At 37.9% G+C, this 140,025-nt stretch overlaps 4 protein-coding genes, 3 non-coding genes and 1 pseudogene across 8 annotated transcripts; all 8 read left to right on the top strand.

Annotated features, from left to right (window-relative positions):
- The first annotated feature begins 17,841 nt into the window (after nt 1-17,841).
- LOC130223483 (zinc finger BED domain-containing protein 4-like) lies at nt 17,842-18,780 on the top strand. Its single transcript, XM_056456329.1, has 2 exons — nt 17,842-18,144; nt 18,300-18,780. Exons 1-2 carry the CDS (start codon nt 17,981-17,983, stop codon nt 18,778-18,780), a joined length of 645 nt encoding a protein of 214 aa, XP_056312304.1. The 5' UTR covers nt 17,842-17,980.
- Nucleotides 18,781-20,323: 1,543 nt separating this feature from the next.
- Nucleotides 20,324-25,915, top strand: LOC130222358 (gastrula zinc finger protein XlCGF8.2DB-like). The gene is made up of 3 exons (XM_056454943.1): nt 20,324-20,370; nt 20,675-20,824; nt 23,775-25,915. The coding sequence occupies exons 2-3, from the start codon at nt 20,740-20,742 to the stop codon at nt 24,746-24,748; spliced, it is 1,059 nt and encodes a 352-aa protein (XP_056310918.1). The 5' UTR covers nt 20,324-20,370; nt 20,675-20,739; the 3' UTR covers nt 24,749-25,915.
- Nucleotides 25,916-34,364: 8,449 nt separating this feature from the next.
- On the top strand, nt 34,365-34,437 carry trnar-ccg (transfer RNA arginine (anticodon CCG)). The gene has a single exon. It is a non-coding gene; the product is annotated as a tRNA-Arg (tRNA).
- A 638-nt stretch (nt 34,438-35,075) lies between these two features.
- Nucleotides 35,076-35,148, top strand: trnar-ucg (transfer RNA arginine (anticodon UCG)). The gene has a single exon. It is a non-coding gene; the product is annotated as a tRNA-Arg (tRNA).
- Nucleotides 35,149-36,020: 872 nt separating this feature from the next.
- Nucleotides 36,021-36,093, top strand: trnar-ccg (transfer RNA arginine (anticodon CCG)). Its single transcript has one exon. It is a non-coding gene; the product is annotated as a tRNA-Arg (tRNA).
- Nucleotides 36,094-40,330: 4,237 nt separating this feature from the next.
- Nucleotides 40,331-81,106, top strand: LOC130222301 (NACHT, LRR and PYD domains-containing protein 12-like). Of its 2 annotated transcripts, XM_056454876.1 has the most exons (9): nt 40,331-40,503; nt 40,683-40,796; nt 43,469-45,403; nt 58,985-59,158; nt 59,284-59,457; nt 63,032-63,205; nt 73,253-73,426; nt 80,135-80,181; nt 80,298-81,106. In XM_056454876.1, the coding sequence occupies exons 1-9, from the start codon at nt 40,454-40,456 to the stop codon at nt 80,831-80,833; spliced, it is 3,378 nt and encodes a 1,125-aa protein (XP_056310851.1). In that variant the 5' UTR covers nt 40,331-40,453; the 3' UTR covers nt 80,834-81,106. The 2 variants fall into 2 exon arrangements, with proteins under 2 accessions (XP_056310851.1, XP_056310852.1); XM_056454877.1 differs by lacking the exons at nt 80,135-80,181; nt 80,298-81,106 and adding an exon at nt 79,880-80,128.
- A 6,980-nt stretch (nt 81,107-88,086) lies between these two features.
- Nucleotides 88,087-93,089, top strand: LOC130222321 (uncharacterized; annotated as a pseudogene).
- A 19,069-nt stretch (nt 93,090-112,158) lies between these two features.
- On the top strand, nt 112,159-135,562 carry LOC130222299 (NACHT, LRR and PYD domains-containing protein 3-like). The gene is made up of 10 exons (XM_056454872.1): nt 112,159-112,354; nt 113,592-115,377; nt 119,536-119,709; nt 119,834-120,007; nt 125,603-125,776; nt 125,895-126,068; nt 129,545-129,718; nt 133,530-133,703; nt 134,429-134,475; nt 134,602-135,562. The coding sequence occupies exons 1-10, from the start codon at nt 112,174-112,176 to the stop codon at nt 135,126-135,128; spliced, it is 3,585 nt and encodes a 1,194-aa protein (XP_056310847.1). The 5' UTR covers nt 112,159-112,173; the 3' UTR covers nt 135,129-135,562.
- Nucleotides 135,563-140,025: the final 4,463 nt, after the last annotated feature.

Genomic DNA, 140,025 nt, shown 5'->3' with positions numbered 1-140,025 from the left:
GAGTAGTTTTGTCTACTTTTGTCTAGTTTTGTTTAGTTTTGGCTAATTTCATTTTGTCTGATTTTGTGTACTTTTGTCTGATTTTGTTTACTTTTGTCTAGTTTTGTTTTGTCTAGTTTTGTTTGTCTGATTTTGTCTACTTTTGTTTAGTCTTATTTTGTCTACTTTTGTCTAGTTTTGTTTTGTCTGATTTTGTCTAGTTTTGTTTTGTCTGATTTTATCTAGATGTGTTTTGTCTGATTTTGTCTACTTTTGTTTTGTCTGATTTTATCTACCTTTGTCTAGTTTTGTTTAGTTTTGTTTTGTCTAGCTTTGTTTAGTTTTGTCTAGATTTGTTTAGTTTTGTCTGATTTTGTCTAGTTTTGTTTAGTTTTTGACTAGTTTTGTTTTGTCTAGGTTTGTCTAGTTTTGTCTAGATTTGTTTAATTTTGTCCAATTTTGTCTAGTTTTGTTTAGTTTTGTCTACTTTTGTCTAGTTTTGTCTGATTTTGTCTACTTTTGTCTAGTTTTGTTTGTCTGATTTTGTCTAGTTTTGATTTGTCAGATTTTGTCTATTTTTTGTCTAGTTATGTTTTGTCAGATTTTGTCTACTTTTGTTTTGTCTGATTTTGTCTAGTTTTGTTTATTTTTTTCTCGTTTTGTTTAGTTTTGTCTAGTTATGTTTTGTCTAGGTTTGTTTCGTTTTGTCTGATTTTATCTACCTTTGTCTAGTTTTGTTTAGTTTTGTCTCTTTTTTAGTTTTGTCTGATTTTGTCTAGTTTTGTTTAGTTTTGTCTAATTTTTTTGTCTGATTTTGTCTACTTTTGTCTAGTTTTGTCTGATTTTGTCTACTTTTGTCTAGTTTTGTTTTGCCTAGTTTTATTTGTCTGATTTTGTCTACTTTTGTCTAGTTTTGTTTTGTCAGATTTTGTCTTCTTTTTTTGTCTGATTTTGTCTACTTTTGTTTTGTCAGATTTTGTCTATTTTTGTCTAGTTTTGTTTTGTCTGATTTTGTCTATTTTTGTTAGGTTTTGTCTCATTTTGTTAAGTTTTGTCTCATTTTGTTTAGTTTTGTCTGATTTTGTCTATTTTTGTTAAGTTTTGTCTAGTTTTGTTTTGTCTAGGTTTGTTTAGTTTTGTCTAGATTTGTTTAGTTTTGTCTAGTTTTGTTTTGTCTAGTTTCGTTTGTCTGATTTTGTCTACTTTTGTCTAGTTTTGTTTTGTCAGATTTTGTCCACTTTTGTTTTGTCTGATTTTGTCTAGTTTTGAGTAGTTTTGTCTACTTTTGTCTAGTTTTGTTTAGTTTTGGCTAATTTCATTTTGTCTGATTTTGTGTACTTTTGTCTGATTTTGTTTACTTTTGTCTAGTTTTGTTTTGTCTAGTTTTGTTTGTCTGATTTTGTCTACTTTTGTTTAGTCTTATTTTGTCTACTTTTGTCTAGTTTTGTTTTGTCTGATTTTGTCTAGTTTTGTTTTGTCTGATTTTATCTACCTTTGTCTAGTTTTTTTTATTTTTTTCTGATTTTGTCAATTTTTGTTTAGTTTTGTTTATTTTTGTTTTGTCTAGGTTTGTTTAGTTTTGTCTAGATTTGTTTAGTTTTGTCCGATTTTGTCTAGTTTTGTCTAATTTCGTTTTGTCTGATTTTGTCTACTTTTGTCTAGTTTTGTCTGATTTTTTTCTACTTTTGTCTAGTTTTGTTTTGTCTGATTTTGTCTATTTTTGTCTAGTTTTGTTTAGTTTTGTCTGGTCTATTTTTGTTTAGTTTTGTCTAGTTTTGTTTTGTCTAGGTTTGTTTAGTTTTGTCTAGATTTGTTTAGTTTTGTTCAATTTTGTCTAGTTTTGTTTAGTTTTGTCTAATTTAGTTTTGTTTGATTTTGTCAACTTTTGTCTAGTTTTGTCTGATTTTGTCTACTTTTGATTTGTCTAGTTTTGTCTAGTTTTGTTTTGTCAGGTTTAGTCTATTTTTGTCTAGTTTTGTTTTGTCAGATTTTATCTTTTTTTGTCTAGTTTTGTTTTGTCAGATTTTGTCCACTTTTGTTTTTTCTGATTTTGTCTACTTTTGTCTAGTTTTGTTTAGTTTTTTCTCATTTTGTTTAGTTTTGTCTGATTTTGTCTGTTTTTGTTTAGTTTTGTCTGATTTTGTCTAGTTTTGTTTGTCTCATTTTGTCTACTTTTGTCTAGTTTTGTTTTGTCAGATTTTGTCTACTTTTGTTTTGTCTGATTTTGTCTAGATGTGTTTTGTATGATTTTGTCTACTTTTGTCTAGTTTTGTTTTGTCTGATTTTGTCTATTTTTGTTTAATTTTGTTTTGTCTGATTTTATCTACCTTTTCTAGTTTTGTCTGATTTTGTCTAGTTTTGTTGAGTTTTGTCTAGTTTTGTTTAGTCTAGGTTTGTTTAGTTATGTCTAGATTTGTTTAGTTTTGTCCGATTTTGTCTAGTTTTGTTTAGTTTCTTTTTGTCTGATTTTGTCTACTTTTGTTTAGTTTTGTCTGATTTTGTCTAGTTTTGTTTTGTCTAGTTTTGTTTGTCTGATTTTGTCTACTTTTGTCTACTTTTGTTTTGTCAGATTTTGTCTACTTTTGTTTTGTCTGATTTTGTCTACTTTTGTTTTGTCTGATTTTGTCTAGATGCGTTTTGTCTGATTTTGCCTACTTTAGTTTTGTCCGAATTTGTATATTTTTGTCTAGTTTTGTTTTGTCTGATTTTGTCTATTTTTGTTTAGTTTCGTCTCATTTTGTTTAGTTTTGTCTCGTTTTGTTTAGTTTTGTCTGATTTTATCTATTTTTGTTTAGTTTTGTCTAGATTTGTTTAGTTCTGTCTAGTTTTATCCGATTTTGTCTACGTTTGTCTAGTTTTGTTTAGTTTTGTCTAATTTCGTTTTGTCTGATTTTGTCTAGTTTTGTTTTGTCTGATTTTGTTTACTTTTGTCTAGTTTTGTTTTGTCTGATTTTGTCTACTTTTTTCTGACTTTTTCTACTTTTGTCAAATTTTGTTTTATCTGATTTTGCCTACTTTTGTCTAGTTTTGTTTAGTTTTGTCTCGTTTTGTCTACTTTTGTCCGATTTTGTCTACTTTTGTCTAATTTTGTCTACTTTTGTCTAGTTTTGTTTTGTCTAGTTTTGTTTGTCAGATTTTGTCTACTTTTGTTTAGTCTGATTTTGTCTACTTTTGTCTAGTTTTGTTTTGTCTGATTTTGTATATTTTGTCTAGTTTTGTTTAGTTTTGTCTGGTCTATTTTTGTTTAGTTTTGTCTAGTTTTGCTTTGTCTAGGTTTGTTTAGTTTTGCCTAGATTTGTTTAGTTTTGTCCATTTTTGTCTAGTTTTGTCTAATTTAGTTTTGTTTGATTTTGTCAACTTTTGATTTGTCTAGTTTTGTCTACTTTTGTCTAGTTTTGTTTTGTCAGGTTTAGTCTATTTTTGTCTTGTTTTGTTTTGTCAGATTTTATCTTTTTTTGTCTAGTTTTGTTTTGTCAGATTTTGTCCACTTTTGTTTTGTCTGATTTTGTCTAATTTTTTCTAGTTTTGTTTAGTTTTTTTTCTCATTTTGTTTAGTTTTGTCTGATTTTGTCTGTTTTTGTTTAGTTTTGTCTGATTTTGTCTACTTTTGTCTAGTTTTGTTTTGTCTGATTTTGTCTATTTTTGTTTAGTTTTGTTTTGTCTGATTTTATCTACCTTTTCTAGTTTTGTCTGATTTTGTTTAGTTTTGTTGAGTTTTTTCTAGTTTTGTTTAGTCTAGGTTTGTTTAGTTATGTCTAGATTTGTTTAGTTTGTGTCCGATTTTGTCTAGTTTTGTTTAGTTTTTGTTTCATTTCTTTTTGTCTTGATTTTGTCTACTTTTGTTTAGTTTTGTCTGATTTTGTCTAGTTTTGTTTTGTCTAGTTTTGTTGTCTGATTTTGTCTACTTTTGGTCTACTTTTGTTTTGTCAGATTTTGTCTACTTTTGTTTGTCTGATTTTGTCTACTTTGTTTTGTCTGATTTTGTCTAGATGCGTTCTGTCTGATTTTGTCTACTTTAGTTTTGTCCGAATTTGTATATTTTTGTCTAGTTTTGTTTTGTCTGATTTTGTCTATTTTTGTTTAGTTTTGTCTCATTTTGTTTAGTTTTGTCTGATTTTATCTATTTTTGTTTAGTTTTGTCTAGATTTGTTTAGTTTTGTCTAGTTTTATCAGATTTTGTCTACGTTTGTCTAGTTTTGTTTAGTTTTGTCTAATTTCGTTTTGTCTGATTTTGTCTATTTTTGTCTAGTTTTTTTTTGTCTGATTTTGTCTACTTTTGTCTAGTTTTGTTTTGTCTGTTTTTGTCTACTTTTTTCTGACTTTGCCTACTTTTGTCTAGTTTTGTTTAGTTTTGTCTCGTTTTGTCTACTTTTGTCTAGTTTTGTTTAGTTTTGTCTAATTTCATTTTGTCTGATTTTGTATACTTTTATCTACTTTTGTCTGATTTTGTCCACTTTTGTCTAGTTTAGTTTTGTCAGATTTTGTCTACTTTTGTCTAGTTTTGTTTTGTCTGATTTTGTCTAGTTTTGTTTTGTCTGATTTTATCTACCTTTGTCTAGTTTTGTTTAGTTTTGTCTGATTTTGTCTATTTTTGTTTAGTTTTCTCTACTTTTGTTTTGTCTAGGTTTGTTTAGTTTTGTCTAGATTTGTTAAGTTTTGTCTGATTTTGTCTACTTTTGTCTAATTTCGTTTGTCTGATTTTGTCTACTTTTGTCTAGTTTTGTCTGATTTTGTCTACTTTTGTCTAGTTTTGTTTTGTCTAGTTTGGTTTGTCTGATTTTGTCTACTTTTGTCTAGTTTTGTTTTGTCAGATTTTGTCTACTTTTTGTTTTGTCTGATTTTGTCTAGTTTTGTTTTATTTAAGTTTGTTTAGTTTTGTCTAGATTTGTTTAATTTTGTCTAGTTTTGTCCGATTTTGTCTACTTTTGTCTACTTTTGTTTAGTTTTGTCTAATTTCATTTTGTCTGATTTAGTCTACTTTTGTCTGATTTTGTCTACTTTTGTCTAGTTTTGTTTTGTCTAGTTTTGTTTGTCAGATTTTGTCTACATTAGTTTTGTCTGATTTTGTCTAGATGTGTTTTGTCTGATTTTGTCTACTTTTGTCTAGTTTTTTTGTCTGATTTTATCTACCTTTGTCTAGTTTTGTTTAGTTTTGTCTGATTTTGTCTGTTTTTGTTTAGTTTTGACTAGTTTTGTTTTGTCTAGGTTTGTTTAGTTTTGTCTAGATTTGTTTAGTTTTGTCTGATTTTGTCTAGTTTTGTTTAGTTTTGTCTACTTTTGTTTTGTCTGATTTTGTCTAGATGCGTTTTGTCTGATTTTGCCTACTTTAGTTTTGTCCGAATTTGTATATTTTTGTCTAGTTTTGTTTTGTCTGATTTTGTCTATTTTTGTTTAGTTTCGTCTCATTTTGTTTAGTTTTGTCTCGTTTTGTTTAGTTTTGTCTGATTTTATCTATTTTTGTTTAGTTTTGTCTAGATTTGTTTAGTTCTGTCTAGTTTTATCCGATTTTGTCTACGTTTGTCTAGTTTTGTTTAGTTTTGTCTAATTTCGTTTTGTCTGATTTTGTCTAGTTTTGTTTTGTCTGATTTTGTTTACTTTTGTCTAGTTTTGTTTTGTCTGATTTTGTCTACTTTTTTCTGACTTTTTCTACTTTTGTCAAATTTTGTTTTATCTGATTTTGCCTACTTTTGTCTAGTTTTGTTTAGTTTTGTCTCGTTTTGTCTACTTTTGTCCGATTTTGTCTACTTTTGTCTAATTTTGTCTACTTTTGTCTAGTTTTGTTTTGTCTAGTTTTGTTTGTCAGCTTTTGTCTACTTTTGTTTAGTCTGATTTTGTCTACTTTTGTCTAGTTTTGTTTTGTCTGATTTTGTATATTTTGTCTAGTTTTGTTTAGTTTTGTCTGGTCTATTTTTGTTTAGTTTTGTCTAGTTTTGCTTTGTCTAGGTTTGTTTAGTTTTGCCTAGATTTGTTTAGTTTTGTCCATTTTTGTCTAGTTTTGTCTAATTTAGTTTTGTTTGATTTTGTCAACTTTTGATTTGTCTAGTTTTGTCTACTTTTGTCTAGTTTTGTTTTGTCAGGTTTAGTCTATTTTTGTCTTGTTTTGTTTTGTCAGATTTTATCTTTTTTTGTCTAGTTTTGTTTTGTCAGATTTTGTCCACTTTTGTTTTGTCTGATTTTGTCTAATTTTTTCTAGTTTTGTTTAGTTTTTTTTCTCATTTTGTTTAGTTTTGTCTGATTTTGTCTGTTTTTGTTTAGTTTTGTCTGATTTTGTCTACTTTTGTCTAGTTTTGTTTTGTCTAGTTTTGTTTGTCTCATTTTGTCTACTTTTGTCTAGTTTTGTTTTGTCTGATTTTGTCTATTTTTGTTTAGTTTTGTTTTGTCTGATTTTATCTACCTTTTCTAGTTTTGTCTGATTTTGTTTAGTTTTGTTGAGTTTTGTCTAGTTTTGTTTAGTCTAGGTTTGTTTAGTTATGTCTAGATTTGTTTAGTTTTGTCCGATTTTGTCTAGTTTTGTTTAGTTTTGTTTCATTTCTTTTTGTCTGATTTTGTCTACTTTTGTTTAGTTTTGTCTGATTTTGTCTAGTTTTGTTTTGTCTAGTTTTGTTTGTCTGATTTTGTCTACTTTTGTCTACTTTTGTTTTGTCAGATTTTGTCTACTTTTGTTTTGTCTGATTTTGTCTACTTTTGTTTTGTCTGATTTTGTCTAGATGCGTTCTGTCTGATTTTGTCTACTTTAGTTTTGTCCGAATTTGTATATTTTTGTCTAGTTTTGTTTTGTCTGATTTTGTCTATTTTTGTTTAGTTTTGTCTCATTTTGTTTAGTTTTGTCTGATTTTATCTATTTTTGTTTAGTTTTGTCTAGATTTGTTTAGTTTTGTCTAGTTTTATCAGATTTTGTCTACGTTTGTCTAGTTTTGTTTAGTTTTGTCTAATTTAGTTTTGTCTGATTTTGTCTATTTTTGTCTAGTTTTTTTTTGTCTGATTTTGTCTACTTTTGTCTAGTTTTGTTTTGTCTGTTTTTGTCTACTTTTTTCTGACTTTGCCTACTTTTGTCTAGTTTTGTTTAGTTTTGTCTCGTTTTGTCTACTTTTGTCTAGTTTTGTTTAGTTTTGTCTAATTTCATTTTGTCTGATTTTGTATACTTTTATCTACTTTTGTCTGATTTTGTCCACTTTTGTCTAGTTTAGTTTTGTCAGATTTTGTCTACTTTTGTCTAGTTTTGTTTTGTCTGATTTTGTCTAGTTTTGTTTTGTCTGATTTTATCTACCTTTGTCTAGTTTTGTTTAGTTTTGTCTGATTTTGTCTATTTTTGTTTAGTTTTGTCTAGTTTTGTTTTGTCTAGGTTTGTTTAGTTTTGTCTAGATTTGTTAAGTTTTGTCTGATTTTGTCTACTTTTGTCTAATTTCGTTTGTCTGATTTTGTCTACTTTTGTCTAGTTTTGTCTGATTTTGTCTACTTTTGTCTAGTTTTGTTTTGTCTAGTTTTGTTTGTCTGATTTTGTCTACTTTTGTCTAGTTTTGTTTTGTCAGATTTTGTCTACTTTTTGTTTTGTCTGATTTTGTCTAGTTTTGTTTTGTTTAGGTTTGTTTAGTTTTGTCTAGATTTGTTTAATTTTGTCTAGTTTTGTCCGATTTTGTCTACTTTTTTCTAGTTTTGTTTAGTTTTGTCTAATTTCATTTTGTCTGATTTAGTCTACTTTTGTCTGATTTTGTCTACTTTTGTCTAGTTTTGTTTTGTCTAGTTTTGTTTGTCAGATTTTGTCTACTTTTGTTTTGTCTGATTTTGTCTAGATGTGTTTTGTCTGATTTTGTCTACTTTTGTCTAGTTTTTTTGTCTGATTTTATCTACCTTTGTCTAGTTTTGTTTAGTTTTGTCTGATTTTGTCTGTTTTTGTTTAGTTTTGACTAGTTTTGTTTTGTCTAGGTTTGTTTAGTTTTGTCTAGATTTGTTTAGTTTTGTCTGATTTTGTCTAGTTTTGTTTAGTTTTGTCTAATTTTGTCTACTTTTGTCTAGTTTTGTCTGATTTTGTCTACTTTTGTCTAGTTTTGTTTTGTCTAGTTTTGTTTTGTCTGATTTTGTCTAGTTTTGTTTTGTCTGATTTTATCTACCTTTCTCTAGTTTTGTTTATTTTTTTCTGATTTTGTCTAGTTTTGTTTAGTTTTGTCTAGTTTTGTTTTGTCTAGGTTTGTTTAGTTTTGTCTAGATTTGTTTAGTTTTGTCCGATTTCGTCTAGTTTTGTCTAATTTCGTTTTGTCTGATTTTGTCTAATTTTGTCTGATTTTGTCTACTTTTGTCTAGTTTTGTTTGTCTGATTTTGTCTACTTTTGTTTTATCAGATTTTGTCTACTTTTGTTTTGTCTGATTTTGACTACTTTTGTCTAGTTTTGTTTTTCGTTTTGTTTAGTTTTGTCTGATTTTGTATATTTTGTTTAGTTTTGACTAGGTTTTTCTGATTTTGTCTACTTTTGTCTAGTTTTGTCTAATTTCGTCTGTCTGATTTTGGCTAGTTTTGTCTGATTTTGTCTACTTTTGTCTAGTTTTGTTTTGTCAGATTTTGTCTTCTTTTTTGTCTGATTTTGTCTACTTTTGTTTAGTTTTGTCTCATTTCGTTTTGTCTGATTTTGTCTACTTTTGTCTATTTTTGTCTTATTTTGTCTAGTTTTGTTTTGTCTAGTTTTGTTTGTCTGATTTTGTCTACTTTTGTCTAGTTTTGTTTTGTTTAGTTTTGTCTCGTTTTGTTTAGTTTTGTCTAATTTTGTTTTGTCTACTTTTGTCTAGTTTTGTCTGATTTTGTCTACTTTTGTTTTGTCTAGTTTCGTTTGTCTGATTTTGTCTACTTTTGTCTAGTTTTGTTTTGACAGATTTTGTCCACTTTTGTTTTGTCTGATTTTGTCTAGTTTTGTATAGTTTTGTCTACTTTTGTCTAGTTTTGTTTAGTTTTGGCTAATTTCATTTTGTCTGATTTTGTGTACTTTTGTCTGATTGTGTCTACTTTTGTCTAGTTTTGTTTTGTCTAGTTTTGTTTGTCTGATTTTGTCTAGTTTTGTTTTGTCTGATTTTGTCTAGTTTTGTTTAGTCTGATTTTATCTACCTTTCTCTAGTTTTGTTTATTTTTTTCTGATTTTGTCTAGTTTTGTTTAGTTTTGTCTAGTTTTGTTTTGTCTAGGTTTGTTTTGTTTTGTCTAGATTTGTTTAGTTTTGTCCGATTTTGTCTAGTTTTGTCTAATTTCGTTTTGTCTGATTTTGTCTAATTTTGTCTGATTTTGTCTAATTTTGTCTAGTTTTGTTTGTCTGATTTTGTCTACTTTTGTTTTATCAGATTTTGTCTACTTTTGTTTTGTCTGATTTTGTCTACTTTTGTTTTTCGTTTTGTTTAGTTTTGTCTGATTTTGTATATTTTGTTTAGTTTTGACTAGGTTTGTTTAGTTTTGTCTGATTTTGTCTACTTTTGTCTAATTTCGTCTGTCTGATTTTGGCTACTTTTGTCTAGTTTTGTCTGATTTTGTCTACTTTTGTCTAGTTTTGTTTGTCAGATTTTGTCTACTTTTGTTTTGTCTGATTTTGTCTACTTTTGTCTAGTTTTTTTGTCTGATTTTGTCTAGTTTTGTTTAGTTTTGTCTGATTTTGTCTACTTTTGTTTAGTTTAGTCTAGTTTTGTTTTGTCTAGGTTTGTTTAGTTTTGTCTAGATTTGTTTAGTTTTGTCCAATTTTGTCTAGTTTTGTCTAATTTAGTTTTGTCTGATTTTGTCAACCTGTGTCTAGTTTTGTCTGATTTTGTCTAGTTTTGTTTTGTCAGGTTTAGTCTATTTTTGTCCACTTTTGTTTTGTCTGATTTTGTCTACTTTTGTCTAGTTTTGTCTGATTTTCTCTACTTTTGTCTAGTTTTGTTTTGTCTAGTTTTATTTGTCTGATTTTGTCTACTTTTGTCTAATTTTGTTTTATCAGATTTTGTCTTCTTTTTTGTCTGATTTTGTCTACTTTTGTTTTGTCAGATTTTGTCTATTTTTGTCTAGTTTTGTTTTGTCTGATTTTGTCTATTTTTGTTTAGTTTTGTCTCATTTTGTTTAGTTTTGTCTGATTTTGTCTATTTTTGTTTAGTTTTGTCTAGTTTTGTTTTGTCTAGGTTTGTTTAGTTTTGTCTAGATTTGTTTAGTTTTGTCTAGTTTCGTCCGATTTTGTCTACTTTTGTCTAGTTTTGTTTAGTTTTGTCTAGGTTTGTTTAGTTTTGTCTAGTTTTGTTTAGTTTTGTCCGATTTGGTCTACTTTTGTCTGATTTTGTCTACTTTTGTCTAGTTTTGTTTGTCAGATTTTGTCTACTTTTGTTTTGTCTGATTTTGTCTACTTTTGTCTAGTTTTTTTGTCTGATTTTGTCTAGTTTTGTCTAGTTTTGTTTAGTTTTGTCTGATTTTGTCTATTTTTGTTTAGTTTTGTCTAGTTTTGTTTTGTGTAGGTTTGTTTAGTTTTGTCTAGATTTGTTTAGTTTTGTCCAATTTTGTCTAGTTTTGTTTAGTTTTGTCTAATTTAGTTTTGTCTGATTTTGTCTAGTTTTGTTTTGTCAGGTTTAGTCTATTTTTGTCCACTTTTGTTTTGTCTGATTTTGTCTACTTTTGTTTAGTTTTTTTCTCGTTTTGTTTAGTTTTGTCTGATTTTGTCTGTTTTTGTTTAGTTTTGTCTAGTTTTGTTTTGTCTAGGTTTGTTCCGTTTTGTCTGATTTTGTCCACTTTTGTCTAATTTTGTCCGATTTTGTCTAGTTTTGTTTTGTCTAGATGTGTTTTGTATGATTTTGTTTACTTTTGTCTAGTTTTGTTTTATCTGATTTTGTCTACTTTTGTCTAGTTTTGTTTATTTTTTCTCATTTTGTTTAGTTTTGTCTCATATTGTTTAGTTTTGTCTGATTTTGTCTATTTTTGTTTAGTTTTGTCTAGTTTTGCTTTGTCTAGGTTTGTTTAGTTTTGTCTAGATTTGTTTAGTTTTGTGTAGTTTTTTCCGATTTTTGTCTAGTTTTGTTTAGTTTTGTCTAATTTAGTTTTTTCTGATTTTGTCTACTTTTGTCTAGTTTTGTCTGATTTTGTCTACTTTTGTCTAGTTTTGTTTTGTCTAGTTTTGTTTGTCTGATTTTGTTTACTTTTGTTTTGTCAGATATTGTCTACTTTTGTTTTGTCTGATTTTGTCTATTTTTTGTTTAGTTTTGTCTCATTTTGTTTAGTTTTGTCTGATTTTGTCTATTTTTGTTTAGTTTTGTCTAGTTTTGTTTTGTCTAGGTTTGTTTAGTTTTGTCTGGATTTGTTTAGTTTTGTGTCGTTTTTTCCGATTTTTGTCTAGTTTTGTTTAGTTTTGTCTAATTTAGTTTTTCTGATTTTGTCTACTTTTGTCTAGTTTTGTCTGTTTTTTCTACTTTTGTCTAGTTTTGTCTGGCTTTGTTTTGTCTTTTTTTGTCTACTTTTGTTTTGTCAGATTTTGTCTACTTTTGTCTAGCTTTTTTGTCTGATTTTGTCTAGTTTTGTTTAGTTTTGTCTAGTTTTGTGTAGTTTTATTTTGTCCAATTTTGTATAGTTTTGCCTAGTTAAGTTTTGTCTGATTTTGTCTACATCTGTTAGTTTTGTTAAGTTTTGTATAGTTAAGTTTTATCTGATTTTGTCTACTCTGTATAAAATTATATCCTTTATTTGTTATCACAACATATTTTTTTGTCAAGTCAACTACATTCACTAAAGTTGTTGAGAGAACAAAGGATTGTTAGTTTAGGTTGATTAAAATAATAGCATGGTGGTAACACACTGATTTAAAGGGCACCTATGGTGAAAAATCTACTTTTCAAGCTGTTTGCACAGATATGTGTGTAGATATAGTGTATAGACAGTCATATTGGGGTGAAATAAACACACCCAGTCCTTTTTTTTTCAAATTTAACATCATACAAATGGTACACCAATTGGAGCGGTTTTCAGATCGACCGCAACTTGACGTAGGAGTGTGGTCCCCCCGCCCACTGAATTGATTGACAGCTGTGCGTGTTAACATGTCCCGGTAGTCACGTGTATAATCATATCAACAAGACCAGACGTGCAATCAACCAGGAATAAAAGGTCTGTTCAGTTCGCTAGGATCATCAATCATCATCAAATGTGATCAAGAGTGAGTTTCACATGTTTAAAATGTTTTAAAACAGTGCATGTGTGTAATGAATTACAGCGATTCACTTCAGATTCACTAAATCAGCACAGCCGCGGGTCAAAACAATTCTAAAAGAAGACGGTTCAATCCCGTTTGTTTTGAGTATCTCCAGTATTTCCTTTTGGTTTCTTTAATGTTTCTCTTGGTTTTTGCCTGTGCTCTTTTATATTCCATTAAATTGTCAAAAGTATGATTTAACTTTACAACTTTGAAGATTTTGTTTCTATTTTTAACTGCACTTCTGCACTCATCTGTCCACCATGGTACCGTGTTCTTTCACCTAGCCCCTGATGTTTTACCTATTATTTCTGCTGACTCATGTATTATGCTTGTAATCATATTGTTTAATTCCTCAACATTGTTACTCATGTTCGGCATGGCCTCAGTTAGTTTACAGCTTGCTTTAAAACTGAACAGTTCCCAATTAGCTTTTCTCGTTTTCCATTTTATAGCCCAATTATCTTCTAAAATAACATTTTGATTTCTTAATTTTGTCCAAATTGGATAATGATCACTGTCCATTGTATTACTGCTTACTTCCCATACACATGTTCCTGCCAGTTGCTGTGTCACAAAAGTAAGAACAATTGCTGATTCCCTACCATGAGTAACATCATATCTTGTGGCTCTTCCATCATTTAAACACACTAATTGTTTATCATCCATTATCTCCTCTATGATACCCCCGTTGCTATCTGTTTTTGTACTTCCCCACAATGAGCTATGAGCATTGAAATCCCCTCATACTATTAGTTTAGCGTTTTCTACCTCACAAATTTCCTCCAGCACTTCACTGGCTCCTGAAAAAGTTATAAAGAGACAGGCAAACGCACTGAACATTCTTATATTAAGCAATGTGTTAACTTATTCATTAGTTAAAATCAATTCAAAGTTAAATACTTATTCAAATAATCAAATAATTATATAAAAATAATGAGAAACAATATGATGAGGAAAGGATAAACGTTGATTCATGCTGAGATGGATAGGAAGGTATAAATCAGAATCCTCTACGCTCTACAAAAGTTGGCTTACACGCCCAAACAGGGACTTGAACCCTGGATCGTCAGATGAAAAGTCTGACGCTCTACCGACTAAGTTATCTGGGGTCATTGGGGCATTAGCTTAGATTAGCTTGTGACCTGTCAAAGATGCATCGTGCACTAAAAAGTGGACTGTACAAAACAGGTGGCAAGAGGGGGGCGTGATGCCAATGTCACCGTAAGGAATCCTGCTGTGACCCGGATTCAATGCAGGATTGCTGCGGCCACAATGCAGAGTCCTTACCACAATACGATCACGGCGAGTTACCGGACAGCCGTTGTGGCCCCTGTGCGGTATGTTCCTCCCTGTGATATGCCCCTTTCTGTTCAGTGAGCACACGCTGTTGTTTTTCCGCCTCCTACCAGCACAAGGCTTTTTCCAAGTAACGCTGGAATTGCAAACATTTGATGACAGTTGCAAGTTTAAAAAGGAAGAGGACGAGCACGTGGTCAGCAGGACTCGAACCAGCACGAGAAGATCCCAGTGGATTTCTAATGCACCACCTTAACCATTCGGCCGCAACTATAAGACTGCCTGTGCTCTCTAGGTCCTCATGCCTAGTACACATGTTGTGCATCCAGATGAAACTTTTAGCAAGCAAAAGCTCACTGGCAAAAGCTGCGGCTCCACAAGAAGAGCCTTACACGCCTGAGCAGGGACTTGAACCCTGTACCCTCAGATTAAAAGTCTGATGCTCTACCGACTGAGCTATCCGGGCACCACTGCAGTGCCTTGCAAGTAGGCAAGGTTTAGGGTTGTGGTCGGCGCAGACCTTTACGGTACACAAAAGTTTACCGTGAGGTGGGGTTTAGATTTGTGGTTGGTGTAGATGTCGCTAAAACACAACAGGTTACTGTGAGGTTGGGTTTATGGTTGTTGTAGGTGTAGACATCAGTAAAACACAGTAGTTTGGACTCCTTGTCATGTGGGAGACATTAAAAAGATCAATTACAACTGCAGAAGGTCTTTCTGTTGTTGTGGCAATAAATGGAGACTTAACCATTGAAACGATTCCTTCCATGCCTTAGAAGCGGGACTCGATCAACGCTTACCTACACTGCATGCTGGCATCAAAGGTCCCGTTGCTCATATCGAATCCCTAGTCTTCCACACTTTAGGAAACGTAAACATTTAGGACGTGCCATTAGCACAACCTGCACTAAAAGGAGGCTGGAGATTACGGAGGGCATCACAGAGTGCAACGCCAATGCCACCTTGAAAAGCCTGCCGTAACCCGGATATGAACCGGGGTTGCTGCGGCCACAACGCAGAGTACTAACCACTATACAATTACGGCGAGCCACAGGACAGCCGCTGGAGCCTCACTCTCTGTCATACGTCTTTGAAAATGGAAGGCCCCCAGGGCAGTAAGCTGGCACGCGCTGTGGCTTTTATTTTTGTCACTTTTCCCTACCAGCACATCCCTTTTCCCAAGAAACACTGGAGTTGCAAAGCATCAAGGAAAGTCGCAAACTAAATCCTGCGCGCAGCCTGGACATAGTCAGCAGGATTCGAACCTGCGCGGAGAGACCCCAATGGATTTCTAGTCCATCGCCTTAACCACTCGGCCACGACTACGAAGCTTGATCTTTCCATTGCGCTCTTGCCTGGCGTATTGGTCGTGCTGCCCGATGACATGTAGAGCAAGCAAGAGATGTCGTTTGTAGGCATGGTATGCAGTTTAACCCAAAGAATGACCAGTCTGTCAGACGAAGAAGAGCCAGAGTCAGAGATTTAAATAAATAAATAAATAAAGTTTACTGAAGATAGTTTGCAGTTACATCAGCAGAAGCCAGCTTCAACACTCGCCATGAGTTCCTAGGGCGCTCTGCTTACCATCACAAATCAATAACAATTATACTCTCACATAAGGTCATTAACTGCGTCACGCATATAGGTGTTCTAACCTGATTGGATAAAACACAGATAGACTAGGAAAATTTCCACGTGGGGTGCATGCGTACAATTCTGAACAGTATCTCAAGCATAAACGTCAGACATCCTCTAGACTGTTTAGAGATGACTCCAGACCTGTGCAACGGATCCACAATCAAATAGAACACACACACTTAAAGTATAATCTGTTTCTTATCCGAGGCTGAGTGTAGTCTCAGCCGTCTTAATTAAAAATGGTTAAAAACCGGTATAATCTACATTCAGGCAGTTATATCCTTACTACACAAAGTCTATCTTGAATAAAAAGTGGAATCACCTTAAAAGAATTAACAGTAAAATCAGCAAAATCCCTTAAGACATTTTGGATAGTATTAACTCATAGAAATAACAATGAAGACAGTTGCTTCCGGTCCTCAGCTCCACTCAAGGCCTCCGTGACCTCTGACCTAGTTTGGTGGCTCCTGAAAAAGTTATAAAGAGACAGGCAAACGCACTGAACATTCTTATATTAAGCAATGTGTTAACTTACTCATTAGTTAAAATCAATTCAAAGTTAATTACTCATTCAAACAATCAAATAATTATATAAAAATAATGAGAAACAAGATGGTGAGGAAAGGATAAACGTTGATTCATGCTGAGATGGATAGGAAGGTATAAGTCAGAATCCTCCACGCTCTACAAAAGTTGGCTTACATGCCCAAACAGGGACTTGAACCCAGGAACGTCAGATGAAAAGTCTGACGCTCTACCGACTGAGTTATCCGGGATCATTGGGGCATTAGCTTAGACTTAAGCGCTTGTGACGTGTCAGAGTTGCAGCGTGCACTAAAAAGTGGGCTGTACAAAACAGGTGGCAATAGGGGGGCGTGATGCCAATGTCACATAATGAAGCCTGCCGTGACCCGGATTCGAAGCGGGGTTGCTGCGGCCAGAATGCAGAGTATTAACCACAATCCGATCACGGCAAGTTACCGGACAGCCGTTGTGGCCCCTCAACGCTTACCTACACAGCATGCTGGCATCAAAGGTCCCGTTGCTCATATCGAATCCCTAGTCTTCCACACTTTAGGAAACGTAAACATTCAGGACGTGCCATTAGCACAGCCTGCAGTAAAAGGAGGCTGGAGATTACGGATGGCATCACAGAGTGCAACGCCAATGCCACCTTGAAAAGCCTGCCGTGACCCGGATTCGAACCGGGGTTGCTGCGGCCACAACGCAGAGTACTAAGCACTATACGATCACGGCAAGCCACGGGACAGCCGCTGGAGCCTTGCTCTCTGTCATATTTCTTTGAAAATGGAAGGCCCCCAGGGCAGTCGGCTGGCACACGCTGCGGTTTTATTTTTGTCGCTTTTCCCTACCAGCACATCCCTTTTGCCAAGGAACACTGGAGCTGCAAACAATCAAGGAAAGTCGCAAACTAAATCCTGCGCGCAGCTTGGACGTAGTCAGCAGGATTCGAACCTGCGCGGGGAGCAGTGTTAATTTCGTTGACGAAGACTATGACGAAAAATATTCGCCAACGAACATTTTTTACAGACGAAAACTAAATAAAAACTAAATAAAAAGTCAGATACGAAGACGATGACGAAATTTAACTGACACTTTAGTCAACGAATAAAAACAGGAGGAAAATGTTGGGGCGGGACGAATGGAGAAGAGATCCAATAAGAACTACCGTTTTGTGGGGAAATCCAATCAGAGCGAATCTTTTGAGGGCAGTTTGATCTTGGCAAAGCCATTTTCAAAACAAAAGCCGCGGTTTTCAAGTTATGAGGACGTTTGTTATACATTATATTTAGTTACACATTATACTTGGTTACAAAGCTTTGGTTAATTTAAGTTTACTTTTTTCGTTAGCAACATGCTAAAGTTTTGTTCACTCGGTCCGAGGGCAGCGTCTCATGAACAGACAGACAGAAATGTCAGAGCTTGGTCTAGGACGAAAACGAAGAATTGACATCTGGTTAAACTTCACATATGACAACAAGGACAACAAGAGCGTCTGTAAACCATGTGGAGTAAAAATCGCTGGGAAAAACACCACCAACTTGAAGCGACATTTACAGACGACTCATCCAGAAATACACACCAAGGTAAGCATAAACGCTAACGTTAAGGTTATTCTATAAGATAAACCACCGTGATTCTGCTAAACTTGGAATAAAATTGAAGCCAAAGGAAATTAACTTTGAATAGTATTGATTAAACCAATTGTCTCGCTGAATTAATTAATATAAATATGTGTACTATTATAATAGATGTTGTGGTGTTATATATGACTCGACAAAACGTGTGTGTGTGTGTGTGTGTTATATGGCAAGAAAGAAGAAAATATCACAACTTTGTATATCATTTATATATCCTCATAGATACAGAAGATGTCTGATGACCATGGGCCAGGTGGAAATAAAGCTAGTGATGCTACTAGTCCAACACAGCAGCAGGCCATCTCAGATTTCCTAAGGTCTTCAAAGTACAAGACTGAATCAAAGGAACAACAGACCAAGGAGCAGGCCATAGCAAGATGGATTGGACGGACAGGTTTACCACTCACAACAATTGAGGATGAGGACTTTGTGCTAATGATGGGGATGGTAGATGGGAGACTAACAGTTCCAAAGAAAACTAAAATTAGCAATTTAATTGAAACACAGTATGAACATGAAGACAGAAGTTCAGAGAGAGTCTGGCTACTGCCCGGAAAGTATCCATTGGCCTTGACTTGTGGACAAAAAAAGGATTGACAGCCTCATTCCTTGCTATAAGTGCATGCTACTTTTGTGTTGAAAAAAGTAAGCCTGAACACATATTGTTGGCCCTTCAACAAGTAGGTCACCCACACACTGCACAGGCTATTAAGGCATGTGTGGACAAATGCATGCAAGAGTGGACCATACCAAAGGAGAAGATCCTGACGGTAATAACGGACAATGGGAGTAACATGGTGGCAGCCTTTAAAAACACCACAGCAGAAGAAACCAGCTCTGAGGACGACTCCCCTGGGTCCACGATCGAAAGTGACTCTGAAATCGATGACCAGCGGTAAGCCATATTTACTTTATTCTTTTTCCTGAGAGTCAATCATCACATAAATTATTACTCCCTGCCACACACTATATATATACAGTATACACATATGCACACCAGCCACTTTATTAGGTTTAGACTTATTTGATTCTCTTTTTTTTTATTGTTAGGTATCGTCATGTCGACATGGAATTGGACCGGACACCATGTGTTGTGCATACCATACAACTGGTGGTCCACATGTTGCAGAAAGAAACAACTGTCAAAAGAGTTCTCGATAAAGCTAGGTCTGTGGTGAAGCTCTTTCGCAAGTCCTCAGTTGCAACACAGAAGTTATTGGACCAATGTGGTGTTATTGTTGTAAATGACTGCCCCACACGCTGGTCAAGCACATTTAACATGATCACACGACTCCTTAAAGTCAAAGATGCAGTCTGTCAAATCTCAAATGACATGGGATGGAACAGTTTGCTTACTAGTGAGTGGCAAAAGCTTTCCTCATTGCATGACCTATTGCTGCCTTTTGCAGAACACACTAAAACTCTTCAGAGTGACACCACATCTATGTCTCTAGTGGTTCCTGCCCTCTTTGATCTGCTGACCCACCTAACTGACTTTGCAGTGAACACTCGGTACAGAGACCTATATTGAATTACACTTACAATTACGTGAATTATAGAGAAAAATCTGCTAATATTTGGTCTACTAAAACTAGACTAAGACTTAAGACTAAACTAAGACTAAAACTCTTATGATATTTAGTTAAACTAGACTAAGACTAAAAGATTTCAGATGACTAAGATAGGACTAAAACTAAATGGTGTATTATTCCAAAGACTGAGACTAAATCAGAATTTGCTCTCAAAATTAACACTGGGTTGCAGCTGGAAGGGCATCTGCTGCATAAAGCATGCGCTGGATAAGTTGGCGGTTCATTCCACTATGGCGACCCCTGATTAATAAAGGCACTAAGCTGTAAGGAAAATTAATGAATATATGAGTAATATCACACGAGTAGCAGTGTGATGTGGCCTTCTATCAGTTTTTGTATTTCTATTTGTTGTAATGGCCTGTTGTTATTGCAATAAAAAATACATTTTAAAAAGCTGTGCGATGTGGCTGTATATCAGCAGTGGTGGGATTTGCTCATCTTCAGAACTCAAATGAAGACACTTTAGATGAAATCAGAGAGCTCCCTCGACTGTCATAGACAGCAAGAGTCCCGAGATGCTCAAAGTCCAGAAAAGGAACCAAAAACATTGTCAAAACAGTCCATGTGACTTTAGTGGTTCAATTGTAATCGACTTCCAAGAACATTTTGTGTGCAAGAAAATGTTGAAAAAAGCAGCCAAATTAGGAACTGTTGAACCATATAGTGGCTGTTTTTGCTCCTGTATTCTCTTCATTTGCATTCAGCAAGAAGAAACTCTAACCGGTTTGGAACAAGTCGAGGATGAGTAAATGACAGAATTGTAATTTTTTATGTGAACTACCCCTTTAATGCTTCTGTAAGTAAAGGTAAATTAGATATTATTACTGAAGATATTGCTATAGAATGGCAGGAAACTTGGAGCACAGATAATAAGAGACGACAATTCATGTGAAAAAAAGGAACCCTGTATAGACCTATAGTTGTAGAAATAGACAAGAAGAGGTCATAATTATGATAATGAGATTTGGACTCACATATTAATAGGAAGTAATGTGTCGCAGACATGCAAGTCATCATGAACTGGATTAAAAAAGTTTCTCAAAATTATCTTAAAATGTTTAGATTAAAGGTTTTGATCAACTTTAAATACTGACGTGTGTGTTTGTGTGTGAGAGAGAAAGAGAGATCTAATCTTTTTTTTATTATTCTATTTTTATTTATATATTTTTTAATTAATCTTTTTATTTTTATTAACCTATTTTTATTTGTATTCATCTTTTTATTTTTATTAATCTACTTTCATTTTTATTAATCTATTTTAAATTTTATATATATATTTTTTTATTTTATTTATTTCTGTGTTTTCTCTGTATTATATGAGAGAGAGAGAGAGAGAGAGAGAGAGAGAGAGAGAGAGAGAGAGAGAGAGCAGATATAGTATAAAGTTAAAAACATGGGGGAAATGTATCAATAAGTCATGACTGCAACAGTAAGTGGCAAAAAAGCTAAACAAAAAGACTTTTATTTTGGCGTGGTGTGTGACGTCATCATGCGGCGCCGCTTCAGCGCTGGGATTCAAGTGGAGAAAGGTTTGTTTTAAAGCGTTTACAGATATAACTCGATTTAATTAAAGTTTCAGGTTTTTCATCCGATGTTAAATTGTGTTCCTGCTGTTGGAAATATTATTTTAACACTTTATACAACGTAGTACTATTTTATTCTCAGTAACCGAGGGCTATTGTTTGAATAAAGTAACAGAAAAGTGTGTAATACGTGTTTTAAAAAACGTTTTACCAGATTTCTTTTTGTTACTCTCATATAAAGAAACTGTTGAAGCAAGTGTTGAAGAGAAGTTATTTTGTTTCTGTTCATTGTTTTATTTATTTTAAACAGGATAAAGTGTCCAAACGCAGAGAAAAACTCCTGCTGAAGCGACTAATCTCCACACTGTTATAGAGATGGCGTTTATTAAAGAGGAGAGTGAAAATGTGAAGATTGAAGAAACATTCACAGTCAAACAGGAAGATCTGCAAGAACAAACAGGTTAGTTTTCATTCTCAAAGACCAACTCAGTCATTTGATCCTCATTCAGATATATTTTAATAATAAGAATACTAAATTAAATCCATCTTGCAGCCCTGAGTGTGCTGCCTAGTTCTCCTAAATGCACATAAGCACTCACTGAAAGAGGAATGAGTTTCTTTCGTCACTTGTTCTCATGTCTTTTGTTGTTATTTTTTATGTATTATTAGTCTCCCATTTTCTCTACCTCCTTAAGGTTATTGCTTTTCTTATTCTCCTACTGTTTGTAAAGCGTCCTTGAGCACTGGGACTATATAAAATAAATAAAAACAAAAAATTAAAAAAGTTTAACTGCGCTGACGATATTTGACCTACAGTATTCTCATAGAAGATATCTGCTATTACAGTGATAGTGTTGGCTTAGTACTTTCCATTTGCATATATCACGTTGATCATAATTTCCATTTTTTATTAACTTCTTTATGGGTTTAAATTTGTTTCTAGTAGTTTTTACTAGTTCTCACAGATAGTATGTGAGTTAGAATTACTTCATCATAATAACTAATTACCAGAGCTATTGTGTTTAAACAGGGTTTCCGCAGGCTCCTAAAATGTCTTAAATTCCAAAATCAAAATTTTAGGCCATAATAAGTCTAAAGTTTACTGAAATATTGTGTTGTAGGTCTTAAATCTTTTTAAACAAGTCTTCATTTTCCTTTGTTCATGTTTTGTTACCCAATCTGGTCAAAACCCATACAATCACCAACAATTCATCTTAATAAAACTTTCAACTTTTCATTCAAAAAGGTCATTTTAACTCTATTTATCATAATGGTTTAATTATTTTCCTTACAATAACATTTGGTTAAACGTGCTCCATGTATTTACTGTTGAGGACATTGACCTGGACAGATTGTTGTGCATAGATTTAGTTTATTATTGTTTTTAAAACTTTTAAAACATTTGTTCATTTGTTTTTTTTATTTTAAAGAAAGTTTATTTTCGAAAAAAGTGTGTGGATACAAGTAGAGCTGTCTAGTTTTAACACATTATTTAAGATCTTTAGCTAAGAAATATCTAAAATATTTTTTTGATCGGACAAATAAAAATCTTTTTTCATCTGGGCCTAAAATCTAAATCTAAAATTTCAGTCATAATGGTCTTAAAAAGTCTTACATTTAACTTGGTGAAACCTGCAGAAACCCTGGTTTAAAGTATGTAAAATAATGTGGATGCCCCCAGTTTTAAATATGCTGAATGAAATGGACACTAAAATAATTAATTGTTATAAAACATTGTACAGTATTCTAAACTATATGGTGTTGCTGTGGGACAACGTGAGACAAAACTAACAAATTATAGTGGAACAATAACGTTTAGCATTGCACTGACTACAACTGGCCAACAAACTAGTCTAAAAATGACTTTTGCTGCTTAAGAAATGGATTACAGCATGCTGATGACATGCAAACATTTGAGTGTAAAGTTTGTTAGAATATTGACCATATTCTGCACGTACCAGCAGGAGCCGCCATTGGAATCTTTTAAGGCTTTTTTTAAAGAATGAATTTTTGGATCCTAAAAGCATTGTTATGCTGCTTAGGCATGGGACGATAACCGTTTTCAAGGTATACCGCGGTTTGGAAAAGTCACGGTTTTAAAACCACCAAAATGTTCTGCTACACCGTTCCAACGGTATATGTAAGGTTTTTTTTTTTACGTTTTGTTTGAAATTTTTCAGGACAACAGTTTCTCCAGCAGAAAAGATATTCAAAGATGCCGTTATAAATTGTAAAGAAATCTGTGTTCATGAAACAAATGAAGACAGCAGAAGTCAATGATTCATTTGATTGATTTAAATTACTTTAAAAGTTTCTCAAAAGCAAATATTTTGTGTTTAAATTTTTTGTGTGGGAAAAAGGTTTTGTTTTTACCCAGACATTTAAAAAGAATATATTTTAGAGCCGTAATCACAATACAGTAAAACCGTAATATTTTTATTCAAAGTTATCATACCATCAGAATCTTATACTGGCCCATGCTTAATGCTGCTTGATGTTTCAAAGCCATATTTTCTAATTTTATTATTTTTCTTTGTATGTATAGGCATGAACACACTTGTTTGTAGAGCAAGTAGTGTGACCGTTTTCTGCTTTTTATAACTTTATAATGAGATCAGGTCACTATGACATGATTGACAATTGTCGCTGTTTGTCATTGTGTTTTGTTTAACCTGTGAGCTGATGCTAAGTATTCCTAGGGCTGTTTACACTTTAAATTTTAAACCCTGGGTCATTCTAACCCTGGATAAACAGAATCATGGGTTATCTGTAATCACGTTCCAACCTGTTCATGCTATACCTGGGGTTAACAAATAATCCTGGGTGTTCATTAACAGACAGTTCACATTGGTAAACCCCAGCTTAACATTATTATTTGTATATTTCCGTTTTCATTGTCCCTGATTGGACAAACAGCAGGTCACCTTTTTAGATGACATTTCTGCATCTTGTCAGGTTTATAAAATGTCACCACGTAGGTCTTCAGCTAAGCCTCAGGACATGCACAAAGGCAAAAAAACAAAGACAAACGTACAAATGAATGAAAACAAGAAGCAAAGTATGTCATCTCGCCATCTCCTCATCACTCCAGTTTACAGCAAATGTGGCATTAAGCATTTGCACAAATTCATTCATCTTCCTTCAGCTTAGTCCCTTTATTCGTTAGGGGTCGCCACAGAAGAATGAACCACCAACTTATCCAGCATATGTTTTAAACAGCGGATGTCCTTCCAGCTGCAACCCAGTACTGGGAAACATTTGCACAAGTTATATACAATAATGCAAACTCACAAATATAAGTGTGAATTATGCGTACTTGCTATGAACATGCAGGATTTGTCAAACATCCATGTCATGCTTGTCACTTTGTGCCTTCATATTAAAGCTAACTTTTTTGTGGTTTTTTTAAGACCTGATGGTGCTGAAAGAAGAGACTCACCAACGGAATGAAATGGAAGAGAAACACCAAGACATAACGACTGATGAAAAACCCACACTGACTAAAAAGACTTCATCAACGGGAAGACCACGGAAATCCAAATCTAGGTGCAATTTCACTTGTCATCAATGTGGAAACCGTTTCAGCCGAAAACAAAGCCTTCAAATCCACATGATAACTCACACTGGAGAGAAGCCTTTCAGCTGTAAACAGTGTGGGAAGAGTTTCAGTCAAAAGCCAAACCTTTATGTTCACATGAGAATTCACACAGGGGAGAAACCTTACACCTGTGAACAGTGTGGAAAGAGTTTTGCTAAAATCTATGACTTTAAAGTCCACATGAGAATTCACACTGGAGATGGGTCATATACATGCCAACAGTGTGGAAAAGGCTTCTATAATGCAGGAAACCTTGCAGTCCACATGAGAATTCACACTGGAGAGAGGCCGTACACATGCCAACAGTGTGGGAAAAGATTCTATCATGCAGGAAACTTGGCAGTGCACATGAGAATTCACACTGGGGAGAAGCCTTACTTTTGCCCTCAGTGTGGAAAGAGTTTTAAGTTAAATGGCACCCTTGAAGTCCACATGAGGATTCACACTGGAGAGAAACCTTACACATGCACAGAGTGTGGTAAAAGTTTCACATATAAAAACACACTCAAACACCACATGATAACTCACACCGGAGAGAAGCCGTTTGTATGTTTTCAGTGTGGAAAGAGCTTCACAACCAAAGCTAGCCTCATGAACCACATGAATAATCACACTGGAACCATAGTGTTTACATGTGATCAGTGTGGAATAGGACTCACACGCAAAGACTCCATTAAGCAACACATGAAGATTCACTCAGGAGAGGATCGTTTTAGATGCAGTGAGTGTGGAAAGGACTTTAAACATAAAAGAAGCCTCAGCACTCACATGAAGCTTCACAACTGAGAGCAGAGTCCTCAAAATTGAGTCCTTGTCCACACATAATCACGGGTATATTCAAAACAGCAGCTTTTTCATGTAGTTTAGCTGTTTATTGACGTGAGGTATATTTATAAACTACTTTTGAGAGGATCACATGCTTATGATTGTCCACGGCTGGTCCCGCATTAGCTAACACATGATTCACCAATCAGGCGATTCGTGACTCACTATGAATAATCAGAGTTTCTTATCCAAGTTGTCTTGACCTTGAGGAATCCCCCCCCCCCCCCCTACTTTCTAGATTGGGCGAAACGGTGGCCCAGTCGTTAGCACTGAAGCTGCGAACGTGCACTGATTAGATAACAATAGATCATGTCTTTCACCAGTTAGAAAACTCTATGGAGACACAAACTTTATCAAGCGTAGTTGTTGACAGTCCAGCGGGTGTCACTGTTCAAAAATGAACAAATGTGTGTAGTCTTCTATAGCCACTTGTGGGTTTGATCCGACATTAAAGGTACTGCACTATATCTACAGTTTGGGTTCACTTTCGTTTTCCTTCAGTGCATACAGTCAAGGACAACACGCACACGGTTCTTTCGGTGGGTGATTAAAACATGGAAACCTTGGAAAATAAGTCCGTAAGTCCACAATTTTAATTTGAACAACAATTGTATGTTTAAAGGTTGTATGTTAAAGAGTCATTATTGGGTTATTAGATTTATTATTCCTGTATTTGTTGTCCAAACACGTGTTCATAATTACTGAGACGTGTTCATATTGCTGAGTGGCGTGACACATATGTTAATTTGCTGACATTTGATACAAAATGGGCTTGATTTAATAGATTTTCTTTATGTGTGTATAAGATTTGTGTAAAAAGGAACTATGTACATTAGTAGTAGGATAATGTTGAGCTGATTGAACTGAACATGTTGGAAATATCATTGTCATGTGAATAAGATTGAATCCTTATTTTTCCCTTTCCCTTTGTTGTAGTTTTACAAACAGAATAGAAGATATTATGAGGAAAAATACCCAGTAAAGTCACTCAAGTTATCAAACTGCTTTCTGGTCTTCTTTTTCTGGAGTACGCTATCTGTTAAACCCTTTGCTCAGGAAAACACCATTGGTTGGGACAGAATCAAATGTGTGAATATAAATCAAACTTCACCTCAGTAAAGCTGGTTAGGCGGAAGAGCACCGATGTTTTGTTATTAAACTAAATAAAAATTAGACCAGAAAAAAAGCTAAAAACAGAAATATCCTGTCATCTTTTTACATTACACTTATGTTTACGTTACCAAGACAATGAGTGACTTTTCAGCAACTAAACGAATGCTCAGGTCTATTTACCCGACTATATTATAGATGCTGTAAAAGTACTCCATGAACTTGAAAATAGCCTACCTTTCCATATCGTTCGCTGGACGTTTTCAGTGGCTGAACAACACTTCTCTGCATATAAACCCATTCATAAATAAGAACACAGTCTATTTCTGCGTGGCTGAAATAGTTTTAAAACATACCTGTGTAAAAGAAATACTTCAGCCGTGGTGTCATCCTTCAGGTCGTTGTTTTGAACTGCATAACATCATTTCCCTCCAGCGTACAAAAGTAACTCCAATATTGATTCAGGGTTTAGAAAAGTTTTGATTCTGCATTTTTGGCAGAAGCCCTTTCAAAAACAATCTTTTTTTTCATGGATACAAAGCCACGTTGGTCTTTCAGAAAGAAGTTCAGGTTGATGCAGAGCTTGCCTGATGACGTCTCTCTGTCAGGGGTAGATCCGTGCTTCACGTGTGTGCGCGAGTGAGGTATCTGCTTAAAGAGGCTGCACAGAAATTTACATTTAAAGTTGATGAGTTTGAGATGCCTGTTGTAATTGAGCTGCTTGTCGGTCCGACAATATTTAATTGGATGAACATTTGTTTAGTTTTATGCCTTATCCAGAACATAAAAACACATATAAATACATTTAGATCATTTACTTTAATCATTACTATTGAAGAGACTTTCAGCCAGCACAACTAAACATGTTTCTGAAGACAATCACCTACTGCACCTTTAATCAAACATTAATAACATTATTCCAACCTTTATTAGGATGTAATCAAACTAATTAAAGAGTACCAACCATTATTAAATCCATAAATATATTTGAATCAATCCATTAAAATGATTATGTTTGCATTATTTTGGTATAAACTATTAATTTAAATGCAATTATATCATATTGTGTGATATTATATTGTTTTTTATTTTTGTATTATGTTACATTATATTATATTAAATTGTATAGCATTGTTATATCATATTATTAGGTATTATATTATATTGCATTATATTATAATATAATTAATAAACTATCGCTATAAACATTTATAGTTCTGTTTATCCTATTAAGATATAGTTTATTATTTACACTTCACAGAAATAAACTTGAATCTCACTTAAATTTACTTAGACTTATACAAACAGAAATGTTTAGTTATTTGTCCTATGCTTGTTTATTGTCACATGCTTACAATGTAATTACGTATTTTAAGTACATTTGGTTTGTAGTTATTTTTACTCCTTTTAATTGATTGGACAATTTAACATATGCCCATATTATTTTTTCACAATGTTACAGACACAAGTTTTGAGACAAAATTTGTTTGAGTTGACTTAACTGAAAATAAATAGCAGTGACAGATCCTAAATTGCCAACGACCATGTCCAATGTCAAATCTTTACAAAAGGGGGTATTCTTATAATGACACTAATTTAACTGCTTACTGCACACTGTAAAAAATTATTTGTTGTTTTGACTTAAAGTAAGTTACCCAGTCGCCTTAACATTTTGAGTTTATTGTAATTATAAATGTGAGTTATATTAACTTGAAGGGTTTTTTTGTTTCAACTAATTGTTCTAATATTTTGTGTTGTATCAACTTCTTCAAGCAGTTCAAGTTGACTTACAAATGTAAGTACACTCAACTAAATAGTGTAAAATTGTTGAGTGAACAAATTTTTTAAAGTCAACCTAATCCATTTGATTGCTTAAAGAAGTTGATACAACATAATGCGAAGTTATATGAACAAAAGATTTGTCAACTCAAAAAATAAAAAATATTGTTTGTTGAAACAAAAACCTGAAAAGGTTACCTAATTGTGAGTTAAATCAACTAAATATAGTTTTTTTGTAACAACTAAGAAGTTTACACAGTCGACTTAAAATTATGAGTTAAATGAACCTAATGAAGTGTGTTGTAACAATTCACAGTTTACACATTTAACTTACAATTAAGAGTTAATAACATTTATAAAATCATGTTTATATCAATTTATAAAAATATTTATCAGAATCAGTTTTATTGCCAAGTGTGCTTCACACACACAAGGAATTTGTTTTGGCTACAGAAGCTTCCAGTGTACATAAAGTGACAAGTGACAACACAAAATAAATCTGAAAAAATAAACTAATAATAATAAAAGAAGATAAACATTAAACAGATGCGGTTAGTGAAGAAACCTGGATGTTGAGTTGTATGTACAGATTTGTTATAAATATACAGGTTATAAGGTGCTGTGTACAAGTGCGAATGTAGAGAGTATTGCATTGTATATTGATATAAGGTGCTGTGTACAAGTGCGTATGAGAAAGTATTGCACATATTTATTGCACAGTAGGGGAATATTTAACTGTTCATAAGGTAGACAGCCTGAGGAAAGAAACTTTTCCTGTGTCTGGCTGTTTTTGTGCTTGGTGCTCTGAAGCGCCGACCAGACGGTAACAGTTCGAACAGGTAGTGTGCTGGGTGTGAGGCGTCCAGAGTGATTTTGCGAGCCCTTTTACTCACTCTGGAAGAGTACAGTTCTTGAAGTGTAGGAAGGGTTGTGCCAGTGATTCGTTCAGCAGTCCGGACTATTCGCTGTAGTCTACGGAGGTCGGTTTTGGCAGCTGAGCCGAACCAGATGGTGATTGAAGTGCAGAGGATGGATTGGATGACAGCTGAGTAGAACTGTACGAGTAGCTCCTGTGGCAGGTTGAACTTCCTCAGCTGACGAAGGAAGTACAGTCTTTGCTGGGCTTTCTTCACAATAGAGTCTATATGAATGTCCCACTTCAGATCCTGAGAGATGGTGGTGCCCAGGAACCTGAATGACTCTACTGCAGCCACAGTGCTGTTCATGATGGTGAGTGGGGGGAGTGCAGGGGGGTTTCTCCTGAAGTCCACTATCATCTCCACTGTTTTGAACGTGTTCAGCTCCAAGTTGTTGTATCTGCACCATAACGCCAGCCGCTCCACCTCCTGTCTGTATGCAGACTCGTCACCGTTCTGGATGAGGCCGATAACAGTAGTGTCATCTGCAAACTTAATGAGTTTGATGGAGGGGTCTTTTGCAGTGCAGTCGTTGGTGTACAGGGAGAAGAGCAGTGGAAAAAGAACACATCCCTGGGGGGCACCAGTGCTGATGGTGCGGATGTCGGATGTGATTTTGCCCATTCTGACTAGCTGTTGTCTATCTGTCAGAAAGCTAGTGATCCATTGACAGACAGAGCTCGGAACAGAGAGCTGGGCCAGTTTGTACTCAAGCAGTGATGGGACGATGGTGTTAAAGGCAGAACTGAAGTCCACAAACAGAATCCTTGCGTAGTTCCCTGGTTTGTCCAGATGTTGTAGGGTATAATGCAGTCCCATGTTGACTGCATCATCCACAGACCGGTTTGCTTTATAGGCGAACTGCAGGGGGTCCAGCAGGGGTCCAGTGATGTCCTTCAGATATGCTAGCACCAGTCTTTTAAATGACTTCATGGCCACAGATGTTAAGGCCACAGGTTTGTAGTCATTGAGTCCTGTGATCTTTGGCTTCTTCGGGATTGGGATGATGGTGGAGCGCTTAAAGCAGGATGGAACTTTGCGCTGTTCCAGTGATCTATTGAAGATATGTGAGAAAATGGGAGCCAGCTGGTCAGCGCAGGTTCTCAGACAGGCTGGTGAGACACCATCTGGCCCTGGTGCTTTCCTTCTCTTCTGTTTACTGAAGATCTGACGCACATGATCCTCATGGATCTGAAGAGCAAGGGGGAGAGGAAGATGGCTGGAGGTGTTGATGGCTGTGTAGGGCGATGGTCCGGGCTGTGTTGATGTGGTATTGATGGCCGTGTAGGGAGACGGTCCGGGTTGTGTTGATGTGGTGTTGATGGCTGTGTAGGGAGATGATCCGGGCGGGTGTGAGGTGTCTGGTCATAGGTGTCAAACCTACAGTAGAACATATTCAGCTCGTTTGCAATATGTTTATTGCTGTCGATACTGGGGGACGGTGTCTTGTAATTAGTGAAATCTTTTAAGCCATTCCACACTGATGCAGGGTCGTTAGCTGAAAACTGGTTTTGCAGCTTTTTGGCATAGCTTTTCTTAGCCACACCAATCTCCTTTGTCAATGTGTTCCTGGCCTGATTGTACAGGATCCTGTCACCACTCCTGTAAGCATCCTCTTTGGCCTGACGAAGCTGTCTGAGTTTTGGTGTGAACCATGGTTTATCATTGTTAAATGACAAGTAGGTCCTGGTAGGGATGCATAACTCCTCACAGAAACTGATGTATGATGTTACAGTCTCTGTGAGCTCGTCCAGATCTGTGGCTGCAGCTCCAAAAACATTCCAGTCAGTGCATTCAAAACAGGCTTGTAAGACCTGCTCTGTGTCGTTGGTCCATCTCTTGACAGTCCTTAATACTGGCTTAGTAGTTTTAAGCTTTTGCCTGTAAGTTGGTATAAGATGAACCAGGCAGTGATCGGAGAGTCCTAGAGCTGCTCTGGCGACGGAGCGATATGCATCCTTTATTGTGGTGTAGCAATGGTCCAAAATGTTATTGGCTCTGGTGGGGCATGTAATGTGCTGTTTGAATTTAGGCAGCTCATGTGTGAGTTTTGCCTGATTAAAGTCCCCAAGTATGATAAAAACAGAGTCCGGGTGTTGTTGTTCTGTCTCTGTGATCAGATCAGCCAGCTGTTGCAGCGCAGTACTCACGTGTGCTTGTGGTGGAATGTAAACACAGACGAGAATGATCGAGGAAAACTCTCTTGGTGAATAAAACGGCTTACAGTTAATGAAAAGCACTTCCACATCAGGACAGCACATCTTCTTTAACACTGTTACATCCGTACACCACCTTCTGTTGATGTAAAAGCATGTCCCACCACCGCGCGTTTTGCCCGTTGACTCCGTATCGCGATCTGCTCTGTACAGCTGAAAGTCCGGTAGGTTTAATGCGCTGTCCGGAATGGCTTCGTTTAGCCAGGTTTCCGTGAAACACAGGACAGCAGAGTTGTTAAAGTTCTTGTTTTTGTATGTGAGCAGAAGTAGTTCGTCCATTTTGTTAGGAAGAGAGCGGAGATTCGCCAGGTGAATGCTGGGCAGCACCGTTCTGAAGCCGCGCCGTCTTAGCCTGACGAGCGCGCCGGCTCGCTTCCCACGCTTGCGCGTCTTGTAGCGTTTCCACAATGCGGCTGCTCCGCCGACCACAATGTTCCGCAAAACGCCACAAAAATCAAAATCCAGTTCTTGATTAGTTGGTGTGCACTGCCGAATGTTCAGCAGCTCGTCCCTGGTGTAACTGATCGTATTTGATAAACATAAAACAGGACAGACTAACAAAAACAGTGCAAACACTGGAGAGCCCCACACCGAAGCGGCCATCCGCGGCGCCATCTTGATGAGGTTATAAAATCATGCCAAAAGTTAGAAATCAATCTTTATAAATAATTTCTCAAACAGCATTAAAATTAAGCCTTTGAAATGTTTCTTTATCTATTCAACATTCAACATTTTAAAGGCTTACACCAATTCATACCATTTTAAAATGAAAAGTGTGTTTACATCTGATTTTGTTCTCCCATACTGAAACTGATATTCTATGCTCTGCATAAGTTCACAGAGTAAGAAACAAACTCTTAAGTGTTTAGTAGATTTTGCTCACCCATGCTCTAACTTACTGATATTCATGTTGTTTATTCAACTTTAAGGACTAAATCTCACTCTAGTGTAATGAGTTGCTTACTCTTAATGAAAAGGAGAAAATGTGTTCGATGATAAGCAACTTTAATGTAAGTGGTGATTTTTCTTGTTCTGGCATTACACTTTATATTACACAATTCATAACACTCTCATTGAGTTAGATATAAAACAGTCAGCTAGAACTGCAGTTTAACACAACCTGGGTTTGTTTAGAATGTCTGTAACAGAAAGTCTATTTGAATATGTTGCAGAACAGTTGTAAACACACTTTTCATTACTAAATGTTCTGAATTGTTGTAAGCCTTTAAAATGTTGACTAGACTAAGAAACATTTCAAAGGGTTCATTTTAATGCTGTTTGAGAAATGCATTTTACTGTTTCTTGAGATTTCTGACTTGTTGAATTTTTGTTAAACCGCAATTGTAGCAGACAGAGTTGATATAGAATGTCTGTAACAATGTCTTCTGTAATATAAAGTGTAATGCAAGAAAAAAAAATCACAATCAAGTTGCTTACCCAACAAATGTTTCCCTTTTCATTAAGAGTAAGCAACTTGTTGCATTTGATTGAGATTTAGTCCTTAAAGTTGAATGAACAACATGAATATCTGTAAGTTTGAGCGTAGGTGAGCAAAATCCACTAAACACTTAGGAGTTTGATTCTTACTCTGTGAACTTTTGCAGAGCATGCTTCACCACCAATTTTCAGGATCTTTTTGGAGGATGTCAAATCCATATTTGATTTCCTTGAGATAAGTGCTTTCAGGGAAAGAAGAATCCCTATTAGCACAGCAAAGACATCTGACATCCCTCAGACCATCGTACAACCTCTTCCTCTCACACCACAGCCGCATTCATTATTTCTTTTGGCAGAAGAATCGAGGTGTTCTTTTCTATGACTATCAATAGTCCAACATTTATTCCTTTCACTGCCTCTTCTGCCTTATTCAGAATAGCAGCGACTTTGTTGCTGCCTGCCGCTTTAGGTCTATATAGCATGAATACAACCAGCCTCTGAATGAGCTGAGAGAGGATCAGGTGAGCTCTACTGGTGCTTCTATTGGCTGTTACTTAAGAAAGTTGCTCTTCATTTGAATAAAGTTGAGGCATTCTCAACGTTGTCATGTTGCTCGACATGCCCACCTTATTAAAACAAAACTAGACAAATGTAGACAAAATCAGACAAAACAAAAGTAGACTAAATCCGACAAAACAAAACTAGACAAAATCAGACAAAACAACACTAAACAAACGAAGACAAAGTCAGACAAAACAAAACTAAACAAAACTAGACAAAATCAAACAAAACAAAAGTAGACAAAATCAGACAAAACTAAACTAGACAAAACTAAGCAAAAGTAGTAAAAAGTAGACAAGATCAAACAAAACAAAACTAGACAAAAGTAGACAAAATCAGACAAAACAAAAGTAGACTAAATCCGACAAAACAAAACTAGACAAAATCAGACAAAACAACACTAAACAAACGAAGACAAAATCAGACAAAACAAAACTAGACAAAAGTAGACAAAATCAGACAAAACAAAACTAGACAAAATTAGACAAAACAAAACTGGACAAAATGAGACAGAACAAAACTAGACAAAAGAAGACAAAATCAGAAAAAACTAATTAGACAAAACTAAACAAAAGTACACTAAATCAAACGAAACAAAACTAGACAAAATCAGACAAAACCTGACAAAACAAAAGTAGACAAAGTCAGACAAAACAAAACTAAGGTAGACAAAATCAGACAAAACAAAAGTACACTAAATCCGACAAAACAAAAGTAGACAAAGTCAGACAAAACAAAACTAGATGAAAATACACAAAATCAGACAAAACCTGACAAAACAAAGTAGACAAAGTCAGACAAAACAAAACTAAGGTAGACAAAATCAGACAAAACAAAAGTACACTAAATCCGACAAAACAAAAGTAGACAAACTCAGATAAAACAAAACTAGACGAAATCACACAAAATGAAACTAGACAAAATCAGACAAAACAAAAGTAGACAAACTCAGACAAAACTAAACTACACAAAACTAAACAAAAGTAGTCAAAAGTAGACAAAATCTAACAAAACAAAACTAGACAAAATCAGACAAAACAAAACTAGACATAAGTAGACAAAATCAGAAAAAACTATATAGACAAAACTAAACAAAAGTACACAAAATCACAGACTGTAAACTACAGACAGTGGCCTAAAGGATAAGGCATTAGCCTTCGAAGCTGGGGATTGTGGGTTCAAGTTCCACCTGGGTTCTCCTTGATGGAGTTCATTTTAAGTTGGCTGTGCAAGACAATCCAGTGTGACCTTCAAAAAGCTAGGTTCATACCCTTAGGTCAAAAAGACATGACAATGGAAAACTTCTCAGAGAAGTTTGAAAATAGCCTTGTCTGGAATTTGAAACTCAAGACCAGTCACAATATACGCGAGAACCATACCCCAGGAGCAATGAGACACGAATGTGGATGATTGCACAAAGAACATGTTTGTCCATTAGTTGCACACATCTTATTTGACGGAATGCAAACTGGCGTCGAGATCCTAAAGTGCAGTTTTCCATGCGTTGGCATCTTGTTGAATACATACAAGAGATCCATGACAAAAGTTTGGCGAAGCGGCCCAGTGGCCTAATGGATAAGGCATCAGCCTCCGGAGCTGGGAATTGTGGGTTCAAGTCCCACCTGGGTCGTCTTTGAAATCTTACTTCAGGTCGGGAGTAATGTTTGGTAGATGAAACACAGTAGCTGTGAAATCCTTCTTGAGATGTGTTTGCATGTTGTTAACTTCCTGCATGCTCATGCATTTTACCTGTTATGACTAAAAGGATAACAAGATACCTAACGCGAAAGGTCATTTTGATTCCTGCATGGTGCCTACAGAGAAGAGACTGTGTAGAAACACAAAAATGGTGTTTACATCTAAAGCTGGTGGGTTGTTCAGAATCCAAAAGCAAATCAACAACCGAATCATTGCCGCTCCTTTTTTTGTCTGTGTAATTGTACATGTTAGACTGATTTAGATCAGAAGTCCACTAAATGTTCATTCACTAAAGTCACTGCAAATGTTGCTACAACTAACACCATAGAGAGCACAGCATCACCGCTTTTTCTGCAATAGGTGTAGGGCTCGTCCAGGATTTGAACAAAGGACTTCTCACACCCTAAGCCAGAATCCTACCCCTAGACCAACAAGCACCTGTAGAAGCACTCTGCAGTGCCACAAAAAATTCAGTGAAACTGATCCAATCTACTATTTGTTCATGTTGTTCTTGTCACGTGTGTCAGCAACTCTCTGGAGGCATATTACAGTTCACTGGTTATAAACAACAGCCCAGTGGCCTAATGGATAAAGCACCAGCCTTCGAAGCTGGGGATTGTGGGTTCAAGTCCCACCTGGGTTGTGGTTGATGCAGTTACTTTTAAGTTGACTGTGCAAGACAATCCAATGTGACCTTTAAAAAGCTAGGTTCATACCCTTAGGTCAAAAAGACATGACAATGGAAAACTCCTCAGAGAAGCTGTTTTGTCATTAGGTGTACACACCAGATCGTCTAAATGCAATATGGCATAGGGATCCTAAAGTGCTGTTTTCTGAGTTACAAGAACTTCCTGAGCCATACAAAAAACAAGGAGAATGCTAGTATTGGTCCAGTGGACGAATAGATAAGGCATCAGCCTTCGAAGTTGGGGATTGTGGGTTCAAGTCCCATCTGGATTGTGTTTGTTAGGTTACATTTAAATTGTGTGAAAAAATCCTGACTGCTCTCAGTTTATGAAAGCTTATGTGTGATGATCTGAGGACAATAGTTAGCTTCAAATTCTCAGACTTGCTGCACACATCAATTAAGATTCATCCAATCTTGCTTGCATCTCACTGTCACGTTACAAACCTAAAAGGTTCCACTAAGCTCTAGTAATGGAGATCTTGACTTCAAGTACCCCGTGGCTTTCAACTAATGGTCTCATGTTAGGTGGATGATGATGAAATGCAAACAAGGAAATAGCTGCAGAAAGGTTGTGATTTCAAGTTAATGAGAGTGGCCTTGTCTGGAATTTAAAACTCAAGACCAGTCACACCATACGCGAGAACCATACCCCAGGACCAATGAGACATGAATGTGGATGATTGCACAAAGAAAATGTTTGTCCATTAGTTGCACACATCTTATTTGACGGAATGCAAAGTGGCATCGAGATCCTAAAGTGCAGTTTTCCATGCGTTGGCATCTTGTTGAAGGCATACAATAGATCCATGACAAAAGACCAGCGACGTGGTCCAGTGGCCTAAGGGATAAGGCATCAGCCTCCGGAGCTGGGGATTGTGGGTTCAAGTCCCGCCTGGGTCGTCTTTGAAGGTCTCACTTCAAGTTGGGAGCAATGTTTGGTGGATGAAACAATATGTTGAAGTTGAATATGACAAAATGTGATGTGTTTGCATGTCAATAGGCTCGTTTGAGGTGTGCCCCGCATTGGCAGCAGTAAGAGGAGGGCTCAAATAATACACCAGAAATTGGGCACGTCTCAAATCTCACTGTTTTGCCACCTGGAAACGTCACCAGTGGCGGAGATCGCGTTCGCGTTTTTATTGCGGAAGACCTCATGAAAAAATACTATTGTGATTTATAGTAAATATTATAGTGTTTTTGAACATGTTTTTTCAGTATTGGGTTATGTTTATAGTTGTTGTGATACCAGAGCAACTTTAGAATTTAAACAGGCTATTTTTATAATATGGTTCAAAAACACTATAGTATTCCTATAACTCATTATAGTATTTTTTTATTGTGGGAGTGGATGCAATTGAAATATCACTGTTTTTACAAAAAAAAGAGGGTCACAATCACAGAAGATGAACAATTCATTACTTAAAAGGGTGTATTTAAATTATAAATCTGTATATTCAACAAATGTTAAAAGAATGACAAAATAAACAGCTTATACAGCAAGAAAGCTTTCAAGAAATCTCATTTGGCTACATTATAAATTAAGTAGCTATAGCAAGATGCTTTTGAGTGACAAGTCATGACAAATGTTTGACATCAAGAACTTCTTAAGGGGTTTATTATATCGACATGCTTATTAGGCCTATCTGCTTTTACTGCAGCCAGACTCAAATAAACAGCCCAAGACCTTCTTCAGAATAAAAACTATTAGACTGTAGGAAATACTGTTCTTGGTCTAGTAAACATGACTTTTGACTTCACATACATGTGTGTATGTGTGTTTTGTTTACACCTCTTTCACTTCTCATATGAAACCATACAAAGATGAGGCATAATGACAAAACTGATTACCTTTGTATGCATGTATGCATATATGTCTGTATTGGATTGACTTTTGTGGAATAACGTTGCATAAAAATGACAAAACAAAATTCACACAAACATACAAAAAAGTGAAAATGACAACAAACAGGACTTTAAACTAAGAGAGAAATAAAATACAGCACAAGCACATCCTAATGATTTATTAGTAACATTAGTTATATTAGGTCACGTTATGTTTTTACAAAGATGTGTTTTTTTTGTTTATGTGTAAATCTAAATAAATAACCATATGTAATGCTCTTTATGACTTTTTAAAATTATCAATGAAAATACAAAAAAGGTATTTAACAAAGCCAGGTATCAACATTAATAAAAACAAGATAGAGAATAAAGTGTAGTTTGTCAGTCCCATCCAATACGCATTCAGCTGTGTCGTCAGCCAGTCGTTTCCCATCATGCTTTTGATGAGAGAGAGCAACTGCTGCCGACTGCTCAATCCGAGGTACTCGCCTAGCCCTCACAAGACTTTTTTTTGGCGCACGTCAGCGTGACATCAGAGCGAGGCGAAGGCAACTCGGACACATTTCTAACCGGCATGCATCTTGCGCTGATCACCGGTGATCGATTGTGCGCAGATTTTGGCTATCTCAAACGAGCCTAAACCTTTCTCCAGTCAAATCACAGTGCAGAAGCGGCGCAGCCTTATGACGTCACGCGTCAAGCCAAAATAAAAGTCTTTTTTGCTTAGCTTTTTTGCCACTTACTGTTGCAGTCATGACTTATTGATACATTTCTCCCTCGTTTTCCACCTTCTCACAGACACAGACACACATATGTTCAGCATTTAGAGTTGATCAAAACCTTTACTCTAAACATTTTAAAGACAATTAAAAAAACTTTTTAATCCACTAAGACTCAGTGTTTAAAGCAGATAATCCCAAAATTCTAAAAGGTATAACAAATAATCAGATGGGTGTTTTGAGCTGAAACTTTACAGACACATTCTGCAGACACAAAAATTAAATAGGTGCACTTTAAGTAAAAAGTACCCATTACTGCTACATGTTTTAGTTTCACTAGCTGTGTCATTATCGCTATAAATTGCCTTTGATGTCTCACAAGATTGAATCAGTCCTATATGAACATATTGCACAATAATAAAACTTTGATGTTTTAATATAATTGGTTAAACCTTTACACACATGCAGGTAGAATTATAAGTGTTTTGAAATATGTTTTTGTCTGTTTTTGCCAAATTCTTTCATTGAATAGATGTGATTTTGCCATGTCCCACACACTGCTCAGACAACTTCAGTGAGTCTAAAAAGTAGGTAAATTAGATCAAAGAAAAAAAAAAAGATTTTTAAATTTTCTTATTGTCTTTAACAAGTTATTTGACAAAAAAGGCATTTTAATAACTTTTATTCTGTTTAAATAATATCATTATTCATTTTGCACGTGTCCTTAAAATTGTTGTCCACCCTGTCATAATTTTGTAAATGCCCCTTTAAGATGTACTCTGATGTATTCATTGGCATCCCCCTGCCCATTTTGCTTTTCTTCAGAGGAGGTTAAAACATCTGATGTGCACACAGTAAATATCTACACTAATGTTTCCTATTTTTCCTCATGTTGTGTTTGAAAATGAATGTTGTCAAGCTTAACATGTCCACCCTGTCAGAGTGAAATATTAATTAATATAAACTTAAAACTAAAAATAAAGCTTTTAAACTGAGTACAAATAGCTTAAATAGGGAAACACTTTACCAGCTGCAGGTGCTACATGTGTTGAATAAATGCTGTCTTTAGCCAAAAATGTCCTCCTTGTCATTGTCCACTCTGTCACAAATCCTTCATAGACAGGGTGGACATATGCAGTGTTATTGACACTTTACTTTCTTTAATATTTTATTGTTAATTAGTTCATGTTTTTTATGTCACAACACTTATACACACTCATACACTGCAGGAGTAGATGCAATATGAGTCGTGGATAATACAAACCTTTTGGCAATATCTGTCTCAGTCTATATTTAGGATATCATTTAAAAGTCCATATAATGGAGCTCATTGACTGTCTGAAATAAAACTGCAGCCCTAAGTAGAAGAGGCGGCATGGTGGCTCAGTGATTCACTGTAGTTAGTGAAAACAGAAGTTGAATTCTTGAAAACTTTTACAACCTTTTATATGAACCCTTTAATATTTCTTGTTGTACCTGTTGTTTTTCAAATGTTCCTCCATATTTAGTTCACTGAATAAAGCCTTTGTCCACACTGTCATGCTAATGTCCACCCTGTCATCTTGTTTTCCTCCGTCATGTTTAACTTTTATGAAAATAAACAAATTATTTATAACCTCAGCAAAACATCTTTTGTGATTTCTTAATTAACCAATAAGGGCCAGTTAATATTGATTAAAACTTTGACAAAATATTTAGATCTTGGGTTTTATTTTGAAAAGAACATTCAACGATTGCATATTTTATTGGGAAATCAATGTTTTGTCCTTTTTTTCATCATTATAAATAGACTTTTCCCATAATCTATAAAGTTGGGTTTGTAAGGTACACATGACTGTTCTGAAAATATACATTTTATAATTACACTGCAATGAAAATATACTAATACTACTTTGAATTTGTCCATGACAGGGTTGATACAATTTGAGGTTTGTTTCCTGATTTTTTCTGCTTGTAGATTATTTGTAAAAAAAAAAAGTGCAGGAGCTTGACCAACAATAATTTCTTACAGCCTAAGGTCTAATTAATACAACTATGTGGCTTTTTTATTTTTGATGTCTCAAAAGCACTTTATAAAATATATAAAATATTATTTTACACACTACAGTACAGCAGGTGGCGGTATATATCTTTTACTCTGCTCTGTAATTCATCACACAACCAACAGAAGAAGTTATTCAGGTACGTCTTGTTCTGTCTTGTCTGTGTCCAGTGTTTATACTGCTCCAGGTAAAATTACCCAAATAAAATGATAATCCTGCAGGTGTTTTGACTGCTCTGTTTAGAGTGTTTGTGCTGGATGTCTTTCACTGAACTCATGATGTGCTGCTCCTTCATAAACGAAAGTGAAAGTGTTTCGTTTTTGTGTCGCCATTTTAAACAGACAGAATCCATTATTTACATTGCAGAATAACTTCAAATCTTTGACTGAGTAAATTCAAGACGCTAAAGAAGGACTTGACAAAACATGTATTATGTGAATATGTATGTATGATATATTTGTTCACAGTAAAACAAACACATTTAATCATATATGGATGATGGCTGTGATTCTTTATTTGTTTATAAACTTCAGGAGTGTCGCAGCTGCTGATCTATTTCTGCATTCATCTGAATTATGAAGGCTGCTGAATGAGATCAAAGTTTCTGCTGGAGATCAAACTCAGAATCCAAACAGGATCTCAAACCTAAAATCTATCATGGGCGACAAACACACTTCTGGAGATGAGGATTTGATTGCAGCATGCAGGTATTAAGCATACACATTACATTTCATATTATTTTTATTTTTTTTTACAAAAAACATAATTTGTTCTGTTTTAATCTCTGTCATATAATTTAACACACATCCAGATAGTTTTTGTACAAAAAACAGTTTTTGTTTTGTTAAATGCAATAAGTGCAGAACTTTAATCTTCTCTGTTTTAGTTCCGTTCATCAGAAGAGAGAAGAGGCAGAGCCCAACTGTGTGTCTCTGAAGTGTTATGAATCTATGGGTCACTCAATAAATTTTAAGAGTGAAAACGCACAACCTGCTGACAGGTAGATCATCTCTACACACACATGATTATACTGCAGCATTTATATGATCATGTGTCTTCTAGAACAGCGGTTTTCAAACTGGGGGCCGCCAAATGGCGCAAGGAGGCCGCAAAGACATTCTAAACGAGAGGTAATCAATAGGCCCACCTAAATTAATGTTTTGTCCCGCGTCATTCTGAAGGTTAATGTATTTCTTTATTATAATTTGAGCTCAAAAATACTGCAAATATTAACCTTTATGCTTGTGTCAGTTAAATGCAGTTGACACTTTCGCACGCAGGAAAAGAAGCGCAGCGCCGCTATGCACAGGGACTTTTATTGAATAAGCGCTTCCGGCCGGGCACTTCCGGTGTTTTTTGCCGCTCGTCTGCTGCATCTGATGGCGTTTACACTTAAACAACTAAATGAATGCTCAGGTCTATTTAACGGACTTTATTTCAGTTAAAATACATGACCAATAAGAACATTATCTGTGGCTATAAGCACTTCCCTGTATATGGCTTGCGCTGCTAAGTAACCAATCAGCTGGGCTCTGCGGAGTGTGCGCCACTCTGCGCAGGATTCACTCATAGGAAACGAATAGCATTTTAAAGACATGGCACAACATTGCACCTCGTCCACAGTGTGGCAGGCTTTACACTTTGCATTGTACAAATATCAGACGGTCCTCTTTGCAGCATGGCTAACAAACATATTAAAATTGTAAAGCAAAAAGTGCTGCAATAACAATGAATGGAGCAGTCAGTCACATTAGCGAGTTCATGGAGTTTCACTCCTATTACAATAATGACAGCTGGATGAGCTCTAAAAAAAAACTAAATTGTATACACCCTGAGTAAATCCACTATAGCCTATAAAAATATAAATGTATCTGTTTGTGTTATATTATAGGGCTAATGAATTGTTAAATATTAAAATTTATTAGTGCTCTATATTTAATGGAGCTCACCATATCTGCTCAAACTTTAATACTCTGAATATAAAGACATTTTTTTTTCAAGATATTAATCCACTTTTCCCCCTCATTTTTTTAGTGTAACTAATTTAAATGCAGCGTTCAGTATTATTATTAATAGAAAAAATTGTTAATTAACATTCTAGAGTCAGCAAAGGTGCTAAAATTATGCAAAGTAAAACTTGTGGCTCTTTGAAATTGAATACCCCATTCTAGAATGCATTTAAGAAATAATTTTTTATCAGTGTAAGTCAGGATTGTCGACCTGAGTAAATTATGATGTGCACAAATAAAAAGGAATAAAATAAACAAAACTTCAGCACACTGAACCACTACAGCCTCCATTGTAGTATTGCTAGTTACAACAGTACAGTTAACTGTTAACCATTAACAGGCTGATGAATGACAAAACTCTTTAAAACTTTAAATCTTTAGATAAATTTAGACTCTGAGCTGTATGGCTTGATGGAAACCGTCAACTCAACTGACATTTTGCAAAAATTAATCGAGAACATTGATAATACAATTTAAAATGTTTTAAGTAGTTAAGTTGTTAATTTGGGGGGGGCTGGGTTGGGTTGCGTCGTTTTTATTTTTGGGGGGTTCCCAAAAGAATTCGCTCCTCACAAGCCCTCGGCTGAAAAAGTTTGCAAAAACCCCTGTTCTAGAAGATCAAAAAATATTGAACTTAAATCTCACAGTTCAGTCAAGGCATTTTATTACAGGGAACAAAATACAAGTAACTCTAAAACTCAAAATGTCCACACACTCACATTTGATCATTAGTGAAGTACTGATAAAGTATTGATATTGAAACTGTTAGAGTTAGTAGAATGAGTTTAAATGCTTTTACAATAGTCAGCAAAACATCTAAATTGGGGAAAAAGATGTTAGACAAAGTGAATGAATTTTGGCAATAAATAATTATGGGCAAATTTAATACTAATTTAAGATGAAACTATTAAAATCATCTCAGTTTGTTATCTTAATAAAGTACAAAAAAGACCCTGAACCCTGAAAGCAAACACTTGATGATTAGATTATCATGTGAACTAAAAAACTCTATTCTGTCAGGAAGTGAGCTGACAGAACACAGAAGCAGAACAAACACAGTCATGGTGAAGCACTAAACGATATAAACAAAAGGGAATAGTTTTTTTTTCTTATTGATGGAAAAACATTCGACATATATATATGCTCACCACAACTGTTGATAGCAAAATACAACATTTAGAGAAACATGAAAACATAAAATTATACAACAAAAGGAAATTGTATCAAAGGTATCAATATTACTACATTACACACTATAGCAGCTTAACAGTTAAATCTAGGATCTTTTGTCCTTATTTTTGTGGTGCCTCACATTTTTATCTTAAAAGATTATAAATGTCTTTTTGTGTGCATCTAGCATAATTGTAAATAAATATACCTATTCTGTCTCTTGGTATCAAACGATTTATGGGTTACATTTAATAAATGATAAATACTGTTATACCATTTTGATAGTCAGAAGATGTCCTCAGTGTGTGGTGTTTACAGTGCTTCACAATAGCGCTATGAGAGCAATAGAGCTATATGTTTCTACATTACTATAGTTTGGTTCTGTATTTAATCAGTTTATTTTGTCTCAGTTGCCTCTGATAAAAACACGTCTTTATTAGAGGATCTTTACACTCATACTCATTAATCCTTTGTTCTGTTATTGTTTCTGCAGCGTGAATAGAGATGATCAGATAGGAGATTTGCAGCAGAATTCACTCCTACCAGACAATGATCAACTTCAGAGAGTTAAAGAGCAGCATAAAACCAGCATGAAGAACAAGTATGAGAGATTATTTGAGGGAATCAACCATCAAGAGACTCAAACCCTCCTAAACAGGATCTACACACAGCTCTACATCATAGAAGGAGAGAGTGAAGGAGTGAATGAAGAACATGAGATTTTACAGATGGAGAAAACAGCTAGAACAAAACCCTCACAACACACTCCAGTCTACTGCAATGACATCTTTGAAGCCTCCGCTGGACCAGGACATGAGGAGAAGATTAAGAAGGGGAAAGCCCAGATGAAGACTGTTCTCACTAAAGGCATAGCTGGAATCGGAAAAACCGTCTCTGTGCAGAAGTTCATTCTGGACTGGGCCGAGGGAAAAGCCAATCAGGATGTAGATTTCATGTTTGTGCTTCCATTTCGAGAGCTGAACTTGATCCGAGATCATCAGTACAGTCTTCAGAGACTTCTGCTGGACTTTCATCCTGAACTTAAAGATCTGGAGCCCGAGATTTATGAGCAGTGTAGAGTTGTGTTCATCTTTGATGGTCTGGATGAAAGCAGAATCCCACTGAACTTTTCAGATGAGGAGAAAGTTTGTGCTGTGACTGAATCCTCATCGGTGGCTGTGTTAATGTTGAGCCTCATGAAAGGAGATCTGCTTCCCTCTGCTCTCATCTGGATCACCTCCAGACCAGCAGCAGCCCATCAGATCCCCTCCAGATACATCAACCGTCTGACAGAAATTCAGGGATTCACTGAGCCTCAGAAGGAGGAATATTTCAGGAAGAGAATCAGTGACGAGCATCAAGCCAGCAGAATCATCTCCCACATCAGAAGAGCAAGAAGCCTCCAGATCATGTGCCACATACCAGTCTTTTGCTGGATCTCCTCCACTGTGCTTCAGAAGCTCCTGGAAGAAGATCTAAGTTTAGAAATCCCTCAAACTCTGACTGAGATGTACATCCACTTCCTGCTGATTCAGATCAACATGAGGAAGCAGAAGTATGAAGAGAGAGATTCAGAGAAACTTCTGCAGTCCAGCAGAGGAGTGATCCTCAAACTTGCTGAAGTGGCTTTCAGACAGCTGATGAAGGGCAATGTGATGTTCTATGAGGAGGACCTGATTGAGAGCGGCATAGACGTCACTGACGCCTCAGTGTATTCTGGGATCTGCACTGAGATCTTCAAAGAGGAATCTGTGATTCATCAGAGCAAAGTCTACAGCTTCATCCATCTCAGCTTTCAGGAGTTTCTGGCTGCTTTCTATGAGTTTTACTGCCATTTAAAAAAGCAGATAAAACCGTTGGGTTTGATGTATGAGAGAAAACATTTACATGATGAAGATGAATGGATGCATGTTAATGAACATACATATTATAAATATTTTCAGGCCTGGTCTGAGGAGTCTTTGGATGAACTGTTCAGATCAGCAGTAGATCAAGCAGTCAAGAGCAGTAATGGTCATCTGGATTTGTTCCTGCGGTTCCTGCTGGGCATCACACTGGAGTCCAATCAGATACTTCTCCAGGATCTACTGACAAATTCAGAAAAGAGCTCAGCGAGCATCCGGAGAAGCACACAGTACATTAAAGACAAGATTAGAGATGGACATGGACTTTCTTCTGAAAGATCCATCAATCTGTTCCTCTGTCTGCTGGAAGTGAAAGACCAGACTCTGTCCAGAGAGATTCAGGAGTTTGTGAAATCAGGCAAAGACTCAGAGAAGGAACTCTCTCCTGCTCACTGCTCAACAATCTCCTACATGATTGAGATGTCAGAGGAGCCGCTGGATGAGTTTGAGCTGCAGAAATTCAACACATCAGATGAGGGAAGACTGAGACTGATACCAGCTGTGAGAAACTGCAGAAGAGCTCTGTGAGTATTCATTCATTCATCACAGAAGACACACATTAGTCTGCACTGAAGACACAGATCAGTTTAGTGAATCAATGCCCTGCTTTAACATATTCATAGAAACACTTTTTACTTCTCATGTAAATATGAGAAAAGCAGAAAGATTAAACATAGAAGCACTCTAGACAACAGACAGTAGAAGCACAGCTGTGTTGGAAAACATGTTTACATGAGAGAGAGAGAGAGAGAGAGAGAGAGAGTAGCAATGAACTGAAGTCTGCTGGGAATGGCAGCTGTCTTTAACTGCAAACGTTTTATGTATATATTAGTGCTGTCAATTGATAAAAAAAATTAATTAAATCTCACTTAAAAAAAATTTTTTAATCGCGATTAATCACATTTAAAAGACTGAAGCTTGTAATTTTGGCTATTCAAATGTAAAATTAATGTAAACGCAAAACAAAAACTATTTAAGTTCAAAATATAATTGTTTATTAGAAATTGTTTAACTTGTAACACAGATTTCTTCATGTAAACAATATACCCACAATAAACCATCAAGATCCTGGCTTGACAGCCATATTTATTACAGAAATTAAAAACAGAAGCCATTTGAATTTTAAAACAATCAATGCCAATTGTTACGAATTCTTGAACCTTGCTTGGCTCCACACAGCAAGCCAGACCCGTAACAATAAATAACATTAAATTACCCTCCTCAGCACACGTGTCTCCGTATAGATCACAAAGTCAACACTCAGCGTTCAACTTGCAACAATTTAGCCGAGTAAATGCAACACCGTTTCTACTTCACAACACAAGGCGGGAGAGAGGAGACTCTCCGAACGAAGTTCCAGTCCGGTTTAAATGGTCTTCACAAACAAGCCGGCGTCCACGTGCTGGCACCTGATTCACCGCACCTGTGCGGTATGATGAAACCTATTTGGAGACAGGGGCGGAGAGAAAAGACATTTACATTTACATTTAGTCATTTAGCAGACGCTTTTATCCAAAGCGACTTACAAATGAGGACAAGGAAGCAATTTACACAACTATAAGAGCAGCAGTGAACAAGCGCTATAGACAAGTTTCAGGTGTGTAATAGTCTAAGAAGCAAAACATTAGTAGAAATTTTTTTTTATTTTTTATTTTTTATTTTTTTGAGAGAGAGAGAGAAAGAAAGAAAGAGGGCACAGTTAGTGGTATAGCCAGAGAGGCAATTGCAGATTAGGAGGGAAAGTGGAGAAAGTGGAGAAAGAACCACAAGCAATGCGCGCACACACAACAACAAACAAAAACTCACTACTTAGGTATAAAACTCACTATAATATTTATATTATTATTTTTATATCATTATTTAATTATTTAAAGAAAATACGTAACACCAATAAAGAAACAATTGATTTCCAAGTTGGATTCTAAGTGGACTGCAAAAAAAAAAAAAATGCCCAAATACAGGCATTGCAAATATGCAAAATAGAAAATTATAATAACAATGAAGAATTTAATTCAAACAATTGTACTCAATGTACAGTTGTATTGCTGTGAGTTGAGAACATTAATTATAAAGTATAAACAATTTTGCTTAGTCCTCCTTTACATTCAGCCAGTTATATATCCTTACTTATTATATCCTATATATCCTATATATATATCCTTACTTGAGTTATAATGGTAGTGAAATTATTAAATCTCAAACTGATTTTATTTGTAATATTAAAAATTGATGCTGTGCTGGAAATCACATACTTGTTTCCCCTTATGGGAACTCTGACGTTTGTCTGGATAACACTATGGGAGCTCGCTAGATGACAAATCACTCTAATAAGTAAGAAATTGTGACAATGAATGCCAAATGAATAGGCAAAGATTGGCTCCTCAGGTACCAGCGATTAATCAACAACAGAGCATATCAGTGGGCGCGTGTGAAGTGTTTGAACTCACTGGTATATTGCAGAGCACAAAACCAGTCTGAATCTGAAGTTTTGGTGCCACATTTTCTCAGTCATTTAGAACTGGCTCGAGGGCTTATACCATTATGATAACAGAGAGCCAATTGATTTGACTACTTTGACCAATACTTTGGCTGCAGATGTTTGGGGGACCCTGTACCAAGTTTGGTAAATAATTTAATCACCTAACAATGGTGCTTTACAGGATTTTCAACAGGAAACCTAACTAACTGCTTCACGAGACTTAACTTCCTTAATGCATATGAATTAAACTTCACTTGAAGTGTTACAACTAAGGCAGATGCCTCTTTGATTAATATGCCATAGTTTTCCTCATACACTATTGCAACCATTGTAACCAACCAAGATAATCAATGTGTTGTCAAACCCTTATAGCAGATGAAACCTTCTGTCTGAAATGTATGATCTCTGGTACTAAACGAAAGCTAGTGACATTTGCAATTCATTTGGTGTAAATGAAAAACTAGAAGTACAAACAGTATTCTTCTTGTAACATTTGATGTAAGATACTTACAAGCTTACAAGATTTTTTACCACGTGAAATTAACAAGCAGTCTGTTAATGATAGATACTTAGTACGATGGCAACCGCTCATTGGAAGACAGTGCCATGGGGATGGACCAAACCAGGCCACTTAAAACGCACTGCAGCAGTAAAACCTTGGTTTTTGCATTAGCTTGCTCGTGCCAGCTGTGCTCTGTGCCCCCTTTCGCCCTGCCCGGACAACGCGCCGCCACACGATTGGGTCACCACAAACTTTCCACACAACCTCTTAAAGTTTCGGGACAGCCTAAACCGCGAGAACTTCCGTCACCGTAAACCGAGGACAACCTCCACTCAGAAGCGAGTAAATCCCAATGACGTTACGAAGTCACTGACCAATCAGTAGGAAAACTCAAGACTTCAGCAAAAGTGCAAGTAACACAAACAAATGTTGGCTGGTGCAGTTTGACCTTAAGCAGTAAAAGATACGCCAAATGCTTTCGTGGTTTCTCAGGTGTGAGTCTATGATCTAGTAATAAGTACTAGAATAAATTTAGGACGGTTGTCAACTCATTTTAAATCCTCTGAACTGCCTCTGTGTGTGTGTGTGTGTATGTATGAATGTGTGTGTGCGTTGGATTGTTGTTTGCTTATTATACAGTTGTTTTTTATGTCTTTCGGATGAGATGTAAAACTGAGGTCCTGACTCTCTGTGGTCACTAAAAATGCCATGGCACTTCTTGTAAAGAGTAGGGGTGTAACCCAAGTGTCCTGGCCAAATTCCCTCCATCGGCCCTTACCGGCCTTCCAGTCATCCCCATCTACTGAATTGGCTCTATCACTGTCTCTCCACTCCCCCTATAGCATGTGTGAGGTGAGCGCACTGGCGCCATTGTCCTGTGACTGCAGTTGCATCATCCAAGTGGATGCTGCACAATGGTGGTGGTGTGGAGAGACCCCCCCCCCCCCCCCCCCCCCCCCCTCATGATTATGAAGTTCTATGGGTGTATGGACATACACAATAAATGCACTATAAAAAATATACATTACATTACTTACTTATTGGGCTGGGCGATATGGGCAAAAAAAATTATATCTTGGTATTTTTAAGAGGAATGACGGTATACAACATATATCCGGTATTTTCCCATAAATGGTTACTTAAGAGTTAAAGCCTTTATTAAAACTTTATTAAACAGTTTTTGAGCAAAATATAATTCAAACACAGGGGTTTCCCTCCCTGTTTACAAATAAACAGCTGCACAAAATCTTTGATAAATAAAATACAGTACAGGGTTTTCTCCTGCTTAAAACTGTTGCACATTTCAAACTATAAAAAAAAATACTTTGATAAATAAATTAAAGTTTTTTTGTGTGATTTATAAACAACAATTAAATCAGCTGTATGAGTTCTTTTAGTTACACATTTAGATGCATGTATTGTGCACAATTATTAAACAGTGCACATATCGAAGATTTCTAAAGATAAGTCTTCCACTCCACGTAAAAATCATGCACTTTTTCTTTTGTTTTGACTAAACTTGTTTTAATAAATAATAAATAAGGAGATGAAAACGAATAGACTATAGATATGAGAAGTAACAAAATTGTTTCAGGGTACTGTGATGAAATGCTGGTTAAGCATATAAATGTAAACAGTCATTATAACAGCAGAACGCAGAGCTAAATGTGTTATAACATAAATGTAAAGAAGAGACCGTCGTGTAATAAATACTGAACTTATAATCAGTGAAAATGAGGTGGTTTTACTTTCGAAATGCGGTATAAATTCCTTCTACTTTTGTTTTTGCTGTCAATTGTGGAAGAAATGATCACTAAAAGGTTTCTGATAAACCGCTGTGACAGCTGCAGGCACTGTGTGAGGTGCATGCATGTGAGGGGGAGTCAGATCTGTCCAGGGAGTAAGATTTCGATACAACACCGGCACTGCATGTTCCCCCATGTCGCATCAGTGATGGGTGGTTCTTGGACGATTCGTTCATTTTGAACAAATCTATTGTATGACTTATTGAGTGAATCATTCATTTCGTCACCTTAGAATTATAAGGTTCTATCTGACATTTTTGTCAAAATTGAGTTATTCACATATTCTCATTAAATGACATCTTATTTACATTATGTAGTGTTTTTGTATAAGTTGTTTACATTTTAAGACTTTTTTTTTTCAAAAACAAAACAGTTTATCTACAAATTCGAACTCTAGCTTGGGTCTATAACTTCTTTCTGTGTGCCAATCTGTATTTTGAATGCATGCACAAGGACCAATCAGGATCAGCTTCCTTACCATTTCACCAGACTGCTCCATTGACAGTGGGAAAGACCAGAAAGACACAATCGCACAAAATCTCGAAACGTGAGCCGACTAAATAATGTCACACCACACAAAATTGAGAAGTGTGTAAATGTGATGATTTAGAGGCTTTTTTTGACATTGAAATGAAATGTTAAATTTGACATTGTTAAAAAAGAAACCAATATTTTAAAAAATTCTATGTTAAATGTGAAATATTTTTATTTGTGTATATATGGTAAGTGAAAAATGTTCAGTGTTCATTATACTCATTTGCTTATTGTCTGTTTTATTTTAAAGTCTTTAAATTTAATATTAGGCCTTGAGGGTTAATACTTTAATTAAATTCATGGGGCATATAATTCAATCAATATAATTCAATAATTCATATAAAGCATAAAATGTTATACATAATAACATATTAATTAGATAAAATTGACATCTGCACTGGACAAAATATCTAGCACAGCCTTGTACGCTTAATTTGAACAAGAACAAATATTCATCCTAAAACACAAATTAAATGTTATAGAAAGCAAAAATTTTACTTTCTCAAGCTTCAACATATTGTTACAACACCAACTTAAATACGTATATTATTTGATTGTAATTCTTGAAAAGTGATGCTTCAATGAATGATCTGTCAGATAGAACCTTCTAATTCCAAGTGGAAAATGACTTTTCAGAATTAGAAGGTTCTATCTGCATTTACCGTGGTTATTTTACTCCAATTTGCAAATGGAAGAAAACTTTGATCATTTACATTTAGAGAACATCTAGAGTCTCTGCCATGTTAATGTATGAAAGAGAACTGTGACACACATATTGTTTGCTATATGGAATGCAAAAACTTTGAAGCTCAATATCTCAAAATCATGAAGAATGCAGATAGAACCTTATAATTCCAAGGTGATGATTTGCACATGCGCACATTTGTGCAAGTGGAGCTCGCGTGATGCCTTGGAGTGGTCTGTATCGCGCAGAATGCACACATGTGGCCTTAAACCATATCGATATAAAAGATATTGGATAATACAGCATCGCGTTGGGGAATTATATCGATATATCCCCAGAACTTGATATACCGCCCAGCCCTACTTACTTGCATGTATCATAGTGTAGCTCAACAAATCTTTGTTCTCAGTTTGTCAGAACTGTGTTCGTGTTTATGTGATTCTAAGTCATTGGCTTGAACTGTAGATTTTGTTACAGTTCTTGCCCTCACTGCAAGGGCTTGACTGTTGTACAACTAAGGTCGCTGTGCGCTCCAGCATTAGGGTGCATCACCCCTGCTGCTTCCCGCCATTCGGTTAGCATACAGGCAGGTCTGAGGACCACAGTGGGGGCTAATTTGTTTGGACCCCTCACTTCTCATCAGTGTGCTCTGTCCATCCTCCGGGATGGCTGCGCTCTCATTAGATGACACCATGGACATGATGTCCATCGCTGCATCGGAGGGCGGGCTAATGTGCTCTGATGAAGATCCGGACCTACTGCCTCCCTCCGGGGTTGTCAGTGAGGTTTTGGATTTAGAATCGGACATGTTAGTCGTGTTATACCGGGCTGCTTCGGCCGTAGGACTGAAGATGGCTTGTCCCCCAGCACCGCGGCCAGACCGTTGAGATGGGTATTATGTGGGGGCTAAGAAGATGGCAAGACCTTCCAAGCCTCCCATCCCCTTCTTCCTGGAGGTACGTGGTGAGCTCATGCAGGCATGGAAGGAACCTTTTTCTGCACCGTCCTCATGTGCTCCCGCTCTTACCACCCTTGATGGCGGAGCATCCAGGGGGTATGAGGCAATTCCTCAGGTGGAGCATGCTATTATGGTGAATCTTTGCCCAGAGAGCGTCTCCATCAGGCAATCAGGTTATCTGAGTCTCTCATGGCCAGAGCCTATACTGCTGCGGGCCAGGCTGCTTCAGCTCTGCATGCATTTGGCCACCTATAAACGCTAGAAGATGGCTGAGCAGCAGGAGGGGGGTTCTTTCCCCGGCTTGATGCCCCAATGGGCTCCACATGGTGACAGATTATGCTCTCATTATCACCAAAACAGCCACTCATGCCCTGGCGAAGATGATGGCAGCACTAGTCGCCCAGGATCGCCAACTTTGGCTGAACCTGGCAGATATGAGGGAGGCTCGCTCTCTCAGTGGACCCATGTTCCAGGCTGGCCTGTTCTGTGACACAGTCTGGGACTTTACCCAGGAGTTCTCAGCGGTGAAATAACTTTCGAAGGCGATGGGTTAGATTAGATTAGATTAGATTCAATTTATTGTCATCACACAAGTACAAGTACAAGGCAATGAAATGCGGGTGAAGTCATCTATCAGCGGGCTCGGAAAACTGCTCTCCCCAGGGTGCCGTTAAGTCCGGTAAAAGAACTTAGAAGGGTCCCTGAGATGGGCCACCCAAAAAAGAGGAGACCTGCTCTTTCCTCAGTGGAGGGCAGAGGACTTATTCCAACTTCAGCATAATAGACACTAACACTTCCGGGCCGGCGGTACCCAATTATTCAAAAAACAGTTTCCTCTCTCTTCAGGTCTGCAAACCCGAGCCTTGTCAGTCTGGGATGCTCCACCTTCCAGCTTGCAGCGCGGGGCCATATCACCACAGGCTCTCAGTGCGCAAGATAACAGGCTCTTTTCTCTCACTCTAGCCTCACCGCGGAATCCAGGGTGAAAGGTAAGAGACAATCTTTTATTTTCAGCTCTTCCTTGAACCGCTCTGCTTTCCCAGGGTGAGCACTCCCCTCCCGATAGTGCCATTAATGTAGGTCTGCCAGTCTGGTAAGCACTGCTCGGCCCCACACGGTGGCTCATACGGATGGTCAGACTCAGTTATGCATTTCAATACTCTATTCACCATCCCAAGTTCACGGGTATTAATTTCACGATGGTCAGTCCCGTGTCCGCCCCTGTCTTGCAAGAGAAGATTGCTGTCCTCCTGGTAAAGTATGCAATCGTCCCTCCAACTGAGATGAAGTGCAGGTTTTACAGCCTGTACTTCATTGTGCCCAAAAAGAGAAGTGGGTTAAGACTAATCCTAGATCTGCACAGACTAAACCATCATTTACACAAAATGCCGTTCAAGATGCTCACACAGAAACGCATACACAATGTGTCTGTCCTCAGGATTGGTTTGCAGCAATAGACCTGAAGGATGCATACTTTTATATCTCCATTCTCCCACGCCTCCATCCCTTTCTCTGCTTTGCGTTAGATGGTCAAGTATGGCAGTACAAAGTCCTCCCCATTGGTGTCCGTTGGTTTTCACTAAACTCATGGAGGGTGCCCTAGCGCCTCTTTGGCTCACAGGCATTCACATACTCAATTATCTCGACGGCTCATATTTGCTTCATCCCGGGATCAATTGATTATGCACAGGGACATGGTGCTTCAGAACCTCAACCAGTTGGTGGCTTCGGGTCAACCAAGAGTAGAACAAACTCTGTCCCATGCAGAGAATCTCCTATCTCAGGATGGAACTGGACTCTATCTGCATGGTCGCACACCAGGCTGGTGCTGTCCTGTCTGAGCACGCTCGACAGGAAGACAGTGGTCCCACTGAAATAATTTCAGAGGCTCCTGGGGCATATGACATCCACAGCCGCTGTCATGCTGCTCAGCTTGCTTCATATGAGACCACTTCAGTGATGGCTTCATGATGGGGTCTCCAGATGGGCCATCACTGTCCATCACTCCAATGTGTCGCTGGAACCTCAGTCCTTAGATGGATCTTGCTTTTCTATGGGCTGTTGTGTCCCTAGAACCAGTATTCAGGAATGTTGTCATATCTATGGATGCTTCCAGCATGGGCTGGGAGGCTGTGTGCAATGAGCATGCAGCTGCAGGTTCGTGGACAGGACCCCGGCTGCATTGGCATATCAAATGCCTAGAGCTGTTGGCAGTGCTTCTCGCTCTCTGCCGCTTTTTACTGACAAGAGAAATAGCATGGCAATAGTGGCTTATATCAATCGTATGGGGGTGTACATTGGTGTAAGCCTAATCGCATAGACACTGTGCAAAGTCAGGGAGGACAAGGAGCAGGTCTTACCGTGCATTCACACAGGGCTTCAACATCAACGATTGACCCGAGGGCGTGTCTGAAGTTAAAGCTGACGCGATGGTCATAGCAGCATCAGCCAAGGAAGTAAGTCTACAAATGGCTACTGTCTGAGCTGGGGTATTTGCATAAAGCGATCTGATTGGCTGACGCTTCTGTTGGCGTTTGAAAATTTCCCAACTTCTGCAGCAAGCAATGCCACTGAAGCGGTGCAGACGGATCCATAATGCAATTCGGCAATGCCTGACGTCCTCCATTCAAAGTGAATGGTAAGCGTTGATGCTGACGCCCCGTGTGAATGGAGCGTTATTAGTTGCACCTCTCTGGCCCAACTGGACCTGGGTTTCTGAACTCACACTCCTTGCGACGGCCCCTCCCTGGTGCATTCCCCTGAGAGAGGACCTCCTCTCCCAGGGACAGGGCACCCTCTGACACCTGCACTCAAATCTCTGGCACCTCCACATGTGGTTCATAGACGAAGCATGGAACACTTAGGTGATTTACCGGCATCGGGGGTTAACACCATCACTCAGGCTAAAGCAGTCTCTACGAGGCATGCCTATGCCCTGAAATGGAGTCTATTCACTGAGTGGTGCACTTCTTGCCGAGAAGACCCCCAAACTTGTTAGATTAGCAGTGTGTTATCCTTCCTTCAGGATAAGCTGGAGCGTAGGTTGTCATCCTCCACACCATAGGTTTACGTGGTTGCCATCTTCACTCATCATGACACGGTGGATGGCAACACGCTCAGGAAGCATAATTTAATCATCCAATTCCTCAGAGCCATGCGGCGGTTAAATCCATCTCACTCCACTCTCATGCCCTCAAGTTCTGGCAGGGCTGCAGAGAGGTCCATTCAAGCCATTTGATTTGGTATGTTTAAAATTTCTGTCCATGAATATAGCTCTACTGATCTCATTGCCATCAATCTAAAAAGTCTGGGATTGGAGGCATTTTCGATCAGCAAATTGTGCCTGGAATTCAGGCCGGCATAATCTCACTTTATCCTGAGACTCCAGCCCAGCTATGTGCCCACAGATCCTACCACCCCATTTAGAGACCAGGTGGTGAACCTGCATGGGTGAACATGCTGCCCATGGAGGAGGCAGACCCAGCCCTTTCACTGCTTTGTCCTTTTGTGCTTTATGCAAAATTTGAGATCTTGTGAACAGCTCTTTGTTTGTTACGGTGTTTGGCAGAAGGGAAGTGCCATATCAAAAACAGAGGTTGGCCAGCTGGATAGTTGATGCCATCGCCCTCGGAAAGCTGTGTCCCCCGGGGCTGAGAGCACACTTAACCAGAAGTGTCACCTTCTCTTGGCACCTTCTCCGTTAGCAGGTGGCACCTCTCTCACGTATCGCTGTGTAGACTTGCGGGCTGGATGACACCTAATACATTCGCAAGATTTTATAATCTTTGAGTGGAGCCGGTTTCCTCGTGATTACTGGGTAACCCTGGTCAATTCAGAGGAAACTAAGCTTTGTGTCAAAACGCTTGCTGCGCCATGCTCCCTAACCCAGAGACACGTGCGCTTTTTCTGCTCTGCTAATAAGTTCCCCCCTTGGCGAACCCTAGAGAATTCTTCAGAGGCCCCCAGCACCCGACTCAGCAGGGGAGCCCGGTGCCTGACCCAGTATGATGTCTGGTATGCCCAATTGATCTACCCACATGCTGGGGTCCGGTGCCAACTATGTGCAGTCCCTGATGGCAATCCCATATGCTTATTTTAGCCACGGAGTATTCCGCCTATTCAGGTGGATCCGTGTCTTACCTATCCAGTTTATGCCAGCTTTACCAGCTTATGATATGTAGCACTCCACCCAGACTCCCCCCAGCAGGTGGCCTCCACATCATTCTCCCCCTTTAGGGACTGGCACGCTTTTCCAACGTACTGTTGTAACTAAAATTTTAAATTCACATTTACAACCCCTGATCTAAATTGTTATCATGTAATGGCAATTAAAGGGCCTATGCGACGTTGGAAGGTTGCACCCTTGGTGATGCTTGTCCGCTCACGCTATGCTTGGCAAACTTTACATCAGGGGTTTGATGGGCTTAGCTACTGTGGCGTTTTCCATACACACTTTTATAGCGTCTTCCAGACATAAGTCAGACATTTTTAGACTTTAAAGACATTTTTGGATGAATAACATACTTTTTTTAACAAATATATTAGGTGCAATCAACTTGTACATTAAAAATACTGTTTAATAAAAATATATACAGTAATAAACATGTAAACACTGCAAATGATTTTTATTTCAAACATCAAGCAATTGCAATTATAAATAGCAAAAAATATATTTTAAAAATATGGGTAGATATGCATATGGCAGTATGTAGAGAGAAAGCAAAGTTTGAGAGGGAAGAGGGATGGGATCATGCCAGAAGCGGAATTACCTTTTACCTTATTTTACATTATAAAATTGCAGTACTTTTCATGCATAGGGTCTTTCTGTGACTAAACAAAGGCAAAGGCAGAAGAGTAGAAAACAAAGGGGGTTGGTGTGTGGTGGATATATACACCACACACATACACAGGTCAACCACTGTCAGTGACACAGAAGACTGCCACAAGAAAAACAGCAAGCCCCTCTAGAAAAGTAGGAGGTAATGTTTAGGTAGCTAGCTTGAAGCCAGTGGTGCTGTCGGTTGGAAAATAGGTGTGTGTGTGTGTGTGTGTGTGTGTGCGTGTGCGTGCGTGCGTGTGTGTGTGTCTTTTCTTTTTATGTGTGTGTTTCTTTGTGTGTGGTTTCTGCAGAAAAATATCAGAAATACAATGTTTCAGTAATCAGCAGGGAAATAACAGAAATACAATTATTCAGTCCACTAACAAAGTACATATCTAAACAGAAAATGGCAAACATGAAACATATGAGTACTTAAGTCAACTTAAATCATACAAAAGCCGCTTACATGGTCAGATAAGCACAGAAAAACAACAAAAGAATTCAGATTCAGTCCTCTGCACAGTTCAGCCATGTGCAGCCAGAAAGAGCAAACTGTGGACACAGGTGCCATTAATAAAACCTTTGAGGCAGTCCTGATTGGCCAGAGATTGAATGGGTGGAGATAAGAGTGAACTATGAACTGAACAGGGGTGTGACACTACTTTGAGTTTACAGTTTAGGAACACAAAACCTCTTAACACCTCTGACGATGGGGCTTGCTGCTCAGTCCACCACCATATTTATGCTGGCATCATCACTACTCCTGTGTCCTGCACATCAGCTCAGACTGCAGCCAGTCCACCCAAGTGCAAGTTGGCCGCCACGAGTTCTTTAGTCACAAGATGCCCACCTCTAGTCTATTTGCTCATAAAGTGGCAAAGGCCCAGGTACCAGCTCACATAATGGTCACCAACAATATTCTGCTAGCTCACAAGTTGGCTTCCTGATTTAAGACTTTTCCTGCCATGGTTCCAGTCAAGGTTTCTGTTCCTGAATTGCCATCACAACCTGAGTTGCCTGAGCTGCTGCTACCACCAGAGCTATTACTGCCAGAGCTACCACTGCCACTGTCACTGACAGAGCTGCCAGAGCCTTTGACACTGCCAAACCTGCCAAATCCCTTTCCTCAATGCCCTGACGGGCAGGTGCCAGATCCTCCTGAATCCCTCGAATGGAAGGCATCAGATCCTCCTGAATTCCCAGCAGACAACAGTTCCACAATGGCCAGACCCACCACCCAAATCTGTTTTGATCACCAGCAATGTAGTTCTTGCGGATCAATGGAGAACACTCCCTGCCATTCTAACAAACTACATATCCCATCATGCACTGCTCTTACACACCAGTTCCAGGTCACCTGAAGCTTGTGAACAGTGATTACTTGGACTGCATGTGCCAGGGTTGTGAACCTACACTGGTCTAACAGTTTGATTCGGTTACAATTATTATGTCATTGATTGGATTCAATTCAATATCTCAGTGCATTACGATGCATTTATGATACTTTCTATCCACTATTATATGTTTCCTCACAACAGAGGAATTCTTGTTGTAAAATGTATATATATATATATATATATATATATATATATATATATATATATATATATATGTGTATGTGTATATATATGTGTATATATATGTATGTGTATATGTATGTATATATATATATATATATATATATATATATATATATATATATATATATATATATATATATATATATATATATGTATGTGTATATATATATATATGTATGTGTATATATATATATATATGTATGTGTATATATATATATATATATATATATGTATGTGTATATATATGTGTATATATATATATGTGTATATGTATGTGTGTATATATATATATATATATATATATATATATATATATATATATATATATGTATGTATGTGTGTATATGTATGTGTGTATATATATATATATATATATATATATATATATATATATATATATATATATATATATATATATATATATATATATATATATATGTATGTGTATATATATATATTTATTTATTTTGAAAACACAATTTTGTCCTTTAATACAAGCAATATTCAAACAAAATTCAAGTACATGCACAACACCAGCATTTATAGCTAATAGTCTAATGTAAATATTATCCCACTTGCTTTTTGAGTGCTGTCAAGCATGGTTGGTAAACTTAAGAGAAAGAGCTGATTAAGTGTTACTTTATACACTGGAGGCTGGATTCAGAAACAATCAAAAATGTTTAATTCATACTGCTGATTTTGATGTATGAGTACAAACTCTGCTTGTTTTGTCCCCTACACAGGCTACAGTGCTGTAATCTCACTGCTAAGTCTAGTGGGAATTTGTCTTTGGCTTTACAATGCTCAAAATGTGTCCTGATAGAGCTGGACCTAAGTAACAATGACCTGCAGGATTCAGGAGTGAAGCTTCTCTCTGATGCACTGAAGATGCCAAAATGCCCAATGGAGATACTGAAGTCTGATTTCAAACACCTGATTGATTTTTTTATTATTACTATTATTATTATTATTTTATTAATTTTAGTCCAGACGAATTTCTGAAAATCACACTGTTAATGTATTTTGTGTTTTTCTTTTGCAGACTGTGCATGTGTAATCTCACAGCTCAGTGTTGTGAGAGTTTGTCTTTGGCTCTACAATCCTTAAACTGTGTTCTGAGAGAGCTGGACCTGAGTAACAATGACCTGCAGGATTCAGGAGTGAAGCTTCTCTCTGATGGACTAAAGAGTTCAAGTTGTCAGATTGAGATACTGAGGTATTATACTCCAGATTATATATGGTTGTGTAGGATCTGTATTTATTAAACAAACCTTTTTTTTATGAAAGAACATTGCTCAGATACATAAAAATACAAATGTAATTTTCTGAAGTGCTAAACAGTGCTGCGTCTCGTCTGCACAGCATATTGCACAAGAACGAGTTGACCTTGTATTGCAAAATAGGTCTGAAAAACTAAAGCAACTTAATGAAATTGTCTACACCTGAAATGATTGTTTCAAAACTAAAATTTATCCTTAAACTAAAACTATGCCTTCACCCTCAAAACTTGTACTTGGATGAAGAAAAGATCAAAAATATAGTCCTCCAAACAGTTTTACTTTACTTAAATGAATCACCACAAAAAGTATTCTTTTCAGTATGTTTAACTACTTTCCAAAGTGTAACCAGTACCTTTTCATGTCTCCACTTTATAAAAGAAAATCACACCCCAAAAATCAGTGTCCTGACTTTCCAAAACTCTTTGTCACAAAATATCTACAGTTTTTTAAAGTTTTTTAACAATGTTTTCATGTGGCTGCACTTGGCGCAGTGGGTAACATGTTCACTTCACAGCAAGAAGGTCAATGGTTCGAGCCTCGGCTGGGTCAATTGGCGTTTCTGTGTGGAGTTTGCATGTTCTCCCCGTGTTGGCGTAGGTTTCCTCATGGTTCTCCGGTTTACCCCACAGTTCAAACACATGCGCAATAGGGGAATTGATTAACTAAATTTGTCGTAGTGTATAAGTGTGTGTGTGTGAGAGAATGTGTGTATGCGTGTTTCCCAGTACTGGGTTGCAGCTGGAAGGACGTCCACTGCATAAAACATATGTCGGAACAGTTGGCAGTTTATTCTGCTGTGACGACCTCTGAAATAGAGGCTAAGCTGAAGGAAAATGAATGAATGAATATTATTTCATTAGAATGAAATTATCCAGATTGTATAGAACACAAAAAATATGTTTTAAAGAATTATCTGTTGTGTATTGTCTTAGACCTGACTTATGGCCAAGAATTAGGTTTGTTAAGTCTAAACTCTTTGACTTCATTCCTCCAATCTGTTTCAGACAAAAAAATCTATCAGGAGATATTCTAGTCAAAATAAGATCATTATCATATTAGTTAAACTTTAGTTTTGTCGACTTCTAAGGTTTTGCTGACACCTGTACATTAAAGGCTGTCGCCCCTGCCATAAAACCCAGCCCCTCTGAAATGTGCATCTATTAACTTAAATTGATAATTTTTAATAAGATCATGACACTAATAACAGTGAACCCTTCCCTTACAGAAGATTACAGATTTTCTTTTACATTTATCTGTAAACCTAGTGCATTTTAAAATGCGTTTTATTTATTGTTTTTGCTTTATCTATTAAGATAAAAATCATATATAATCAATTGTGGCCTTTGGTTTTTAAGTAGACTGAGAATACCAATAAAAGCCTATGAAAGGGGTGAATTTTACTGCAGGGGTGTGTTTCTTGGCACAACACCTGTTGCAAGTTGACAAGGAACTACAGTCGCAAAAATGTAAAGGTCTGGATATGAGAGAATATTAACAACAATGACAGATTTAGTTTTAGAAACATCTAAAGTTACTATTAATGGCACATCTAATCAGTGATCATGTAATGAATGTCAGTTCAGCATTTGCACTTTCGGATTAGTGGATAAAAGACTTCCAGTGTTTAAAGTCTGCTGTGAAAATGACTAAAGCATTCATTGTAAAGCGGGTAAGACAGAGTTTGCAGGATTCAGTGTTTGTCACTGAATCTACAAATTTTTAGCACAAAATGTTTTAACGTTATTTAATCCTTCATTTAATCATCACAATGCTGTCAATCATGGGACTGATACCGCCTTCACCATCACTAAAGAGCATGCATTCACTGAAATCAAACTAATATTTCAGCTCATGAAAAGACTGTTATTGCTATTAAGATGACGCATGAAAATAATAAGTTATATGTCAATATCATCTGTGCAATATCAGACACCACCCGTGAGACCAGCATAGTTATTATTGTTAATTCAGTTAATCTCATTTACGTCAAGCTGTGTGTGCAGGGCCAGTGCGCGCACGCAGATTTTTGATTATTTGTTAGTTGTGATTAGAGTGTTAATATGTTAACAGTTCGAACAGGTAGTCACTCTGGACGCCTCACACCCAGCACACTACCTGTTCGAACTGTTACCGTCTGGTCGGCGCTTCAGAGCACCAAGCACAAAAACAGCCAGACACAGGAAAAGTTTCTTTCCTCAGGCTGTCTACCTTATGAACAGTTAAATATTCCCCTACTGTGCAATAAATATGTGCAATACTTTCTCATACGCACTTGTACACAGCACCTTATATCAATATACAATGCAATACTCTCTACATTCGCACTTGTACACAGCATCTTATAACCTGTATATTTATAACAATCTGTACATACAACTCAACATCCAGGTTTCTTCACTAACCGCATCTGTTTAATGTTTATCATTTTTTTTCTTTTTTTTTCCATATGTATTTTGTGTTGTCACTTGTCACTTTATGTACACTGTAAGCTTCTGTAGCCAAAACAAATTCCTTGTGTGTGTGAAGCACACTTGGCAATAAAACTGATTTTGATATATAATAGAATATGTTAATAGAAAACGTGTAGTAATGGTGCTCATAATTTTTGGTGGGTGCGAATAAATTTTGTCTGCTGCGCCAACATTTTTAAAGTTAGGAGCACCAATGCTACCAAGAAAAAAGGTTAATTTTGAGCCCTGTAAGACCTTAATCGGTAGTGGAAATTAGATTAGATTAGATTCAACTTTATTGTCATTACACATGTACAAGTACAAGGCAACGAAATGCCGTTTCGGTCTAACCAGCAGTGCAATAGCAGCAAGTGCAGGATACAAGTTTTAAGTGCAGTTATAGAAAAACTATGATGATATTTACAGATGGAATGTTGGGTTTTAAGAAAATGTTAAATGTAATAGAGCCCTGTAACATTATTCCTTCATAAGCCCATTTTAGTCAGACAATTCCTGCTTTCAGATCCACTAAAATGGCAGGTGACATTTAAATCAAGCAGATCTGTGCTGTCTGAAGAAAAGGTGGACACTCATCTTTCTGAAAATAAAAAAAAATACTTCCATATAAAACTAAATTCTTATTTTTTATTATTTGTTTAACTACTACAATATTACATAGTTTTTTTTTTCTTTGTGGTTGTGAGTATAAAGAAGGATTTGTTTTATTTGCTGCTAAGCAGGAACCCCAGAAGTATAGCTCTATCATTGTTTAAAGTAAAAGAAAAAAAAAATAAACAAGATCATACTTTTATGATGTTAGTTTTAATGCATAAAAAAAATAAAATCAGAGAAATCCTCTGGCTTTTTTCTTTTTTTGCTGTATGGACAACACACCGAACCGTGACACCACTGTGAATTGTGATTTTTGTGAACCGTTACACCCCTGATATATATATATATATATGTTTTATTAATTTATTTTATTTTTTTGCTCCAGATGCATTAAAAAAAAAAAAACAAAAAAAAACATGCTGTTAATGTAATGTTATTTTTTTCTCAGACTGGTCACGTGTAAACTCACTGGTCAGTGCTGTGAGAGTTTGTCTTTGGCTCTACAATCCTCAAACTGTGTCCTGAGAGAGCTGGACCTGAGTAACAATGACCTGCAGGATTCAGGAGTGAAGCTTCTCTCTGATGGACTGAAGAGTCCAAACTGTCCACTAGAGATATTGAGGTAAGTAAAATTAATGCTGCCGCAATTTACTTTTAGATTTTGTGGAATGCCACAAAGTACTATGAGATGAGACAGAGAAAAACATTTGCAGAGATGATTTTTATTTTTATGTTTATTCTTTTTTCACTCAGAAACGTCGAAAAGAAAACCTTTGTTTAAAGAGCACCTGTTTTAATCAAGAAATAATATTGGTCTTGTGTGTCATGGAAATCTGCTAAAACGACGTCAGTCAGACAAAGGTTAGAGCAAAGCAAAAAAGTAGTTTATTAAAATAATCCTGCAGGATGACACCTGTTACACACACAGACTCTGGGCGTACTCACACTATGTAGAGTTGCCTTGAACCGGGCCAAAGCATGGTTGTCCCCCCTCCCGTCTCCCCCGACGGCCTGCACTCACATTACATTTGGGCCTGGGCACGCTTACGTCATCGATGATGCACTGCCCAGTAAGCGCTTTCGCTCAGCACTGTGGAGATTTCTTTAGTTATATCGTTTAAGTCGTTAATCTATTTTCAAAGTTGGGTTGGGAGCTGAGTCTATTCTACGCAAGCTATGATGACTTTCATCTTGATACTTTAGCGCGGATGTATACCTGACCGGTGAGCCGTCTGACAAAAAAAGTGCCCTTCTGAATCAAATCAGCAGGATGCCCTTCTGGGTCTTTCACTTAGTTCAGACTGCATGATTTTACCCCTGATTTTGACTCACCAACAGGTTTTGAGAAATCCCCAACTAATGCCTGAAATCACAGGCAAATCGGTGTTCGTTTTTGTGAGTGAACAACACACAGTATGAACTATCAAGGACACGATATGAGAGAATCGAAGATGAGTCGCCGACACCCGTGAGATATTTGGCATGCTAAATATCTGGAGATGTCAGGGATTCAAATCATGCCGTGTGAAATGTGTTCTGACTGAAAATAACATTGGTGATCACCTACAGCCAACGAGAAGGCAGCATTTACTAGTACGGGTACCTGCAGGCCAGCGGGAAGCTTTCTTTTTCCAATATGTACTTAATAACGAAAGATATTACGTGACCTCACGTTGTTTCCATGTCACTTCTCGCGTTTGTTTAGTTGTGAGATGTAGTTTGGGCAAAGTTGTCTGTGATTTTTCCTATTTTAAAGTCATGCAGTGTGAACTCTCCTGCCGCCGATCCATCCACAGTGTAAACACTGCACCGACAGAACGCTAACCCAGATAGTCATGCAGTGTGAAAACAACTGTGACAGGACTACTTTGAAAAGCATGCAGTTTGAACTCGGCATTACTTCGAAGACATACTGACTACGTTTACATGGACATCTGTAATCTAGTTATCTGCCTTTAATAGACAATGATATAATTAAGATGTTTATGTGAAGTGCTTTCATGTAAGAGTTTCCTGTAATTTTGGGTGACTTTAACTGCAGTTCGGCAGTTTCACTTTAACTCATGAACATTTCATTCATGCCCCCATTATAAACTGGGGTATTAAACTCAAAAATAAGGAGTAAGGACTGGTGAGAGTGTTATGGAATTTAATAACGCTCGCCAAATGGAAAGAAAAAAACTTCTGCATTTCCTTCCTTTTCAGTGCCACCGCTGCGCTTTTTATTATCTGCCTTTCATCTCTTGTCGATTGTGTATCTCTTAACAACGCTGTCTGGGCAGTCGAAGGATAATTACGTCATCATTAATCTGCAGGCTGTTCATGGGGCTGCGAAAAAATAAATAAAAGTGTAGCTGCAGTAAAATAATGAATAAAGAGTGAGGCTATAGTAAAAATAATAATAATAATAATAATTAATTAAATGAATAAAAAAAAGTGTGAGTGCAGGCAGTTAGGGACACTGGCCCTTGTGGCCAAAAAACTGACCGGCCCACTGGGTATTCTCCTGGTTGTCCTGATTTGCCAATCCGGGCCTACTCCCTGTCATTCATGGTTTTTTGAAGTGCTGCTCTGGAACAGGATAGTTCTTGAGAAGATGTTCTGGCATGTGTATACCTGCACACAAGAAAATAAAAGAAACAAAAGTTCAACAGTGTTCATGCATAGACTTGTATGATAGCACAGTTCATGTGTCCAGTTATTCAGGTGTTCATATAGTGGATGTATGTATTATGTTGGTAATTGTATAGTGTTGTTTATTTTCTGTTATAACACCTATAAAGCAGTGAAGTGATGATGGACTAATAGATGGGGAAAATATTGGGAATATGTTCACAGTAGATTTGACCCCCAGTGTTAATTTTGCACTAGTCATGTTTTGTCAGTTTTTGTCTCTTGTCATTGTTCTGAACGTGCAGCCCCACGTTCTTGTCTTTGTAGCAAGCACACGTACGTTCCCAAGAAGGATTGGTTTAGTTGTGTGGGACACACTTATCATTCAATAAATATCAGTCCTATCAGACACCATAACATTGCAGTGTTAATTTTGACAGCCAATTTTGATTTAGTTTTAGTCTTAGTCTTTTGACTAAAATTCCATTTTAGTTTTAGTCAAATTTTAGTCTTCCGAATCATTTTAGTTTTAGTCTAGATTTAGTTGACTAAATTTCATCAGATTTTAGTTGATTAAATCTACTCTAGATTTAGTTAACTAAAATATACTAAAATATATTTGGTTTAATTTGTGTAATTGAATTAAAATAATGTATACATATATTTATATAAAATATTCCAACTTAAATAAAACAGTCTAATTAAAATATGGAATATAGCTTTTCTATCAAAGACAAAAATTTGATATACATTGTTTATTTATATCGTAAGTGATAAGTTAAATTATGTGTCAGGAACAGTAGACTACTGAAAATGCAGAATTGTGCAATTATTTAGCAAACCCTTTATTTTAACGTGGTAAACTACTGGTCATTTTAACCAGTCTGTTGAACAGTTTCATGCAATTAAAGTCTTGCAATGGCTTAAAATAGTTAAAACAGTAAAATGTATGTAAAAAATAAAAGTGCACTTAACATGCGACTCCGTGATAAGCGGAGATTACAACACTACATTATCATAACATCCTTACAGTAAGAAATAATCACATCAAAGAATGACATTCTGAATTAAGCAGTTTTTGTTTTGTGGTACAGACGCACTGTTAATGGCTGTTGTCATGACGATAATGGCAGACGATGACAACGCATGTGAACCTTGTGCGAGTTAGATCAGGGTTAGCTAAAATGTAGCCGCAACTGACGTGAAACACATGAGGAAACAACTCTTCACGAAAATGAATGCCATGATCATGTTACCGGTGTATTATTTTTTAATGTACAATCTATTGGAGTCAATTCTCTAAAAGTCAGAGAGAGGCTACACCGTTTTAGTTAAGCAAAAGCACACACTTGGGTAAATAAAAAAGAGAACATTGTAGAGCCAAGCTAAAGTTCGACTTTGTAGATAAAACCTTTTGTTATTTAAATAAAAAGTTTTAAAATGTAAACAACGTATAAAAAAATTACATATTGTAAATAAGTTGTCATTTAATAAGAATATATATGTATATATATATATATATATATATATATATATATATATATATATATATATATATATATATATATATATATATATATATATATATGAATAACGCAATTTTGACAAAAATGTCAGATGGAACCTTATAATTCTAAGGTGACAAATTGTTATCAGGCTGACTAAGGCTGACTGACTTCCACATCAGTTTTTATTTATGCGGTTGAACTTTTTTGTCAAAGAGGTTATTTTAGCACAGAGCTCTTGGCTCTCAAATTCTGATTTCTTGTTTTGTAGTTACATTTAAACCAAATTCTCTGTGGCAGCAGACAATGCCTTTTCACATTATTCTCATATTATTATCTGTGTGAATGCCAAATTTCTTTGTCAAATTTCGTCTGACTGACTCTGTTATTATTGAGTCCATGTGCTGTTTGGCAGTGATTTGAATTCCTCCTTGTCTTACCATAAAGGAGTCACAAGACCACCTTTTTCAGTTGTGGGAATCAGTCTAGTATTCTTCCTAAACATTTTAACAACAAAACAAAATAAAAATCACTGGTCTCTCAGATCATAATTTAACATTAATTGTAAGAAAGTTAACTCGAAAACGGTTACTGCATCATAATAAGATGGGAAACCAGATGTTAATAACAGGAATACCGAAATCGAAAATAGCTAATTTTGAATATCATTTAAAGGAAGGTAATTGGGGAAAGGTGTTTAAAGAATTAGATATAAATCAGAGTGCTGGTCATTTTGCAACTATTTTAAGTAATTTAACGAGTAAATATACAAAAACCTGGAAGAGTAGGTACAAGAAATTTTCATTTCCTTGGTTTAATAGTGATATTCTTCAGTTAATTAAAAGGCAAGATCTTGCTCTCAAAAAATCTTTACTATCGAAAACTAATACTGACCATCTTGTTTACACTGGGTTGAGGAACAAAGTGGTATATGAATTGCGAAAGGCTAAGATGAAATATTTTTCTAAACTAATTGAGGAGGCCCATGGCAGCAGTTCTAAATTGTGGCAACATATCAGTAGACTATCTAATTCTAACAGGCAAAAACATTTTAAAATAAAGCATCGTAAAGTTACTAATAATATGATTTGCAGTGATGAGGCTATAGCAAATGCTTTTAATAGTTATTTTATTGAGTCTGTACAAGAACTGTCAAGTAATTTTAACTGCACTAAATCATACCCCAAGGAACCAGATTATGTTTATCCAGACTCCTTTTATATTAAAGAAGTATCTTGTGAAAAAGTCCAAAAAGTAATAGAAAATATAAGTAATTCTACGGCTAAAGATATTTTTAATTTTCACTCTGAATTAATTAAGAGATATAAACATTTTCTGCTGGAGCCAGTTACATATTTAGTAAATTTATCGATACAAACAAAAACTTTCCCAGATAGTTGGAAGACAGCAATAGTTTTACCGATTTATAAATCTGGCGATAAGGATGTTGCTTGTAACTATAGGCATATTGCCATTCGACCTGTAGTGTCAAAAGTGCTGGAGAAAATTGTTGCGGAACAATTAATGGAGCATTTACACTCTAAACAGTTGCTTTATCCACAGCAGTTTGGTTTTAGAGAGAAATATTCTACAGAAACAGCAAGTTATCTGCTTGAAAAAATAAAAGGGTCACTGGATAAAGATAGTGTGGTTGGGGCAGTGTTCTTGGACCTAAAGAAAGCCTTTGACACGGTTAATTACAGTATCTTACTAAATAAATTAAGAGAGTTTAAAATGTCAGCAAAAGCCTTACAGTGGTTTGGGTCTTATTTGGGTGGGAGACAGCAATGTGTGAGGATCAATGGGGTGAAGTCATCTGTGCGTTCTAACAATATTGGAGTAACTCAAGGGTCTGTTTTTGGCCCGTTGTTGTTTACAATGTACATAAATGATCTTCCAGATTGCTGCCCAGGAGTTAACTGCCAGTTATATGCAGATGACACAGTCATCTATGTGTCAGCTAAAACACCGTGCCGGGCAGGTAAGCAACTGACCCAGGCTTTACAACACATTTCAAGATGGCTTGAGCTGTCTCATTTAACATTGAATGTCAAGAAAACAGTTTCTATGTGCTTTTCTATAAGAAATAGGCCTGTACGGGATGCATTTGAGGTGCTGATTAAAAATAAAGTTATTAAAGAAGTGAATGAATTTAAGTATATTGGCATAACTCTAGACATTAATTTAAAATTTGATAGTCATGTTAAAATATGAGTAAAAATGTTAAGCCAAGTCTAATCTCTTTTCGTTTTATTAGAGGGTTTTTAACATATCATACTGCAAAATTATACATACACACAATGATATTCTCTCACTTGACGTATTGCATTACATCATGGTCACAAGCATCTTTAACTACATTGAAGCCTATTGACTCAATATATAAACAAGCAGTTAAAATTATGGACCTAAAGCCTATGCGATGGCATCATTGTGATGTTTTATGTAAACATAACCTTTTTAGTTTTGATAGTTTTACTAAATTTAATGATCTTAAATTGGTTTTTAAATGTTTAAATAATCATGTTCCAATCCTGTTTTCTGATCTAATCAGTAGGCATCAAACCTCTCACAGAGTCACACAGGCAACTGCTAATGGTGACTGTCTAGTGCCAAAATCTAAGACCTCATTTGGTCAATCTGTCTTCTCTGTAAAGGGAGACAAACTGTGGAATGAATTACCTGTTAGCTTAAAATTAGAAAGTAACCTAAATAATTTTAGTAGTGTTCTTAAAAAGTGGTAAAAAGCAAAACAGCAGTGTTTGCACAAATAGTTTACTGTTAGTTTGTTGGATCATGTTGCCTTTGCTTTTGCTCCAGTAATTTTATGCAAAGAATTATAATGCTGTGTATATGTTTTTTATTATAGTTCCATTTTGTCAATTTGGTCAAGCCACTGTGGACAAATAAACAATAAATAAATAAAAAAGTAATATCTTTAGCACATAATGCTAAAACCTCACCACTGTAACATTGGAAAAAAAATAGTTTTTTTATAGAACAGAGGATGAACAGAGAACAGAACAGAACAAAGAACAAAGAGAACAAAGAACAGAAATAGAACAGAGGATGAACAAAAATAGCACATAATGATTTAACTTTCCTGCCTGAACAAGGGATAAAATTGTCTCATCTAATGAATAGAGGATAATTTTTTTCCTGTTAAACAAACCCTGAAGCTATTTCGTCACCTTAGAATTATAAGGTTCTATCTGCGTTCTAAATGATTTTGAGATATTGAGCTTCAAAGTTTTTGCATTCCATATAATAAAACGTGTGTAACAGTTCTCTTTCATACATTAACATGACAGGGACCCTAAGGGTTCTCTAAATGTAAATTATCAAAATTCTCTTACATTTGCAAATTGGAGTAAAAAAACACAGTAAATGCAGATAGAACCTTCTCATTCTGAAAAGTAATTTTCCACTTGGAATTATAAGGTTCTATCTGGCAGATCATTCATTGAAGCAATACTTTTCAAGAAATACAATCAAAAAATATATAAGTTGGTGTTGTAACAATATGTTGAAGCTTGAGAAAGTAAAATTTTTGCTTTCTATAACATTTAATTTGTGTTTTAGGATGAATTTGTTCTTGTTCAAATTAAGCGTACAAGGCTGTGCTAAATATATATATATGTTTCCAGTGCAGCTGTTAATTTTATCTAATTAATATGTTAATATTTATACAATTTTATGCTTAATATGAATTATTGAATTACATCTATTGAATTATAGGCCCCATGATATAAATTAAGTATTTGCCCCACAAGGCTTAATATTAAATTTAAAGACTTTAAAAGAAATAGACAATGACCAAATGAGTTTAATAAACACGGAAAAATGTTTCACTGAATATATGTAAACAAATACATATATTTCACATTTAATAAATACAGTTTTAATATTCGTTTCTTTTTCAACAATGTAAAATGTAACATTTCATCTCAATGTCAGCGACACGGTGGCGCAGTGGGTAGCACGATCACCTCACAGCAAGAAGGTCGCTGGTTCGAGCTTCGGCTTGGTCAGTTGGTATTTCTGGGTGGAGTTTGCATGTTCTCCCCGTGTTGGCGTGGGTTTCCTTCGGGTGCTCCGGTTTTCCCCACAAGTCCAAAGACATATGGTACAGGTGAATTAGAAAAGCTAAAATTGGCCATAGTGTATGTGTGTAATTGATTGTGTATGGGTGTATCCCAGTGACGGGTTGCAGCTGGAAGGGCACCCGCTGCATAAAACATATGCTGGATAAGTTGGTGGTTCATTCCGCTGTGGCAACTCCAGATTAATAAAGGTACTAAGTGGAGAAAAAAATGAATGAATGGATCTCAATGTCAAGAAATGCTTCTAAATCATCACATTTACACACTTCTCAATTTTGTGTGGTGTGGCATTATTTAGCTGAATCTGATTTTGTGAGATTTTGTCTTTCTGGTGTTTCCCACAGTGAAGCAGTCCGGCGAAATGACAAAGAAAGCTGATCCTGATTGGTCCACGTGTGTGCGTTAAAAATGCTGATTGCCTCACAGAAAGAGCCTTATAGAGCCAAGCTAGAGTTCGACTTTGTAGATAAACCATTTTTTGTTTTTTAAATAAAAAGTCTTAAAATGTAAACAACTTATAAAAAAACATCATATCATGTAAATAAGATGTCATGACTCCTGTAAATAGATCAGGATCTCGAGAACTCGTAGTATCATAGTAGCTAATGTGTAGATAGTGATTGCTCTTAAGAGATAACTACTTACTAGGAGCATGTCTATGGTGCCGATTTGGATTAGTCAATTGACTTAAGTTTTTGGGCGGTGGGAGGAACCAGGGGGAAACCTACGTGGAGAACACGTAAACCTCACACAGACAGGTTGACTGGCTTGGTAAGGACTAGAACCAGTGACGTTCTTGCTGTGAGGCAACAATGCTAACCACTGGGCCACCGTGTCACCCATCTAGGAATAGAGGAGGAGTAGGGGTGGAAGAGGGGATTCTTCAAAACGAAGATGGCTGTTGGAATATGGAACTTAGGGTATTTATTGTGGTTTACGAATTGTCTGATTGGTGAATCATAAATTGGATAATGCGAGACCGGCCGCAAGCAATTATATACAGATGATCCTCTCGAAATTAAATTATATATAAACTTCACTTCAAGAGTTTACACTTAGCTGATGATTGATTATATAGCTTATTTGGCATGCTGTCCCAGGAGAGACCCCTGAGCTCATAAGATCCTCGAGCCCGGGGCTCCCTCCCGTTTGCAAGGTGAGAGGGGAGTTTTAGCTCAGGTAGATCTCGAGAACTCCCTAAGATGCCTTAATTAGCTCGGGACAGCAGCCGCATATTGAAGAACCCCCAAAAAGGCAATAAAGATCAAAGGAATAACTGGCTGCTGAATTGAAAGTGTAATAAAGATGGTACCAAGGGAGGGTTTGCAGGAGCAAAGATGGAACCAGTGCAGACTGAATGGTTTAGTTTACAGTGATCGCTGCTACTGAAATGGTGTACTGGCAGCCGATGTTGCAAATACTATGTGTGCTCCCCTAGCAGTTTTTAACTGTCGTGACTGGGCGGGAGAGTAAGACAGATGTACTAATTTGAATGCAGGATGTATGAGTTCTGCTAGAGAAACTCTATAACGGCAGTGATGAAATCTCAGGATAAGCTCAGCGGAATGTGCAATGGGTGAGTGTAGCTCAGCGGATTGGCCCTGCTGTTGCAGAGGTGCGATGGTGGTCAGTATTGGAGATTTATGAGTTCTCCCGCAGGAATGTTAAATACTGTCAGTAGTGATATGTGGAGATGAAAGTGAATATGGGCTTAGCAAGAGTAGGGCCAGACAGAATCTGTGAATGTTTTTTGCTATTTCTGCAGAAAATTTTGGTAAAAATCTGGGGATTTCTATTTTGGGAGTATCATAACTAAAACCTTAATATATTAAATAAAACGTAATATCTTTTTAACTTTTATTTAATGTTTAAAATGCAAATCCAATTAGATTAATTTTATTTGGTAAACAAAGAAAGTCTCACATAAAATATATCTACTAAAAGACAGAAAATATTACTGTACAAACTGTATTGTACATAAATCAGATGAACATTTTCACATTAGTCAATAATGTTACTGTAATTATTTAAAAACTGAATAAATTTAGATTTACAAACATTAACTCAAGTAAATAAACAGAATTAATGATGGGCTAAAAATCTGCAGAATTCTGCGGAATTCTGTGCGTGCAGATTCCGTGTGGGCCTAGTTATGAGTCTTCCCCCAGGAATGATAAATACTGTCAGTAGTGATATGTAGAGATGACAGTGAATAAGGGCTACACTATCTGTTTCTTTAAAAGAAAGCCATTCACAAAATAACCTGTTAAAAACACAGTGATATATCTAGGAGCAATGTAGAAATACTTTTTAGTACACTTCTACTTTTCACAGTTTACTTTTGTGGCTGAAACTAGAGAAAATAACAGCTACTGCACAAGTAAAAGTGTGTTAGTGACATCTATCTGTCAATTTAATGTGATGTGGACTGTTTGTGTGTGTTTGCAGATTGTCTGGCTGTATGGTGACAGAGGAAGGCTGTGGTTTTCTGTCTTCAGCTCTGACTTCAAACCCCTCACACCTGAGAGAGCTGGATCTGAGCTACAATCATCCAGGAGATTCAGGAGTCAAGCTGCTCTCTGAACAACTGGAGGATCCAAACTACACACTGGACAAACTCAAGTAGGTCAAGCATATATATATATATATATATATATATATATATATATATATATATATATATATATATATATATATATATATTGTGTGTGTGTGTGTGTGTGTATGTATATATATATATATATATATATATATATATATATATATATATATATATATATATATATGTATATATATATATATGTATATATATATATATGTATATATATATATATATATATATATATATATATATATATATACACACAAAACAGTTCTGTCTGGTTCTTGAATCTGATTGGCTGATAGCCGTGCAATATTTGCCAGTAACATCATACAAAGGCCTCTTCACCCTTCACCCTTGTGTATTACTCCGCCCACATACAGCCAGCAACAAGCAGACACTACAGTTTGACAAATATTACTGCTGTTAGACAACAAAATGTACGTTTGAGGCTTTTTTAGTCGAGAATGTAGTTGTTTAGATTGCAACTATGCCGTTTATTTGTAAGAATTGTGCCTATTTTAAATATTTACAATTTCTGAGAGTGCTCGTCGGTGGCCAAAGACAGTTAACATTGTCTATCCACAAGATGGCACCAGGGCCGCATAATAAGCCCTTGCTTAGTGTGTTTTCTTGAGCATGAATAAGAAGCTGAAAAACGGAAGCGTCACAGTTTTTAAGGTGGACCGGTTAGTCAATAAGAAGCTGTGAATAAGAAGCTGGATTCAGCCTCATTCCTCCTTATCGCAAACACAACAGCAGTCTGGTAGTGATTGCTCTGTTTTTTTCAAGGTTAATTATTGTGATATTGTAACGGTCGCTTAATGTTTGATATGCATTGTGTATAAATGTCTCCTTTAAGAGGACTATTCCTGTGGTTGTTTTACCTTTTAGATGTAAGCACGCATGTATGGGAGCTCAGTTCAGTTCTGGCGAGCTCTGGAAGTGTGTGATGGTCGCTCTACCACTGTATAATTCTTTTATTTCAATAATGTAACATTTTATTTTGCGATGTTTGAGTGTATTTTTCTTTTCCTTTTGCCTACTCATTGTCGTTGACTGGCATGTACGTAGTCGACAGCACTTGGGTGAAACGCATAAAGGCCAATAGGAAGAGCAAAATAGTTTCTGTCTCCTTTTTATTCCTTAAAGTCTTCGGGTAAACGCTGGGACACCTGGCACCCGTCACAATACCGACGGCAACAGAGAAATACTGTAGACTGTAATAGACTGTAGGGAGATATCACTGTAGACGGATGGCATTTCATGTCACGTTCAGCCTTATAATCTTAAAATGTGAGCAAAATCAACCATTTTGTCATCACCTTAAGGGGGTCACACACCAGAAGCACCGCTACACATTACGCTATAGAGAATCATTCAAATACTAGCTCTAAAGTGACGTTGGTGAATTAGTAACGACTTCTGCTGTTCTGACGTCAGCTACAGATGTGAATGAATGGCGGAAGAAAGTAGTTCCTAATACAAAAGGGTTTTAGACTCTCTGTGTTTGATTTTTATTGTTTTATACAAGATTGTGCCGTCGAACTGTTGTATAAATACAATATCACACGAGCAGCAGTGTGAAATGGCTGTATATCAGCACTGGTGGGGCGCTAAGGCACTCGGCCTGCGGCCTCGCACCAGTGCTGATATACAGCCAAATCGCACTGCTACTCGTGTGATATTGCTCATATATATATATATATATATATATATATATATATATATATATATATATATATATATATATATATATATATATATATATATTTGAAGCTGCTGCAAACGATCTGGATGAGCTCACAGAGACTGTAACATCTTATATCAGTTTCTGTGAAGACGTGTGCATTCCTACCAGGACTCAACTCACATACAACAATGACAAACCATGGTTCACTGTAAAACTCAGACAGCTACGTCAGGCCAAGGAGGTTGCTTACAGGAATGGGGATAGGGCCTTGTATAAGCAGGCCAAATACACACTGGAAAAGGAGATCAGAGTCGCAAAAAGGAACTATTCTGAGAAACTAAGGAGTCAGTTCTCTTCCAGCAACTCAGCATCCGTGTGGAAAAGTCTGAAAAACATCACAAACTACAAGACACCATCCCCCAGCACTGTAGACAATGAACGACTTGCAAACGACCTGAATGAGTTTTACTGCCGGTTTGAGAAAACCCCCCACACCCACTCTGAACTGCTCTTCACGCCACCATTAACACCTCCACCACCCCCCACCTCCCTTATACCTGCCCTACAGTTTAACGAAGATGAGGTGCGCCAGGTCTTCTGGAAACAGAAGAGGTAAAAAGCACCAGGCCCAGATTTTATAACACCAGCCTGTTTAAAATCCTGTGCTGACCAACTGGCCCCCATCTTCACCCTGATCTTCAACAGATCACTGGAGCTGTGTGAAGTGCCCTCCTGCCTTAAACGCTCCACCATCATCCCCATCCCAAAGAAACCCAAACTTACAGGACTAAATGACTACAGACCGGTGGCACTAACATCTGTGGTCATGAAGTCCTTTGAAAAACTGATGCTGGCCCACCTGAAGGACATCACTGAACCCTCATTGGACTCTCTTCAGTTTGCCTACAGAGCAAACAGGTCTGTGGATGATGCAGTAAATATGGGACTGCATTATGCTATGCAACACCTAGACAGACCAGGGACCTATGTGAGGATCTTGTTTGTTGACTTCAGCTCGGCGTTTAACACTATCATCCCAAAACTTCTCCTGCCCAAAATTAACTCAGCTCTCTGTGCCCACCTCTGTCTGTCAGTGGATCAACAGCTTCCTAACGAACAGGCAGCAGCTGGTGAAGCTGGGAAAATTCTCATCTAGCATCCGCACAATCAGCACTGGCGCCCCCCAGGGGTGTGTCCTCTCCCCACTGCTCTTCTCCCTGTACACGAATGACTGCACATCAAAAGACTCCTCTGTGAAGCTCTTGAAGTTTGCAGACGACACCACACTTATCGGCCTCATTCAGGACAGTGACGAGTCTGCTTACAGACAGGAGGTTAAGGAGTTGGCTGTCTGGTGTAGCCACAACAACCTGGAGCTCAACACGCTCAAAACAGAGGAGATGATAGTGGACCAGAACAGCCCGACACAGAAACAGTTTCTTCCCTCAGGCAATCCATCTCATGAACACTTGATGATAATAATTGCGAAACCAACATCACTACTTGCTATACACTTTTATACACATATACACTTATTTAACAACACACTTTACATGCCAATTTGCACATAACAGCTGCATATAACGTTGTATATAGTAATAAACATGTACAAACACTTGTCAATCTGTATATTTGCACTCACTACTTACTTCTATTTTTTAAAATATATTTATTATCTGTTTTTTGTCTCTGTCATCCTGTTGCACTGTAGAAGCTCAGTCACGAAAAACAAATTCCTAGTATGTGTGAATATACCTGGCAATAAAGCTCTTTCTGATTCTGATATATATATATATATATATATATATATATATATATATATATATATATATATATATATATATATATATATATATAATACTCAATATAGCAACTCACTGAGATCCAGAGCATATCTTGGACTTCTGTAAAAATAAACAGAGAAATGGACCACAGTCAATGTGTTGGAACCATGAAATAAATTCAAACAAAAATAATAATAATAATAATAACAGCACCACATGAAAAAGTAAATTTGCTAAAAAATGCTAAATTTCAATCCAATTAAATTAGGTCTTTGGTCAAGGGCTGGAATTACAGGATCAGGAGAGAAGAAAAATGAAGCAGAGGGTACATTTTACAGCAGGGCAGGCCAAGTACAGGATGTCTCCAAAGAACTGGACAGAGAACACAGAAGTAAAACAAGCATACCACAACAGACTGACAAGAAAGTAGCAGTTAGTGTAAGAAACCTAACACTCTAGCAACAAGAGAAGCAAAGCACCATCAGATATAGGACCAGCAATCAGCAGGAATGAAAGGCAGGTGGCAGTAAACGGGTGAAGCTGCGGTCACACTGCACTTTTCTCCCCATAGACTTCCATTTATACGCACGCAAATGCATCAGACCAGAAACGCAAGCTCTTGCGACAAGTTTCGCAGTTCGCTGTGCTGGAAAGTTCAAGCTTGGTGAACTCTAACCTGTGAAATCACATTGTATGATTGTGCGAGACCAATCGAAGATCAAAACGTGACCTCTCTGGACAGAAATTTACAACATGGACTAATCGCTCCCATTTTTTAATGTCTAATTATCTTGTTTAATCCTGCCTCTTTTCGCCACGCCGTATGACAGAATATTGCAAGCTCAAACTCTAGAGTGACTGTGGCATGATACTACTGATTGGCAAAGACACACAGCAAATTGGAGAGAGCAGACTGAAAAACTATTAGAAAGAAAAGATAAAAACACTGTCAGAAAAGAGGGAGAGAAAGCGAAGTTCAAACCCAGGTTCTGACAGTCTTATTGTTGTTTACGAGTTTCCCTTTTTCTCTCTAATCTGTATATACTCTGCCTGATGAAGGTGACCCATACCATACTGAACTGAACCACATCACTCAGTGGAAACAAGGCACAAGAGACCTGGAAAGTGCATGCCAATCATCAAATCAATCATTCTCTAAAACTAGAATCTTACAAAAGAGAACTCATATAGATGTCCATATACGAACCCAATAGAACTCGCACAATAGTTTGAGTGGCTTTTTAAACTGAACGCAGATTGGTGGGGCAATGCCCAATATCGGTATCCAACGTCAGAGAGTATACAAGAATAGCGAGAAAAGGGTCTGGTTTAACCTTCTTTTGAAAAATCTTTGAAAAAAAAATCTGTCCAGAAATTAAAGTTTAAGACAAAACCAAAACAGGTAGAATAAATAACTCTTTTGCATCTGTCACAAACATGCCTCCCTTGCAAGTATTGAAAAAAAGCCAGAGCCATGGAGTTTAAAGGCAGTTTGGAACTGACTAAAATGAGCCAATGTACCATCTAGGTGCAGATCTTCCATAGATTTTAAACCTATGGCTTTCTGTAATTTTAAGTCATTAATAATTATCAGAAAATAAAGGGCTAGTTTTATAGAAAATTTCTTATAAAATTCGCACTGAATTAGTCAAATATAAATATAATAATAATCATAGTCTTAGTGAGTATATTTGCATTAAGATGAATAAAGGTCCAAATAAAAATTTAATAAAAGATTTATTTTTTTGGAGTTGGTCACAATTTCACCTGTTTTTATTTGATGAATGGTTTGCTTTACTTGTTTACCCCTACGCTGTCTTGTTAATATAGTGTCTGGTTTGTCACCCAATTCAAAATATTTTTGTTCCAAATTGAGAAAGAGATTTTCAGCTATTTTACCAAAATGTTATAATATTAAGTAATAATATTAAGTATCTTATTATTGTAGTGGCATCACGGTGGCGCAGTGGGTAGCACCTCACAGCAAGAGGGTCGCTGGTTCGAGCCCCAACTATGTCAGTTGGCATTTTTGTGTGGAGTTTGCATGTTCTCCCCGTGTTGGGTTTCCTCTGAGTGCTCTGGTTTTCCCCACCGTCCAAAGACATGCGGTACAGGTGAATTGAATGAACTAAATTGTCCGTAGTGTATGTGTGAGTAAAAGAGTGTATGGATGTTTCCCAGTTTTGGGTTGTGGCTGGAAGGGCATCCGCTGCATAAAACATATGCTGGATAAGTTGGCAGTTTATTCTGCTGTGGCGATCCCTGGTGAATAAAGAGACTAAACCGAAAAGAAAATGAATGAATATTGTAGTCCTATTGCAAACCAAATGTTCTATATTAAGTTTTTAGTATTATAATACATTTTCATTTGTCACAAACCTGTTACTAAAGTTTTTCTTAATGGCCTGGGGTCTGAGAGTGTTTTGTTGCACTGGAGAATTTCTGACATGCCCTGACATTTGTGGGGGATTTTCAGTTGCTTATAAACATATAAGTTTGTAAGTAAATTCTAATAACACCGTAACTTCACAAAATAAGTTTTAATAATGTATTAGCAACATTTATGTGACTACGTGATTGTGTTTTTGAGAAAAAAAAACATTTAAGCATGGGTAATGAAAAACTAAAATTTTGAAGTTACTAAAATAACTACGAAACACAATCAGAATATTTGTTCACAAGACTTTTGAGAACTGGTCCTTATAACTCGGACTCCTGAAGCTCTAGCTTGTGGACCCATCTCATCAGAGAACAGTACCAGGAACAGTTTCACATTTTCGCCCCTGGCACCATTGAATGCAATGTTTGGCATTGGCACAAGTGACAACAGTTTGGCTATAGCAACCCGCCCATGTATATCGACACTGTGGTGCTCCTGACAGACAGTTTTGGTGGAAAGTAGTGGTGGAGTGGTGGAGAGTAGGTGTGCACATTTAATTCTGCAGTGATTTGGATAGCTGTTTTTTTTTTTCTTTTTTTTTTTTGATACAATCCAGGTTAGCACTTTGGACATCCATTTCAGACAGCCTCCTCTTTGTATGTGCAGTTACTCCTGTTGGATGTGTTTCTTCTTGGTATTATGCTGACACTCCAAAATTCATATATTCATCGGATGGGTATTTTGAGCTGAAACTTTACAGACACATTCTGGAGACACCAAAACCTTATTTTACATCTTGTAAAAGGGGTATAATAGGAGCCTGTTTTTTGTTGTTTATTGACTGAATGTGAATATATATATATGTTTACAGTGTGGATTATGGAGGAGCAAAGAGGATTACAACAGGACCTTGCAAATGTAGGTCTACACTAGACACACAGAGTCACATACTTACACACTAACACATGTATACACATGCACACACATTTTAATGAGTGTTGTTGTGTTCTAAATGTGTCTTTTCTTGTGTTCAGGGGCCTGTTTTTTCACACTGGATCCAAACACAGCACACACTGAACTCATTCTGTCTGAGGAGAACAGAGAGGTGACTGTTGGGATAAAGAAACAGTCGTATCCTGATCATCCAGACAGATTTGATTATTATGCTCAGGTGTTGTGCAGAGAAAGTGTGTGTGGACGCTGTTACTGGGAGATTGACTGGAGTGGAGATTATGGTGTGTATATAGCCGTGTCATATAAGAGCATCAAGAGAAGGGGAGCAGGAAAAGAGTGTTGGTTTGGTTATAATGATCAGTCCTGGAGTTTGAGCTGCTCTCCCTCCAATTTCTCATTTAGACACAATAGCAGAGACAAATGGACTCGCCTCCCAGTGAAGCCACTCAGCAGTAGAATAGGAGTGTTTGTGGACCACAATGCAGGAACTCTGAACTTTTACAACATCATCTATAGAGACACAATGAGCCTCATCCACTCAGTCCAGACCACATTCACTCAGACTCTCTATCCTGGGTTTTGGGTTAATTGTGGATCATCATTAAAACTCTGCTGAGTCTGCTCTGCAGGATACGTCAGTAGCAGTGAGCTGTTCTGGAGTATTTTCTCCTCATCACATGTCCTAATCCTTCAGCTAAACTTCTGTCTCTGAGAGAATAAATGTGTGTCTAGTCTAGTCTAGTCTGTGTGTGTGTTTCCAGAGGAAGAAAAACATTGCTCGGCAGTTGCTCTTCCTAATCTCAGGAGTTGTGTTTTTTAATTTTCTTTCATTTTAGAATGACAGTATCAGTATGACAACAGTATCTCAGATGTTTCTCCTAAAATTTCTTGGAAGAAATAAAAGTAGAGTCTGAAGAAGTTCTGACATGCCATAACGTCATTTTAAAATTCTAGTAACACAGTAAATAAAAACATTAAATTAATACAAATATTTCTAAGACACTTTTTGAGTGGAAAGAGTCTATGCAAGGAGGCGTGAACTATCGTTTATTGTTGAAAATGTTGAACTAAGCTCCTGAATTCAACTTAACTCATCTTTATTTCTATAGCATTTTTTACAATGTAGATTGCGTGAAAGCAGTTTAACATAAATTAAGTTCCAGTAAATTGAAACTGTTCAGTTTAGGTCAGTTCATTCATTCATTCCTTCATTTTACTTTTCGGCTTAGTCCCTTTATTCATCTGGGGTCACCACAGCGGAATGAACCAAAAACTTATCCATCATTTGATGTACGCAGCTCATGCCCTTCCAGCTGCAACCCATTACTGGGAAACACCCATACACACTTATTCACACACATATAATACGGACAGTTTAGCTTACACAATTCATGTATACCACGTCTTTGGACTTGTGGGGGAAACCGAAGCACCCGGAGGAAACCCACGCAAACACGAGGAGAACATGCAAACTCTACACAGAAACGCTAACTGACCTAGGTCAGTTCATTGTAATGTAAATGTCACCTCTGAAAGCCAAAACACAGAAGAGCATGAATCTTGAGTTAAGCTTTTTAAAAGCCACTGAAAAAAGCACAACTGGATGATCAGGAAAGAATTGACCGACTAAAAGTTAGAACAATCACACACAATTGGTGCCCCCAGCTTTGAGAGGTGCACCTGTATTGTGATTGTCCAACTTCACAGATCGGCAATGAGTGATGGCTGCAACAGTGCTACTAAAAGAAATGCGTTTTTAGGGGAAGAAAAAAAATGTGGATTCAACAAGGCAAGGTGTGTTTTTATACATGCTTTTGTTCAAAAGCTTACAGCTTGGTATATAGTTGTTGTTGTTTTTTTTTTTTTTTTGGATGAAGACTACAATTACATTAAGGTTTCTAAGTACAACACCAAATCAGAAAAAGTTGGCAAAGTATGTAAAACACACATAAAAAAGTCGCAATTTGCTAATTTACTTTGACTTGTATTTTATTACAGACAATATGAACACAAAATATTTCATGTTTTGTCTTGGGGTATTCGAGAAAGCTGGGATAACTTACCATTTTTGGTTGCTAAACCCTGAACTCTCATCTGATTAACCCAAAGCCTGCTTACTGTATGTCGATTGGTTGTTATAAAAAGCAATACAGCTGCATCAACAAAAGAAAGAAATGTAACAAGATAAGAAAAAAATAATGAGAGAAAATATGTTACTTATTAATTTACACATGCCACCCTCCCTTTTATTGTAATGAAAAATTAAACTCGTCTTTAATACCATTTTTAGTATGTTGTATAACTATTTATGGATTTACTTTTCCTGCCATGAATTTCTTAAGGCCACAAAAATAATGTGTATTGCCACATAGCCTACATATGGCTTAATAAATTGTAATCCTTCTGGAGCTATAAAAACTTTGTCCAAAGTCAAAATTAAACACAGAAACATTCTCTTAAAAGGTAATATTTGACTACTGGAGCTGTATTAAACACTCTAGAATATTCTTTCTGTCATGCAGCTAATAGAAAGGAGGCTGAGGCCTGTCTAACTGCTGTGGGCCACCAAATAACTCTGAGGAGCTACTCTGTCCCTTAATAAAGGCTAACCAGTGGTTGAATTATTGGACTTAAACCACACAATCTGTCACAGTTGTAAGTAATTGTTGTCAGGTACCTTCAGTTGCTTTTTATGCTGTAGGGATTATTTACAGTTTTAACACAAAGAATGACCAGTTTGTCAGATGAAGAGAGCCAGAGTCAGAGATTCAAATAAATAAAGTTTTCTGAAGATAGTTTGCAGTTTCATCAGCAGAAGCCAGCTTCAACACTCACAATGAGTTCCTAGGCTGCTGTGCTTGCAATAACAAATCAATAACAATTATACTCTCACATAAGGTCATTAACTGCATCATACATATAGATGTTCTAACCTGATTACAATTGCGTACTGTTTAGAGCTGACCCCAGACCCGTGAAAAGGATCCACAATCAAATAGAACACACACACACACACACTTAAAGTACAATCTTTTGTACTTTAAAAAGATTTCTTACCCAAAGCCGAGTGTACTCTCAGCCGTCTTTATCAAAACTGAATAAAAGTTGGTATAATCTACATTCAGGCAGTTATATCCTTACTACACAAAGTCTATCTTGAATATAAAGTAGACTCACTTTAAACAGAATTAACACATAATAATAATATCAAATTCATTTTAGACATTATTAACACATAGCAATACAAATAGGAAAACAGTTGTACAGTTGTTTTCAATGATCCAGCCCTTCAGTTCCACTCGAGGTCTCTGTGACCTCTGACCTAGTTTCTTGGCTCTTGAAAATAGATTTACAAAAAGACAGGGAAACGCACTGAATATTCTTATATTAAGCAATTTGTTAACTTTATTTATTATTCAAATAATCACATTAATAAAGTAATGAGAAGAAGGATAAATGTTAATCCATGCTGTGATGGATTGGAAGGCAGAAATCTGAATCTATTTATTCATGTCTGACATACCAGAGGTATAGCTCAAGTAAAACTTCTCTGCAAAAATATTTTCAAATGATGCCTTTGGAAATGCCATTATAACAAACAGCTTTCACAACAACAACAGCAAGTCAAGTTCATGACAAATGCAAAAGATGTTGATAATGACAACTTTCTGAACTTAAACAGCAAAAGTATCTAAAAGCTATGACACTATTCAAAACATATTCAAGTACTTGAAAAATAGCAAAAACTATTTTTACAAACACTGAGAACCAAAGTGTGCTTGGTGAGTCCAGGTACTTATGATGACTAGACTGTCAAATTGCAAACTGGTTGGTATGAAGAGACTTGGGCGTATAGGGTCAATAATTCCTGGCAGGCTCCCATGTGTTATCCCAGGTTTTGCCACTGTAAAGTATCAGAAGTGCACAATATCATTAAAGAACAAAGAATCAAGATGACTGTTAGGTTTCATTTAGAAAGTTCAGTGACATTTATTTATAACTGTAAAGTGTCATTAAACCTGGCACTCTTGAATTAACTGCTTGAATAAGTTTAACATTTTCCGCATGTTTTCATGTATTCCAAGCAGATCTGGCAGTTCTTCTTTGGATGGGGAACTCCAATGCTATGTGGAAACTTCCACTATGGGGATTTCGTCAGAAACCAATCATCTAAAAAAGTATAAAAACGAGCTAATGAAATGCCAATGAGTTGGTGGCGTCAGCGTGCACAGCTATAAAGATGCGGCTAGTTCAATGCTCGACATCCTTTTCGCTTTCAGAGCCTTTCACAAAGCTTCTGAGAGAGTCTTTGAGGGTATCTCCAACCTGTGTCTACAGAGAGAGATCGAGAAACAGGTACTCCCGGTCCAGAGCGCGTATACGCAGTGGCAGACGGTCGAGCTGGGTTTTTCTCCCTTGCCTGGCGTCCTTTGAGTCCGGGCCTCCAAGAGCAGTTTGTATATAGGAAAAAAGCTTTCCTAAAAGAGCAACACGGTTGTGCAGCGTGTCTTTTTCAAGACGTTGCTCCAACCGTGCATTTCTGGATGCGGTGGTTTCCTGTCCCCGAATGATGGGTATTTCATGTCTGGGCAGTTTAGATCACGGCTCGCTCTTGCAAAAGAGCGACCCACCCTAGTTGTCCCCTGCACTGCGATTGGCACTCGGGCAGATCTGAGGGTTACAGCGGGAGTAAATCCGCTGCCTTCGGGCTGAAGACCTCTCGCTCCTCCACGCGCTCCATCCAAGCTTCAACTGAAGATAAGAAAAAAAAGTCGGCTGTGTGTGCCCTGGGAAGGACGATGATCACATTAGTGGCCCAGGAATGCCTTCTCAGGCTAAACCTGGTGGTATGCGTGATGTTGACATTGTTCGCTTTCTTAACTCACCCATATCCCAGGCTGGCGTGTTTGGCGACACCGTCGGTGAATTCGCCCAGGAATTCACGCTGCTGATGGAGCAGTCGGAGGCGATGGGCGGGATCGTATGACCGTTACCCCCACCGAGCCATCCACATTGACTGCTTTTCGCCGAGGATGCTCACCTGTAGCTTTTGCTCCACTGCCCTCGCCTGCGGCTCCGGCCAAGCGGCTTCGCTGAGCATCTCTCAGGCAACCAGCGCTCCCCGCCCCAGGGTGCTGCTAAGTTTGGTAAACAGACCGCGAAGCGTCACTGAGACGGGCCATTTGAGGAGGAGGGAATTTGCTCTTTCCCTGCTGGAGGGCGGGGCTTTTCATTTAAAGGCATAAGAAAAAGTAAAAAATGCCATCAAATCCTCAGTGAAAGAGCATTTTCCCCTTCCCCGGATGTGACAGCGCGAACACTGCCAGTCTGGGACGCTATGCCTTTCAGCTCGCAGGATCGGTGCATTTCGCCAATGGCTTACAGAGCACGAGAGAACGGTCTTCTTCCTCTCCCACTCCCAGCCCCTCCTTTGGAGTTTTGGGTGCTCTCTTGTGGGGCCCCAGTGCTCCTCGGGTGAGCCCACTCACTCCATGCTGCCCCGCCGCTGGCACGTCAGTGATCGTGTGGGTGGGACCACTTGCGGGGGCTCTGCCTGCCTGGTTAGCGCGGACCAGCCCATCACAATGGCTCATCCATACGATCAGACTCGGCTATGCGATACAGTTCGCGAAACGGCCTCCCAGGTTCATGGGCGTGTATTTCATTAGGGTCAGCCCTGCGTTCACCCTTGTCTTGCAAGAGGAGATTGCTGTCCTCCTGGCGAAGGATGCAACCGAGCCAGTCCCTCCAGCCAAGATGGAGAGCGGGTTTTACAGCCCGTACTTCATCGTGCCCAAAAAGTGTAGTGGGCTACGGACAATCCTAGATCTGTGCATTTTGAACCGCTTCAGAATGCTTACGCAGAAGCGCATCAGTCCATGAGTTCATCCTCGGGATTGGTTTGCAGCAATAGACCTGAAGGACACGTATTTCCATGTCTCCATACTTCCACGCCACCGGCATTTCCTGAGTTTTGCGTTCGAAGGTCGAGCATGGCAGTACAAGGTCCTCCCCTTCGGGATTTCTCTGTCTCCGTGGGTTTTCACCAAGCTCTCGAGGCTCCTGGGGCATATGGCATCCGCCACTACAGCATTGGCTTCACGATCGGGTCCCCAGACGCGCATGGCACGAGGGCACACACAGAGTGACTGTCACTGCGCTGTATCACCGCGCCCTCACCCCCTGAAGGGACCCCTCCTTCCTACGGGCCGGAGTGCCCCTAGTTCAGGTGTCCAGGCATGTTGTCGTTTCGACAGTTGCCTCCAGTACGGGTTGGGGGCCGTGTGTTGCGGGCATGCTGTTGCGGACCTGTGGAAGGAAACCTAGTTGCATTGGCATATCAACTGCCTAGATCTGTTGGCAGTGTTTCTCGCACTGCGCCGCTTTTTACCAGTGCTGAGGGGGCAACACATGCTGGTCAGGATGGTCAGCACGGCGACGGTAGCGTATATCAACTGTGTGGGTGTATACGCCCCCACCGCATGTCTCAGCTCGCTCGCCGTCTGCTCCTCTGGAGTCATACGCGGCTGAAGTCCTCCGCACGTGTATCGGCTGTAGACATTAGCACAAGGCTAAGCTAACTTAAGCTCACGCTGTTGCATTGAAGTGTGTGGTATGGCTGTAGCATTGAAGGCTAGTGGTTAGCGCTCTTGTGATCTTGAATGCAGTGTGTTAAGTTGAAGTGACAACCCAACTCCTGCTAGCGAGAATTTTAATATCGACTCTCACTCTTTATAGGCTATTTGCTTTATTTCTCAGTTTCTCCCCTTTTTGGAAAAGTCTTTGACTAATGCAGATTTAAAAAACCTTACTGTACGCAATCTCATCGCTGGTTTAATCACATTTGTCAAATGTTTTTCCTGCTTAACCTGGCCTGTTTTATCAATTCAAATGCTTATAAGTTGTTGGTTTGTTAGCAATGAATTATAGTTTATGACTATAACTTAATGCTTTTGATTGCTCAATCAGATTAATGCTTAATTAATGATTAATGCTTTTCTCTTCTGAAACTTATTAACATTATAGGAACAACCATTTCCTATGACTGTTGATATTTGAAGTTGATTTATCAGCTCTTAATCAGGGTTATTGATAAAATCAGACTTCTGAATCATGTAATGTCAGTACTAATTTGAATTAGTTTTAAAATTAATTTGCAATCAAGTTTTTTTTATTTTATCATTATTATCCTTCAGGTATTAAATTACCTCACAGGACAGTGCTCCCCTGGTTTCTGGTTGATGCAATGGGACAGTTTAGCCTGTAAGTGGCTGCAACTGAACTCAAGTCATCACATAACCTAGCATACCAGAGCAGTAGCCTCCAATTAGCTAAACCCCGAAGGAAAATTAGGATTTTCCTGTTTACTTAGGCTAATTAGTTATCTTGATAACACAATAAACCAACCCCTTTTGATGTATTGACTCAACAGTGCCACCACTTTGTCAACTTTGTAATTTGAAAACTCGCTTCACTTTCTATTCTTTTTTTAACTGTCTTCTTCCGAGTTGACTACCGTTGGCCTTTTGAGATTGTACCTGTGTGAATCATGAAAGCAGAGAACGTTAAAAACACTTAACAGATGTTTGTGAAACTGAAACATTTTATGTTGAAATTATCTGACTCTCTCTCTACCCTTTCTAGCCATAGGACGCTACCCAATCAAGGACAAAACGAGTCAACCAGAAGACAGGTGTTTTCAAATTTGATTTCAGATTCGCATCCAAAAGTGGTCTACTTGGTGTATGGTGTCAATCCTAATGGGTAAGAAACCAATACTGTCATTGTTATTGTACTTTCTTTCACAGCAAAGGAAATTTAATAACAATCACAGTCCTGGTGTTTAGAGCTTACCATTTCCAACTTCCAGCCTTGAAGCCTCCTTTCACATGCTTGACAAAAGATATCGTTCTCTATAGGAACCTGGAAGCAGCCAATTATCACTCTACTCCTTATCAGTCTTGCTCTCTTCCTCTGTTCTCTAGCTGTCCTGTTTGTGTTTACTGACTGTCCCCACAGAGACTACAAGTTAGACGCATGCCCCCCAGAGGATCACAGTCACAGAGAACAACACCCACCTGTTTATTCCACACTCAACAGTAGCTCATACCTGAGATTACACCCTGACACTTTTTATTTTCTTTTTGTTCTTTTCTCTCTCTCTCCCCCCTAGGTCTGTGTCAGTTTTAGGTCTTCCCCCTAACCGCCGCAAAACATGGCTTGCCCCAAAGACCCTGTTGGCCACTGGAAGGACCTAGAAGCCTGGCTAAGTGTTGCAACGGACAGCCTCCTCCCTAAGGCAGCCGAAACGCTACAGCATCTGACACAGGACCAGCTGGATGAGAACCTAAACAGCCTTATGACGCAAGACCCAAGCAAAAGCTACAATCACAAAGACCTAGCCAAGATCACAGGTACTTTGAGTCACGTCCTCATCCCCACCCTCAAGCTGAGTGACAGGCATTACACCCAGCTCCAGCACAAGCTGACACATGTGCAATCCCGCATCAACCAGCTAGAACTGGAGGCTCAGGAATGACCGGAACAGCCAGATGAGACTGATCAAGCTGCCAAAGAGGAGATCGATAAACTTCAAGTGACTCTAGCCGCCACCACCCAAGAAATGGAACAAGCCAAAGCCGACCATGCTGATGTCGCTAACAAGCTTGAGTATGTCGAACAGCTACTGGAAGAAGTAAATGCTGACTCTAAAGACAAGGACAGCAGAACCAAAGCCCTCGAAACTCACCTGAGTGGAGCTAGACATGAGATCAGACGACTAACGAAGCAGCTGGACTACATCAATGAAGAGTCCAACAGCATTAAAGATGAACTCAAGCATGCATATGAACTGACACATAGTGAGAAAGCTGAGGGTTCACTGTCAAAACCCTCACCAGCTCCCTCTGTTCCAGCCAGCCATGTATCACCATGTGGCCTGGACCTTAGAGACCTTGACAAGCTAGTCAAGAACCTGGGCAAGTTCACGCCGAATTTGCCAGGCAGCCAAGATGTTCACGCCTATCAGCAAGACATTGACTTTCACCTGGAAATGAGACCCAATGTCACTGACAAAGATAGACTGTATTTGCTCAGAGCAAGCTCCAGCCCTGAAGTGCGCAGCTTCCTGGACCGTCAGCCTGCTCACACAAAGACTGACTACCTCCTGCTCCGAGAAGCCCTCATCAGAGAGTTTGATGACATTGAGTCTGAACAAGGACTTGTAGCTGCCCTGGAGACAAATCAAGGTCGCCATGAGTCTTCTCAAGCCTACTATAGCAGACTCAGACGAGCCTACTTCGGCACCCGCAATGAACCTGAGATGGAAGAGGACCTGAACTTCAAAATTCTCTTCCTGAGAAACCTTCATCCTGGGGTAAGCCACCATCTTGGGGTTCTTGCATGCCCCCACACGATGAACACTCAGCAATTACGAGATTTGGCACATAAAACCTACATCAAACAAAGGACGACTTCAGAAAAGACTGCCAAAATCCCTGCTGTTTATGACTTTAACACCCAAAGTCAAGGTCTGGCCCTTGAGGGTGCCCAAGGCCCAGACAATGCTAATCTACCTCCCAGTGAGTGGAATGTGTCGTCTTACAACCGACAACGAGACTGTCATGCTGATACCAGACCTAAACAGTGGAACAGCCACTGGAATGGACTGCATGGACAACAACACTCAACTGAACGTCACCGGGAGAGACCGTGGAACAGGTCCACCTCATTTGCAAACCAAAGGGGGACAAGCTCATGGGAATCCAGTGGTACCTCCAAGGTAAAGCAACACCACCTTGACACAACCAGCCCAAGAGGTCAACGAAAGAACTCACAAAGATTCCACGCTGATCGAGCTCCAACTGAACCCCCAGAAGGGAAAACATCACCATGTTTTGACCCTCAGGAACTGATGAAAAGGATCCTGAAAGAGTTCTTCCAACGAAGGGAAGAGGATCGGAAGTGGGAAAGGAAAGGAAAACCTGATTTTGCCTGACAAGCAACGACCTCACAAAACAGCACCTCTTCACCTCACTTACAGAGAAATGTAAGCACCATAACTTCAAAGACTCAATAGACTGTACTTGAACACCAGAGTTAGACGCTAACTCAACACCTGATGCCTCAGGTCACCACTGCATCACACAAACACTTGTGGATGAAACCCTTCCAACTCCTAAGAGTGCTGTCTTGGTCGTTTGCCACTCCACTGAACTCAGAATCAATTCAAATCCCACCTGTGCCATGCCAACTCCAAGTGACCAGAAAGGGGGAGGAACCAACCTGCTGACACAGACCCACTATCCTAAACTCTTAATATAACGCTAACCTGTTTTTGTCATTTTTTGTCATTTTAGGAAGTCACCTAGCCCTAGCTATGTTTCCTAAACCCAATACATACACTTTTCCCTCCACTGCACTGCTTGGACCAATCTCTAGTAGAGAGGAGCTATTACACATATGTAACACTTGTTTGTTGTGCTAACCTCACTCAATGTCCTTATGTCTCAGTGTTGTTTTCTTTTTCTCTCTCTATGTCTTTCAATTCATTTCTCTTGCCTCATCAGGGAACCCCCACAGATGATGTTTAAGTCCAGAGCTCAGAATTGGGATTGACTCCTTTCACCAAGCCTTACTGATCAATGCCTTAATGGTGTGATCGCTGTATTGATAATTAATGTTGTAGCACCTGTCTGACGACATGTTTTAGGCGAAAACTCAAAAGTTTTGTTAACCACTTTTCTTCATTTTCAATCCAGAACCGAAAAGAGGATTGAAGGTAAAGAACGAAATTTATTGGTTTTGACTCTCGTCAAAACAGCATTGTAGGGTATATGTTGACTTTGACACTTGCCTTCTTCCTCCACGAGCGAGTAAAGGCCATCCAAAAGTTGTTCAAATGTGCACGCCCCACATATTGCGCATGCTTAGATGCGATAACGCTGACCAAAATTTGAATTCTTTACTGATTGAGATAATGCCTATACACCTTCATTGAACCTTCAATACCTTGGTTAGTCCTAGAAGCCTGAATTCTGATCATACTAAACTATGCTCTTCTACACCTTAAGTGTTGCTAACCCGAGCATTCCAAAGTGCCTAAACCCCGCACCAAGATTCAGTTAGTGATGATGTTGTTTGTGTCTTGTGTTTGCCTGTTCTCTCTGCTTCTGCCTGTTTGTTCCAGTGCCTGCCAATGATCACACCGGGAACATCGCCAATCAAAGGGGATGTAGTAACTCATAGCCTATCGCAGTGAACAGCACGAGTTGAATCTGAAACCTCAGAAACTGGGCGCCAAATTGTCTGTCATTGAACTGGCTTGAGGGCTTATACCATCACGATCACAGAGCACCATTGACTTGAATTGCAGAATCAATACTTTGGCTGCAAATGTTCTGGTACCCTTCAGCTAACTAGTAAACGACTAATAAACTTAAACAATGGGGCTTTACAGGATTTTCAGCGGGAACGGCCTCACGAGACTTTTGAATGACTCCTCTACATGGTCATGTGCTCGCCTGGGGCACATCCTGCCAGATGTACAATTTCGTAGAGACAAAGAGAAAATAATGCATATGAATGAAAGACAATCTCTTAAAATGTCAAAACTAAGGCAGATGTATCTTTGAATAATATGCCATGGTTTTCCTCATATGCTATGTTTATTCCAACCAACCAGGTTAATTAATGTGTTGTTTTAACCCTTATAGCAGATCAAAATTATCTGTATGTGTCTGAAATGTATGATGTCTGGTATTGAACGAAAGCTAGTGACATTTGCAATACATTGGTGTAAATGAAAAACTAGTAGCACAAACAGTATTCGTCTTGTAACCTTTGATGTGATATAGTCACAAAACTTACCACGAGAATTCTACATGCAGTCTGTTAATTATTGACCCTTTCTATGATGGTACGGGGCGTGGCCCCGCCCTTCATGGCAACTGCTCATTGGAAGACAGTGCCAAGGGGATGGTCACTTAAAAACACCCTGCAACAAAGAAACTTTGCTTTTTGCATTAGCTGGCTTGCTCATGCTATTGCTTTCTGCCCCCGTTCGCCTGCCCGGACACTGCGCGGCCACGCGATAGGGTCACCACGAACTCTCCATGCAAACCTCTTAAGTTTCGGGACCGCCGAAACCGCACGAACTTCCGCAAACCGACTCTCAGCAGTCCGTCACCTCGGTAACCCAAAACGACCCACTCACGAGCGAGGGAATCCCAAGGACGTCACCGAAGCCACCAGCCAATCAGGAGCACTGCTTTTTCCCGAGGCCAGCCGGCGAGGGAAATTCGACTTCGGCAAAAAGGGTGCAAGTACCACAAAATAATGTTATCTCTTGCTGATCTGGTGCAGATTGATCTTAAGCAGTTAAAGATAAGCCATGTCTCTGCTTTTGTGGTTTCTCAGGTGTTATTCTAAGATCTTGTAAGAAGTATTAGAATTAATTTGGGACGGTTATTCAACTCATCTTACATCCTCTGAACTGCCTCTGTGTGTATGTGTGAATGTGTGTGTGTGCGTTTGTTTGTTGTTTGCTTATTACGTAGTTAGTTTCATGTATCGTAGTGTAGCTCAATAAATCTTTGTTCTCAGTTTATAAGAATTGTGTTCTTGTTTATGTGCTTCTAAGTCATTGCCTCGAGCTGTAGATCTTGTTACCTTGCTAAAAGTTAACCCAATACTGTGTTATGTTATTATTGTTGGCCACGTAAATAATATTAACAAGATTGGTAAGATACGATGTCTTCTATTTGCAGGACAAATGGTAGACAAAGTGTGAATTTTTAAATCTGATTCAGTCTGACTCAATTGAGTCGAATCAATGATTTGAATCTTTAAGATCCGGTTCATTGAAATGAGCTAATAAATCCCTAATAATCTCTTAAAACGTAGGTTGATCCCCTACATATCTTATAATTAGATAGATATACTTTGATAAATAGATAGATATGCAATAATAAATATCATATAGATATATATAAAAGGGTTGAATATGTATAAGTATGTATATATGTTTGAATATATATATATATTTTGTAAGCACACTAAAGATGCATTGAGACTTATTAATAGAATAGACATTACAGCAGTGTGTTTTGTAGTTAAATATCAGTGTATTTCAAAGATATCTTGTGGTTAACAGGCAAAAGAGAGACTCAACTGATATTGAGAGAGTGACTGCCTAATTGTGTGTGTTGTACAGGTATGTAAATTGATATTTAGGTAACACTGATGCTGTGCTGCAATGCTGTAATTGTGAATAATTATTAGTATATTTTTTTATATAAGAATTATTTTTATCTTCATATTGTTATTATTATTACTATTATTTTATATTAGTATGTGATATTATACATCTTGTGTATGTATATGTGAAAGCGTGTGTATATGGAGAGTTGTCTTTCTCTTTCCCGATGTCTGTTGAGAGGAGAGGCAAGAGACTCAACTGATATTGAGAGAGTGACTGCCTGATTGTGTATGTTGTACAGGGCAAAATAAAAATCACCTCAGCACGACCAGATTTGTGTGGAGATTTCTTTAATTAAAAATAACAACGCAGAGAAACGACCGCTACAAAACTGGTGCCGTGACCCATCGAATGGTTATTGCTGTTGACCACCGGGATTGCTGAACTGGAGTTTGCTGGTGCTGTGGTGTACTGGAGGCGAGGGGGGTCTTCCGTCTTCTGGTGCTAGCTCTGCAGTGGTGTGTGGACGTTCAGCAGGTCAAGTCCTGTGTAGAAAGAGCTGCTACGGGATAGTATATCCTTTGTTGAAGGTGCAGTGTGTGGTACTGGTGAGTTCTGGTTAGCTGGATCACACATGTTTTTGAAATTGTATTTATCTGAGAGAAATGGCTACTAGACAAAGTGGTTTAGGGTGGGACAACACATTTACAGTAGGTAGAGGGGGGGCAGTTTGGTAAATATGCCAAGTAGGACAGAGCTGTTTGGGGACCCTCAGTACTGTAGTACAGGACGGGGCAGAGCAGTTGGCAATTCTGCCTATGATAACAGTGAAATGTGTGGCAGTCCATCACCAAGACCCGGTAATCTTGAGCATAATTCTCAGGACACTGAAATGTCTGGTCAAATGAGTAAACTCATAAAGCAAATTGGTAGTGAGATTGGACAGTCAATCAGAGACCGTATAATGAGTAGTGGGTTTCCAAGTTCTTCTTTTAAAAAGTCCCAAGAGAAATGCGGCGGCCATGTGTCATATGATAAAATAAATACCACCGTCCTTGACGCGTCGAAAATGAATTTGATCCTGAAAGCTGAGGTGACAGCACCTCCACACTTTAGGGGAGACAGTTTGGATAAATTTTCGATTGTGGAATGGGAAGACATGATGAGAGTGTATTTGAGCAAACTGGATGTGACTGATTCTGAAAAGATTGAGGAGATAATTAACAGAGTAATGGGGCGGACCAAAGATGTGATGAAAGTATGGCTGCGCAATGGTACAACATCCCCTTCTGTTGACTCTGTCTTTTCTATTTTAAAGCAGCACTTTGGGGACCAGTGCAGTTCAGGTATTCCTTTGGCTGACTTCTACTCTGTGAGACCGAATCCTAGAAAGTGTGCGTGGGACTACTGGATAAGGCTGAATAAGGCAGCAGATGTAGCTGAGCAAAGTTTAAGGTGGGAAGGCAGAACTCTGGACAACAGAAGCAAAGAGTTAGCAGTTATGTTTATTCGCAACTGTCCTGACAGAGAATTAGCTTTTGTTTTCAAGAGTAAACCTGTACAGTCATGGACTGCATCAGAGGCGCAAGAACAGCTTGATGAGTTGTTGAGAGAGCGGAAGTCAACTAATCAAGCTGTCAAACAGTTTGCCAAAATTGTCTCTGAGCAGGAAGTCAATGTGACTGCCTTACAATCCAAGTCTGAGCATGGTGCTGGAGTTAGTGATGAAAATGCACTAGACAAAGTATTAACTTTGTTAGAAAAAGCGTTAGTGTGCAACACTCAGTCTATGCGGGCCCCTGGCCTAAACAAACAGGACATAAAATTCGGGGATGCAAAGTGTGTCAAAGCAGTGAACACAGCACGACTGCTCATTGTCGGATGTATAACTTGTGTTTCAAGTAATTTGCAGAGGGACACGTAAGTTACAATTGCAGCAGCGCTCCACCAAGAGTGGGCTCCGGTCGACGTGATGTCTTGCCGCAGGGAAACTAGACAGCTCCCTTCGGGCAGGACGAAGTGGGGCTGTGTAGTAATTCCTCTGGTGAGACTAATATTGAATCTAATATTGAATCTGTTTATTGCTCCGTCTGTGACAGCGTTGTATACCAAAACTGTCGTTTTCCAAAACAGTATGGAAGTTGAACCAAGTAGTAGTTTGTTCTATGCAAGCGTGCTTTTGCAGGACAAAGTTAAGGTCCAGGGTATGTTGGACAGTGGCTCGATGGCGACTATGTTGAGCGCGGATGTGGTTCCTCAACTCAGAGGTGCCGGGGTGCTGAACCAAGACATCCGCAGTTCCTCAGATATTGTTTTGGTAGGTTGCGGTGGGAAACGAACTAGTCCAGATGGTGTAATTAACTTGAAGCTTCAAGTCTATGGTGTTAGTTTCTGTGTTCCTGTCTTGATTGTGAGTGGCCAGAAGGAACCAATTATACTTAGAACTATTGTCTTGAAACCCCTTACAAGCCAGATGAAGCAGACAGATCGGTTTTGGAAGGTGGTAAAGAGACCTGATTCAGTTATGCAGAATGATAACAACCAATTTTTGTGCATGCTGTCCTGTATAGAGAGATGGAGGGGTGATTCAATTCCTGACAAGGTGGGTACGTTGAAATTGAGGTCATGTGTGACGTTGAAGCCTATGAGTGAACACCTTGTTTGGGGTCGATTGCCTCCTGGGTCTGTACAGTCCGTAGGAAGCACAGTGGTCATTGAACCAAGCACTTCTCGCTGTGTGCATCGAAACATCTTGGTTGGGAGGGTTGTATCACCTTTGTGGGGTGATGGCTGGCTGCCAGTAAAGATGATCAATCCAACCAACTCTGAGATTGTGCTGAGGAAGAATGCTAAGGTGGCAAATGTGTTTCCTTGCATTGCTTTGGAGGACCTTGTGCAAAACATGGAACTGATTAATCAAAATGCTTGTACAGTATGTTCTGACCGGTCGAGGGACAGTTTAACGACTGGAGAATCCACTTCCACAGCAAGTTTGGTAAGTGATTGCAGATTAAATGACTTGGGGCTAGACGATCTGGGTATCAAGGATTGTGAAGTGTCTCCTTTTTGGAAGAACAAGCTTATTGATCTAGTTGAAAAATATGAGTGTGTGTTTTCTAGACACAGTTTGGATTGTGGTGAAGCAAAGGACTTTTGTCATCGTATCAGAATTACAGATGTCAGGCCTTTTCGTCTTCCGTATCGCAGACTATCTCCTGCGCATTATTTAAAGTTGAAAGAGACTCTAGATGATATGGAGGAGAAGGAAATTATTAGAAAGTCGAACAGTGAGTTTGCATCACCATTGGTCTTAGTGTGGAAGAAGAACGGAGATTTAAGGATTTTCACTGATTTTAGATGGCTGAATGCACCCACAGTGAAAGATGCTCATCCCCTCCCTCACCAAGCTGATGTGTTGGCTGCTTTGGGGGGGAATGCGTACTTTAGCACCATGGATCTGACTTCTGGTTACTACAACATCCCATTACATGAAGATGATAAGAATTTCACAGCGTTCTGTTCACCCTTTGGTCTTCATGAATATAATCGGTTGCCTCAAGGATTGTGCAACAGTCCAGCGACATTTATGAGAATGATGTTGACTGTGTTTGGTGACCAGAATTTCTTGAGTCTTTTGTGTTATTTAGATGATTTGGTAGTTTTCGGTAAGTCAGAAGAAGAGAGTTTGGAGAGGCTTGAAAAATGGTGTTTCGATGTCTTAAAGACCACAATTTGAAACTGTCTCCATCAAAATGCAGATTTTTGAGAAAGTCTGTAAAATTTTTGGGTCATATCGTTTCTGAAGAGGGGGTTGCCAGTGGTCCAGCAAAAATTGAAGCGATCTTAAGTGTCTCTGAGAAAGATTTGATGGAAGATGATGGTGTTACACCATCAGCTCGTAAAATCATGTCCTTTTTGGGAATGGTGGTGTACTACCAACATTTTATAGAGAATTGCTCTGCAATGGCTAGACCCTTATTTCAGCTTTTGACGGGTAAGAAGAGACCTTAGGTGGGAAGAGGGATGAAGCGGCTGAAGGGAAGTCAAAAGCTTTCTCAGTCAGATTGGACTGATGACTGTCGTACAGCCCTGAAAATTTTGAAGGCTGCTTTGGTCAGTCAGGTTTTGCTCGCTCACTCAGATTTTTCGAAACCGTTTTTGTTGTTTGTAGATGCCTCTACCAGTGGGCTCGGGGCAGTTTTGTTTCAGGTTCAGGAGGGGAGTGCGGTAGCAAGGCCCATTGTGTTTGCATCGAAATCTTTAAATCATGCTCAGTCGAAGTACCCAGCACACAGACTTGAGTTTTTAGCGATGAAATGGGCAATTTGTGACAAGTTTGCTCATTGGCTCCGTGGACACAGGTTTACTGGATGGACTGATAATAAACCGCTCAAGTACATTCTCACAAAACCCAAGCTGGATGCATGTGAACAACGGTGGGTAACGAAGCTGTCGGCATACGATTTTGACATCCAGTATATTCCTGGACCGAAAAATATAGTAGCAGACGCATTAAGCAGACAGCCGTTTGTGACTTCAGGAATTCTTCATCGATTGACTAGAACTCCTTATGATGTCTTGTTGCATGAGGCCAAATCTGTTGCTGTTGAGCGAGTGCGAGATTCATTTCATCTTTCGTGTGATCGTCCAGATGCAGATGTAGATGATGGTTCCTCAGAGCATGCGGAGGGCGAGTGTGAGATTGTGTTTGTTGGGTCCACTTACTGTTCCGGGGCTGTCTCGAGATCCGAATTGTCAGCTGTTCTTAAATCTCATTAGGACTGAGAGAATGGTGAAGCCATTAGGAGTGTGGCTTATTTGCAGCATTTAGAGAGTTTGTCGGACGTAGAGCAGAGTCGGCTTGGTAGTATCAACCATGATGAATTGTTGGAAAAACAGAACCAGGATCTTGTGATTGACAGAGTGAAGTTCTTTGTTGAGAGAGATAGAGGGCCCTCTCGCAGAGAAAAAGTGTACGAGTCCAAAAGAACATTGAAAATTTTGAGACAGTGGGATAAGCTTGTGTTAAGGTTGAGTGTTCTGTATAGAGTCTCGAAGAATCTGGTGTCTAAGAAAAATACTTACCAGTTTGTTGTGCCAACAGCTCTTCGAAGTACTGTTCTGAAGGGTGTGCATGATAGCGCTGGTCATCAGGGTCAGCATCGCACCCTTTGGTTGGCCAGACAACGGTTCTTCTAGGAGTCTATGGAAGGAGACACAAAGAAGTATGTCAATGAGTGTGAGAGGTGCATTTTGAGTAAACGGCCTGAACCTGAGGCAAGAGCTCCACTTGTGTCAATCCAGACGACTGCTCCGTTAGAATTGGTGTGCCTTGACTTTTGGTCTGCGGAGGATTCCAACAACAGGTCAGTCGATGTATTAGTGATCACTGATCATTTTACCAAACTTGCCTGTGCCTATGTGTGTCCAAATCAAACTGCAGAAGCGGTTGTACGTATTTTGTGGAACAAGTTTTTTAGTATTTACGAGTTTCCGAGGCACGTACATTCTGACAGAGGAGCTAACTTTGAGAGTGCGTTGATGGTTGAGCTACTGCGGTTGTCGGGTGTGAGAAAATCACACACCACTCCATATCATCCCATGGGGAATGGACAAGCGGAAAGATTTAACCGTACCCTGGGTGATATGATCCGTTCGCTCCCTCAAGGGTCCAAAGTTAAGTGGCCACAAATGTTGAATACACTTACCTTTGCGTACAATTGTACGAGACACGAGACCACTGGGTATCCACCTTTCTTCTTGATGTTTGGACGAACACCAAGATTATCGATAGATGTTTTGTTTGATAGCATCATCTCGAGCAATGAGTCAATTGATGTTCACAAGTATGTTCAGTCGCTTAAGAAAGACTTGAGAGAAGCAATGTCAGTTGCTCAGGAACATTCTAAACGCCAACAGACTAAACAAGCTGAGTATTATGACCGAAAGGAAAAGGGGCACTCTCTGGAGTTGGGCGACAGAGTTCTTCTTGCCAACAAGGGGGAGCGTGGGAAAAGGAAGTTAGCAGAGCGATGGGAGAGGGTGGTTTATGATGTTGTGGGCAAAAGTGAAGCCTTAAACACGTAAAAGATAAGAAACCCTGGTACAGACCAAATCAAGACGGTACATCGTAATCTGCTAATGCCTGTGAACTTCCTGCCAGTACACGCTTGGAATGAAGGCAGTCACATCGATGACAGTGTTGAAATTTCCTCTGTCTGTACTTCCTGCGATAGAGATACTCAAACTGAGAGTGAAGATCGAACTTCTCGTTTGGTTGGCTGATCTTAATGCTGTCGCAGATATCCAGAGAGATGAGTCTGTTGTCCAGAGTGATGCACGGAGTGATACTATTGTGGAGTGTGATACTGACATAGGGGGAACACAAATTCATGAGGTCAGCTCTGAAAATTTACCCAGTCCAGTTCTGTCGATATGCTCAAATGTGTCTGACCAATGTGTCTGTTTCAGTTTTAAGTGATGAGGTTACTTTGATATCATATACAGTACAAGCAAATTCATAAAATTTAGGTCAATGAATAGAATTAGAAGTAGCTGGTTTTGAAATTTTTTTTTTTAAGAACACATCTTTTGGAGTATGTACATTTAAGGGTACAGTTATCAATGTCATGTATGGAACTATGTATAGGGCATGGTTTTCTATGGGTAATTTGGGGATTAGCTACCCCTGGGTAACCTTAATCTCGAAAGAGATAGTTGTGAACTGAACAGATCTGATGCGATCACAGAATAATTGACATTGTTTTGATTCATAATCTGGCGTAAAACAGTGGAGGTGGATGTAGTGTGTTGTTACACCAGATTATAAATCATTATTTCTTTATATTATGTTATATTTAAATTATTATTTGTCTGGGTCTTTTATTTTGAAAGATTTGCATACGCTTTCGCGGGGTTAAGAGTCACAGTGTGCACGTCGGCTGACGTTGCGTAGCAAGAGAGATATAAGTGTTGGCATGCTCAGAGCTCTTCCTCTTTCCCGATGTCTGTTGAGAGGAGAGGTATAGTTTCTATGAGCTCTGCTCATTTGACTTTAAAATGCTATTTAGATGTATATATTATGTTTAGATGACCTGCTTTTGAGAAAACAGGCCACGTAATGTTATATTTGACCACTTGTTCAAGTTGTTAATCAGTTAAGTTAGGTTTTATTTGAGTGCTGTTAATGGGTGAAAGTTATAAAGCGCGAAATGGCGGCCCATGTACGCCATGAGAGAATGAGAGATGTATTAGCACCGTCGCGGCTAAAGTTTTGATTAAATATCTTATAATTAGATAGATATACTTTGATATATAGATAGATATGCAATAATAAATATCATATAGATATATATAAAAGGGTTGAATATGTATAAGTATGTATATATGTTTGAATATATATATTTTGTAAGCACACTAAAGATGCATTGAGACTTATTAATAGAATAGACATTACATCAGTGTGTTTTGTAGTTGAATATCAGTGTATTTCAAAGATATCTTGTGGTTAACAGGCAAAAGAGAGACTCAACTGATATTGAGAGAGTGACTGCCTGATTGTGTGTGTTGTACAGGTATGTAAATTGATATTTAGGTAACACTGATGCTGTGCTGCAATGCTGTAATTGTGAATAATTATTAGTATATTTTTATATAAGAATTATTATTTATCTTCATATTGTTATTATTATTACTATTATTTTATATTAGTATGTGATATTATACATCTTGTGTATGTATATGTGAAAGCGTGTGTATATGGAGAGTTGTCTTTCTCTTTCCCGATGTCTGTTGAGAGGAGAGGCAAAAGAGAGACTCAACTGATATTGAGAGAGTGACTGCCTGATTGTGTATGTTGTACAGGGCAAAATAAAAATCACCTCAGCATGACCAGATTTGCGTGGAGATTTCTTTAATTAAAAATAACAAAACGCAGAGAAACGACCGCTACACCAGGGCCCAAACACTCCAGCCCAACATGCCTGAATGAATACTGCCCTCTAGCACTCACACACATCATCATGAAGTGCTTCGAGCGGTTGGTCCTGGCACATCTGAAAGGCTCTTTGCCATCCACACTGGACCCACGTCAGTTTGCCTACCGTGGCAAAAGGAGCACAGAAGATGCAGTCTCCATAGCACTGCACTCTATACTCACACCTGAACAATAAAGACACTTATTGTAACTGGGGTTTTAATTTGAATACTGATTCGGGTGTATCTGAATCCCTGCAGACAGTCGGTCATAACTGTTTACTGTCATCTATAAGAAATTTACTCGGACTCCATGTCACATTCGACAATTTACTGAAGATAAGTTGTGTTTTTTTTTGCAGAGATTTCAGTTCGGGTTCTTTGTCTGCTCGCCACACCTGCTTCTCTTCCTTCTCTTCCCGCCCATTAAAGTGACGATGCAAATGCTTATTAGTTAGCAGCAGAATGTTCCAGAAGCCTTTTAAACACTTATGCATGCATGCTGTTTGTTGACTTCAGCTCAGCATTCAACACTGTCATACCCTCCAAGTTAATGATCAAACTTAGATCAGGACACATCTGCTCCACCACCGTCACACTCAACACTGGTGTACCACAGGGCTGTGTGCTGAGCCCCTTCCTCTACTCCCTTTTTACTATCGACTGTAGGCCTGTAAACAGATCCAACACCATCATCAAATTTGCAGATGACACCACAGTGATTGGTCTAATCAGCAACAATGATGAGACTGCCTACAGGGAGGAGATACAGCATCTGGCCACTTGGTGCACCGACAATAATCTGCTCCTTAACACCAACAAGACCAAGGAGCTCATTGTGGACTTAAGGAGGGAGGAACAGGCTCACACGATCCTATCCACATCAATGGGATGGCTGTTGAGCCTGTCTCATCCTTCAAGTTCCTGAGGACCCACATCTCAAAGGACTTTTCCTGGACCACCAACACCTCCAGCCTGGTCAAAAAGACTCACCAGCGCCTATTTTTCTTAAGGCAACTTAAGAAGAACCAGCTTTCATCAGCCATCTTGGTGAACTTCTACCGCTGCACAATAGAAAGCATCCTGACCAACTGCGTCACAGTCTGGTATGGAAGCTGCTCTGTTGCTGAGCGTAAGGCACTTCAGCGGATGGTGAAAACTGCCCAACGCATCACAGGAACTACACTGCCAGCCATTGAGGACATCCAGAAGAAACACTGTCTGCGCCGAGCACGCAGTATTCTTAGGGACTCCTCTCACCCTGCTCACAGACTGTTTTCTCTTCTGCCTTTTGGCAGGCACTTCAGGCTCCCCCGGACAAAAACCAGCAGACTGAGGAACAGCTTTTTCCCCAGAGCTGTCTCCCTTTTGAACTCTGCCCCTCACTGACGCTTTTTCACCCCCTAATACACCCCCACACTCCTCTAACTTACACTCCTCACAATCAATGCACTGTTTAACATTTGCACATTTAAATTTGCACATATTCAATGCACTACATTGCACTGATTCACTTATTTGAACTGTACATACCCGCTGCACATGGACATTTGTAATTATGTACAAACCCACTGTGCATATGTATTTGTAATTATGTTTATCTATCTGCACACTGATTATTAATAACATCCTGTACATATATTCATTTATTGTAAATCTGTTCATAGCTAATGCAACCTGTATAAAATGTTTATAGTACATCCATCTGTAAATATTACCATAGTTTTTCTATAACTGCACTTTATAACTTATACCTGTATTGCTGCTATTGCACTGCTGGTTAGACCTAAACTGCATTTCGTTGCATTGTACTTGTACATGTGTAATGACTATAAAGTTGAATCTAATCTAATTAAAGCATAAGTAGGATATTCATAATTCTTCATAATCTAATTTATTCATGCAGCAGCTTATTTTAAGCCATACAGAACTATGCTTTAAAATGGTGACAGTTGAGGGAATACTATTGTAAATAATGAGATATACTATTATACATGAATATAATAATGAATGTACATTAGTCATGAGTAGGGCTGGGTGATGCATCAAATATTAGATTTTAAAATGTCACGCATATTGAATATTTTAATTTTACGCCCCCCTTAAGCATTACCGCGTGCACAAGAGACGTGAGGTGAGGGAGGGCCTTATTTAACAAATTTCTGAAATGGAGGCTGGAGATGACCAACAGCAGAGTAGAAACAGATAGCTCTGCTCTAAATGTCACTAGGTGACGTATGCATACATTGGGATATCTGAATCTGAATCAGCTGAGACAGTGCAATGGCTGCTGCTTGTATAGCCATGTGATAATGATTGATAAGCCATGAAAAATCTGACTCCTCCCAAAATGTTGTGATCGTGGTCCAGAGACATCTGCAGGGGAATTCACTACACTTTGTATCTCTGCGATCAAAATACCAAATAATACCTGCCATGAGTAGAACCGCATTCACCATCAGGACGCGCTATAATCACTCTCGTAGGAAAATTTTGCTTTCACCATCCATAATAAAGTCAACAGTAGCTCCGCCCCTTCCGCTACATAAGCAAAGCAGCGGCTGTTGAGTGCGTGAAGTGTCCATCATTACACACTTCTGTTTACCAGTTGAATGAGTGCATCATCCGGGTAATTAAAGTGCACTAATTATTGTTAGAGTTTCAATGTGAATGCACTACTGACACTATTTATACTACAAAATGGCGTAGAATAGTGCATAAGGATGCGATTTGGGACTCATTTATGTGTCAGTTTAATTAAATGTATTGTCAGTTGTTTACAGTAAATCAGTGTAGATATAGCGCAGTGTATTTACAGTAATCTCTCTGACATGATAAACAGTTCAATAGCTGGTGCCAAATATTAAATTGATGAAGTTTTAAACAGAGGAGAAGCAGAGATCTAACTGTATCGGGGATATAAGTCATGCTCATGAGACTTTGCTTCTGAAGCTGTTTTGAAATAAAGTTGCTAAATAATTTGCAGTTGGTCTTTGGAAATGGGTGGAAATCCCTGCTCATTGAGAAGAGCAGGAACGGTACAGTACAAACCAATAACTGTAAAAATATGGACGACGCAACAGTGCCTTTTGCCATTGAATGCTTTGAAGGCAAAACGCCTCTTGATGAGCACAAACTGTCAGAAAACACTGCTGAAATTGGAGCCTGGGCATGCGCAGAAGGACTGCCTGATGGAGCCAGAGGCGGAGCCGCAGAGTCAAGCTTCCAATCAAAAGCTTCTACGTCAAATCAGCCACGCCCCCTGAACTTCTCACTTGACCACCCGGATCTGCACTGTATTAAAGACTCACTAATATAAATATAAGCACTTACATTTAAAAACAAGTACTAATAATTTACTATAAAACTGTATGATGTTAGCTGTTATAATTTAACAAAAACAATACATGTTGGACTGCAGAAATAAACGGTCTTTAGTTTAAACTCAGCTATGGGCACAAAAAAACAATTTCTGTTATAATGGGTTGTTGGTATTTGTTATCTTCACAGGGGAAGAAATAACACTTGTAAAATATGAACAACAACATGTAAACAACACACATTTTTAGAAAGGTTTTTATTTTTAATTAGCAACCAACAGAACCCAAAATACACACCATAGATAATCATTTACCATGTGGAAAAATCATGCGTTTGAAAGATAAATACAGCAAGATTTCAAAATATCAACAGGATATTTATACATCCCATCCCTGCACTATATAAATATAATCCTCATCAATGTGTACAATAAACTTTGCAGTATTAATAGATCACCTGATGTCGATCAGCTGCTGAACATCGCTTCTATATTGTTTATCTTCTTTTATTGCCTCCATTTTCATTTGGTTTATTCCATGCCTTCATTATATCTGGAGGAATTCTATAAGAGGAATTTACCTTCATTTTAATGTTTATTAGGAGTTTTCAAATAAAAAGCCAATGATAAATGACGTATGTAAATAATATAACATTTACAGCTCTATTTGTTATACAAGATTCAGTTTCTAGAACATTAATATTTCATAACAGCAAATTCAGTAGATGAACTCAATAACATGCTGAAACTCAAAATGTCAGAGAGGTCCTGCAAATCAAGTTCAAAAAACCTTACAGGAGATCAACTAGAGATGATCTAACATTAGTTTTGTCTTCCTAATTATTATTTTTTATTTAAAAAATAATAATTATTATTTCAGACCCTGTTGAACTCAAATGGTCCATTGCATGTTAAAAAATTGACAGAGATCTGAGTTGAAAATTAACAAGTTTTATTTTGAATGCAAGAAGTTAGAGAATACAAGTTCTGCGCAGGAGAGGTGTAATATAAATTCAGCCCCCTCTACTATGCTCTCCTTCAGGCTTTTTATACTGTTTTTCGCACATCTAACCCTCAACCCTATTGACTTATATGGTGTCGTCTTGACAGTTTGACCATTCAGCAACCAGATATTTCTCTTCCTGGTATCTGTTATGAGCAGCAGGCCTCCACCCTGCCAGTAGCAGGACGTTGGGTTCCTCTTTCTTGTACACACATTATCACAGTTAACCCTTTAAAAGAAGAAACCCTTTATGTCTGCATTTATTAGTAAATGTTTAGCAAAATCTAACAATAAAAAAAATGTTATCCTTTAATCCCTCTCTTGGCCTCTGAAAAGAGGCCACACCACTTTAATAAACACTTAAAAAATCTAAGAATTCTTGGTCCAATATGTCCAGATGAGCTTGAGTCGAAAACCTCTGTGAGGAAAGACACCCAAGCGGCCCCCTAGTTGGCTTATGGGCAGCCACCACATGTTCACCGGATACATCATATCAGACCATTAAGAAAAATAAAAGCAATAAACACAATCATAACAGTCAAACAATGATGGTCCCTATACATTCCTTATGAACCAGTGTGCTCAGGCTGGACTGGGCTGAAAACCCCTGTGGGGAAAGTCACCCAGTCGGTCCCCTAATTGATGTTTGGGCAACCAGAACATGTCAGCTGAGTCAATCACACTGAAATGATCTAGACTACAAACATTTCAATAATCAAAATTTAAATCTTAACACATTTTCAAACAGCAAATTTCTCAAACATCAATATCTAGAAAACACATAACTTGTGATGAATCAGCATCTGCAAAGAAGCACAGTTACTGGGTGTTACGTGTTTAAGTTGTTAAGATATTAAAGAGGATGAAACGTAACAATCAGTGAGTCTACTGATGCTGGATGACAGAGAATACAACGACCACTTGTTAAGTGAAACAAATTAAGTAGTTAATATTCAGTGAATGTCAGACAATGAGAGAATGCATTTTAAATGTAATGTTAAATAATCGAATTAAAGAAAATAGGAGTGTTGCCAAAACAAAGAAATAAATATAACAAAACGATCTAACTAAACCCCAACCCACTAAACTGACTAACCAAAGAAAAATGCAGAAACAAAACCATAATCTTCAGCACGTAGCTTAACTAAACTTCATAACCTCAAAACAAAATTACACATGTGGCAACGCCTCCTTAAACTAACTAACAAATAAATATCATAAACTGCTCACCTCACTAGAGTTCTCATAAAGTACACACTGTTAGCCATTAGCAAAACACAATCTCATATAATCCAAATCTCACAAAGATCATTCAATTTCTCACTAGATAATACTGAGCTGCACAAGCATATCTAATAAAGTAGTCTCTTAATAAAGAGAAAACTAGAATACAGCAAATTGTAAGCAAAACACAGATGAACAGGCTGGCCGACGCCAAGCGCTCCTGAAGAACAGCGCAAGCGCACAGCTTTTATACGGAGCGGACCCGGTTCTGATTGGCGTGTCGATGGTGATTGACAGCTCCTTGGACCAATGGTTGCACACCTAGAACCAGCACATGACACACAGCGGAAAAGAGAAGAGCACGCAAAACAGAACAAACAAAACATACGTGAAACGTAACACGGGGAAAAAACTACATTTATAAGTCATATTCCTCCTCCTCTTCCTCCTCATCATTATTTCCAGGAGATACCAGCAGAGGCATTGTGTAAGGGGGTGGGACTCCATCTTTCTTTTCAATTGCTGTTATTATCACTCTGTTATACAATGTTCTGATACACGGGATGCAACAGCATCCACAGGTCACTATTATGGCCACAAAGGTAGCTATAGAGATCAAAATTGATGTAAACATGGTTTTATATTTTCCAAACACACCGGTCAGCCAATCATCAAATGGGTTATTTACACCAGAGTGTTCTGCCATTGTTTTAGAAAGGGTTTTTAATCCTTCTAAAGCCCTCGTTACTGATCCGTCTGGGCGGTATTATTGGGAATGAATGAGCAGCAAAAATCTTTTAAAAAAGCGCAAGTTTTCTTCTCCGCCAGTAGCATATCTAATGCTATTCTGTTTTGTATTGCCATTAATGAGGTTGGGGCCAATTGTTCTGATAATCCTTCTACGGCATCTCTTGTTAAATTTGCCAATCTGTTTATATTATAGTGCACATAATTTATTCTATCCACATTTTTACTTGGGGTGACAGGGAATAGGGCTGAAATTATTGGGATATTCTCGAACCCGGCAGCAATTTGGTCTACTAGTTTGTATTCATCAGGGACTCCTCTCAGGACCCCTATTGAATCTTTATAGGTTGGGGAATTTGTGGTTAAGTCAAACGTTGCGTCCCTTTTTCTTCTCCCAGCTTTACTTCCACCCCTTCCTCTTTTCTCTTGCCAATCAGTGTTACTGGTGCTGCCAACCTAACCATTGCACATATACCTTCCGTTGTTTTCCCATTTATTCTTACAAACAATCTTTTTCCTCCACAGTAATAATATAGTCCTCCTCGCGCCCAAGGTCCTATTATATCCCCTGCATTGTTGATAATCTGTTTGCACCACAAAGTGTTAATATGCCCTACCCTGACTAGCACTGTTCCGGTGGGAGTAAAATTAAAACAGGTGAAATTTCCTGGGTTTGCAGAAAATGGGCCTGTTTTTGTCTGGTTATTTATTGGCGGGAATATTTCTGCTAGAGTGTCACATCCTTTTGGTCTATACTGTCTAGTCAGATTTATCATACACCCATATCCTACTGGGTCATTTGTTATCAATGGGGCTGGTTCTATTCTAAGGGTTGGTTTAGCTTTTGCACATGCAACACAATCTGTCATTCCTGTTTGTTTAGCTGTGGAAATCATCCATTCTAACCACAAATTAGTTTCCCGTATCCCGTGGCTTTCTCTAGTATATCTTCAGGGGTTAATTTGGTATAATCCATTTGTATTACAACCCTAATTTAATTTATCCCATTCCCGTTCCATATTCCCTAGTTTCGTTGGACTTGGGGCCCATCTTCCTGTATATCCCACTACTTGATCCTCATGTTATATTGATGCTGGTTTTTCTTATAATTCAATTCTGGTCCTCCCTTTATCTTATTTTTCACAGCGTTATTGTGTTAACAGCAAGTAATATATAATCAATATCAAAGCTACAATAAAAAATAGCAAGCACAGTAAACTTATTCTAACGTATAAACTGAAATGGTTATATTCTGGCCTTTAAATGTCTTTTCAATAATGTGGAGAACTCTATAGAATTCCAACTTGTCCAAACCACACCCCAGCCGGGGTATTGACAATCTGGTGATGTGTAATCTGCTACACCACATTCTCATCTCATTACTTTGTGATGGATGAAAATTTTTATCGTGTGCATGTGTTTGTGTGTCACCTCCTTTTGTGGTACCCTAACTCCCTCCTGCACCTCCTGTGGTATCCTCCCTCTCTTGGACCTGCGAAGCAAGGTCCACTCTGGTGTCGTCCAATGATCTGGACTGTGGGTCCGCCGGACAGCACTTAATTTGAGCAGACCAGCGAGGCTCTTTCCATTTACGCCTGTAGATTCTCAATCTCACCCAGTCCCAAGTTCGGTCAGGTAGGGGTGCTGGATATTCGTGTCCCCTAAAATCAGTTGGTAACATTTTGTTAAAAGATTCAATTAGAGCAGTCAATTTGTCATAGTGAATTTTGTGTGATAACGGTTGTACTGGTTTCAATTGTAGTGGGGTCAGTGGGCCAGGAAATTGGCGACCAGTCAGCAGTTCAAAGGACGTGTATCCTGTTGCCCTACTCACAGAGCTCCTTACTGACATCAAAGCCAGTGGAAGAGCAGCCAACCATGTCCATTTAGTCTGTGCACAGATTTTAGCCAATTTGTTTTTCAATGTTAGATTCAACCGCTCAACCTTACCTTGTGACTAAGGGTGATAGACTGCCCCGAAATGGTGTACTAAACCCAATGCCTTTTCCACATCAGCCAAATGTTCATTTTTAAAGTGTGAGCCGTTGTCAGATCTTACTCAGCTCGGAAAACCATGACGTTGGATGTAATGGTTTATCAGACATTTAATGACAGCAGTGCTGTCTTCCTTGCCCACCGGGAAGGCCTCTGACCATCCAGTATATGCATCAATCATAACAAGCAAGTATCGTTTACCATTAACCCTTTCAATCATGTCAGTGAAATCAATTATAACTTCATCTCCAGGGCCATTTGCCAATGGGAACGATCCCTGAGATGGTTTCATAGTTGATTTGACATTGTGCATCTGACAGATGTCACATGTTGTTATGTACCCAGAAATTAAGTGTGGCATAAAAGGATGCCACTATGATTGCAATGCTTGTGACATTTGTTTATCCCTACATTTGTGCATGTGTGTGGGCTTCTTTCAACACACTTGGGACTAGTGACGCTGGGAGCAAAGCTCTACCATCAGGTGCTGTCCAAAGGCCATCATCGTGTCTGATTGCCCCTTTGTTTTTCCACACAGACTTTTCTTCAGGAGCAGCCATGTCTTGCTGCTCAGATAAGAATTCTCTTGAGAATTCTGGTAGGAGGGATGTCACGTCTGGCTTAGATGTGACCACAAACTGACCCTGTAGGTAGCCTGAGGCATGTTTTGCCGCCAAATCTGCTGCTTCATTCCCTTTTGATATTAGGTCAGTTCCTTGAGAATGACCAGTGCACTTAATAATAGCCACTTTCTTCGGCAACATTATGGCTTCAGAGAGCTCTCTTGCTTCTTTCTCATGAGTAATAGGCCAGCCAGAAGAAGTTATGAATCCACATCTGATCCACACAGGCAGCTCCACGTGGGCTGTGGACACTGCATATGCAGAATCAGAGTAGTTGACAGACTGTCCTTTTGAGTGTCTCAATGCATTGATTAAGGCCAATAGTTCTGCCTTTTGTGCAGATTGTTTGCCAATTAGGGGTTCCAGATTGTATGGTGACCAATTGATCATCCTGTAATTTAACCACAGCAAAGCCTGCCATCAGGCCCTCTCTAGCAACTGCCAATCTGTTGCTGAGGCGTCTGTTTTTAGCTAACTTCTTTTTCTCAAGCTACAGTTTCAAAATTATTTTTTTCAGCTTTAACAACTCATTTCCTTCTTTATCTGCTCTTTCTACAGCCTCATCTAGAAAATGCCTTACCTTTTTCCATTTAGTATCATCACTGTCTGGTACCTAAGGAGAGGGTACCTCTGAGTTGAAAATTAACAAGTTTTATTTTGAATGCAAGAAGTTAGAGAATACAAGTTCTGCGCAGGAGAGGTGTAATATCAGTTCAGCCCCCTCTACTATGCTCTCCTTCAGGCTTTTTATACTGTTTTTCGCACACTATCTAACCCTCAACCCTATTGACTTATATGGTGTTGTCTTGACAGTTTGACCATTCAGCAACCAGATATTCCTCTTCCTGGTATCTGTTATGAGCAGCAGGCCTCCACCCTGCCAGTAGCAGGACGTTGGGTTCCTCTTGTACACACATTATCACAGTTAACCCTTTAAAAGAAGAAACCCTTTATGTCTGCATTTATTAGTAAATGTTTAGCAAAATCTAACAATAAAAAAAATGCTATCCTTCAACCCATAAAGAGAATTACTGCTAGATAGTGATCACCTGTATTTTCCCCACCATGGCTTGGTTAGGCGTGTATCAGCAAACAAATAAAGCTCGATAAAGCCCTGACCTTACCGAATAAACAGTGTTCCACCAGATCCTGTATGTCACACACTATAGTTTACTGCTGAACAACTCATTTTATCATGGTAAAATAACACAGAAATCGAACATTGATACTTCAGTCTCCTGCCGAAGCTCAGACGGTCTGCTTAGAAAAACTGTCAATCACGATGACACGCCCCATTTTTAACAGCATTGAATTACTGGCTAAAAACACTTACAGAAATTAAGATCTGCACCTGTATCAGCATAAGTGCCTTAAGTGACCGGAACCATATTTCAGGAAATTTTATTGCAAGTGTAAAGAAATGTTTTATTTGGGCTTAAGTCCCTTTCATTAACACGGAGGAGGCAGCCAGCCCCCAAGGGGCGATCTAATGGCCGGGACTTTTACTCAAACTTTTACTTTTACTTGTATTTTGAAGCTGTGAAATTTCATTTTTAATAACATGTGAATGTGTGCGTCTGGTGTGCAATACTTCCAGCTGTCATGTGTGTGCTGCATTGCGCATCCGGTGTGCGACCCCCTTTAGTGTAATGTGCTCAACCTGCCTGGATCTACTTTAGCTGTGTGTTTATCTGAAAATAACCTTTGAATGTTCATCAGCTTATCAGAATCAAGCATTTAACAGACTCATAGTATCATGTATTATAATGTATTTTCAATTACTGAGTATTTTGTGAGTGTACAACTGTGTGTGAATGAATCTTTTGGTTAAATATTGTTCTTGTTTCGTCAATCATAGAATCTTGAGAGTAAAATGATCAAATTTCTGAAGAATGAACTGGAGAAATTTAAGAAAATCTTACAGGAAGAAAACAGTCAAGAGTTTGTAAAGGACTTTAATGACAACAGAAGCAGAATCACAGAAGCAGCTCTTGATCTCACACTCTTCTTCCTGAGAGAGATGAAGCAAGATCAAGCTGCTGATACTCTCGTGGGTAAGAGACTCATGGCTAGACCTACACAAAACCTGCAGATTTCCACAGAGTTTTAGTCCATCATTGAGTTTATTTATTTACTGTGTAAATGTGTGTACATTTATATTCATTCAGTTATTTAATTTCAGTAATATTGTTGACTAATATGAAAATGTTCATGATTTATTTACAGTACAGTTTGTAAAGTCATATTATCTGTCCTTTAGTAGATCTGTTATATAAGAGTCTTGTGCTTTGTTTACCAATTAAGTAATTCTAATTGGATTTGTGTTGTATATTTTATTTTATATATAAAGTTTTTAGTTATGATATTCCCTAAATCTTTCCACAGTTATCTGCAGATTGTTTACAAAATTCTCAACAGAAATGGCAAACAATGACAGAAAATTCTAGGGGTGTAACAGATCACGGTTGATCCATGATTCGTATGGATCACAACCCATGGTTCGGAAAACACGTGACCCGTGGATTAAATTTGTAACGATCGCTGAGAGATCTATATAAATGATGGTGATTTGCATATGTTTATTAATCCTTCCAATCGCTGCATTCAAATCTGAAAATGCAAAAATGAAGTTACAAACAGTCAAATAACACAGAAGTACTGGGAGAACAGTTCATAGTTCAGATAAAATCACTGATGTTTATGTTGAAGATTAAAATCACAGTCATATGCTCAAAAATGAAAGTTGTAGGCAGCAATTACATTATTTAACCATTAGGAGGAGACAACCACTCAAACTAAAATAAAACGAAGATTTATGAGTGAATAACTGAATCATTTTATTGAAAATGAGACTACAAATAAATATGGGCTGTACAAATTATAATGTTAGATTTCTACATTCAGCATTATCAGCAACAGTAGCAGTAACAGGGAATTTTTCACAGCACTGAATATTTTACTATTTAATTTTATTCAGTTGATTATTTCTTTATTTTATTGTTAATAATATTACACTTTTTTTAGTTCTGTTTGTTAAAACCAAAAGTGTCCTGCAGTGCTGTTTCTGTAATAAATGGAAAGCAAATGACATTCGTCTCCTCTCCTTTTTGGCTGATCTGAAAAATGGTCCAATCTGTGACTAAAAAATCATTATGTGATCTGAACCCTGAGATTTGTGATCCGTTACACCACTAGGAAATTCTGTCAGGCCCATCTCATGACCATCTGTCAGACTGTCACTTACAAATAAGTCAAGACTAAATCTATCTGTTTCTTTGCTCCTGTGTTTAGATGAGCTGTTCTTCATCAATCAGCTTAAATGTAGCCTGAAGAAGAAATATCAAAGTGTGTTTGAAGGAATTGCTCAGCAAGGAGCCTCCACACTTCTGAATAACATCTACACAGATCTCTATATCACTCAGGGTGCGAGTGAACAGGTCAACACTGAACATGAGATCAGACAGATTGAAGTTGCTTCCAGACGTCATCAGTCACTAGAGATACAGGTTGAATGCAAACATTTGTTTGAAGCACCTGAACAAGACGAGCAGATCAGAACTGTCCTGACAAAAGGAGTTGCTGGCATCGGGAAATCAGTCTCTGTGCAAAAGTTTGTTCTGGATTGGGCTGAAGGAAGAGAAAATCAAGACATCAGCTTCATATTTCCTCTTCCATTCAGAGAGATGAACTTAAAGGAGAAAGAAAGACAAAGTTTAAAAGACCTCATAACTCAGTTTTTCCCAGAGACTAAAGGACTGAACCTTACAAGAAGCACACGATTCAAAGTCCTGTTCATACTTGATGGATTGGATGAATGTCGTCTTCCTCTGAACTTTGCTGGTAATGAGACGTGTCATGATGTATCGTCAGCAGTCTCTCTGGATGTTCTCCTGACGAACCTCATCAAGGCAAATCTGCTTCCTTCTGCTCTCATCTGGATCACCAGCAGACCAGCAGCTGCCAGTAAGATTCCTGCTGACTGTATCGACCGGCTGACAGAGATACGAGGATTCAATGATACCCAAAAAGAGGAGTACTTCAGAAAGAGACTCACAGATCAGAATCAGGCCAGAGAAATCATTGATCACATTAAACAGTCAAAGAGTCTCTTTATTATGTGCCACATCCCAGTCTTCTGCTGGATTTCAGCCACTGTTCTCCAGAACATTTTGAAGGAGAACAGAAATACTGAACTGAAACACAGAGCTAATGCTGAAACACTGCAGGAATCTCCCAAGACTCTGACACAGATGTACACACACTTTCTCCGCTTTCAGATCCAGCAGAGCAGAAGAAAGTATGATGGAGAAAACACACCAGATGTCTCCTGGGATCCAAACCTCATCCTTTCACTGGGGAAACTGGCCTTCCAGCAGCTGGAAAGAAACAATATGATCTTCTATGAGAGCGATCTGAAAGACTGTGGCATTGACGTTTATAAGGCATCGGTGTACTCAGGCATGTGTACCCAGATCTTTAAGGAGGAGACAGGAATCATTCTTGGTACCATGTACTGCTTTCTTCACTTGAGCATTCAAGAGTTCATTGCAGCCCTTTATCAACATCTGTTTCTAGACATCAACAAGAAACAAGCAGAAAACAGCAGAAATGTGTCCATGATTGATTTGCTGAAGACCGCAGTAGACAAGGCTCTAAAAAGTGAGAATGGACATCTGGACCTTTACCTTCGCTTCCTTCTTGGTCTGTCACTCCAGTCCAATCGACAACTCTTACGAGGCCTGTTGACACAGCAGGATGACAGAGACCATTGCGAAAAGAAAATAATTGCGTACATCAAGAAGAAACTTGAAGGAAATCTGTCTCCAGAGAGATCCATCAATCTGTTCTACTGTCTGAATGAAGTGAATGATCAAACTCTGCTGAAACAGATTCAGTCTCACCTCAGTAGAGAAAGTCTGTCATCTGCTCGCCTTTCACCTGCTCAGTGGTCTGCTCTGGTCTTTGTGTTGTTGACCTCAGAGGAGGAGCTGGAGGAGTTTGAGCTTCAGAAATTCCAGAGATCAGACGAGTGTCTCATCAGACTATCAGCAGTCATCAAATCCTCCAAAAGAGCTCAGTAAGTCAAAGTGCTTCTTTCTCAAATTAAATAATAAAGTATATCATGTTAATGAACATGCACAATAGTGATATCATCTGCACTTGAAAATACATTAATAATAGTTTCTTATTTAATATTTTAGTGTTTTTTAATAACGTTTAGATTCATGTTTTGGCAGTGGTTGTTTAAGGGATAGTTTACCCAAAAAATGAATTTACAAATTTTTACTCACCCTCAAGGGGCTATAAACCTTTCTCAAACTTTGTTTCTCCTGTTAAACATAAATGAAGATGCCTGTAGAAAGAAGCCTGTAACCATTGACTTACACACCAGTTGTTTTTCCTACCATGTAGGTCAATGGCTAATGGTTTTCAGCTGTCATAAACTATTATCTGTTAAGCAGAATAAAAAGATCATAAAGGTTTGGAACCACTTAAGGGTGAGTAAATGTTTAGGGGAACTATCTCTTAAGAAGCAGCAAATAAGCCAGTAAACTACATTTTCTATTAGCGGAAATTGCATTGTGTGTGTGTGTGTATGTGCGTGTGTGTGTATAGACTATTCTGTTCAAAACACGCCAATAAGTCCTACATGACGGTAATAGTTCAATTAATGTGTTTACATGTCTGTACTGCACTTTAAAAATGCGACTAAAATCAGCATACTCCACACGTCTTAATTCGATTTCACTTCAGTTTGATTATCCTTAATCAGATAAATTTAATCAAAAACCGCTGTTTATATGGTTAATTCTTAATCACAGTATTGTCTTAATCACATTAAAATCAAATTATTGGTGTCCATGCAGTGTTGGGCAGTAGCGTCACTACTTGTACTTAACTACATTTCTCAGTAGCGTGGCGGTAGCGTCGCTACTTTCAAATCAAATGTAAAAATCAATGTAAAAGTAGCTTACTTTTAAATCAAATAGTTTTTCAGTAGCAAAGCTATTTTACTAGTAAAGTAGCGCAGTAGTGTCCATACAAGCTACATTTACCGATCGCAGATCCAAGATGGCGCCGATGACGATGGCAGCCTCCGTGTCGTACTCTTTTCTGATAAGTGACGGCACTGACACTCCCGGAGCCGGTGTCTAGCCAATGAAAGTAAATCCATATGATGGCGAGAATGATGATTTCTTCTTCTTCCTGTTTTACGGTGTTCGACAACCAAGGTTTTGGTGCATTACTGCCACCTCTGGTGAAACTTGCTTGATGGAAAGATGACTGAGGGAGGAGATATATCCAGCTGCGGAACCGCAGAACACACGTTTCAGGCACACACAATTTAGGTAAACCATATATGGTAACTAACTAACTCCTTAGCATTATCGCCACCTATTGAAGTTCACAAATATGATTTCCCATTTCAGTCATTATTATTATATCGTAACGATCATTTTAACATCTCTGCAGATTCTGAACTCAAATTATGTAAATACAATTAATTAGTTAAAGACACATGACTTTATTCACGTGTCCACATACACAAAGAAAACATAATAGACCGTCTAATTGTAGGATTAAGTGTAATAAACTAATTCAGGATCTTAATATTATCATAGTTGGTTAATATCACTTTGTTGTAAAATATAAAAAGCAAACAATAATGTGTCACATTAAAATTAATTACTATAGTTAAACATTTAAACAATATATAATATAGTTATAAACTGGTTATCTTAACTGATTATCTGATTATAAACTACTATCTTTAATAAACTGTCACAGCTGTTAGTTAAATATATTTATAATATAATTATATATATATTTTTTTTATTAATTATTAATTGTTAATTTGTTTCTATTGCTAAATTTTGGTTTAAAAACAATATATTGCTTACAATAAATTACTACAGTATTTAATGTGGGAAATCATTATTTAAAAAGTTCTTAGAAAATTAAGCAAATACACACTATTAAATCGCTTGAGTAAAATATTAATATAGTGTTATACACTTATTTCATATAAAATGTATTATTGTCTATATTAACTTGCTATTTTTCCTTCATTATAAATTAATCCATTATATAAATTAAACCTGTCCAAAGTAGATCATTTAGCAAGGCCAGCAAACGAGTATCTGCTATATTGATTCTGTCAGATAATAATGACTGATCATCTATGATGACTGATAGAAAACACTTCAGTCTATTATTTTGAATGGCGATCGGAAACAATGCTCCTCATTCGCCCGTCTCGATAGCAATATCTATGAAAAAGTAAGCACTTGTTTATTGTGTACAATATTTATTAACTATATATATCAAAATATATTGTTGACGATGTCCTAGAAGACGTTAATAACATTAACATCTGTCGTAACCATATATGGTTTGCATAGATTGTGTATGCCAGATTGTGTGTGCCTAAAACGAGTGTGGTTCTGCGGGCCTGCAGCTGGATATTATTGGGAGGGAGAGGAGTTATTTCCTCATGACCATACCTCCAGAAGTACATGTAAAGATGCAATAACTTATTTCCTGATGCTGTGCTCAAAAAATAAAAATACTTTAGTGTATATATATATATATATATATATATAATGCTTATTCCAATATATTTCCCTTTACTATTAATGACTATAGTATTTTAAATGTGTAACACCTGGTGTTATTGGATTGTTTTAGCTGTTATATACTATAATGTGTTTCTGTTTAGTACAGCATATTATTTACAGTAAATAACTGAACTGAACTATTCTGCCTCATATGTTTTATCGACAGTTTTATTGATCAGTAAGATGTGAGTGACTTGGATTTAAGTTGCTTTGATTTAAAAATGAAATTTGCAAAAATAGTTTAGATGTAGCTAAGCTATTTTTGCCAAGTAGCTTTTAGCTTAGCTTGCTACATTTACCAGGGGGTAGCTTTTAGTGTAGGTAAGCTACATTTTAAGTTGAGTAGCTAATAGCTTAGCTCACTACACTTCTAGTAGCTTGCCCAACTCTGTGTCCATGTAAACGCACTCACTGACACAGACACACACTCATACACACTCATACACTATGGTCAATTTTGTTTACCCAATTCACCTATACCGTATGTATTCGCGCTGTGGGGGAAACTGGAGTTGGGACTCAAACCAGCAACATTCTTGTTTTTAGGCGAAAGTGCTAACCACTGAACCACAGTGCCGCCCTCTTCTTTATCATATCTTCCTCTAATCATGCAGGCAGGCAAAGCAAATGCAAGAGGTGGATCTAGGTGTAGTTCTAATGTTAAATAAAATCCATACACAAAGAAAATGACAGAGCTGAAGAGCAGAAAACACAGACAAGAGAAACATACACACATACAGCAAACTCTGATCAACACATAATGACTGAAACAGAGGAGCTTAAACACACAGAAACTAATAGGATAACAAGGGGGTTAAGAGTAACTGGGCAACTAACAAGGGTAACATGGGGAAAACTGAGGTGAACACAGAGAACACAAGGAAAACACAACAGTACAAGGACAGGATAACCAGGACCATGACATAGCTCCCTTCTAGAAGAAGATTCCAGATGATCCTCAGAGGAAAACACAAAACAAGAGTGAGTTCAGCAAGCTGGATGTGCTACAGTGGACAAGGGTGATGGGGGAGAGGCAGTTTAATGAAACCATGACAGGGTACAGGACAGATGGTGAGGGGGAAACTGACAGACAGGTGAACAGGAAACAGGACAAAGCCAATGCAGGGACTACTGGAGAGTAAACCAGGGCAGATCCTGTGGATCAGGATAAACAGCTGGAGCACAGAGATATAATGTGTCCTTAAATGTTGCATTCACAGGTGAGGCAGTCCTTATCACTGGCACTTCTAAATAGATGTATTTATTTTCTATATTTCTGTATCTCTGTTTGCTTTCTTTTGTCTGTTGATATGCAGCTTTTAAATGTGCTAAAGGAAATTATTATTATTTAGTTTGTTCATGTGTTTTATTGTCTGTCATCTCTGGACCTTTGTGTATGATCTTCTCGTCTTTTGATAAAAATATTTCTTCATCTGTTCAGACATCTGAAGGAAGCCATTTACTTTTGTTGCATAAACCTAAATCCTATTAAAAGCTCAAATCACCAGATGTGCTCACTAATTGGTGAAGTTAAACCAGTCACTACAGTCAGATGTGCTTCAGATTATTAAACACACCAGATCAACACATACATATTGTGTTTGTTCTCTACACAGGCTACAGGGCTGTTATCTCACTGTTCGGTCCTGTAAGAGTTTGTCTTCAGCTCTACAATCCTCAAACTGTGTCATGAGAGAGCTGGACCTGAGTAACAATGACCTGCAGGATTCAGGAGTGGAGCTTCTCTCTGATGGACTGAAGAGTCAACACTGTAAACTGGAGACACTGAGGTCTGAGTTCAAACACCTGATTGATTATTAATTAATTGATTGATTGCTTGATTGTTTTTTGTTTTGTTACATCAGACAGATCACATTAACAGTGTGGTTTTTAGTAATCTGTGTTCTTTCTCAGACTGGTGACATGTTATCTCACTGTTCAGTGCTGTGAGATTTTGTCTTCAGCTCTACAATCCTCAAACTGTGTCATGAGAGAGCTGGACCTGAGTAACAATGACCTGCAGGATTCAGGAGTGAAGCTTCTCTCTGATGGACTGAAGAGTCAACACTGTAAACTGGAGACACTGAGGTAAATGATTCTCCACTCAGCAATATCACACAGACATTTGCAGGGATATGATTTTATTCATATCTACACATTGATAATGATTATATGATTATGTCTATGTGTTGACTCAGAATAAAAAGGACAAATCTATTTAAATGTTTTACTGAATAAACTGCATGAAGCTGCATTTTCAGAATTGAAGTAACTCTTTTTCCTTATGTACACCATAAGGGTGTCAAAAGAGTTTGGCATCTGTTCAGTAATAGATCATACTGGTTGTTACATACTGATGTAGTTTATCTCATATGCGCTTTGTAGCTGACTATGGTGAGGGAGGTGAGCACTGTTAAGTTATGTTTTATGAGCATGCGTAAGAAAAGTGTGTGCACTAGAGCGGGTTTTTTTGGGGGATAAAAAAAGGATCCCACTCTGTTTTTGCGGGAGTTATGTGTTGGAGAGAATAAAGTGCGTTACAAATAAGAAGAACCGCTGTAGTGATTTGGTAGCAGAGGATGGCTGCTGCTGGGAATTACAAAAATCCAACGAAAATTCGGATTTTTGACGAAAATTTACGAAAAAACAGCTTATGAAAGTTGGAAAAATGAGATTGAAATCTGGAAACGCGTCACAGACCTGGACAAAAAGCAACAAGCCTTGGCAGTTACCTTGTCACTAATGGGCTGAACAAGAAACAGCGCACTGGAAATACCCGCGGATGATTTGAATGCTGACAACGGTATGCAAACATTAATAGAAAAATTGCACTCTGTGTTTTTAAAAGAAGAAAAAGATCGACAGTAGGAAGTGTACACAGAGTTTGATCAGATCACAAGAGAAAGCGGTGTTTCTATGGTGGACCACATCGTCGAGTTCGAACGTCAATACAACAGTCTGCGTAAGTTCAAAATGGAGCTCCCAGATGCTGTACTAGCTTTCAAGTTACTCGATACCGCCGGTCTTACTGTTAAAGATAAACACTTAACGATAACAGCTTGCCCCACCGTTTCTTTCACGGACATGAAATCAGCCTTGAAAAGAATATTTGGTTATAACGTTACTTGACCACAAGAGGGCGCCAGTACTCTGCATAGCGCAGATGATGCTAACTACATAAGATACTTGGGCAAACGGGGAACTAAGCTAAATACTACACAGCAATTCCAAACTGTAGCTCAAGGTACAAATCCCCTTGATAAATATGGGAGGAGAACAAAATGTGCTATTGCCAAAGCACATTTCACTGGGCAAAGGACTGTCCAATTAAAAAGGATCATGTAAAAATGACAAAAGATGTAAGATAAAAAGATGACATTGAAGAATGTAACATCACTTTGTTTTCAAATGAATCTATGTCTAACTCTGAAGTTCTGGACATTGCACATGACAAAGCAACAATGTTTAAACAACCTGTTAAACTTGAGCTAACATCTTCTGGACATTTCTGTGTGAACTTGAGAGATGACCGCATTCTAGATGAAAACGAGACAAGTGAGACCAAGACAACAAATGAAGAAATTCTGTCTGTGACAGAAAACGAGACAACTAAAGAAAAGGAGAGAGTACTGTTGAAACTACAAAGACAATTTGGACATGCTTCAGCCGATAGACTAAAAAAATTACTGGCCTGCTCAGGTAATCATGATGATGAAAGCAACACTGTTCTCGTGAACATTGTGAAAAACTGTGATACATGTAGTAGATACAGTGAGCCAAAACATAACCCTGTTGTAGGTTTGCCTATGGCATCAATATATAATGAGACTGTGGCAGTGGACTTGCATGAGCTTGGGCCTGGAATATGGTATTTGCATGCTATTGACCACTTCACACGCTTTAGTACAGGGAGTATTGTCACAACAAAGAACCCAAGAGAGATAGTGAATCACTTTATTCACTGTTGGATAAGTGTTCATGGTCCTCCATGCAGACTGTTTAGTGACAACAGAGGTGAATTTAATAACAACAAAATGAGGGATATGGCTGAAAATGTTAACATTGAAGTTAAAACAACTGCGGCCTACAGCCCATGGAGCGTTGGCCTTTTAGAAAGGCATAATCAGACCCTCACTGAAATTTTGCTGAAGGTGAAAAAGGACAACAACTGTGACTGGAAAACAGCCCTTGACTAGGCATTAATGGCTAAGAACGCAATGCATAATGTACACGTTTCAGCCCTTACCAGCTAGTGTTTGGGCAAAACCCGAATCTGCTTTCATTGCTCACTGATAAGCCACTAGCTCTGGAAACAAGTACAAGTACCTGGGTTGCTAAACAAATTGAAACACTGCATGCAAAGAGAAAAGCATTCACAGAAGCCGAATGCTCAGAAAGAATCAGAAGAGCCCTTCGTAAGCAACTGCGACCTGTTCATGATAGATATGAGACGGGGGACAAAGTATATTATTAGAGAATAGACTGCAGTGAGTGGAAAGGTCCAGGTGTGGTCCTAGGCCAAGATGGTGTAGTTGTATTTGTCCGGCATGGCGGAACCTACAGTATGTACGAGTGCATCAGGCTAGACTTAGAAAGGTTGGACAAATATTGTGGGCTGCCAGACAAAGCAGACCTGATAAAATGTGTGACATATGATTCTTGGCATCTAACACAAAGCATGCTTCTGTTCAGACCCTGCATTGTGCAAATAAACTTATCACAAAACTCAAATCAGAAGAGGTTAACTTGAGGTTTCAGTACTTGGGGAACAACAGCTCTGTTAAGCTAGGAGTGTTCAGTGATTCCTCAATGGGAAACCTACCAGATGGTGGCACACAATGTAGACATTTCATCATGCTTATGGGAGAAAATGGAAAATTCTCACCAATATCCTGGCAGTCAAAACGCATCAGGAGAGTTGTATGAAGTAACTTAGCAGGAGAGGCTTTGGCACTTGCAGGCGGGATTGACAATGCAGTTTTCCTTGCTACACTCTACTCAGAGGTCACCACTGGTGACTGCTCATGCAACAACTTGCCAATTGTATGTATAACAGACAATCATTCTCTTCTCGATGCTCTCAAATCTACAAAATCTGTTACTGAAAAGAGACTGCGCCTAGAAATCAGCAGCACGAAAGAGCTTATGCACTCTGGAACTATTGAGCAGATCTTGTGGTCAGAGACCAAAGGGTAGCTGGCTAACTGTTTGACAAAAAAGGGGGCATCTGCACTTGGCCCTCTGAAAGCTCTCAGCACAAGCATTTGCTATCTCAACTTCTGAATGTACTTTTAAAATGTTTTGCTTTTGTTGATGATTAGTTTTTCTGACTGGGACTATAAAGTTAATAGGCCATCTTTAAATGTTTGTTCTCTCTCTCTCTCTCTCTCTCTCTCTCTCTCTCTCTCTCTCTCTATATATATATATATATATATATATATATATATATATATATATATATATATATATATATATTTTTTTTTTTTTTTAAAGGGGGAGTTTGTTAAGTTATGTTTTATGAGCTGCGCATGCGAAAGAAAAGTGTGTGCGCTAGCGGGGTTTAAATTAAAGCCAATATATTTTAGTCATCTAACTCTAGAGTAGATTTAGTCACTAAAATCTGATCAAATGTAGTCGACTAAACCTAAAATGATTCAAAAGGCTGAAATACGACTAAAACTAAATCAAAATTTTCTGTTAAAATTAAAACACTTCATATATCTGACTGCTCGTATTAAAAGGAAAAACTGTATACTTTAATTGTAGAAAATTAACAATTGTGTATAAACAGATCGCTAATACACTGTGATGCACAGAATCTGTGTATTTAAGTGAAGTTTATTAATAAACTAATTATGAGAGGAGCATGTGCTTATGATTGACTGCTAATGCATTGGATCCACCAATCAGATGATGCCTAAATCACTATAAATCGCTCTTCTCCCTGTACACCAACGACTGCACTGCAAAAGACCCCTCCATCAAACTCATTAAGTTTGCAGACGACACTACTGTTATCAGCCTCATCCAGAACGGTGACGAGTCTGCATACAGACAGGAGGTGGAGCGGCTGGCGTTATGGTGCAGATACAACAACCTGGAGCTGAACACACAGTGGAGATGATAGTGGACTTCAGGAGAAACCCCCCTGCACTCCCCCCACTCACCATCATGAACAGCACTGTGGCTGCAGTAGAGTCATTCAGGTTCCTGGGCACCACCATCTCTCAGGATCTGAAGCGGGACATTCATATAGACTCTATTGTGAAGAAAGCCCAGCAGAGACTGTACTTCCTTCGTCTGCTGAGGAAGTTCAACCTGCCACAGGAGCTACTCGTACAGTTCTACTCAGCTGTCATCCAATCCATCCTCTGCACTTCAATCACCGTCTGGTTCGGCTCAGCTGCCAAAACCGACCTCCGTAGACTACAGTGAATAGTCCGGACTGCTGAACGAATCACTGGCACAACCCTTCCTACACTTCAAGAACTGTACTCTTCCAGAGTGAGTAAAAGGGCTCGCAAAATCACTCTGGACGCCTCACACCCAGCACACTACCTGTTCGAACTGTTACCGTCTGGTCGGCGCTTCAGAGCACCAAGCACAAAAACAGCCAGACACAGGAAAAGTTTATTTCCTCAGGCTGTCTACCTTATGAACAGTTAAATATTCCCTTACTGTGCAATAAATATGTGCAATACTTTCTCATACGCACTTGTACACAGCACCTTATATCAATATACAATGCAATATTTTATCATACGCACTTGTACACAGCACCTTATATCAATATACAATGCAATACTTTCTACATTCGCACTTGTACACAGCACCTTATAACCTGTATATTTATAACAATCTGTACATCCAACTCAACATCCAGGTTTCTTTTACTAACCGCATCTGTTTAATGTTCATCATTTTTTATTATTATTATTTTATTTTTTTTATATTTATTTTGTGTTGCCACTTGTCACTTTATGTACACTGGAAGCTTCTGTAGCCAAAACAAATTCCTTGTGTGTGTGAAGCACACTTGGCAATAAAACTGATTCTGATAATAACCAGAGTATCTTACCTTAGCTGCATATTGAATAATCCCCCCTTCCACCCCCACTCCTCCCCTTTCCTTGACAGGGCGGCACAGAGGCCTAGTGGTTAACACCGTGGCCTCATAACAAGAATGTCACTGGTTCAAGTCTTTACCTGGCCAAGATGGCATTTCTGTGTGGAGTTTACATGTTTTCTCCATGTTTTAGTTATTTAATTTCTTTATTTCTGTTATATACCCATCTGTTTCACTTTATTCTGTAAAGGGCTTTAAGATGCAACTTTTAAATATTCTACAGAAAATTATTGTTATTAGTTTGTTAATTAAATTATTAATAAATAAACCAATTTTAAAAAGTATTTTTCTCTTTTTTCTGTGTGTTAGGTGTTTAATAAAGAGTTGGGCTATTGGAACATCTGAAGGAAGCCATTTAATTTTGTTTTATAGACATTAATACTGTTTAAAGCTAAAATCACCAGATGTGCTCACTAATTAGTGAACTGGAGACACTGAGGTCTGAGATCAAACACCAGATTGATTATTTGATTTATTGATTGATTGATTTTTTGTTTTGTTACATCAGACAGATCACATTAACCATGTGGTTTTTAGTAATGTGTGTTCTTTCTCAGATTGGCCATGTGTAATCTCACTGCTCAGTGCTGTGAGAGTTTGTCTTCAGTTCTACAATCCTCAAACTGTGTCCTGAGAGAGCTGGACCTGAGTAACAATGACCTGCAGGATTCAGGAGTGAAGCTTCTCTCTGATGGACTGAAGACTGTAAACTGTAAACTGGAGAGACTGAGGTCTGTTTTCAAACACCAGATTTTTTTACTTTTATTTCTATTAATTCTTTTTTTTTTTTACATCATATGAATGAATAAAAATCACACTCTTAATGTAATCTGTGTTCTTTCTTCTCAGATTGGTCATGTGTAAACTCACTGTTCAGTGCTGTGAGAGTTTGTCTTCAGCTCTACAATCCTCAAACTGTGTCCTGAGAGAGCTGGACCTGAGTATCAATGACCTGCAGGATTCAGGAGTAAAGCTTCTCTCTGATGGACTGAAGAGTCAACACTGTAAACTGGAGACACTGAGGTAAATGATTCTCCACTCAGCAATATCACACAGACATTTGCAGGGATATGATTTTATTCATATCTACACATTGATAATGATTATATGATTATGTCTATGTGTTGACTCAGAATAAATAAGACAAATCTATTTAAATGTTTTACTGAATAAACTGCATGAAGCTGCATTTTCAGAATTGAAGTAACTCTTTTTCCTTATGTACACCATAAGGGTGTCAAAACAGTTCGGCATCTGTTCAGTAATAGATCATAACTGGTTCTTACATACTGATGTAGTTTATATCATATGCACTTTGTTATTGTGGATAACTATGGTGAGGAAGGTGAGCACGAGTAATTAAACGCTCCAACTACTTTAGAAAGCAGATAACCGTGCACAATCCCTGCTTGTTAGTTTGCTGGAGGGTCTTTTTGCTGCTCAGGGAGAAAATGAAAGCTGCAAAGCTATCAGAGTGATACTTGTGGATCCAGGCTGTCTGTAGAACGAGTTTTCACCACTGCATCTGTCATGGATCAGCTGTGATAAACGCAGCCGTTCAGTATCATCATTCTGTTGAGGAACACAATGGCCAATCACAGGTGTTTAAGAACTCACTCAAAAAGCAAGCGGGATTATTAATGCAATGTCAAGTCAAGTCTATATATTTTTTAAAGCGCTTTTAAAGACAACAAGTGTTTACCAAAGTGTTGTACAAGTGTGCACCATTTAAAACGGAGGACAAATAAAGGACACAAGACTCTCATATGGTTTAATGTCAAAGAGTGAAATGAGTTTTCAGACTAGATTTTAAAACAGAACGAGTTAAAACTCTAACATTTAGAGGCAAATAATTACAAACTGGTTTGTGTTCTGACCACATTGGCTGTACACTATATCAATAAAGGGTTTAGTCTTTTAAAAACACCGCTGTAACACATTGAGCCACTGAACATTGCTCTTAAGATGTTTTTCTAGAGGGGGAAAGTGTGAATTTCCTCCAAACCTCTCAGATATAGTCTGTGTTAGTAAATGCAAGACTATTGATGAACTCCAGCATAACACTGTTTGACAACGCTTCAGATGACTGTTCTAGAGCCTACAACTAATTAATCTGTCAGATTCTGGAGTGCATTACAGCTCTAAAGAACATTATAAATGATGAATGATCTTAAATAAAACAAACACATTTATAGAGATGGTATACAAGTATATCATTTCACTCACCTGGGAAACGGAGGCCACGTGAACGGTTTTGTGAAGTGCACACAGCATGCCATATCATCTGATACTTGTAGGAAATAATTCCAAAAGGCGACTGACTGTGTAAAGCCACATAAACAACACAAAAATACATCGAGTTCAGCGGCTAATCAGCCGGAATCAGCTGAGGTGACGAGACAGTGACCAGGAAGACCTAGCTGTCACTCAAGTGGCCACGCCCTTAATTATGCAGACTTAATATAACCTAATATAAACAAAACGGATGAGTTATAAAAAAATTCACCCCCTCACAGTTGCCATGAAGGGTAATATTAGCCAGATGAACCAAAAATGGTTCTTTGTATTTGTTCTTGTAAACACCTTTTTTCCCTGCTGTAAAGTCGGCCATTTTAACAGTGGGCTCAATAGAAATCTGCTCTATATGGAGCCAGGACTAGCGGGATTTCCATGAATTGCAGTTTCAGTTACTTCTGTGTTGGCTTCACGAGGGAGAGTGGGAGGTTGCTGCTTGGTCATTACTCTACTTATTTACTCAGTGCTATAGCTGAGCACCATGAACTTCCTGCTGAAAAATCCAGCTTGAACCAGCCTTTTTTTAGACCATTTCCAGGCTGGTTTCCAGCCATTTCCAGCCTGATTCTTAGCTGGTCAGGTTGGAAAATTACCAGCTTAATCCAGCTAAAACCAGCTTGACCAGCCTGGTTTAAGCTGGGCATAGCTGGTTTTGGCTGAACTCCCAGCCTGGCCAGGCTGGTCAAGCTGGTTTTAGCTGGACATTTTCCAGCCTGACCAGCTAAGACCAGGCTGGAAATGGCTGGAAACCAGCCTGGAAATGGCCAAAACCCCTCTAAAACCAGGCTGGTCGACCAGCTAAAACCAGCCAACCAGCCTAGGCTGGTTTAAGCTGTTTTTTTCAGTAGGGCTGTAGCACCAACAGTAAATCTATACACTGCTATAAACTATTGCTGTACACTGACATTGCAAAGAGGACAAAGAGGACTATTTTAAGCCCTTTCAAAGATGTAATGGCTTGAAACTGTTCAACAGACTGGTCAAAAATACCAGTAGTTTACCTTGTTAATAAAGGGTTTGCTGAATAATTGCAGACTCCTGCATTTTCAGATGGAGACTGTTCTTACATGTGTATTGATTGCTGACACATTTAACATATTACTTATGATATAAATAAACAATGCATATCTAATTTTAGATCTTCAATAGAAAAGCTATATTCCATATTTTAATGAGACGGTTTTATTTCATTTTAAGATTGAACATTTTGTATAAATAAATGTTTACAATATTTAATTAAAATACTCTTAAATTAAAGCCAATATATTTTAGTCATCTAACTCTAGAGTAGATTTAGTCACTAAACTCTGATCAAATGTAGTCGACTAAACTTAAAATGATTCAGAAGGCTGAAATACGACTAAAACTAAATCAAAATTTTCTGTTAAAATTAAAACCCTTCATATATCTGACTGCTCGTATTAAAAGGAAAAACTGTATACTTTAATTGTAGAAAATTAACAATTGTGTATAAACAGAATCGTTAATACACTGTGATGCACAGAATCTGTGTATTTAAGTGAAGTTTATTAATAAACTAATTATGAGAGGAGCATGTGCTTATGATTGACTGCTAATGCATTGGATCCACCAATCAGATGATTCCTGAATCACTATAATAACCAGAGTATCTTACCTTAGCCTCCTTCGCTTTGAAGAATCCCCCCTTCCACCCCTACTCCTCTCCTTTCCTTGACAGGGCGGCACAGAGGCCTAGTGGTTAACACCTAGGCCTCATAACAAGAATGTCACTGGTTCAAGTCTTTACCTGGCCAAGATGGCATTTCTGTGTGGAGTTTACATGTTTTCTCCATGTTTTAGTTATTTAATTTCTTTATTTCTGTTATATACCCATCTGTTTCACTTTATTCTGTAAAGGGCTTTGAGAAGCAACTTTTAAAGATTCTACAGAAAATTATTGTTATTAGTTTGTTCATTAAAATATTAATAAATAAAACTGTTTAAAAAGTATTTCCTGTCTTGCAGTGTTGGAGCATCTGAAGGAAGCCATTTAATTGTGTTTTATAGACATTAATATTATTTAAAGCTAAAATCACCAGATGTGCTCACTAATTAGTGAACTGGAGACACTGAGGTCTGAGATCAAACACCTGATTGATTATTGATTGATTGTTTTTTTTTTTTGTTACATCAGACAGATCACATTAACCATGTGGTTTTTAGTAATGTGTGTTCTTTTTCAGATTGGCCATGTGTAATCTCACTGCTCAGTGCTGTAAGAGTTTGTCTTCAGCTCTACAATCCTCAAACTGTGTCCTGAGAGAGCTGGAGCTGAATAACAATGACCTGCAGGATTCAGGAGTGAAGCTTCTCTCTGATGGACTGAAGAGTCAACACTGTAAACTGGAGACACTGAGGTAAATGATTCTCCACTCTACAATAACTACAGTCAGACAGTTTCATATTAGGGCTTTTCATGCTTGAACATGTTAACCCTGGGTGATACTAAACCCCAGATAACAGGAATTATGGTTTATCAGTAATTATGTTTCACACTGCTCATACTATACCTGTAGTTAACCCTCAGGGGTCTGAGGTTATTTTGGGACCCCTGAGATGTTTTGACATGCCCTGACATTTGTGCTTATTTCAGCTACTTCTTTCATAGTACTGGCCAACATGTATTTTATTTGTATTCAGCACAAACTGTGCTACAATAATATGTGAGAAATATTGGTGTACATGTTTGTGTTTTTAGAAATAAATATTATGTGTGGTTAGTAGGTTTTAGAGGACAAAATAGCTGAAATAAGGTCCAAAAACCAGACTGAATGTGCCTGAACAAGAGTTTAGAGTAAGCAGTCTTGTAGGCTGGAATATTTACTGCACAATTATGTGAAAATGATTCTGTTCTCTCATTCAAAGAAAACATTACAAATGATCTAGGATTTGTTGGGTTTGTTTTGGGTGATCTCAGCGGTATGCGTGAGTGACAATGGTCATGAATAATTCACACTTGGAGAGACAACAGACACTCCCCCACTCACCCATCAAGGGCAGTGTACAGCAATGTCCATCTGCAACAGCTAGCCCAAACTAAATGCTTGTTGTATGACTTGCTGTGTGACCATGTAAACACTCTGGGTGAACAATATACAGTGCTCAGCATATATAAGTACACCCCTCACTAATCTATCTTTTACATTCATATTTGAAATAGGAAGCTCTACAATATTATATTTGTGGATATACAATAGATTAGCCAAATCTGGAGCTCATCTAACAAAATAACAAAAATGTATATGTTCTAGAAAAATATTAAATACAAAATTAAAAAAGAGGAAAAATCAAGAGAAGCAAAACAATGGAAGAATTCAGCTGAAATTTTGTAGGGTTTTTTGCAATATTTAGCCTGAATTTAATTGTGTTCTCTTTCAATTTCTGAATATGTTTGGTGACTAAAATATTATTGTAATAAATATTTCTGTTTAATAAATCTGTTTTGTTTAAATGCAACAAAATACACTGCCTATATTGACTGAGAAATGGAGGAAAATCTGGATTTTCAGAATGGGCTGTACTCCATTATGCTGAGCGGCTGTATGTGCACTTATACAGCGTGCACATATAATATATATTTGAAATGGTATAAAACGTGTTGGCCAAACTCTCTTGTGCATTAATCAAGCATTTAATAATCATTTCTGAATGAGTCGCGTAATGACAAAAGCTTTAAACACAAGAATAAATCCTTTTTTTAACATCAGAAAGTCAACAGTGCCACCAATCCTCGCTTACTTTTTAAAACATTTTCCTTCCTCCTCTATCCTCCTCCACCCGCATCCTCCACACTCAGTACTGATGACTTTGCTACATTCTTTTGCACCAAAACTGCAAAAATCAGTGCTCAATTTGCGGCACCTACAACAAACACGCAAGATACACCACCAACACCACACACACTCACCTCTTTTTCCCAGCTCTCTGAGTCTGAGGTGTCCAATCTCATGTTATCTAGCCATGCAACCATCTGTCCGCTTGATCCCATTCCCTCTCATCTCTTGCAAGCCATTTCTCCTGCAGTCATACCAACACTGATTCACATAATTAACACATCTCTTGACTCTGGTTTATTCCCTACTTCATTTAAGCAGGCTAGGGTAACCTCACTGCTAAAGAAACCCAACCTGGATCAAACGCTACTTGAAAACTATCGACCAGTATCCCTGCTTCCATTCATGGCCAAGATTTTGGAGAAAGTAGTGTTCAATCAAATCCTGGACTTTCTTACTCAAAACAACCTCATGGACAACAAGCAATCTGGCTTTAAGAAAGGCCACTCAACTGAGACTGCCCTGCTCTCGGTCGTGGAGGATCTCAGACAGGCTAAAGCAGACTCTAAATCATCTGTCCTCATCTTGCTGGATTTATCAGCTGCTTTTGACACTGTAAACCACCAGATCCTGCTATCTACGCTTGAGTCACTGGGCGTCGCAGGCACTGTTATTCAATGGTTCAGATCTTACCTCTCTGACAGGTCATTCAGGGTGTCTTGGAGGGGAGAGGTGTCCAACCTACAGCATCTAAACACTGGGGTACCTCAGGGCTCTGTTTTTGGGCCACTTCTCTACTCCATCTACACGACATCTTTAGGAACAGTCATCCAGAAACATGGATTTTCCTACCACTGCTATGCTGATGATACCCAGCTATACCTCTCTTTTCACCCTGATGATCCCTCGGTTCCAGCTCGCATCTCAGCCTGCCTGTCAGACATTTCACACTGGATGAAAGATCATCATCTTCAGCTTAACCTCATGAAAACGGAAATGCTTGAAGTTTCTGCCAACCCGACTCTTCACCATAACTTTTCAATCCAGATGGATGGGGCAACCGTTACTGCATCCAAAGTGGTAAAAAGCCTTGGAGTAACGATTGATGACCAACTAAACTTCTCTGACCACATTTCTAGAACTGCTCGATCTTGCAGATTCACACTCTATAACATCAGAAAGGTCCGACCCTTCCTATCTGAACATACTGCTCAACTCATTGTTCAAGCTCTTGTTCTCTCCAAACTGGATTATTGCAACTCTCTACTAGCCGGGCTTCCAGCTAATTCTATCCAACCTCCTCAGCTGCTTCAGAACGCAGCAGCACGAGTGGTCTTTGATGAACCCAAAAGAGCACGTCACTCCACTACTCACCCGTTTGCACTGGCTGCCAGTTGCTGCTCGCATCAAATTCAAAGCTCTGATGTTTGCTTACAAAGCGACCTCTGGCTTTGCTCCTTCTTATCTGCTCTCACTTCTGCAGATTTATGTGCCCTCCAGAAACTTGCGTTCTGTGAATGAACGTCGCCTCGTTGTTCCATTCCTAAAAGGGAAGAAATCACTTTCCCGAAGTCTCGCATTCAATATGCCCAGTTGGTGGAATGAACTCCCTAACTGCATCAGAATGGCAGAGTCACTTGCTGTCTTCAAGAAACGACTAAACTCAACTATTTAGTCTTCACTCTCCTTTCTAATCTGTAACTGCCTCTCTGGCTATACCACTAACTGTACTCTCTCTCAAAAAAAAAAAAAAAAAACTACACTACTAATGCTTTGCTTCTTAGACTTTACACACCTGAAACTTGTCTATAGCACTTGTTCACTGCTGCTCTTATAATTGTGTAAATTGCTTCCTTGTCCTCATTTGTAAGTCGCTTTGGATAAAAGTGTCTGCTAAATCACTAAATGTAAATGTAAACATGAAAAACAATTCCTTTAAATCTAAATCATATTTGAAGACCTTTTATAGAGATTTCCACAAATAGTTGCAGTCTTAGTTCACTTTTGAAAACTTTAGCAGGTTGTGACTATGTCTGTGGGTGTCAACATTCAACATCACTTTCCGTGTGAACAGCCCTGAAGTCTTACCAGATGTGGAGCCCAAATGTGCAGGGGTGTGATTTTATTTCTATTGATATACAGTTCTAGAGATGATGTTGAGTCCTTGTTGAGTGTGTGAGTGTGTTTGCTGATGTGAGGGCTTGATCAATAAGGAGAGCTAATCAGGATGTGTGTGTGTGTGTGTGTGTGTGTGTGTGTGTGTGTGTGTGTGTGTGTGTGTGTGTGTGTTCATCACTGCTGTTGACATGAGCAGAAACAGCAGTCAGCATCTTCACAACACAAAGAGATGTGTGATTGTCCAACTGTGTGATGTGAACTCTTGCTGTGTTTGTAGATTGTCTGGCTGTATGGTGACAGAGGAAGGCTGTGGTTTTCTGTCTTCAGCTCTGACTTCAAACCCCTCACACCTGAAAGAGCTGGATCTGAGCTACAATCATCCAGGAGATTCAGGAGTCAAGCTGCTCTCTGAACAACTGGAGGATCCAAACTACACACTGGACAAACTCAAGTATGTGGAGCATCACTGGTCTTGTGCTTTTCCACTGAATGGCTTTAAAAAGACACTAGAAAGCTCTTTTCTGATCTTCAGTTTTCTGTGAGGGTTATGGGGTGAGGACAGACAGAAGATACAGCTTGTAGAGTATTCCAGTCATGTCTATGAAGAGCAAATCATTGAGTGTGAAATGAATCTCCTCTGTAAATGTTGGAGTGTATTGGCTCAGTTGTGACATTAAGCGGGACACACTGTACAGTTTCAGCATTTGAGCTGAGCAGAGAAACTTCTTCCTCCATTTGTGCTGAAGAATCCTCCAATATCAGGTCAGGAATAGGGTTGGGGATTGAAGATGGATTCAGATTCTGGAATCAGACACTTGGATTAATGTTCAGACTCTTGTTCTAAAATCAACATCTGGATTCCTCTTCTCGGTGCACACATGTGTATTTTTCACTTGCTAATCTGTCAGCAAAGCTAAGTGTGATCACTGTAATAAATGAATGTTGCAGCAGGGTGTCTCCATCAACATGAGCAGTATCTGCGCTTGCTTCACCAACAGCAGAGGAAAAGAACGCACTGTGTTAGATTCATTGTGCATCCCGGCTGGAACCAACAAGTGTTGTGTGTTTTAGCTGAAGAGTTTGGAGCGTGTAGCTGAGCAGCTCAGTGCTAGCTTTAGCTTATTAGCTGAGGGGGAAACTAAACAGCTCATTCTCTCCATCTGTGTGTGTTTACAGTCTGGGTCATGGAGGAGACGCGAGGATTACAGCAGGACTGCACAAATGTAGGACTACACACACACGCACGCACGCACACACACACACACACACACACACACACACACACACACACACACACACACGCACACACACACAGCTGTGGTTTTAAATGTGTGTGTTCTTGTGTTCAGATGTCTGTTTCCTCACACTGGATCCAAACACAGCACACACTTGTCTCATTCTGTCTGAGGAGAACAGAGAGGTGAAGTGTGTGGAAGAGGATCAGCCGTATCCTGATCATCCAGACAGATTTGATTATTGTCCTCAGGTGTTGTGCAGAGAGAGTGTGTGTGGACGCTGTTACTGGGAGACTGACTGCAGTGGAGATCATGGTGTGTGGATATCAGTGTCATATAAGAGCATCAGGAGGAAGGGAGGAGGTGATGAGTGTGTGTTTGGATTTAATGCTCAGTCCTGGAGTTTGAGCTGCTCTTCCTCCAGTTTCTCATTCTGGCACAATCACACACACACTGAACTCCCAGTGAAGCCGCTCAGCAGGAGAATAGGAGTGTTTGTGGATCACAGTGCAGGAACTCTGATCTTCTACAACATCTATAGAGACACAATGAGCCTCATCCACTCCGTCCAGACCACATTCACTGAGCCGCTCTGGCCTGGGTTTGGGGTCAGTTCTGGATCATCAGTGAAACTGAGCTGAAGACTGACGAGAGATTTACCCACAATCCTCTGCAGGAGCAGTCAGTAGCAGTGTGTGTGTTTGTGTGTGTGTGTGTGTGTGTGTGCGCGTGTGTTTGTGTGTGTGTTTGTGTATGTGTGTGTGTGTGTGTGTGTGTGTGTGTGTGTGTGTGAGAGAGAGAGATTTTTGAGATTTTAACAAACTTTATTTTGCTTTTTTAAAAGGGAAACAAAATACAATCAGTATAACACAATTTAAAAATTTACATTTACACTTTTTTTCCCTTTTAAACAATTCAGGAAAAGAGTTTTCTCCTATAACAGTCCACATCTTTCCATCTGAATCCCAGATATCTTTAAAACTTTCAATATTTCCCATCAATCTATAATAATTAAATTCTAGATGTATTCTAGCTCTTATTATACATGTAAAAAACAATAAAACATCTAAATCAATGCTTTGTTCTATTTTTTTCTTTCTTGTTATGTAAATTGTTATTTTCGCTTGTCCTACTAAATAATTTAACATTTTACAAACATTCTTATTTTTGCTCCAATTTTCACTGTAAAAATGAAACGAACATCTGAGAAAATTTCCCCAAACAATACAAACAATTCCTTTAAAAACTCAAATAATGAAAACAATTGTTCACATTTAAGAAAACAATGAAAAATTGTCTCTCTGCAATTACAAAAAGGACATAAATCTGTAACATCAGAGTTTAAAATAGACACAAATGCATTTACAGGAACAATACCATGGAGTATTCTCCATTGAATATCTCCAACCCGTTTTGTCAATGATGGCTTATAAATTGCTTCCCATACTGGCATTATTTCATCTTTAACTTTCAAAAATTTTCTCCAGGGTGTATCAATCTTATTCTTTAGTTTTCCTTTGTTTAACACTTTAACACAGAAAGAATAAATAAATTTTCCACCAACAGAATCAAAAATAATAAAGTGAACATCACTTTTAAAAATCCAGTATAAAAGTTGAAAGTCCTCTTCGTCCATTTTTGGTCGTACGCATATGTTCGGAAAAAAGTCAGTGCATTCAGGCAATTCGCTTCCTTTCAGCCAGTTTCTGAGTTTTAATTTTTCTTCTTCTGATAAAGAGTCCCGAAAAACTGTTAGAATTTGTCCAACTTCCCTAGAAGTCTTTGTGCCACTTCTTTCACATTATTTAGATTTGGACCTGCTAGCATTGCCAAATCCAACACTTTTAAAACTCTAGTTCTGATGAAGATATTGTTTAGTCCAACAAAATCATCTTTTTTAAAAACAATTAGTGATCCATGCACAATTGGTTCTTCCAATAACCAGAACAATGAGGAATTTTTTGTAAACATTTTTTTCCTTTCTACAAGATCCCAAGCTTTGAAAACACTGCAATAAAAGGGGGAAAAAACTCTCACATTTAAAACATTGGTATCCAAGAGAAAAATTTAATCCCAAATTTCCAAACTGTTTTAAGATATGTTCAGTTAACACTCGCCATGGAACTTCCAATTGTCCATATAAAAACTTTTGCACAAATTGTATCTTAAAAGCAGCTTTTCTGCTTGCCAAGTGAACCAAACCTTGACCTCCTAATTCTTTTGATAAATATAAAATATTCTGTGGTATCCAATGTAATTGATTCCAAAAGAAGTCAACAAGCTTTCTCTGAACTTTTATTAATAAATCAGCTGGAGGTTCTAAAACTGCTAATTTATGCCACAATATAGAGGCTACCAAATTATTAATAATCAAAGCTCTACCTCTATATGATAGACATGAGTGAAGCATTTACATTTTTTCAATTTTCCATCAACCATTTCTTCAATCCCATTCCAATTTTTTTCCTCTATAGAACCATTCCCTAAAAAAACACCCAAATATTTAAACCCTTCACTAACCCAGTTTAGACCACCTGGTAATATAGGCTTTCATCACTCCAATCTCCGACGATCAAACCTGAACTCTTTTTCCAATTAACCTTGGCAGATGAAATTTTACCAAATTAATTTACTATTAATGTTGTCTTCTCAACATCATCAATATTTAACCCCATCAATTCATTACGTAATCTATTCAGTAAAGGCTCAATGGCTAAAGTATATAGCATTCCTGATAAGGAGCAACCTTGTCTTATTCCCCTATTTACATTAAAGGATGCACTTAAGCCACCATTGACCTTCAACATACTCTGAATACCTCCATAAAGAACTTTAATCCTATTTAAAAAAGCAGAAGAAAAATGAAAAGCCTCCATTGTTCTCCATAAATATTCGTGTTCAACTTGATCAAAAGCCTTCTCTTGATCTATTGAAAAAAGGCCAAAATTAAAACCAAATAGTTTAGAAGTATGAAATAAATCTCTTATAAATTGTATGTTATCAAAAATTGACCTCCCTGGAACACAATAGGACTGATCACTGTTTATTATATAATTCATTGCGTTCTTTAACCTATTTGCTAAGGTTTTAGACAGAGCCTTATAGTCAGCGCATAACAAAGCAACAGGTCTCCAATTTGCAATATCTCTCAAATCCCCTTTTTTTGGTAGCAATGTCAACACTGCTTTTCTGCAGCTTAAAGGGAGTTGCTCTTTAATAAAACTCTCATTAAAAACTGCCAACAAATCTGAACCTATAATACTCCAAAATGTTTTATAAAATTCTATAGAGATTTCGTCAATTCCTGGAGCTTTACCACTAGCCATACTCATCACAGCTGAATGTAGTTCAGGTAAGTTCAATGGTTGTTCAAGTGCAGCATTTATTTCAACTGGTACTTCTGGAAGACCTTCAAAACACTTGTGTGTAATATTTGGATTTTCTTGATACTCAGAAGCATATAAACCTGTATAAAAATCAATCGCTCTCTTCCTTATTTCAGCAGGCTCTGTCAAAACCTTTCCATTATTATCCCACAATGAATGAATTATTCTACTTTGTCCATTTTTGTTTCAAGACTAAAGAAAAAACTGGTTGATGTGTCCATCTCATTAAAGTTCTGAAAGCGTGACCTTATAAGTGATCCTTGTCCTTTTATTCCAAGATTGGAATAGTTTTGATTGTAAGAAGATTGTAAAAGGTTTTGATCTCGAGTTGAATCACTTAACACTTGAAGTTTTATTATATCAGATTCGACTTCTTCTATTAATTGAGCAGTATTTCTGAAAGTATTAAGAGTATATTGTTTACAAAATTGTTGAATATTAATTTTCCCCACATCCCACCATTGCTGAATTGACTCAAAATTCTTTATATTAATTTTCCAATTATTCCAAAAATGCATACAACTTTTTTTTTTAATTATCATTTAATAAGGAAACATTTAAAGTATGCACTTTTTATTTTAATAGAATTTATAAAAACCACTCCACATACTAATCCATGATTTGAGAAACTAACTGGAGAGACGGCACATGATTTAAAAATCTGTAAATGATGTTTATAACAGTAAATTCTATCAATCCTAGCCATAGAGAAATAATTTTCCCTGTAATGGGCCCAAGAATATTATCTAAAATCTGTTTCTCACGCCACACATCTGCTAAATCAAAAGCTTCAACAATACTTATTAACTTGTTTCTTGAAGCCATATGTGGTTCATCATGATTTTGGTCTAAATTATTTGTTGTGTGAATAAAATCTCTGCTAAAAAAAGAAAATCTTCAGAGGGACACCCTTCTAAAGTATTAATTAATTTCTCTAAAAAAATCATTCTTTCTCTTGCAATAACAGGAGCGTATACATTTATGAACAGAATTTTTTTCTTCATATCTTGCAGTGACTTTAATTAATCTACCAACTAGACAAGGCTGACAAGGGTGAAAATGATCTTTAAAAAAAGAATGGATAAGCCAGCACTGGTGGAGCTTTTATGACTCATTATAATAGTGCCATCCCATTCTTTATGCCAATCAACCTCATTATTAATACATGAATGAGTTTCTTGTACAAATGAAATGTCAATATTTTTTTATTTAATTAGTTCAAAAAAAGAAGCTCTCTTTTTTACATCTCGTGCTCCATTTAAATTTAGTGAGGAAATCTTAAACTCTGCCATAATCAAAAGAGAGATGGCTATTAAGATAAAACTCACTATATAGCTTTGCTTATTATTGTGATCCTTCCAAATCATCTTTTTTCATTTGTGCTTTCGTCTTTTGAACTAATTTCCTGAGACGATATATTTCAGTCTCAACAAGTCCATCTCCACCCACAATTTTCATCACGTCTCTTGCAGATTCGATAAAATTAGCTAGATTTGGAAAGAAATCTTCTACTACCACATTTCTTTTTCCCTTTGTTACTTGTAGAAACCTACGAAATTTGTCCAAATCATACTTCTCTTCCTCTCTTAATTTCAACATTGCTTGTGTAGAGATTTCTTTTTCACTATCAGATTCTGAAGAATATTCAATCTCACTGCAAACACCTGTCTTAGTCATATTTTTGATCTCCATTTGTTCTTTGATGTGACTCTTTTTTGGATTTTCTTCATTATGTGCACTTTTTATTGCTTTTCGCTTAGTGTTTGGTAATTCAAGATTGGGTTCAGTAATTTCCATTAATTCTTGTTCCAGAACAACACCTTCAACCTCTTTTACACCTACTGTTGTTTCTTCATTATTCTTCTCTGTTGCATTGGGTTGTGCAGCATTTATCTCTACTTCACTTTCATCTCGTTTGTTTTCATTTACATTGATTTCTGCAACTGAAGCACTGTTGTTTTAATTTTCGATTGTATCTGGTTCTTTTTCTTTTACTTTCTCTGGACAAAATCTAAACAAATGCCCTTCTCTATTGCAGTTGAAACACTTCATTGTTTCAGTTGTGACGAAGATTACATAATCGAACCCATCGATCGTAAACTTAAAGGAGAGATTAAGCTCTTCGTGTCCTTGTTTCAACACCATAAACACC

Source organism: Danio aesculapii, chromosome 4 (assembly GCF_903798145.1).
Source record: "Danio aesculapii chromosome 4, fDanAes4.1, whole genome shotgun sequence".
NCBI lineage: Eukaryota > Metazoa > Chordata > Actinopteri > Cypriniformes > Danionidae > Danio > Danio aesculapii.
Note: the sequence above shows the minus strand (reverse complement) of the source record. Positions and strands in the feature narration are given on the sequence as shown.

Coding starts and splice junctions, on each gene's coding strand:
- LOC130223483 (XM_056456329.1), top strand. CDS start 17,981: ATGCAAGAGTGGACCATACCAAAGGAGAAGATCCTGACGGTAATAACG. Junction 18,145..18,299: donor TCTGAAATCGATGACCAGCG/GTAAGCCATATT, acceptor TTTTATTGTTAG/GTATCGTCATGTCGACATGG.
- LOC130222358 (XM_056454943.1), top strand. CDS start 20,740: ATGGCGTTTATTAAAGAGGAGAGTGAAAATGTGAAGATTGAAGAAACA. Junction 20,825..23,774: donor AGATCTGCAAGAACAAACAG/GTTAGTTTTCAT, acceptor GGTTTTTTTAAG/ACCTGATGGTGCTGAAAGAA.
- LOC130222301 (XM_056454876.1), top strand. CDS start 40,454: ATGGGCGACAAACACACTTCTGGAGATGAGGATTTGATTGCAGCATGC. Junction 40,797..43,468: donor AACGCACAACCTGCTGACAG/GTAGATCATCTC, acceptor TTGTTTCTGCAG/CGTGAATAGAGATGATCAGA. Junction 59,458..63,031: donor TGTCAGATTGAGATACTGAG/GTATTATACTCC, acceptor TTTTTTTCTCAG/ACTGGTCACGTGTAAACTCA.
- LOC130222299 (XM_056454872.1), top strand. CDS start 112,174: ATGATCAAATTTCTGAAGAATGAACTGGAGAAATTTAAGAAAATCTTA. Junction 129,719..133,529: donor TGTAAACTGGAGACACTGAG/GTAAATGATTCT, acceptor CTGTGTTTGTAG/ATTGTCTGGCTGTATGGTGA. Junction 134,476..134,601: donor TACAGCAGGACTGCACAAAT/GTAGGACTACAC, acceptor TCTTGTGTTCAG/ATGTCTGTTTCCTCACACTG.